This window comes from Lutjanus erythropterus, chromosome 6, assembly GCF_056507025.1.
Source record: "Lutjanus erythropterus isolate fLutEry1 chromosome 6, fLutEry1.hap2, whole genome shotgun sequence".
Classification (NCBI taxonomy): Eukaryota; Metazoa; Chordata; class Actinopteri; order Lutjaniformes; family Lutjanidae; genus Lutjanus; species Lutjanus erythropterus.
In genome coordinates, this window is record NC_139322.1 from 9430078 (window position 1) to 9554211 (window position 124134).

At 38.4% G+C, this 124134-nt stretch overlaps 9 protein-coding genes across 11 annotated transcripts in view; 5 read left to right on the forward strand and 4 right to left on the reverse strand.

The window, feature by feature from the left end:
- LOC146324846 (transmembrane protein 198-like) overlaps positions 1-7573 on the forward strand; it is a 9515-nt gene extending 1942 nt beyond the window's left edge. Inside the window, exons 2-5 of the mRNA XM_084720459.1 lie at positions 942-1247; positions 5010-5585; positions 5723-5853; positions 6901-7573. Of these exons, the coding sequence (XP_084576585.1) occupies positions 1094-1247; positions 5010-5585; positions 5723-5853; positions 6901-7050 (1011 nt within the window). The 5' untranslated portion in view covers positions 942-1093 and the 3' untranslated portion in view covers positions 7051-7573. The remainder of the gene's footprint in view (positions 1-941; positions 1248-5009; positions 5586-5722; positions 5854-6900) is intronic.
- Positions 7574-9545: 1972 nt separating this feature from the next.
- LOC146324847 (matrix metalloproteinase-19-like) lies at positions 9546-15682 on the reverse strand. Its single transcript, XM_084719952.1, has 9 exons — positions 15493-15682; positions 14392-14480; positions 14145-14275; positions 13836-14048; positions 13023-13268; positions 11445-11546; positions 11122-11286; positions 10301-10428; positions 9546-10210 (listed from the first exon to the last, which is right to left on the reverse strand). Exons 1-9 carry the CDS (start codon positions 15607-15609, stop codon positions 9971-9973), a joined length of 1431 nt encoding a protein of 476 aa, XP_084576078.1. The 5' UTR covers positions 15610-15682; the 3' UTR covers positions 9546-9970.
- Positions 15683-18783: 3101 nt separating this feature from the next.
- On the reverse strand, positions 18784-24461 carry pym1 (PYM homolog 1, exon junction complex associated factor). The gene is made up of 3 exons (XM_084720460.1): positions 24215-24461; positions 20932-21025; positions 18784-19849 (listed from the first exon to the last, which is right to left on the reverse strand). The coding sequence occupies exons 1-3, from the start codon at positions 24243-24245 to the stop codon at positions 19345-19347; spliced, it is 630 nt and encodes a 209-aa protein (XP_084576586.1). The 5' UTR covers positions 24246-24461; the 3' UTR covers positions 18784-19344.
- Positions 24462-27744: 3283 nt separating this feature from the next.
- spats2 (spermatogenesis associated serine rich 2) lies at positions 27745-59364 on the forward strand. Of its 2 annotated transcripts, XM_084720461.1 has the most exons (14): positions 27745-27856; positions 32143-32427; positions 34975-35054; positions 37203-37311; positions 37840-37889; positions 39066-39288; positions 40897-41076; positions 41181-41316; positions 47378-47436; positions 50314-50423; positions 50694-50796; positions 52987-53141; positions 53228-53463; positions 59146-59364. In XM_084720461.1, exons 2-14 carry the CDS (start codon positions 32403-32405, stop codon positions 59204-59206), a joined length of 1527 nt encoding a protein of 508 aa, XP_084576587.1. In that variant the 5' UTR covers positions 27745-27856; positions 32143-32402; the 3' UTR covers positions 59207-59364. The 2 variants fall into 2 exon arrangements, with proteins under 2 accessions (XP_084576587.1, XP_084576588.1); XM_084720462.1 differs by lacking the exon at positions 59146-59364 and having other exon boundaries at positions 53228-54886.
- A 575-nt stretch (positions 59365-59939) lies between these two features.
- On the reverse strand, positions 59940-76712 carry pan2 (poly(A) specific ribonuclease subunit PAN2). 2 transcript variants are annotated; one of them, XM_084720463.1, is made up of 26 exons: positions 76409-76712; positions 75365-75670; positions 75089-75258; positions 74849-74969; positions 74039-74116; positions 73685-73955; positions 72994-73339; positions 70933-71029; positions 70669-70788; positions 70409-70528; positions 70172-70300; positions 69861-70060; positions 69565-69713; positions 68251-68357; positions 68042-68140; positions 67834-67925; positions 67514-67658; positions 66291-66428; positions 66092-66151; positions 65913-66003; positions 65670-65827; positions 63625-63768; positions 62860-63039; positions 62654-62747; positions 60856-61059; positions 59940-60740 (listed from the first exon to the last, which is right to left on the reverse strand). In XM_084720463.1, exons 2-26 carry the CDS (start codon positions 75650-75652, stop codon positions 60706-60708), a joined length of 3636 nt encoding a protein of 1211 aa, XP_084576589.1. In that variant the 5' UTR covers positions 75653-75670; positions 76409-76712; the 3' UTR covers positions 59940-60705. The 2 variants fall into 2 exon arrangements, with proteins under 2 accessions (XP_084576589.1, XP_084576590.1); XM_084720464.1 differs by having other exon boundaries at positions 60868-61059; positions 76409-76711.
- A 1672-nt stretch (positions 76713-78384) lies between these two features.
- Positions 78385-80907, forward strand: LOC146324851 (uncharacterized). The gene is made up of 4 exons (XM_084719953.1): positions 78385-78914; positions 79355-79453; positions 80140-80313; positions 80432-80907. The coding sequence occupies exons 1-4, from the start codon at positions 78768-78770 to the stop codon at positions 80594-80596; spliced, it is 585 nt and encodes a 194-aa protein (XP_084576079.1). The 5' UTR covers positions 78385-78767; the 3' UTR covers positions 80597-80907.
- Positions 80908-89498: 8591 nt separating this feature from the next.
- ormdl2 (ORMDL sphingolipid biosynthesis regulator 2) lies at positions 89499-96007 on the forward strand. The gene is made up of 4 exons (XM_084720465.1): positions 89499-89655; positions 91788-91961; positions 93205-93356; positions 95408-96007. Exons 2-4 carry the CDS (start codon positions 91788-91790, stop codon positions 95541-95543), a joined length of 462 nt encoding a protein of 153 aa, XP_084576591.1. The 5' UTR covers positions 89499-89655; the 3' UTR covers positions 95544-96007.
- Positions 96008-101331: 5324 nt separating this feature from the next.
- On the reverse strand, positions 101332-109056 carry nemp1 (nuclear envelope integral membrane protein 1). The gene is made up of 9 exons (XM_084720466.1): positions 108919-109056; positions 107716-107837; positions 107155-107371; positions 106996-107068; positions 106818-106911; positions 106602-106716; positions 104871-105096; positions 103894-104070; positions 101332-102186 (listed from the first exon to the last, which is right to left on the reverse strand). Exons 1-9 carry the CDS (start codon positions 109025-109027, stop codon positions 102021-102023), a joined length of 1299 nt encoding a protein of 432 aa, XP_084576592.1. The 5' UTR covers positions 109028-109056; the 3' UTR covers positions 101332-102020.
- Positions 109057-111313: 2257 nt separating this feature from the next.
- ythdf1 (YTH N6-methyladenosine RNA binding protein F1) lies at positions 111314-119228 on the forward strand. The gene is made up of 6 exons (XM_084720468.1): positions 111314-111645; positions 112007-112034; positions 113736-113830; positions 115161-116804; positions 117352-117396; positions 118518-119228. The coding sequence occupies exons 1-6, from the start codon at positions 111616-111618 to the stop codon at positions 118530-118532; spliced, it is 1857 nt and encodes a 618-aa protein (XP_084576594.1). The 5' UTR covers positions 111314-111615; the 3' UTR covers positions 118533-119228.
- The last annotated feature ends 4906 nt before the right edge of the window (positions 119229-124134 follow it).

Consider the following 124134-nt stretch of genomic DNA (forward strand, 5'->3'; position numbering starts at 1 on the left):
GAATATACTTTTACTTAAGTAAAAGATTTGCATGCTTTTCCACCACTTACTGTCTTCATTTGGTGTTAGAATATCATGTATTATTGGTGAGCTGTTTTTGTTGTATTGTTCGGTAAACAGAGCATCTAACCACATGCTCAGGACAATGAGCCTGTATGACGATGGCAATGAGCCACCAGGTCATTTCCTCATCTGTATCCTGTTCTTGAACAAAAGAACCAGGAAAGAGAGACCATAAACTCGTAGGGGAACCCCGGTTTCTTTTGCACATAGGAAAGAATCACATCCTCTCGTATTACACTTAAATAACAACTAGAGCCCGACCAGTATGGGATTGTCAAGACCACTGACAGTACCAATTATACTGGGGAAGAATTCACAGATTACTGATAAGACATCTGATTTAGTGAATTTTTAAACAATTTCTATGTGGATTGTGCACCAATACAGGTGCTGTCTCAAACAAATAACTTATAGGGCTACTAAAGAAAGTAAAGAATAAATGAAAATAAAATAAATAGCTAACATCATCACTAGTTCATTGCTGACTATTTTAATACTGCTGTTCATTAAGGGGCAACTTGTAAACCAAGAGGTGTAGCTTCTGTTCCTGATTGTGCTAAATCTAAATCACCTCAAGCATTTTTTCTGAATTATATCATCTCTAAAAAAGTTTTTGTATCTCGGAAAACTATGCCAATACTAATATATCTGTGACAGGCCCATTTCCACTGGTAATATTAGTTGGGCTCTAATAACAGCGTCTGAAAGCATAATCATGTCTCACATGGAATTAAAGAAATGTTTTGCAGGGTTGCTTTCCAGGATGTTCATAACACTTGATGATTAATACTCTCATGTTAGCTGCCAGGAAAAAAAAAAAAAGCCAGGGTTGACTTTATGTTGCCACCACAGCTGAAAACACTCTCCTCTTTTCGCAGGTGCACAACAGGAAACGGTTCAGTACAAGTTCTTCGTTCAGGAGCTTCCTCTTTCCCTGAACGCCACATGCAGGACGCTCTGGTTTCCCCCCTTCAATGAGCAAAGCGGATCCAGACAAACTACACAGCAGCAGAAGTAATAATCTTCCAAGATGGCAGTCACTTCTCTGTATGTTACTGAGGAGCCAGGAACTGGTTTAGCTGAGGTGGACATATGTACGCCTGAGATTAATATCAAGTATGAAGTCATCCCAACTATTGTCTGCTCTGCTTGCTTCTCATTCGGCCTCATCTACTGCTTATTAGGTATGTATTCGTGACACCAGAGATAATATTAAATATAAAGTTATGGTACAGGTATTTTAACATATCCCTGCTGTTGGTGTCTTCATACTCTAAATGTTTCATGAGCTCACCTGATGGCTTAAACCCGCAGTGGCAGGTGTCTGCAGGCTGCCAGGGGTTTAGGGTGGATGAGCACAAAGCTGGAGGAGGCAGATGGGAAGTCCTGCGTCTGAATTTGACACAGGAAGCATTAATGAAGTGCCACCTGTTGAACTGTCTGACGTCTCAGTTATTTCACCTGTTGTTAAACCTGACAAAAGCTCATGTGGGTTCTGACAGCGATGCCGTATTTTCACGAACAATTTCTACAGAGATTAAACAATAATCATTTCAGAAAGTCACAAAAGAAAAGACTAACTTCGGTATTTTTCATCACAGAACCTGTTTCGTGTCTGAATGACAAATGGGGACAACCTTTTTTTGACATTGGCCCAGTATTGCACAAGGCTGCTGCAACAATCAGCTGTGAATCAGGCTGCAATACATCCTTATGGCCAATTGTGCACTGTCAAAGTACGTCCACTAAAAGAGCTTGTTTGACAGCTTCAAATTGTTATTCTAAGCACTTGTGCAGCCAGAAAAAAGAAAAAGTGGGTGTGCATCGGGGAAAACTACGTGTGCCACATCTAATTTTCTCTACAACATGGAGAAGGTTAGACTGATGTGCACCTTCACAAAACCACACAATATTCTCCATATAGACTTGTAAAACAGTGTGCACAGCGTTATAGTCATTGCCCAGTGCCTAGGCTTATTAAATAAAACAAAATGAGCCTACAATAGACAAGAATCCACACAGTTTTCCCCAAAAATGACTTTTACATTAAACTTTCTTGTGGCACAGACTAACTGTGCAAGCTGACAGCTTAAAGGGCGAGACAGCATGACTCAGGCTTAAATGATTCAGTTATTTCATTAGACTTCAAAGTCTCTGTAAGTTTCCTTTAGAAGGAGAGGCCATGGTCTTTGAAGTATTCTAGCATTAGCTGCAGGAGTTGCGTTTGGCTGATTCAAAATGAACTGTGCCTGGAGAGTAGACGAGGGCAGGCAGCCGCAGCAGGAGGTGGTGACAGAAACGCTACAGTCAAATCGAACAGTTTCTAGCAGGCTACAGAGAATATAAAGGAAATGACAGAAACATTTACATCCTGTTAGATCCACCTGTTGGCTATGTATAGTCCAGATAGTTATAACTGAAGAAATGACGCATGCATTCTTGATCACTGATGAAGCTGAAGGAGAGAGATCCCCCCTACTGTCCCATTATACCCATTATCTAATATATCCAGTAATACAAATACACATAAAATTCAGATTTTCTGCAACATGTGGGATTTGTTGTCAAAACAATCAGGCAACAGCCAGGCGAGAGCAACAGCCAGGCGAGAGCAACTGCGGCGCCTGGCTCTAAAAACTGTGGCCACCTCAGTCTTGTGAGATTATTGTTGCCCGCCTGTGCATTACGTCACAGCAAGTCACAATCAAGTCAGACACAAATCTGACTTGCATGCATTGTGCGGTGATTGCCAGTGATCGATTCTGCATGGGCCTGGCTCATCTCGAATGAGCCTGCTGTTTACTACATCGCTCATCTCCCATGATGCTCTCTGGGGTCACAGGTCAATGTCTACTTGAATGAATGAACAATTATTATTATTAGACTACAGCAGCCTAAGCTTCAAACAAAAAGCTTTTGTAACGCTGTAACTAAACATTTATTCTGCATCTGATTTGTGAGCCAGCTACCTCTTTGGGTGGCAGAGGTGTCTGACAACATTACGGAAAAGATCCCGACACACCATTTTATTAAAGTGTACTGTTACCAGGAACAATTTAATGCAATTTAACGTTCTTGTCAAAACACCAGACTCTGTTTACAGAAACAGTAATTTTATCATTATAAAACGTGGTTCATTCAAACTCTTTACATATACAGAGACTAAATAAAACTCACTACAACCATATTGGTTTGTCTTTGCACTGCTGCAACAATCATCAACTCTTGTTTGGTCGAAATGAACCCTAAATTGAGTCGTCCTGTTCCTAAATTTGACACAGGCAGCGTTAATGAAGTGCCACCTGTTGCTGTCTGACGTCTCACTTGTTGAGCTCTGACAGTGAGGCTGCTGTATTTTCATAAACATCTTCTACCTTGCAGGTAGCACCAGTTTGCAAAGCTGCATGTTGCATTAAATGCTGTGAGGGAGATTTACCACCAAAAAGCAATATAAAGAGTCCAACATCGCTTTTATTTCTGTCTCTGTTTTCACTGATGAAATATGTGGACAAAAATCCAACAAACACATGCTGTGAGTGTGAGTAGGAACAATGTGTCCTATGGACCTAAAACATGTGACACTATGCAAACACATGTGCTGCCAAAGTCTGTGTTCCCAGTAACTCTCACACACAGACTGTTAGCATTTCCTGTAAGGAATCTTATGAATGTAAATGATTAATCATTTCATGAGAAAGTGCAGTTTCAGAGTTGTATTTTCTTTTCTATTGCGACCAAAAAGATGAAGATAGTGAGCTCTGATGTCACTCGCATAAAAGCTGTTAATGACAGCTGTCGGAGCTGGACATGAACTCTGGAACAAATTTACTTATAAAATGTATGTCAGAAATGTGACCCAGAAAGGCTGAAGTCAAGAAGCCAGTGAAACCATAGTATTGACCTTGGAATACATCATTTTATTCAGAGAATATGCTTTAAATATAGATGATGTCATCTAGAGTTTGACGGATGATTGTGATAAGTTTCCTTTTTCTGTATCGACGACAAAGTTCAAGTCAAAACAACAAAACTGGCATTTTAAACGAGATTATATTAGATAAGACAGCTTTATTAATCCCCTGTAGGGAAACTAATTTTCTACCATATCAGCTCATGCAGACAACAAACAATAAAGACATCACATTCACAGCGTGACAAATAAAAACACCATAAACAGCTGAAAGGTGGTTCTTTGAGTTAGTCATCACTTATGAGTTTAATTATAAAGTAAAATACAGTAATAATGTAATGCTGGAAAGCATTTAACATTAAACTACAATTAACACTATTGTAACCCCCACTCAGCACATTGTGCGTTCAAATAGTCAGCAATTATGTTGCTATTATTATCAAAGCTGCCCACAAGTGTACTGTAGTTAAAATAAAAAAGAAATGCTTGAAAACAACGTGCAATGATTCAGTGATCTGTGTGTTTTTTAATAAGCACCGGAACTTGTGTGTTAATCTGCAGTGGTTTTATTCTGAGGGCTGAGCATGTGATTGTATTTTGTACTTTTTCAGTATTTTGAATTAAAATTGGATTTGCATACATGGATAGATGGTACAGTAAAGGTCCAGTGTGTAAGATTAGCTGGAATTTAATGGCAGAAAATGGCAGGAATGGATAAAAAATGTTCATAAGTATGTTTTGATTAGTGTAAACAATCATCTGAAAATAAGAATCACTGTGTTTCTGTAACTTAGAATGAAGATTGCCATATGAAACACGGGCTCTAGATTCATTTTTTCACATCTTTTTTGCGAATTTGTGGTGTCCACTGCCTATATTTTCTTATTTTCTCGTTATTTTGCTGTGCTTGGGACAAAAAATGTCCTGATGTCCTTTGAATGAGACTCAACAATGAACTGTCTTGTGGTGCGTTCAGGAACAGCCTGGACAAATCCTCCTCATTCTAGTCTAACCCTGTTATTATTCCACGTTTCAGGATACCGCTGCTTCAAGGTGGTCATGTTCTTCTCTGGCTTCATGTACAGCACAGCAGCTGTTCTCCTGTTGTACCACAAGGAGCCCACGTTAAACACTCAGCTGGGGACAGAGACAAAAGCGGGGATCGGCCTGGGCGTGGGTGTCCTCTGTGGGTTGATGACGATGCTGGTGTCCACGATGGGACTCCTCCTCAGCGGCCTGCAGCTGGGCACCCTGCTGTCCCTCGCCATCCTGGTGGTTATTGGACAGTTTCAGAGCCTTACTCCAGTGTGGGTGCCTCTCAGTGCCGTCCTGGCTGCCAGTATTGTCACGGCCGTCTTCACACTTCAGTGGCAGAAACTGTTCACTGTCATCTACACATCTGTGTTTGGAGCAGCCACTGTGATGCTGTGTGTGGACTATCTGCTGGGGAAGTTTGTGCTGCCAGATCAGGTGTATGACATGCTTTGTCAAGTGGCCCCACGTCCATTCTGCTGGTTTAACTGGGCCATCACTGGGATATGGCCTGTTATGAGTCTGATAGGTGTGTTGGTGCAGTGGAGGTTTACTGCCAAAGGAGTATCACACAGAGAAGGTGAGTTTAATTCAGGCTGTACTCAGCGATGCATTCAAACTCAGGCTGTTATCATGGTAAAACAAACACCCCTCCAGAGCTCAAAACCTCCTTCTGTGATGATATATACTCAGGATTTCTTTTCTTTTCCATCCCAGCTGCACACAAAAAACAGAAGAAACATGTCAAGATGCACAAATACAGAGAGCCGAGGAGAAGACCTCAAACACACCGTCGGCGGCGCAGGCCTCCACCCCTGAAACGCTACGCTGGAGACGTCCTGGCACCAGTTAGTACCTCAAATTAAAACTTTTTCTGGCGTGTCAGCCTTTTAGAAGCTGAAAAAATTATCATCCAGCATGAGGTTTAGACAATGAGACTTTCTCTGATGCCCATGTCTGTGATAAAAACACTGTTATAACCTGCTCATAGCACTGTATAATTATATTTATGAGCAGTATTCACAAAATTTTATAAAAAAAATAATCATAAGCATTCTATAATTCATATATATTATATATTCTAGTTTCACAATAGTTCATCAATTGCTGGTCACACGCTGACCTTTTTTGCAAGTTGTAATACATTTATAATGCATTATAATCCCTTGAACTAGTATGTTTTTTTATCTCGTGTTTTGTGTTTATTGTTGTTGCTGTTGTTGACAGTGTGTTTTAATGTAAACTCTTGCTGCAGAGCAGATTTCCCTGAGGGGACAATGAAGATAACCTAATTAATTAATCCTGTTATCAGTCTTTTATTTGCATTCAACCACTCTTTAAAGGTGCGCTCTGGAGAAGGATGATGTTGACTGAAATTTTTTTATTCCTTGGTCATGAAATATGACATTTTGGGAATGAGACTGAACAATCGGCCATCTTACTGACCTGTGATTGGCCAAAGTCTTCTAGGAATAGATATTATAGAGCCCAAAAACAGAGCCAACAGGAGGACGGCAAGTCTAGTTTTCTCTCAGACCACTTGAATTACATTACACTGAAAGGTTATTATAGAACTTTTGCCCAGTGACGCCAAGAACAAACTGCTTAACCCAACTTTAAATGCTGGGGTTAATGCAAAATATTATTATAATATCAGCGAGTGACCAACAATTATGCTACTTGACCTTGTAAGTCATTATAAAATTCTCTGTAATGTGTTAAGGTCATTGTTAATAAAGCAGTATGAATACTTATGAGTGCTTATAACTATAAATATGCAGTGCTGTAAGCAGATTATGATGCATTATAAGCAAGTAGCCTCATGATGTGTGATTCTATAAAATGACAGCGGATAGTCAGTGCAGTAACGACGTGTCTTATCCTCCTGTTCTCAGAGTTATCTCCAGAGCCTTCAGGAGCGCCAGATGGGAACAGGCTCCTCCAGCAGCAGCGTCAGCACCATCACACACACTCTAATTGACTTTGACTTTGAGACGGGCTCCATGGTGCCTCTGACTGCTGCCTCCCCGGTCTTTACAGTCTGAGGGGAACGCACGGCGTCAAAATAACTGCTACGCTGATCATTGAACATCCCTTTGAATGGAAACGACTCAGCCATTTTGACTGCTGGCGTGAGTCCGCTTCAACCGGCTTTGTCAGATAACCATCAGGTTCGAGACGCTTGGAGATCATCCTCTGAATGATGACAGCACAGAATAAAACAACGGTCATCAGACTGACGATCATCGCATCACAGACGCTTTGTGTTTCACAGTTGACCTGTTTTGATTCACACAACTTTTATTCTCCAAATACCATGTTCCAGAGAGTGTCTAGATCAGTTTGGGTTGTAATTGTGTTGAAGTTCAAGTATCACTGTTGTAAACAATTAATTCCTTGCAACATATGCACTTAGATCAGGGATATACATCAGAAAAATGATGGACAATAAACCAATAAATCGCTGATTTACAAGGAATAGAACAACTGTTTTTGTCCATTAAATGTCCAGTGTGTAAGATTCATAATTACAGAATATACCAAAAATGGATTATATAATATTCATAAGTATGTCATTTGTGTGTGATCACAGAATCATTGTGTTTATGTTACTTTAGAATAAGCCGTTGGTATCTGCAGAGGCCTTGGAGTCTGCCATATTTCTACAGTAGCCCAGAGTGGTCAAACCAAATGTAACATGTGACACGTGATAAGTACGGGATAATGTGCAGGGAGCAGGTCATTACTGTGAAATAAATCCTGACAGGATGATGCATGGGACACGTGTCACATTTTTCAAATGTAATCTGGGCTGATTATAGTTACTGTATCCTGATTACACGCAGTCTGTTACTTCCCAACCCCGAGTACAACATCAGCCGTCGTACCAGACCGAGTTAGTGTACTGAACTGATCAATGCTGAGTTTTATTGTTTATGAATTCAACTTTTAATTTCTAAGACAGTGTGTTATTTCATCTGTCTCATTTTAAAGTGCAAACATCCTCTGAAGGTCCTGCACACACACACACACACACACACACACACACACACACACACACACACACACAGGTGTTTTCACTTCTTGCTGATTAGACGCCTGCTGGAGGCCACTGAAAACCACAAACTAATTTATTGATTTGCTTTGATTAGTTTCTTTGAAAGGGAATTGCCTTAGTTAATTGCCATCTGTTGTCTCTGGCCAGATGTTAAAGAAAAAAAAAATTTAAACATGTTTAGTAAAACATGTATAGTAAATATACATATTAGTACACTGTACACATCCGTCAATACGTATAACACATGACAGTTATCTAAAATCCATATGAAATGAGGATGTAAAGAAAAAGAAAGAACAATTCAGGGGAAGAATTGCAAAGAACTGATCAAGACATAATATTCACAATGTTCGATTATTAACAAGCTGCAGCTTATCTGAAGTGAACCAGTAATGATTTTCTATAAAACAGCATCTTTTGACTGGTATCCCAACTGTTTTTTCCTCTGTACATGTAATGTTGTCAAATATGCAAAATTCTCATAAAAAGACAAAGATGAATATATAACATTTACAAGCTCAGGAGCCTATATTTATTCAAGATTTGACAGTCGTGAAAGCTTTTAGAGTATGTTTCAATTTAAAAAAAAGATGAGTTGTTCCACACTTAGCAGGTGCAGCTAACAGGAGACTGAGTCAGATGTTAATGACATGAAGTCTGTAAACAAGAGGAGGTCTAACTTCGAGAAATAGCTGTAAACGTGTGTGTGTGGGTGAGTCAAAGGTGTAGAAAAAGGACCTTTTCACAAAGGATGTTTTGACAAGTCACAGTAGGAAGGTGTAAATAATAATATTTAATAATTAAATTCCTTGTAGCTGCTTCAGTTTCAGGGTCCTGGTTCAGTGTCACACTGTCATGACATACTGGGACAGTTATAACAGAGCCTGACGCCTGTGCTGTGATTGGAGTGCCATGAAAAAGAATAAATATGTTAAAGGATACATAAAAGAGTGAAGCAAAACAAATAACAAAATATTAAAGATTGATTTTTTTTTAATCATTTTTATTTATTTTCACACTAAATTGGTCATTTATTTCTGTTTATATTTATTTATGTGTTTAAAAATATTTTTATTTATTTTTGCATATACACAACTATATCTCTTTCTGCATTCTGTACATATGTATATATATACATATATATAATGTAATTCATTTATTTTTACCTCTTTATTTTTCTATATTCTCCTTTTACTTTTGTTTTTTCCACACTGAATCCTGCTTTAGGATTTACACGTGCAGGAACTGACTACTGTTGACTGACATATTGGTTCTTCAAGGAATATCAAAGGCAATAGGGAAAAGAATAAAGAAAAATGAAGGGATAAAAAATAAATAAATGACATTTTAAAAAAATATATACAAAAGACATTGAGTAATATACAAAAACAAATAGATTTTTTAAATATATATGAAAAAATCAATGTGAAAAATTAAATAAAATGATTCTTTTAGATTTTTTTTGGCTTTATATTTCCACCTTTATGTATTATCTTATTTATTCCTCTTTATATTTCCACACTGATTTTTTTTATTCTTTTACAGATTTATTATTTTTCATGGCACTCCTTTGACTCCGAAATGTTTTTCCTTCTATGACAAGTCAAAATGTAAAATGCACTGAAAAACTCCTGTTGATGCAGTTAAGATTATTAGAGTTATTCCATACTGTTAATACCTTATCAGTGGATAACAACATCTAATATTACAGAGTCACACACCACAAAGTTTGTCTTATTACATTGCATTTATGTTAATAGCTATTTTTTAAATAATAATATCATATTGACACAAAAAAAAAAAGAAAAATGTCTAGGGTCCAGATAAATAAGCTTCTCCCTCTGTTATTACACTGACTCTTTGTGCAGGATCAGGTCTGTGTTGAATCCCTGGTGGCCTCTGCTGGCTCAGTCGTCACAGTGCATCCAGTGTGCGGCCGTGCTCAGAGGGTAGGCCTTCTCCACGGCCTGGTGCTGCTGGTTTACACGCCAGTACTGCGAGCCTTTAAACACATATATATGACCGTTTGTCCAGGTCAGCGCGGCGTCAGTGTTGCTGGGCAACCCGCGGATGAGCTGCTCGGCGGGTCTGGGATAAGACTTGAAGTCCGTCGGGCCAATTTCATCCCACTGCCAGTATCCAGAACCCTGAAATAACAAGTGAATTATTTCCTGAAAACAACAGAGATAGTCAGCCAAAAACACATCTCTGAGCAAACATTATCTTTTTCCACTTACTTTGAAAAAGATAAGCTTTTTGTTCTTATCGAAGTACAAGGCTGAGTCAATATTTGCAGGGATATTGGACAAGCGTCTGGGGAAGCCGTGGTCGAGTCTGAAGTTGGTGTATCTCCACACTTTGTCCCCTGTGAATGGACATGTGGAAAAGAAGAAGACAAAGAAGAAAAGTATTTTTAAACTTTAAGCTTAAAACTTTTATTGTTTTTTTTTATGTCTGTGTGTGTGTATGTATCTGTATGTCTCATATACATCTTATATGTCTTCTAAAGCTTTTGTACAATACTTGCAAGATTTGAGTTTCCCCAATGGTTGCCCAACTCATAAAATGTTGATATTAGACATATCTACTCAGGATATCTCCTACGTATGTGGATTCACTATCATGTATAGTAATTATCAGTTTCATATGACACAAATTTACTACAGATCCTGTATCTGGTTTGATACATATTACTTATATCAGTGGTCTTAAACTGAAGGCAATTCCTGGTCCCTGCTCCTCAGCTTTCCAGCCTGCAGCATGATGTCCAAAATCTACTATAATCCGGCCCACAAAATTATTTTGTCATATTTAATTATTTTTCTAGTTGTTTCATACCAATTTAAACTACCCATGTATATACAACTGAAAAAACCCCCACAATTTTCACTTGAGAAAAGCACAGACAACATTTTCAAAAAATACAGTACTTCAACATTGAAGTGACTTATACAATTCAGATAAGAGATATAAACATTTATTAAAACTTACATATATTTAAGCGTATGGGACATTATATCCTTGTGAGAACTGTACAAGAATCATGACATGAATCCACCTTTCAGAAAATAGGATTTTCCAGTCCTCTGAGAGTGAACAGCTGCATTGAGGCTCCCTGGCAGCTCCTTCCAGAGTGCAGAGATCAGGACGGGGGTGTTGTAGCCAGAGCTGGACAACGTCCACACGTACTGTCCACTGAAGACATACGTCTTACGGAAAGGACCTGCAGAGATACAATGCAGGAGAAAACATAGCTGTATGCAGATACATCTTCCAGTGGAAATTACTGGTTGAATATCTTTTTTTTTTTTTTTAAACAAAAATCCAGAGCCATTTTTCCGTATACTGACAGCAGCCTGACAGCATCAGAGTGTTTTTTACCCAACATTATTGCATCCAGAGTGGCTTTGCAAGGATCTGGAACAGCTCCTCCTGGCACAAATGGACTTTGGTTTCTGGGTGGAGGAGCCTTTGCTGGCTTTCCTGAAAAGGGACAACACTTCACATTGAGTAAATTATACTTTTAAAAGCACAGTATGTAAGTTCTGCCTGTAGGGGTCTCTCATAATACAACATTATCAAAATACGTAGTTTGATGATGTTGTGAATGCTGATGTCTTCATTCTTAAACATCCACCATAGCTGATGAAAATATGTCTTACATGGCTCAGGCAGAAGTCATGTTCATGGATGAGTTAATGTACTTAATTCTTATTCACATCATGTTGAGTCGTGCACAGACTTTTTTCCTCACTCTCTGACGTATTCGATGTATCCTGTGTTTTCCTGGAACTTACAGCAACAGGTGGCTTGCAGGAACTGCTCTGTTACGTTGAATAAATTAAGAATTTGGACACTGGAATTTGGAATTTGGGATAATTTAAGTACACAACTCAACAAAATATAAATAGTTCTAGAGTTTTAGACATTTTAATGAGGAAATGTTCCACATTATAGCTTTAAAGCCCACACAGACACACAAACACCATAACAATGTGTTATACAATAGACCTAAATGCACCCATGACACATTTTAATCCACACTGTTTAAAAAAAAAACACGTTAAACCTTTACGCTCACTTGACACAAACCCTCATCCCTTGTGAGATTGAGTCAACAAATTTTAATTTTTGAGTTAATTTTACTAAAATTTCTAAAGGCTATTTAGCCTAATTACTTCAAGATTAATTAACAAGACACACACTGAAATTAGTGTGTATTTTGACAGTTGAATGAGCTAAAAAAAAAAAAAAAAGTTGTAAAAATATGTGTTTTTATGTTCATATGACATGGGGGCACTGCAAGAAAAAAATCTTCAATAGAATGAATCAAATGTGTTCAAATAACATAACAAAAGCCCATTATTACAATGAGAGTCATTATGTTGTTTATTTTTGGAATGCAGCATATTAGCAAATTTCCCAGCATGCACTGTGTGACCTTTCTTTTTCACAGTTTAAAGAAAACACACATGATGGAAACTGTGTGACACTGTGTGTCTGTAATACATTTCAGGATAAGTCATGTTTTCTCAAATGCTTAAAACAGTGTGAACCATGATGATGACGGTTTAGTATTGAGTTCTGTTCCTACGCCCATAAAACTGAATAATTTCACTGGGAACAGTTTCATATATTGTCTTTGTGCCAATGCTGGAACGAAGTAGCTCCAACAGGAGCAGCTGCAGCTGTCAGTTCTGTCTGTGAAACGATGAACTGAGCCTTCAAACTGAGAAAATATAACAGGAAACAGTTGTTGGTTCAAGTAAATATCTCAACCACTCAAGTTTAAGTTAAACCAATTGGTTTTACAAACTCAAATAAGACTTTTAAACTGATTACTTAACCTAAATCCAGTCAACTCACATTTTTAAGTTGAACCAGATCAAAGTTACTTACAGTTTTATGTGCAAGTTAAGCGAGTGAATTGGAGTTCAGAGAGCTCTTTCCTCATCTTACCATATATAGCCTGGATCCCCTGTATGTCATCTGGATGCAGTTTGAAGTCGGAGCGGTATCCATTGTACACGGGTCCCATCAGAGCATTGTAGTACTGTGAGTGTCCCAGGCCGAGAGCGTGGCCGATCTCGTGTGCCGCAACAATCCTCAGGTTGGAGCCGGTGCTCTTCCCTTCTGTCCACATTTCATCGCTGTCAAAATGCACGATGCCCGATTCAGGGGCGTCAGCGTGGGCTAAAACATGACCTGAAGATAAAGACAGACTCGTTATCAAACACTTGAACGTCTCATTTACGTCAGCCATGGTTTCCAGTGTCAGCGTTACAGCCCGGCTCTTAGACTGCATCATAAAACAGAGGCGCCATCACAAGACAGGACAGACAAGACAATATAAGACAAGAGATAAGACCAGACAAGATAAGATAAAACAAGACACGAGATAAGACAAGACAATAAAAGACAAGATGAGATAAGACAAGACAAGATAAGACAAGATAAAACAAGATGCAAGGTAAGACAAGACAAGATGAGATAAGACAAGACAAGACAAGAAAAGACAAGATGAGATAAGACAAGATAAGATAAGGCAAAATAAAACAAGACATAAGACAAGACAAGACAAGACAAGACAAGATAAAACAAGATAAAACAAGACACATGAAAAGACAAGACAAGATAAAACAGGAAAAGACAAGACGAGACAAGACAAGACAAAAAACAACAGAGTAATAAATGTAAAGTGTATAAATGTACATCCAGCGATTGTCAAGTTTTTAAATCTACTAGTTTTTATTTTAAGAAACATTCTCCGACCTCGTCCATCAAAGGGCACTGGACACGTCTTGTCTTTCCTGTGAAACGAGATCTTGATGTCTGCTCTTCCTCCCTGCAGCTCCTTGAACCTTAAAGGTGACACGTCGCTCCAGTACTTAAACGCACTCTGGATGGCCAGACGGGTCTTTGTCAGGCCCAAGTCGGGAGTGTAGTTAAAGATGCGGTAGGTCAGCATCTTCTTACGCCAGTAACCTGATCAATGAATAAATATCTGAGTTACATTTTATTAGACAGTTTTACGTACATTTATCAAACAATACTGCAGTAAACATGAATGTAGTCACCCACCCATGACTCGATATTTGAGAGATCTGTTAGTGAAGGAATCCTCTAAACCACACCGAGGTTTGTTCATCATCGCCAGTGTGGCTGAGTCTAGTCTCCCTGATACCGGCAGGTTTGTCACTCTCTGAAAGATTCTGACGCACAAAGAAAAGACGAAAAAAATCACAACATTCGTACCGCAAAGGTAAAAACAGACTGAAACATGTTAAGCTACATTTATAAACTGTTAAAACTGATGAAATATTGTCACCTCATGGCTTCCGCTATCTCCTCAGGTGGATGGTTTTGGGCTTTACTGTCCAGTGGGATGTGCAGATAGCCATATTTCCTTAAATACGCCTGAAGAGAGAGAAATGACCTTTAAGGTTGTCAAAAATGTTGATACTTCCCTCACAAAGACACTGGATCAATGAATTAACGTCATACTGTACTCCAGAGAAGATCCTCTACATCATTAGAAAAAAATACAAAAAAAAAAGGCCTTGCAACTGTTGTTTTATATCCAAAAATATTTTCATATTTAGATCATTAATAGCACCATTTTTATGACATAAGAGTACTCTAAGTGCAAAGAATCAACTTAAATACAGGGGTTTTGAGGGGTTTGTTTGCCTTTTTGCATTGCCATTATTATGGGAAGGGAAGAAAGAAAGAAAGCACATGGTGCATCAATTTTCTTTTGGATCCTCTGTTTTTCTTTTCTTCTTTCTTCTCTTTGTTATTTGAGAAAAATGTTAATACAGATCTTCATTTTTTACCAATAAATAAATAATGTTTAAAATGATAAAATGTCTGTTAGTTATAGTAAAAAAAAAAGTGCCAAAGCTATAAAAAAAAAAGAGAAAAGAATCAATTTAATGTAAACTGTTTCATGTATTAAATGTAAACTGTTAATTAATTTTTCTTTTTGCTGTGGTGAGTTAAATACTAGCGCTGAATCAAAGATTAAAATACTGGTATCATGACAAAAGTGATAATGTGAACAATAAAAGTAAAAGAGCTCATTATTCATTTATAAATAAAGGAATTATTATTGTCATTATGATTAGGCCTTGTCACAATGACCTGTAGCAGTTTACAAATCTTCCTCTTTTTCAAACAAAACGAAATTATATGGACAGTTTCATCTAGATTTTAAATTGGCCAAAATGCAGCATAACTATTATAATATTTATAATATTCCATAATCACAAGTGTATTAGACAGCTTTAAACTGTAAAAGGAAAAAAACCAGTTGCAATACAATGTTAAAACTGGATATAGACTCAAAGTTGTGGTTTAACTACAGCAATTGATCTGAGTTTTTGTGGCATAAACTTCTCAGCATCTTTACTTTCCTGCATTTTCTTACCACCGCTTCTGTAAATTCTTCTCTGCTCAGGCTGACGGATGAAGCTGTTGCCAGAAAAACAAGAAGCACCAGCACCTCCAGCCTATGCTCCATTTTCCTCTTTGGATTTCTTTCCATTATTTGAGGAAATTTAAAAAAAAAAAAAAGTTCCCAAGTTCAGCAAGTTTGACCTTTTCAACTGATTAAAAAAAAAAAAAAACACTTCTGGATCTTTCTAATTATGCCTGAACGCTGCAGTTCCTCCATTTAAATCCATCCTCCGTGCATCGGCCCCTCTGGGTTCGCTGTGTCAGAACTGAAGCTGGCGTCTGAGTTTAGGGATTCAGTTTTTATACCATCAAGTGTCTGTTCAGGACGTGCCTCAAAGCCACAACCTTTATGAGGAATGTGATGAAGCAAAACATATTTCACAGTTACACTAACAGCATGTTCACGCCTTCTTACACCATCATTTAGAATCATTTGTCTACAAGCGTTTAAGAATAACTTCCGAGTAATTCTGTTTACGTCAAAGGAAGCAAATAAATTCATTATTAACTCTGTTAAAAAAAAAGGAGATGACCTGCCCACCATCTGTTAAAGGTGCTGGCTTAAAACTAGTTATGTCATTGTGGTGAAAAAGAGTCCACCTTCTTGATATTTAATTAAACTGGAGCACTTTGAACATAAATTATTTCCCAGACGACGTTAATTAAGGTGTGATGGATGTACCAGAAATCCAGCTGCTGTTGCTCATTTATGATTTATATCTGTGAGACAATATTCCACATTAATCTTAACATTCTTCACTTCATGGTTACAGCTTGATGAGGAAAACAACAAACCACTTCCTCCTCCATGAGACAACAGCTAATTATATTGTTCACAATGTAGAAACCCATTCAAGGAAAAACAATGACGCCCCCATGTAACCAGTGCTACAATTCGTCTGCTGAATAGAGACAAAGAACGCCTCCTTCTCAGATGTAACACTGGAATAAAACTCATAAAAAGTGAGCGTACAGATGGCAAAGAGACTAAGCTCACACAGGCTTTAAACAGTTATAGTTACTAAATTTAACCACAGGTTCAATTTTAATATGAAAATGCTGATATCTCAGCAGCAGAGGGCATCTGTCATCTGTGAACCAAAGAGGAGCTTTTCTGCCCTGGGTTCTGTCTGTCAGGTGTAGTATAATTCCTTCCTCCTTTGCTAGATTAAAGGGATAGTTCAGATTATTTGAAGTAGGGTTATATGAGGTTTTTATCCATAGGCAGTGTATTAGCTATAGTAGATGGGAGTGTGGGCACTGTCGAGAGGAGCACAGAAGCTAAGCAGCGTACTGCTGTGGACAGGGTCAGCTGCAAAATGTATTTTGGCCACCTAAAAAAAGGCCCGCCTAAAAAAAGGAAATATCTTCACCACTTTCACCACTGTCAGACAGTAAACCGCCATTATATAAGTTAAATATCCCTCTCTCTCCAGATCCAGAACAGACTAGCTGCTGGTTTACCACTGCTCCGGTTTGTTAGCATGCGTGCGTGTTCACATGACCAACGGATCTGAGGCCTGTTAGCAGCTCATCTCGAATACTTCTGGATTGATCAGCCTATTTTTTCTGGTGCACATTCATAACTGTGTGCTGAAGGACCTCTGTGAGTCACAATTTTTTGAAAAACCTTGAAAAACTTTTTTTTTATTGGCTCCAAGCTGGTGACAACTGTGGCCACAGGCGTTATGTCTTCAGGTCATCCTGTGAATGCAATATCTCAAGAACACCCTGAGAGAATTTCTTCAAATTTGGAATGAACTTGGACTCCAGTTGGACTCAAGGACTGATGAAATTTTGATGGTCAAACTGGTTAAAGGTCAAGGTCACTGTGACCTCGTGTCTATCCCCTGCCGTGGACGTGATATCACAGGAAACACTTGGAAGATATTTCTTGCACAAATGACCACTTGGACTCGAGGATGAACTGATTAGATAGTTAAAGGTCGCTCGTCTCAAGGATGAACCATGTAGATTTTGTAGGTCAAAGGTCACTGTCACCTCACAAAACATGTTTTTGGCCATACCTTAAAAATTCATACGCTAATTATGGCAGATTTACACACAAATTCTAATAAGAACGTGACAGTGCTGGAGAGTAACTACTTCCATGTAATAAAATTATAAGAAAAATAGCTAGTGCCCCATTAGTGTTGCCCGACAAACTCAACTCAAGAAACTCAAGAAATTTTACTTTACTCTGAAAGCTGTCATGCAAACATCACACTGTTTGCTTTAAGGTTAAAGGTTACGTCTCGTTTTATTCTCTATTTTTCCTTAATATCCTCTCCAGGCCTGACGCAGTATCTCCAGAACGCCATGAGGGAATTCCTTCAAACTTGGCACAAATGACCACTCAAGAATCAAGGATGAAGGTATTAGGTTTTGGATGTTAAAGGTCAGAGGTCAAGGTCACTGTGACCTCACAAAACGTGTTTTTGTCCAAAAAATTGACACAGTAATTCATGCACTAAGTTTAACAGAATTTCATACAAATGTCTAATAGGATAGTAACAGTGCTGGAGATGAACTGATTCTATGTAACTAGCTACATGTAATGAAATTACATAATAAATGTAACTGAAATCTATTACGATTGCTGAAAAAATGCAATCAAATTACAGCTACTAATCAAAATCTTGGCGATTACAAAAGGGTTACATCCAAATATTGTTTATGGTTGTTTGGTGAAGATCTGCAGTGACTTCTTCTAGTTGTCAGTTTGATCCTACTGAGAAAAAGTCTTTCAAAAACAGGTGATGCAGGATTTTATTTAATTAAAAAAAGAGTTTGTTATTCCCTAAAACAGGAGCAAACGTTGTATTTATGGGGACTATTTTCAAATGCAGATTACTGCCTATTTTGGTGTCTAGCGAGTACTTACAGTAGCAGGAGGGTGGGGTCAACTCAAAGTAACTACAGTGTCCATGTTCATCATAATAAAGGAACATGTCAGTGCGGCTCATTGGTGTGTTTTTAATAGTTTTTGGACACAACAGAGCTGCATGGCACAGAGGAATAATAAGATATATGAGGCTTTAGCTACACAGATAACACTTGTTGTTATGGTCAGTTATTTGTTGGTTTGTGTTGTTGACAATAAGAAAAATATACAATAAATTTAAGTGTATAACTTGTTTCAAAATATCCAATGACACCAAAATAATTTTTTTTTTGAAGAATCTACATCCTGTCTTTCAAAATAATTTCCATTACTACTCAGAATACTTCTTTAATATCAAAAAGCAATATGAGATAAACATTTTACGCAGCATGTAGTTTTAATTCATGTAATGACTGTGGAGACAGTGCCTCAACATTAGTGTGACTACAAGAAGTCATCCAATCATTGAGAAAAACTTTGTTAAATCTTAAAGCAGACAGGTCAACAAACTAGATTCTCTTAAACAGAAATAATTTCTTCCATTTCATGTGTGAGTTAATACCTGATGATGCCATGAGAGGTACAAAATGGAAACACGCACAAAACAATTCACAATGATGTCTTTAAAAGATATTTATAAAACGAGCGGCCCGACCGATACAAGTCTATGAGCAGGAGTCATAACTTTGTTTAGAGATCTGAATCTAGAAAACAGGCTCGTCAGTTCTGAAGATGCGGCGCCTGGTCTGTACACGTCCTGTCGCTCTCTGCTTGAAAGGCGCCGAGACTGTGTTCACTTCCCCAAGTTCATACTGAATATCAAATAGGTAGAATATGTGTAATGGATGCCATGATCACAAAGCTGCAGAGGTCCCTTCCCCGTCTTTCAGTACGTAGTTTGTTTTAGTCTTTCCGACTCTTCTCTTTTCCTTTATTGCTTCAGGACTCGCGCTCCAGCTGCTGTAACTCCTCTTGTAAGGCGAGTGCCCGACCCAGCTTTTCCAACTGATCTTTTGTTGGCTCCTTTATTTCCCCTGAGTCCACTTTCTGCTGCAACTCCTCAACTTGCCGCAGCTTCTTTTTCAGGTTTTTCATCTTCTTGGTCTTTTCAACCGCCGCTGCCGAGGAATCGTCAGGAGACGAGACAGAAGCGGGCGCCGCCGTCTTGTTCGAAGACTCCGAAATGGACACGTTCTCGACAGCGTCGCTCACCGAGTCCACGTCCGCGTCCCCATCCTGGCCCTGGTTCTGCTGCTGTTTTCGTTTTTCTTTACGTTTCATGTTGCGTTTGGCAGACTTTGACAGGCCGGCTGCCTCGCCGTCCCCGCAGCCGGGGATCTTTTGCTGCTGCTGCTGCTGCTTGGACGGAGCTGCGTCGGCTGGGCTCATGCCGGGTGGCAGGTCCGGTTTGCTCTTGAAAAACTTCACATACTTGTTTTCATATCTAAATCAGAAAGAAACAGAAGCACAAGATGAGACTGAAGTGAGAGAAAAATTACTTTTCACTTTGCTCAAAGTATATGCGTCACTTCTGATGAATATCAGGTCCACTCTAATCAACTGGAGCATCCCAACTTGTTGCAATCACCTGCTAGTTTCACAACAGAGTGAGATCAAATTCCTAAAACCTGGAATTTAGTTTGCATTTTAGCACTACTGGTTCCCTTGTCAAGAGTTCAATGGGTTTTTGGTTAGATGCCTGAAATAAAGTCTGCGGTTAACACAAGATTACAAGATTTTCCTACTTTTTTCCACAACATAAAATACACCAATAAATATCCCACTCACGAATTTTAAAGCTTTTATGTGTCTTAAGGGACACCTCATCCCAAAATACATATTTTTCCTCCTACCTGCAGTGCTCTTTATCCATCTAGATAGTTTTGGCCTGAGTTTTAGAGATATTGGCCGTAGAGATGTCCGTCTTCTCTTGAATGTAATGGGACTAAATGGCATTCGGCTCATGGTGCTAAAAGTGCCAAAAAATACATCTGAAAAATTCAACACCAGTTCGTTCCAGAAATCATGACCTGGTTACTCAAGATAAATAACAGACCTTCTGAGCAGTTTATTCTAGGAATTACATTCTTCCTAATAGTATGAAAGTAGTTCTGGAAGATTCTACTGCAGAAAGAAAATAGTTCCTACATGAAACTGCTCAGAAAAGGGTCTGTGGATTATTTTGAGCAACCACGTCATGATGTTTGGAATGAGACACTGCTGAGTTTTTCAAATGTATTATTTATTTATTTTTTTGGTGCTTTGAGCGTTAGATTTTTATTTCTGGTGATTGCATTTATGCTTCCAAAAAAGTGTTTATTATGAAGGTTTAAGAAAAAGATTTGTTCATCAGAGTTTATTTTCTGCAGTGACCCAAAATCCAATTGGCTTTTTGTCTAGGGGAGCCTGAGTGCTGTTAATTTCCGAGTCAGGCGACAAAAATACAACATCCGAGCAGCACGCTATAAGAATATGATTTATGCATTCTGTGTTACAACTCAAGGAAAAGCAAACTGCTGTACTTACACTGGTACTTCTTCCTGGGGGACATAACCGTCCTTCACCCGCCTCGGCTTCCTCCACGTTCCATCAGGTCGCTGAGTGGCAGCAATGTATTTCCCTGAAGAGCAACAGGTACAACATTTTAGAGAGTGGTGATATATTTGTATGAATAAGCCAGAAAATCTGACCTTTAATTCATCGTGTGGGAAGATTTTGACTGTTACCATGACAAAGAAAACAGTTCAGTGCTCACTCGATTCCTCTGGAGGTTTGTCAAACTGAGACATAAATGACTCCAGTCCTGATCTTCATGTCCTGATATTTTTTTTTTACTAACATGAATATTTTCTTCTCTTTTATTGTTGCTCTGTGTGCTTAGGGTTAATTAAATAAATTAACTGTTATTATTTGCCTGCTAATAAATAAAAGTAAAAATTGACTTAGGCCAAGTAGATTTCTGACCTGCTAATTAATAAAAACCCTGCTAACATTGAACCCTGGACAAATGGTCCATCCCTATTCTCATTTTCATTGAAAAACATATTAAAATGATTATGGTGTGATTTTTGGGGGGATCTGCACCAAAAAATGAAGTGTTCTTAAGTCTGCACAATATGATGTATAAACAGGGATATCTCTGCTGCACAACATTTAATATAAAATGGTATTTTGACACAATATTGTGTCTCCTGCAATCTGAAAATTGAAGTAGGCTTTATTGTGATTTCAATAAAACTGTGATTAATTGTTCAGCCCTACTGGGGTGATGGCATTTTAGAACATTATGCTAGCAAGATGGGGAATTTCTGGTCAACCTGAATCTCACTCTTCAGTTTGAATTAGTGATGGATGGGTGGATAATACCATTTTTACTGCTGTGAAGGAACTTCAAACATCACCGCTGCTTCTGAGAGTGCTTCAATTCAGTTTGACAGTTTTGAAAGTTTTGCAGCTGAACTAGCTGTTAAAGTGATACACATGTTGGTGGGATAAGAAAAGTGGAGAATAAATAGCTAAAAGACATACGCATAAGTACGGGAACATTCCCACCTGATAAGAAACAAGGTAATAAAAGCAGGAGTTTTCCAATCACAATATATTGTAACTTAATGAAATGTTGCATAAATATCGACCAAAAAGTTTAAACACACGAGTCTCAGTGGACATCTGACTGAGACAACACCGATACAGCACATTAATAATTAATGTCAACATAAATAATTTATACATAGGCTTTTCGGACAGCATATTTATTAATGATTTTACTGTAGCATACACCACAAACATGACTATTTGCTGCAGCACTTCTGAACATGACTATTAGAGATTTATTAAAAAAAACACAGGCTTGCTGAACTTTTATTGCACATGAGGCTGAAACTAAACTAAAATCAGCAAGGTGCTGAAGTGCTTTGGCCACAGTCTTGAAGAGCTGCTGTAAGATTTTAAAACCAGCAGATGTCACTGTGCATGTTGAGTTTAAAGCCTCAAAGCTTCCAGTCTTTTTTTGGCATAAACACAAAGAAAGGCGCAAAGCTTCAGGAGGACTCATCCGCCCATCACAAGTTTGACAAGCTGTTCACAGAGAGTGTGTGTGCGTGGTTACTTCTATCTCATTATGAGCATACAAACACACATAGTCTCACACTGACTCACTGCAGCTATCCAAAGCCTAAAACCCTAGAACACACTTAGGCAGAGGAAGAAAGCATTGTGTATTAGAGCTGGGAAATATACAAATATATTATGAGCATTATCTGACAGTAGGCATCATAGAATTTTAAATAACTGTAATATATTTACATAGTGAGGGTGAGCATTATGACAATAAACATCATGCCATGATGTCAATCATCTGTTCTCATACTATATATGCTGTGGTAGCTACCCATTCAATATGTCTCAGTATATTAGACTGGCGATTCCCAACCGGGGGCAGTGTTTCTTCTATCCTGGTCCTCCTGGCCCACCGCCCTGCATGTTTTGGATGTTTCCCTGCTCCAACACACCTGATTCAAATGATCAGCTTGTCATGAAGCCTCTGCCTGATAGCCTGAAGCCTGATAACGAGCTGATCATTTGAATCAGGTGTGTTGGAGCAGGGAAACATCTAAAACATGCATGGCAGTGAGCTCTGAGGATAGACTAGGGGAAACACTGGGGGGGGTTCATCCCCTCCAAGGGGTGACAAGATAAACCCTTGATTTGTCAGGCATTTATTTAGCAGGATTAGTGATAAAATAGGTATTAACAGCAAGTTATTATATCCATACACTTTTCTCCATTGATTTTCCAGAAAATTATCACAACATATATTTATGACATAAAACAGTTAATCGAAATTCGGCTTCCTAAAAGTTTCAAATCACAGGAAGGACAGAATTATTAAGGCAAAACGGGTGTAAAATTTCATTTTAAATTAAATGTTATCAAGCTGCAGAAAGCTTCTAGCCTACAAAATAATATTCTGTAGACTTGAGAAAACTTTTTCCTACAGATTCCTGCAAAACTCCCATTATAATAATTTTAATATGGTTTCCAATGAAAATGAGAATTATGTATTATGAATTATGTATACTATATTCCTTCTAATATCGCAAATCAAATCTCAGTTGCAATATTAGTGAAAATAAAGTTACATATTTTTCGAAATCGCTTAGCCCTAATGTGAATGACTGATAAATGCCAATACTTACTTGCAAGTTTTTTTTCTTTTTTTACACAACAAATAACCCTAAAAGTTACGTGAAAACACCAATTTTCGACACAGATAATTAACTATAACAGGTGATGTGAATAAACTATTGTGATAGTGTCTATTAATATCCAGTTCAGTAACAACACCAGACACATCACAACATTGGTTCACTATCCACTCACAATGAAGCAGCTACAGCTAAGCTAATGTTAGCAAGCTAATGTAGCAACTGACACCTTTTTACAATAAGGTAATGTGGCAAATTAAAACAGTGATAACTTTTAAGTTAGAGAGCAACCATGGGACCACATTGATTGCAGCAGTACACATGATATCACACGCGATTTTCTCATTGATAACTAAATTAATGTGGTGCGGCGGTAGCTACACGCTAGCTAGCAATAGAGAGTAACGTTAGCCATTTCGGCTAATATTAGCATTAGCTAGCAGCTAAGTTAAACAAACTATCTGAATCAAGAGGGTTTTAAAACATGTTATTGGTAACAATGATTACTGAAAACGAAAAAAGGGAGTGTTGTCCGCGCTTGTGCTTAATGGAGAGGGTTTTGTTTCAGTTAGACAAAGGTCTGGCACATGCAGAAGCCTTACCAGATTCATCTGTCACATAGGGGGTTGCCATTTTGGTGTAACGTGTTGCTCCGCTCCCCTCAGCAGGTCGGTAACTATTTACCCAGACGTCCCCTCGCTCACTTCGGTCCCACACAGGAGCAAACGTCTTTAAGCGGTGCTTCCCTCGAGGTGAGAGCTGTCATGGCAACATCTACAGACGGCTGTTAGAGTTGAAGACGGTCGCGCGGGACAGCTGCCTGCAAACTCCGACCGCTTAGCTGTGTGTGTAACCGGGCGATACGGGGCAGCAAACCGAGCGAAACCTGCTCGTCAACTTCGGAAATGACGACGTGGACCATGGGTTGCCAGGTTTGTAAACTCAGCGGGTGTTTTACCACTTGTTAAAACGGACAGCATCGCCCTGTATTTTGACATATTATAGAACTTCACCTTGTCCATTCTATTATTTATGTATGTATTATGTATTGTGGATGTCATTAATGTTCAACAGATTTCTAGTAACACAATAGATTGCTTTTGAGATGTATGTAAATAGAAACAAAATTCACAATTAATACTTTATTGCCATATCAACATGGTTGGCTGGAATTTGCCTTGGTGAGCTCACAGAAAAAGACCAAAACTAATAAATCAATGTATATATAGCATAAACACAATAAAGAAATTATAAAAACAGATTATATCTAATCCTTACAATAACCAGGTGCAATGCCACTTATATACTGTGCACTATTTCACACAGGTGAATTTGTAATTATTAATATCAATACTTTAGTCCGGTGTATTATCATTCAGTGTGCAATATCAATATGTCAGTAAGGTAACTTTTAATTCCAGTGTGCGATAATCAGGTGTATTATCATCAGTCTATGTGCAATATGAATATTCCCTCTGTGCAATGCTGTAAACTGAACTGCTGAGTCTCCTTATATTGTGTATACTGTTCTGATTTTTATATTTCACCCTTTGTATTGTTCCTATTTTTATTGTTATGTTTGCTCTGTGTAAATTAATAATATATATGTACATGTATATATGTGTGTATATATATATACATAGTTTTACAATATTTTTGCAATCCACTTTGCTTCTGTAACAACTGTAACCACTAAAGCATAAAACAATGGGTAAAAAGCAGATAGTAAGTGATACAAAGTGGTGCAGCACCAGCTATGTAATCATCACAACCTATTTTATAGATTAATTTCAATTTAATTTCAAAATTAATTTTGATTTTCAGGAATTTGTGATATTGGATTTTTGCTGATATCCAATATGTCTGTATTTATACAACTCATTTTGGCCGATTGCTTAGGCCAATATATACACATATGTTTTCCAGCTTATTTCAGAGAGCCAAGTCTCTCCTATACTAGAACTAAAATATTATTATGCCTGCTGTTATTGTGATGGCCCACTGACGTAGACTGCTTTTCAAAATGTACACTTTCACTGGGCAAAATAAGGAAACTATTGCTGCCATTTTTCTCCGGTTTCTCTTTGGTTTTCACAAATTAGTCCCAATGATCGGAATGATAGCTCTTGAGATGGGCAATAAAATTTGTAGTATTGAAGGAATTTGGCTCCTCACATAACCAACACTGAGCAGTCATTGCAAATAGCAAATTTGCCATCCATATTTTTCACTTCAAAACCTCCACATTGCAGACATAGTTTCGCTGTGTGCACATAATTGAAGTGTCATCTTATTGGCCTATCATATGAAATGATCAGGGCTTTATCAATCATGGCAAGTACCACATCTGAAAATAGTTAACAGTATAATATTCTCTTTGTTTTGTGACCCATACCAGGAACTGACTGAATATTTTGGCTATTGCACTGAGGATATGAACTTGTGAATGTCACAGTTTCCTGCAACTCAACATAAAAAGCCTGAGATGACTGTCCTGGGAACTGAGACACAGAAGAAGAAATCTCTAAGCCTACATTCTCTGTCCCACTTCTCCAGTCAGAGAGCTTGGAGACGTGGTTGCTCATCTGACCCACATTAATAAACATAACTAGAACTGTTGTGTGTCACCAAAAGAACATCTTAAAAATACTCAAGAAAGACATGTGCAATCTTTTGTGGATTGTTGTAGCCAACTGGCCTTATATTTGTTTGTCAAAAAACAGGAAATTTGATGACTCGACCCCACTAAAGCACCTTCAGTGATTACATGTTCATTTTAGAGTATTTTTAATCTTTTATTTATGGTATACATCACTATCTTTTACATGCCTATCAACTACAAGCACATGAATCCTCCCAGGTTGTAAAGATACCAGCTTACTCAACAACTTGAGAGATAACCTTATTCAGCCACTTTGGTCCTCTAATGAAAGATGTCACTATCTCATCTAATGTTTAAGCTTATATGATGAAGCCTCTTTTATAGAAATCATCAGTTATTGTTATATCTACATGGCATGAATGGTTCTTTGTGCTCTTCTTTGGTATGTACTACTTGACTTTCTATAGACCATTTTTTTGAGAAGCACGTATTTATGAATGTATTCAGAGACTGAAATGATAAAGATCATATTTTAAAAAAGAAGGAAGCCCATGCAAAAAAGATATATATATATATATATATATATATATATATATATATGCAGCTACCATATTATTGGCCTGATAATGGTCTATATTGGTATTGGCATATTTGTTGTCTGATATATGCGGATATGAAAACTGTTTTTACAGAACATAATTTGGAATGTTTTTATTTCTTAAGCTTTATATGCAGCAATTAAAGTATATTTGATTCTTTTTTGTAATTAAAATTAAAATTACATTAAAATGTTGCCCATTTACATGCAGAATATGGCAGAAATGTAATATAATACTCACAAATGTGTTTTCATTTGTGTATAACCACCTAAAAAAATAATAACTGTAGTGCTTTTGTTGCCTTAGAATGAGCACTTAATATCCACAGGTGGGTCACAGGAGATTTTATTTGGGCCCCTAAATGAATGAAAGACTATGGAGGAAATTCTGAAAAATGTTTGATATATATTTGCAGTACACTTTTCATAAAGCATTTAACATGTGTCTATTGTTTTACTTTTGAGAGGAGAAAACAAGAGCCTGTTAATTCCGTCTAAACGCACTTATTTTGTCTCATTTATGAAGAAGCTGACGTTTTATCACGTTGTTGCATATGCTTTCAATTAAGTGTCAAGATAATATAAGTTGAGTGCAGTACAATGTCCCAGTGGTTAGCCTTTTTTAAAAAGTGGGTCCACAGGAAAAAAAAGTTTGAGAAACGCCGATTTAAAGAATATCAGCCATTTTTTTTTTTTTTTTACCCCCTAACTATAAAACAATTAACCCCAAAAACCCAGTATCAGTCAGGTTCGGGTATAAAAACTCAATCATGATAATTATAGAAAATAATATTATTAAGAATACTGTAGGTGTAGGGAAGGTTTTTGATTGACTACGTTGATGGTCTCAAGCGCTTACGTTGTCAGCTCTGCTTGAAACTTATTAAAAGGGGCGTTCTTTGAGTCCAACCTGGCAACCCCGGAGGAGTCTGGTGTAGGAAAATATTGCCCACAGCAGACTACTTGGCATTAAAGACGGCTGGCGGTAGGAGCTGCGGTAACCTGTTTCCAGAATCTACTGTTCAGTTTTCTTGCCATCACTAGGTACGTGTTGAATTTTGTCACGTTGCTAAGACAGTGAACTAACCAGCGATCTAAAAAACAGTGCTTTAATAGCAGCTTAGCTGTTTTAGTGGAGGAGCTAATGGATGCTAGCCTTACAACGGAGCATTGAATAATAAAAGCCAGGCAGTCTGCTAGCTGCGCGTTAGCTAAGGCTGCATTCAAAGGTCCGTTTAGAAAGAAGGCGTTGATACTGTGCTGCATTAAGTCGTTGTCAGTGAGAATTTAACGTTAATGGCAAATTATTGCGGTCAGTACCGCAGAGCCTTGCACAGCTGCCCACATAACGTTAGTTAGTCTAGGTAATGTTAGCAAGCTAACGTTAACGTAACCTCCGGACCCTCAGCAGCCACATAATATGTGAAATGAAACACTGAACCAGAGACCCCATCGTGCAAGTGACATTCAGTGAACGCTAGAAGTTAGCAGAATATGCGAAGGTTGGATTTTAGCAAACATTTTAGACAGTCAGGTTTCACAAGAAATTGTGTTTCTTCAACAGACTGAACGTTAGCTAACACCAAGTTGGCTCTTTGGTGGTCAGTAGTCATGAAGACACCGATGCCAAAGCTAAGGTATCATTTTATCCCGATTTTGTAAGAAAAACCTGCCCGTTTGGTTATGTTTTTACAGATATCTTGCATTAAAATACAGCTGCTAATTTAACTTTTGTAGTAAGCCGAGTTGCATCAATAAATATGTTATCTAAGATGCTAGACAGACTGCGGCAAGTGATGACATGGATCTCTGTCTGATAAGCCATCTACAACTTCACATCAACTGTTTAAACATTTCATTTTCCTGCCCGGTTTAAGAAGTGCTCCATATTTAACAGCAAACACTTGAGACACAGATAACTGCTGTTTATCTGTCAGGAGAAGACATTACTTGCCACTGGTGACGAGGTGCATAATTAACTTTTTGTCCACTGGCCAAATGGCAAGTGACTGGCAATTTTACCAACCATTAAATAAATTACAGTCCTCCTTTTTTGGCTGGTGAGTGAAGCAAATCTAAGCCACTTGCATATTTTATTTGCATTTGATTGGTGGCTGGTGCTAATTTGTGTCCTGAGTGGTGATGAAAAATATTTCTACCAGAACTGCAGTGATTTATAGGGGTGTAAAATGACATGTTTCATCACAATTCAGTATTATATTGAGTCTTTGGACAATGATATGACATTTGCTGATATCACAAAGTCTGCCACGATATGAATTTGATTCAATTTAGGACTCTGTGATCGATATAAGACAATATCATATGTCCATTTAACACATTTAGGCACATTAATGTCAACTCACTAAAAGCAACTAAATTATGATTCAGCAATTTTATGACTGAGCTCTTCCAGACTTTTGTGACACAGATATGCCATAGAGATTTCAAAATAAAGGTGCATCTTAAAGATGAAACTGTATGTGGCTTGTTAACATGGGTTAATACAGGGAATGAGGGGGGATTAATTGATTGACTTTTCAAATAACATACTTTGAAATTTGGACGTGGGCTTGGACCTTTTACGTCAAAGGGCTCCAGTCCAGATGAATGAGTCACTTGTTTTGAAGTTCAAGCTGATTTCCAAGTCTTTTAGACTTTGTCAAGTCAAGTGAAAAGTCATCAAATTCAGACTTGTATTTGACCTCCGTGAGAACGATTGACCTGCAGCTTCATGGGAAATAAACTGTGTGTGGCTTCTTATTGTGGCAGCAGCCACTCTTTGTTTCCTCTTACATGTCACACATATCCTCCTTTTAAATTTGCCAATTTGTTAACTTCTTCAATTCAAACAAACTTTCAGTCACCTCAATTTGAGAGCTGAGTTAGCAGTTCTGGGTTCATTGCATCACTCAACACAAGTGCACCTGGCTCTCTTGAGGATTCAAGCACCATCCCTCTTGATAAACATAATGCATCCTAGTTTTTGCGTGAGCAGCCGCTGCAGTGTCACTTGTTGATTGTGCTTACGTGAGAGTTTGACGTCTGCAAAGGTGTGGTGGAACGAGGACTGTGGCATGCCAAGTCCTAATCAGGAGGGTGTGGGTTTGTACACATTTTAAGTTTCCCTTTCTGCAGAAACGACCACGGTCAGAAAGAGAAACCTAAAAGGGTGGAAACAGCTGGGCCATGAAATCAAGTCCAGATTGTCGAATGTCTGGTTGAAGCATTTTTAAGACTGGAAGAGACGTAATTAAAGTAGCTCGGATTTGGCAGAAGTCTGTAAAAAGAGCTGGAGGTATCAGTTTTAGTGATTGATTGTTCAGCAGGATGATGGAATCATTTCCAGACGAACCCAGACTGTATTAGAGATGTGCAAATGTTACTTTTTCTTGGTTTTTTTTATTCCTCTTTTGTTGTGGTGTTTCTTTTAATTTAATGTTACAACAAACATGTCTAATATGCTTGTTAAAGCAACTAATTGCAGACTCAATTTGAATTCACAGAATGATCAAGAAATGCCCAGAAATATAATTTTGTTGCATATTTGGGGGTGAAACATATGCAGTTTCTTTCTGTATTAATATTGTGGCTTCTGATCAGTTTCGTGGTTGCTAATTCAGTTTCATTGATAGTGACAAGCAGTGTAAATGAATAAGGGCTGGGAAATATATCGATTTTCTATCTATCGTGATATGAGACTAGATGTTGTCTTAGATTTAAATATCGTGGTGTGGTAGAAGTGTTGTCTTTTCCTGGTTTCAAAGCCTCTTACAGCAAAATTAATTTATTTAATAGTCAGTGTTTTATTGTGAACATCCAATTTAAGTTTACAAGAAAAGTTTGTGATTGCTGTCAGTTATAGTTCTTAGACTAAAAATTTGAATCAGCAGGTCAGACCCTTTAAAAAATCATGATTGGCCAAGAAAATGTAAATTGGTGCATCTCTAATGAATAGCATTAATAAGAGATTATTCACGTGGAAGTGAATTGATTCATGGTACAGTTGTTAAAATAACTTACCTTGCACCACACCAAAAGATTAAAAAGTATCAGGTGAATCCCCAGCGTCTCCCAGTCTTTTTTGAGTTTTGTCAAGTTGAGTCTAAGGTTATGTGACTCAAGTCCTCACTTCTGGCACATAGTCAAAGTCTATTTATTTATATTGCACTTTTAAAAACAAGAGGTTGTTGAGCCAAAGTGCTTTCCAGTTGAGGCAGATGAGCTAATATCTGCCTGAACACAGGTGATAGAAGGAAAAATACAATAACACAATGTCAGCAGTAATACACAGAAGGCAAACATTATACAGCATAGCAATACAACAGAGAAGGCAAGAGTAAAAATGGAGGCAGTAATAAAAAGGAAATCTAAGACAATGACATGACAAATCAGAAGTTAAAAGAAAAAGACGTAGCATAAAACCAGCAACAGCAACAACTGCAGTAAGAGAGGACATTAGATGTAAGTTTGAAGAAGTTGACAAAAACCCATGGGGCAACCACAGACTAAACTAAAAGCAAGAAAAAGAAATAGGCCTTCAGTTTAGATTTAAAATCATCAATGCAGTAACAGAAAGTACTCAGTGACCTCTGGATTTAAGGCGTGAGGGTAACCTGGGAGCAAAATATGGAATTAGCACCCCAGTGATGTACTGAGGTGCTAATTCATTCAAGGCTTTAAAAAGTCAAAAGTCTTTATTACAATAAGGCTGCTGACATCATCAACAACAATTTGTGCCATCAGTTATGAGTTTGGCTGCAGGAAAATCCAAAATATTTGTGGTAGTTCTTGATCATGCCTGTTTAAAAACATCTGTCAGTGTGTCAAATTCGGGGATTTACAGTCACCAGCCCATCCAAAGGGCCCAAGATTTCAGGGCTTGATGAATATTTTGTGTAAACTTCATAACATTATCACCCACCACTCCTGCAGAGCACAGAGAAAAAGGAAATACCCTTCAAATATGTGTTTCTCTGTAGTCCTAACTTTTTCCTCTAAACTAAATGCAGTGTTTCTGCCAAGGACAATATTAACTGCAGATTTTTTTGAGAAGGCTCTGCCAGACAGACAATAACTTATTGAAATCTGTTTTTCATTCATATTTTATAGCCAGGGGAAATGGGTTTCAGCTGATTTGTATTCATATTTTCAGATCTTAAAAAGTGGAGATTTAATGTCTGTGCATTTTTGCTTCATATAGCATGGCTGCAGTTACTCTGAATGTAGACTTTCAGTTCCTACGTTCTTGATCACGGTGCAAAACCATTTTCGATCACTGGTTCTTTTAAGGCAGCTGATTTTTTTCCCCTCCTTTTTCCCCTCTGCAGATTTGGATCGGCTTGGTGGAGGAACGAGAAGAAAACCTGAATCTTTGCCTAAATGGTGGAGACCTGATCTGAACCTCGTTCTTCCGACCCTCCTGCCAGTTGGAGCCTTGTTGGCATCTTCTTTAACAAGAATAACTCAAAGTTAAAGTGACCACACTTGGAGCCCATATTTGCACACCAGCTTAAAAATATTTGAAGCGTTGTTACAGTCTTGAGGAAGTATACAACCAAGCGTTTCTTGGATACTTCTGGGTGACAACATGGCAAAGAAAAACAGCCAGAAGGGTATGTATTTGCTTTATTATGTTTATTGAAGAAATGAGCAAAATCTACATTTTATGGTATTACAACTAAGGATTATTGTAATTATCAACTAATCTGTTGATCATTTTCTCAATGAATACATTATTATTTGATCCATAAAATCAAGGTTTTGAAATGAACTTTTTTTTTCCTCTGTGTTCTGTCCTAAATTCTGCTTTCGACTGTCCCAGACTTAAAAGTCATTGCCCCAGATTGAAGGTCTTTTTTCCCTTTTCTACATAAGAAATACAGTTGAGCAATTTTGTTTCAGTAGGTTTAACTCACATCACTGTAAAGTGAAGTGCGATTGCAACCCTATTTCTGATACATACCCACACTTTGAACAGAGTGAACAGCTTTATTTTAAACATCCTAACAGTGTGTAAACGTGTGTGTGATGTAGCGTAGAGTTTGTGCTGGTGCCATGTCAAATTTTACATTACATTAACACCTAACAAAGTAATATACTGTATATTAGGGCTGTAACCAATGATTATTTTCATTATTTAGTAATCGGTCAACTTTTTGTTCCATCAATCGATTAGATATTTGGTCCATAAAATGTCAGAAAATGATGAAAAATGTTCATCACTGTTTTCCAAAACCCAGGATGATGTCCTTAAATGTCTTGTTTTGTCCACAACTCAAAGACATTCAATCTCGGAGTCATAGAGTAGAGAGTCGGTGTCATGAAGGACTAAAGAAACCAGGAAATTTTCACATTTGTGGAGCTGAAATCAGAGAATGTGAATATTTTTTTTATTAAAAAAGACTGAAAACAATTAATAGTTGACAGTTAATATGGTGTGTCATCATGATTTAAAAGCTGCCCCCTCATTGCTCCTTGCAGCTGATTTACTAAAGAAAAAACAACTTATGTAATCACACTATTTACTGCCCAGTGACTGACCGTGTTTTAATTTAAGAGCAAATAAAAAAAAAAACATTTTAGTTTTTAAACTTTAGTTTATTTAAATTATTTTTTAAAATTATTTTTGGCTTCGTTGTTGAAGCATGTAGCAGAAAAATGATGACAGCCTCATTATCATATGACAGTTTGGCAGACATCGCCCAACCTTAGGAACTGATTAGTCAATTAATTGTTGCAGCTCACAGTATACTCCATGACACATCAACATCAAAATTTTATCAGATATGTTTCTCTTCTGTCCCAGAATTGTTCCAGACACTGTATCTTTGTATCCCAGGTGCTGTTATTTATTGTCAAAGAGACATCCTTAACTAAAATTGTGAAAAATGTTGATCACTGTTTCTCAGATTCCAAGATGACGTCCTCAAATGCCTTGTTTTGTTCACAAACCAAAGATATTCAGTTCACTGTCAGAGAGCACTGAAAGAAACCAGAAAATATTCACATTTAACAAACTGAAATCCGAGAATTTGTACTTTTTTCCCCTCAAAAATGTCTCAAAACAATTGTCAAAATAGTTGACAATTAATTTAATAGTTGACAACCAATCAATTAATTGACAAGCACTAATATTTTAATGTATATGTTTGGTGTACAAACACAGACACAAGTTGTCATTTGTGCTTTAATGGCTACAGCATTTAGTTGATTAGATCATAGTTGAAAATTATTTAACAAGTAAATTTGTGCGTAATTGTTTTCACATGGAATCTAATGGACAGAGTCATAAACTGTGAGCGTAGTGTAACAGATGGCAATACTTTAACAGCGACTAGTTAGAAAGAGAAATGCTGTGGATATTTACAGTGACATTAACCTACTTTCATGCACAAAGAAAAACAACTTTTACAAGGCCCCGTCTTTCTGTCTCGTCTTTAAATGGCCGTAGATTAGCTCTGGACTTTACCCCGACTCTTCAGACTCAGCTGTAGAGTTTTGTTTATCAATTTTAAAAAGAAAATGATTTATTTTTTATCTTAACACAAGACACTTCTTGAGTGGACTGGTTTTATTCTGTGTCTGATAACAGCAACCCTGAAGTTGTTCATCTTGCAAGAATGTCTTTGCAGAAGACTTCGTTACTTTTTATTCCTTTAAATCAGACGCAGATTCCAGACTGTTGAGGCACAGATGTGATGAGTTTTTGTCTCTCTATTTTTCACAAGTGCTTGCTGCTTGTGTTGGTAACTGAAGTGGCTGCCTAAACAACACGTCCTTCCACCTCCACAGTACAATGTGCACTGATGCTGGAGTCGACATTTTCTCACTGTGTGGTGTTTTTACTACAAGAGATGCCTCCTGTAAACAATCAAACCAGTTTTGAAACTATTTGATGAGTTAACATGTAATAATAGATTTGTTCACTTAGATAAGTATCAGCCTCTTACTTAAAAGGAAGACAAATGGCTTCACAAGCAGAATTCGGCCATTGTAGCCTGATCGGGATTCATAAACGTAGCTGACTACTCTTTCCAGGAAATCTCTGTGAAGATGTCTGCTGGCTGTTTTGTTTTGCAAATGATGCTCAACAGTGGCTTGCAAATATGATTCAAGGCCTGAACAAACAATAGAGTTTGCTGTTTGTTCCATCTTTCCAGATACGTCTGGGGTGGTGTTTGACACTCGCTCTAAAATGGTCATGTCCCAGGGAGGAACAGCTGAGAGGATGAAGGAGAAGGTAAGACATATACACAGACGCTGCTGCACATGGCTGGCACAGAGAGCCTGCAGGATTTTAAGGAGACTGGTTAAATTTGAAACGTAAAATCACAAAATTTGGACAGTATCAAGGGCTTCTAATCTGCTTCTGAAGTTAAACATTTCCACTGTGTGTTGGTGGATTGGCTCCTAAGCCTTGACATTCAGTTTCATTAGCTGTGGGCTCTGCACAGCAGTTTCCCAGTGAGCTGGTTTTTGGCAACAGTAAACATGAGAGGGCAAGTTGTCAGAGCATGAGCAGCAGTTATCATACCGCTAAAGGAAAAATGCAGTGTTTCGAGCAAGTCTTGACTCTTCTTAGGTTATTTCTTTCTAAATGAGTTAATTTTTCAGTGTCTCTTACAGTTATTGACATGTTCAATAGCTCAACATGTTGGATAACCTGAAATCCCATGAAACAATTACTTTGAAGTATACTAGGTCTGCACAATTAATCAAAATATTATTGAAATCACATATATGTGCAATGTACAAATTGCAGAGGCTGCAATTTTTTTGATAATGTGTTGCAAAGCAGCATTGTAATGAAGTACTGTGGTGCTGCAGAGATGCACTGGCCTTCAAATCTCATTCCCCAGATGTAAGACATGTTTGTTTGGTTGAAAAAACACACAATCACAATTTTAATTGTTTTCTTTCAGTGAAAATGAAACTGTAATGTGAAAATGGTCATTCCCATTGCATATTGCAGTTGCAATTTCAGACAAAATAATCGCAATATGATTTTTAAAAAAAACATATTTTGCTGCCCTGGTATATACCAAACAATGCAACTGAGGTGAATCAACTAAAATTGGCAGTAATTTGGGAAAAAATGTTTGGCTAAAAATTTAAGTCAGATAAATCAATAACAAGGAAAATGTTCCTCTATTAGTTTAATCTTGAATCACGGAAGAAACTACAGAGGCAGTAACTGTAGTAAGTAATTCCTCATGATTTAATAGTTTTCTTTCAGTGAAAATAAAAATTGTGATGCAAAGTGAACATTACCACTAACTGAATAATGTTGCTATCGCATTATCTGTCAAAATAATTGCTATGTTTTTTATTTTTTTAACCATATCGTACAGCCCTAAAGTACGTATGTATTATGTAATCCATTGATGAGCTGCACCGTCTCACAGCTGTTAAATCTAAAAGAAAGATGAAACATCAGAGTTTCACTGTAGTGTTGCAGGTTTTTTGAGTTTTGGTTTCTAATTCAAATATTTTTGTGGTGTTGCCATGCTTCAGAGCTTTTGAGTTGCAGTGAACATCAGCGGCAGTGAGGCATTAGTGCCAAAACTTACAGATGCACTGATCAATAGGACTCTGCTGCACGATGGTTCACATCATGCGCACAGCGACACAGACTGTAATGTCACACGCTCATGCTAGCATGTCTTTGTTAAGAGGAGCGATAGATTCCAGGAACAGGATAAAGAGAAGAGTTGGGGAAGGAAGAGGAGGAGGAATAGAGACATGAGTAGATTAAGGAAGAAAGGGGAAGAGAAGAAAAGGGAAAAGATGGAGAGAGAGAGAGAGAGAGAAAAGAGCGCTAAAAAGATCTGGAAGTAACCTGAAGCACTTGCAGAGAAAATGTCAAAAAAACATACAACTTAAGTTTCTACTAAAGAAAAGTTAGAAAAATGTTTGTATGCTGGCAGTTATGGTTCAAAGAAAGGAAATAAAGAAAGAGACAGTTGTAATCTGCCAAAAATCAGAATAGGAAGGTCAGACTTTAAAAACACGTCTGACTTAGACAAGAAAATTGCAGTCGGTGCCTCTCTACTAAAACTGCTAAAAATATTGTGGCTCTTAAATATAATTTCATATAAGTTGTAGATACCTGTCCAAAAACAGTGCTACATAAATAAAAATGTTAAAACTGTGAATACTGGCATTGGAGCTGCTTGTACTTGTAGTGCTATTTGATGTTAAATAAAAAATAGACTTAATATATTTACACTTCCACATTTGTAGAACATGAATAAGAAGTAGAGTGTTGCTGTGTCCTTAAGGCAAATGTTATTTAAATGTTACCACACCTTAAATGTGAATTTACAGTAAATGTTGAGTCATCTTGAGATGATATTTAAACCTGTTCCTCTTTCATTCTCTTTTACAGATCAGTGCCGTCAGGGCAGTCGTCCCCAACAAAAGTAACAATGAGATTGTGCTGGTGTTGCAGCATTTTGAGAACTGCGTTGACAAGGCTGTTCAAGCTTTCTTAGAAGGTATGATGACGTCAGTGTTTGAGCTCATGCATAGGAAGTTATAGCCATTCAGCTCTTCCTTGTAAATAGTTACTTCAACATAAAACTGGTAGTATTGCATATTTTAAAACAATAATGCTTTGAAGATGGTGATAATTGCACCACATGAAGCAAAAGATTGAAGATAACCAATATTATAGTGCATCTTATCTGTTTGCTTCCACAAATACTTTGAGTCAGAGCTTTTGTCCTGGCAAGCCGCCCATTGCTTGTGCTAAACGTGTCCTTGACAAGAAGTTTTGTGTTTGTTTTTTTTTGTCATGCATGTCATACTTTGCATTCAGAAGTCAGAGCGTCATTTGCATGCCTTTTAGTTTCACAAGTTTAATTATAGAACAAGGAGGTTGTCCCTGTACGTCACACGGCTTTGTTCCTTTTTTTAGCGGTGTCTAAACAGCACCTCAGGGCATTCAGATATTGGGATGGGTAATTTAAGCCTGTCATGCTTCACTGTGTACCTTCGTCATCATTGTTTGATTTATACTCCAGGTAGTGCAGTTGAGATCCTGAAGGAGTGGAATGTCACCGGCAAAAAGAAGGTGAGGACCAGAAAGCCTGTGTTGTGAATGTCTCTTTGTTGAGTAAGCATATTTATTTCCACCCTAGTCTTAATATAATTGAAAATAATTGCTGTACTTTTTAAAGCAGTGTTCACTATTGGATAAAACAGGGAGGTGGCTTCTGAATCTGAATTCCAAAACTTTTATTTAAGCTTTATAGGGCTGCACCAAACAGTTTGAACCTTCAAAGCTCCATTCATAAGGGTTGCATTCAAATTCCAAATCCACATTGGTCAATTAACCAATTAGTTGTTTGGTCCATTAAATGGTCAGGAAAATGGATCACTGTTTCCCAAAGCCCAGCGTGACATCTTATCGTGTCTTATTTTGTCCACCAAAGATATTCAGTTTACTGTCAGAAAGGAGTGAAGAAACCAGAACATATTCATATTTAAGGAGCTGAAATAAGAGAATTTGACATTTTTTCTTAAAAAATAACTCAAAATGATTAATCAGAATAGTTGGCTATTAAGTTGATAGTTGACAATAAATCAGCTAGTCGTTGCAGCTCTATTTGAATTCTGTGCAGTTTTTGAGTATGTTTATTCATTCTGTTTAAACCTGGTATTTCTGCACAGTTGCATGTTACTAGTACTACACTATTTGTAGAATTAGATTCCAGTGATGGTTGCATAAGTGGACATTTCCAATAACTCCAGAGTGCTGTAAAGTCAAAATTTATTGGAAAAAAGATGACAACATGTTTTTATCCAACACAATATTCTGATTATATCCATATTTGTTGGTGTTTAGCCTTTCAAAAGCAACATTTTCCCTGCGATGAAAAATGCTCCCACTTGCCATGCACACAGAGGGAACCCTGCACATATTAACAGGGCAGTTTAGCAGCAATCTAACAGCAACATAATTACATTTATGGAAACGAATCGATGAGTTATGCAGGGCTCAAAAATAAGGATTGCCCTGCTTGCCCAGGGCAAATAAAATGCCACCTCTGTTGCCCAAACAGGCAAGTAGTTAAAAAGAATTTCACACCTTGTTTCACAGTTAACGGGTCCATCTCTGGGGAAAAGGAGGGTATATTGTCATACTATTTGTCATACAGCTGTAGCTCAAATCAAAACGTTTCAGACAGGGATAATGAACAAAGAGAATTCGAACAAAGAAGTTTGACATTGATATTTCCATGTCCAGCCCAAGAAGAAAAAGAAGCCCAAGCCCCAGCCAGAGGCCTCAGCAGAGCCCGCTCCGCCTGAGGCCGTATCGCCTGAGGAGAGCAAAGACGAGATGAACGGCTTCCACGCCAACGGTTCAGTAATGGACGGAGAGTCACTTGATTCTCTGAGTGAACAGTTGGACTCTGCCTCCCTGGATGCAGCCGAGCTGGACTCTGAACCCGCTACATCCGAAACCACCGGTAATCACAGCTCTGATGAATGATGAAGGCAAAAGAGGGACGGACTGAGGGGGTTTGAAGTTAGTGTTTTTGAAGTTGTCAAGCTTGGGTGAGGATTACCTGCTTCAATCAGCATAGATATTATAGATGTGTCTGCTCTGATCATCATGTATAGAGAAATTATTCCAGGAGTAGTTTGGCTATTAGGCTGTGTTGTAGAAAGCTTACAGCAAACGAACTGAAGAGACTGCTTCAGCAATGCATTTTTAGAGCAGAACATAGATCACCGTCTTCTCAAAGGTCGAGTGAAATTGTGTTGAAGTTTCGTGGTGATAGTACTCGCTTAAGGACCACTTGTACGGCCAGATTAGTACTTAGAGGGGTAGTTGAGGTTTTTTGAAATTAGGTTGTTTCAGATGTTCATCCACAGTCAGTGTAGTACAGACAGTAGATGGCGGTCGACATGCCTCCAGTTTGGAGAAACAGCAGAAGTCCCAGCATGGAAGCTAAGCAATGTGCTGCTGTGGACAGGGTCGGCAGCAAAATGTAATTTAGCCGCTTAAAAAATCGATATTAATGAAAGTGTATATAGCATGCAATTAAGAATATTTTCACCACATTGGCTTGCCATCAGACAGCCATTTTCAACAGGAAACTGCTGATATATAAGCTGTCATATCATTTCTCCAAAGCTACCAGACTCCTTTATAGAAAACAGTAGTTATACCTTGCAGAACACAGGAGTTGCTGGTCTACCGCTGCCTCGATCGGTTAGTTATTCCCTGTTATTATGCAACTCCACTGAATATCCAAACTGACCCTTTTAAAACAATATAATTGAATTGCAATGGCATGAGCAGAGGATCCGCTCGAGGAGGTGAAATTAATGTCCTGCCAGAGGAAGGTAAAGTGAACAGTAGAGAAGAAGCACTATGAGCTATTTTTTTCACCATTCTATCACCTACTGAATACTACTTTCCTCACAATTCCTGTGACTTTCACATCCCCTTGACCACTTCCGGTCTAAGTCATGGACTGTTTTTACTACATGTCAAACTTCTTCTTTATTTCAGCACGTTGTTGACAGCTGCAGTAGTATTTCTGCAATAATATTTTCCAGTTGTGTTGGCCGTCAAATATGCCTACTTACACTTCTACATTTTTTATGTTTCCACCTGCTGATTTCAGGCAGTATAAAATTCATGCTTTTACTGTTGGGTAACACTTTTGTGAATAAAATTTGCCCATGGACTTCTGTAGCAATTTGATGATGTCAGTAATAGTAAGGATCAAATTTCCTCATGAACAGGTGGCGTTCATCAGGTCAAAACAAACCATTTATGACATGTTAGAGCAGGTAAAAAGTTTCTGGTAAAAGTATGTTCTTCACTAAGGCCCAGTGCCTTGTCTGTGTTACTTTGCATGTTGAGTAATCTTTCACATTGTCAGATTATATCTTATCACACCCTTTTCTCTCCAAGAGTTTTTGATGAGGACTATAAAAACAGTCGACACAAATACACTGCTGTTGACCGACTTGTTGACTATTCTGGCTCGTCTCTATTTTAGGTAGTTTTGGGTAAAGTTAGTTTTGCTTTACTTGCTGTAAAGTAATCTGTCTTCTCACAGGTGCAGAAGCGGAAAGCCAAGGTAGCGCTCCAAGTCCCGCTTTACAGCAAGGAGGGAGGAATCACCAGGGTCCCAGAGGCAACAAGCCCAGACACAGGCCCGGCTCAAATTCACATCCACCCACTTCCTCGTTACCACCCACCACTGATGAGCAAGGATCATCAGGATCCAAGAAGATAGGTTAGTCACCTCAACTTCTTACCTCCCAAATTATATTGTGCATTGTTAACTGTTAACCAAGGCATGGATGCACCCTAAATCTGGGTGTAACGTCCACCCCTCAGCTTCCAACATTGACCGCTCTGTGAAGGACCTGCAGAGATGCACCGCCTCACTGACTCGCTACAGGATGGTGGTCAAGGAGGAGATGGACTCTTCAATCAAGAGGATGAAGCAGACATTTGCAGAGCTCCAGAGCTGGTACGTTAATTTCTTTTAAAATCTGCTGCTGGTGACGGTAAAAATGTTTGAGCATGTTGAAAACTGAGGCATAACAACAACAACACCCTGCAGGCGTTTCCACTGCGGGAGCTTCCCCTGTGGACCGAGAACCTTTTGAGATACTGTGGGACTAAATTTAGTTTGTGTATGATAGTTCCCAGGGTGTTGCTTTTAAATGGCTCAGGAGCTTGAGGGCAGGGTGTGCAGGGCTAAGACGAGCTCTTTAAACATTTAATCAGTAGTGATAATAGCAGATGTAGATATCATTAGTTTCTTTTTGACTTGTTAGAATTAAAGCCAACATATCCATAATGTAATTTTGACTAGTAGAAATTCTTAAAAAGATATTAATGATACATATATTATAAATAGAAATATCTAAAATTAAATTCTAACTAGTCTAAATTACAGCTAATCTGAAATACAGTTAAAACTAGTGACAGTTGTATTCTTACAGCAAACAATTATATCTGAGAAATCTACAGTTTCTTTTGTAAGCGCTCAGAATTGAATTTTAGATATCAAAAAAGGAATTTCCGCCAGTCAAAATGTCATCGTAGATATCTTCAATGACTTACATACATTTATACAACAGTTTAACTACACGTGACACCCCTTTTTACAGATGTTCCAATTACTGTTAAATTAGCATTAAAATGACTAACAAATAGAGACCATGGAGACGAGAAGAGGCAGGATGTGTCTTGAACAGCAATAATTCAGGGCTTATTACTGTGGGATCATTGTCACACACTTTTTAATACAACAGAGTACACAGAGTGTGTACAAGAACAGCAGTTTTAACAGCTTTTGACTGGTTAATCATAGAAAATATCCATGCTCATGTGCATGTGTTTTATTATTATGTAATGATTTGCATAAACATGTACAGTACATGGCTTATACAGATCAATTATACGATCACTTCTTGAACAGATGTCACAATCAGCAGATGGATTTGTTAGTGGTTTTGCTACACAAAGTTACTAACAAGTTAACAAGCACAGCTGTGATTATCTTTGGCACTCGTCGTGCAGCCTCATGCCTGTGACCTGAATCACAGCCGTGCTTATATTCAGTACAACAGCACTCCCTCTCGTGTGATATTGCTTTAATCTGGTTCGTTGATATGTTGGACATATCTAAAATGCTGGAATATATTGAAATTCAATTATAGATATCTGTAAGCATTACTCTTAATAGTGAAAAAGGAATTACTGAGATCTTTAATGATGTAGAAATTAAAGATCTCAGTAAATCAGTTTTAGTCTAAATGTAATTTCTGCATGTGAAAATATGTTTGTAGTAGGTCAGTTGTTTTACAGGTATCTTAAATTAACATTAAATTAGTCTGAATGACGTAAAAAAAAAAAAAAAAAAGTAACATCCACCAGTGGAAACTAAATCACTACTAGTCAGCCCTGCTGGTTAAATGTCAAGAGTTTTCCACAGTTAATCACTGACTGGTCGGATTCAACCAGGTACAACTTGTACTCTAGTATCAATATTATCACGAGGGAGCGACAGTTCGCTCACTGATTTCACTCAACTAAAACATCCTCGTCATGCATCATTTCAAACACTGCTGTCATTTCTTTAATCAGCATTCCATCTAATTTTCCTAACCTTCATGGTTCACGTGAAATTGACTTTTAGTTCCTGAGTTTAGTTCCTTCAGGTCCATAGTTATTGGAACAGTTTGTTCAAAACAGGCTGTTTGTGGTCCTTAGTACTAACAGTACATGTTGTGTGTTTACTAAAGTGGTGGGTGTTCCGTTTTTATAGGTTTTGCTTTACTGTCAGTGAGTCAAAGGACATTTTTCTTACCTTTGTCCTACTTGATGACACTGGGATGGAGCTTTTGCATAATAGGAAAGACAGACTGATGAGTAAATTGAACCTCTGGTGACCTTTACAGAGACGATCACATCGTGGACTTAAAGAGTTATGGAGTATTAGAACGAGTAAAACCTTTAACACAAAACATAAGAAATACTGTAATCATTATCTGCATATAACTAATACTTAGCTTGTTCTGCAGTTAGCGGACAGGCTTCATAGATGGTCATGCTACTAGTATAAGTAAGGGGAAATCCAGTTTCAACGCAGTCATGATAAATCAACAGGATGAGGTCACTTTATTAATAGTTCTTTGGTCATTGTCGATTATGCTTGCAGAGAGATGAGTAGATCACTCGCTAATTGATTGTAGAAGGTTGAAGATTGTCTTACTTGACTACAAAACCTCAACGTATCAGGTCTGACTCAGAAAAACACTTAAAGGTATAATGTGTACATTGTTTTTAATTTTCTTTAATATAATGTATAGACTCAAACATGATCTTGCAGTTACCAACTGTAAGTGTGTGGTGGTGTCTATATCTGCTGAGAGCCTGCCTTCTGCATGTATTTCCTTATTTTTTTCTCATAATTTTCCTCGGGACGCATTACCAAGTCAAAACATCAATATTTGACATCCTGCTTCTTTCTGGTGCATTTGCAGACAAATCCTACTGGTTTGCTGTTTAAAGAGTAAAGTCTGCATTTTGATTGTATGCATTCCTTAAATATATCCTTTTAATTAGCTAAGTATTATTGGCATGTGTTGTGTTTTTCATTGAGAAATTCTGAAACTGAAAAGTGAAACATGATACCATGGTTTCCTGTCGATATGCAAAACTGACAGGGATATCCATTTACCTCGACTTGTAGTTGAATTAACATTTTATCTTTAAGGTGCTCATTTTCTATCAGCCAGTACAGAAGAAGACAACCTGAAATAGAAAATATATTGGGCCTGTTTCATTAACATGTGTGTAGAAATGTTCTTACTATGCACACAAAATAAATCCCCACATAAACTGTCTGATTCATGAAACGTGTACACTGGCCAGGTTTGTTCTTACTACCATGTGTATGTTAGTAAATCAGAATCATCCTAAAGTGACAGGCTTGTACCCGCTGTCTGCAATCTGCATACTGTGATACCCCCGTTACTCTATATAAGGAAATATATTTGCAAAGAAAAGTATCATGGCAGAAGTGTTGAAGTTACTGTAACTTAACATGCAGACAGAATCAGGTGTTGCTGCGGTGTGAGGGGGCGTGTATTTTTGTTTAAACCATAACCACTGTGAAACAATGAGGAAGCAATCAGGAAGTTAACATTTTATTTCTCTGATTCACCTGCTGTCGACCAGCACCAAGCGCTGCCTCGCTCTTTTCAGTCTGTACCTTGGACGCACAGCAGTGCTGCCCGTATATGAGGAGGAGGGCAGAAAAGACAATAACTTCAGTGGTGCATGTAGTGTCCCTGGAGAAACAGACTGTGTCTTAGGAAAAAGAAATTATTTGACATTAAAGTTGGAACGGGGGGGGGAAACGGAGAACCTGATGAGAAGAAAAATAAGGAAACAGGTGGAGAACAAGGAGAACCTGATCTGTCAGTGCAAGATGAGAGATTCACCACAATTATTGAAAATATCCATAAGCAGGATGAGAAAAGAAAGTGAAAGTGAGGACATCCAGCAAGAACTTTTTACCATACATTCATAAAATGCAATACAACGTATAATCATGACATTTATGATCAAACCCTAAAAATCAAGGAAAAAAAAAACAAGATAAATCAACCATTAAAGCCTGACGCTTACCCTAACCCTAATGAATGTGGTTTTGATATGCTCTGTATTTAATTAAAAGGTGTGTTTCAACATTTTTTAGACTCTCAGGCTGTCATCAATTTTGCGTATGCATGGTCTTAGGCGAGAAAATATTCATCTGCACGGTTTAAGCACAAAATTGTGTGAACACACTGTATGTGAATGAGGCCCAAAGACTTAAAGTAGTGGAACACTTCAGCTCTGTAAACCTGTAACCTGCAAACAGCCACCAGCTAAGATACACAAGCAGCATTATTGGATTTTCTGTTTGAAATAAGTAGATCATATCCATATCGGCTTTGAGTATCTAAGTAATCTTCAATCAGCCATGGATAGTATTTAATGACAGGTACCAAGTTTGTCATGAGTGTAACAAAATTCAGAGGCTTTTTAATGATGCATTGGGGACAGATAGTGATCATGACTGTGAGCAAACGACTCAGCATGCTTTAACTAGGTCGCATAATGTGTCGCCCAGCTGACTAAAGGCAGAACAACGCGGGGCTTTGAGGTGATTTTGGTGTGGTGGCCGCAGTTGGTAGCAGGATTGTGTTACACACACTTTCCCAGGCACAATCATTATAAAGTAGAGCAGCCGTTTCTCTATTTTTCTCAGTCAAATACCTTGAAATCACTCTTGATCAGAATTTGTTCCATTAGGTCCAATAAAATTCCTCAACAAAAGCTGTATCAGTAAATTATCTCAAGCTGTTCAAGTGTGCGGGCAGCTGGCTTTACCAAAGGAAGTCTGTGATGCACCTGCTCTCAACCAGCTTGGCCCCAATCAAGTGCACGTGGTGTATAGGCCAAAAACATGAAAGTCTGAGGGGTGTCATTCAGGAACACAGTGTCCAGTTCTCTTAATACATCCATGATTTATATCTGTTCCTAATTGCCGCGCTGGTGCTGACCTCGTTTGAACACGCAGGAAGGGTCGGATGTAGTTGTGTAAAGAATGGAGCCTGAGGGAGAAGCCTGAACACTATTTCACCTCCGCACACCTGGCCAATTGCTGCGTATAAAAATGTCAGTGTCTGACACCCTGTTTTTGGCTGTGAAATTGGTGCATCTGTTAGATGATCCAACAAACACCTTGTTTTAAGTATGCTATGGCCTTAAAGGGAAAATTCACCACTTTTTATGTGGATGTCCAGGCAGTGATGAAGGTAAATGTAGTGAAATGAAGCAATAAATTCCTCAGTGTGTCCTAAATTGACTGAGAGTTCAAATACTGCAAAATCTTTTGTTCTTCCTGCATCCAGCATTTTCACGGTGATGTTGTGTAAAGCCAAAGTCTGGACAGTAAATCTTTTAGTCGATAACTAGTCTGATATCACGGTATCGATGTTGTGCTATGAATATTGATATCATGATATAGCTCAACTTACCAGACTAGCTCTATTATTTGCATATATTGACTGAGTAGATAAAGGTGTAGTACTAATGATTAATTATAAAAAAAAAAAAATCTAATTGTGATAATATTTTGTGAAAGCACCAATAGTCATTCCTACAATATTATTGCAATATTGAGGTGTTTGGTCGAAAATAATGTGATGTATTCATTTTGTCTACATACTATTGGGTAGTTTAACCAACAGCAATGCAACATTATCATATGTTTACACAATTTAAGAGTTTACGGTATCTCTTTTTTTAAGAAAATGTGTGTATATAGAGATATATATTGTATATCGGAGCATAGCCTAAAAATGTTGATATTGCCCAGGCCTAGTAAAGCCCTCTGAGGCAAATTACAATTTGTGATATGGCTTCATGTGTTAAGAAAGGACTAAAGGCAAATCCAAGCTGAAAAAAGGCTGGATTTCCCTGGTTCTCTGTACTATAACCACTGCTGCACTTAATAAACGCTGCAGCTTCTCAAGACTAAGAAAGGTCACGTCTTTTGTTTCCCAACTGCTGGAAAAGTGAAGAGGGTTATCCCCGTAGTAAGCAGAACTAATCCTAATGCTAGCACTAATTTCTTCCGGGAGATGTTTTAAAATAAATCCATAATACTAAATCAACACAGAATGTCTTCTGTGGTTATTTGTTGGTCACTGGTTGTGATGTATCATGTCATAATGACACTCATTCACAGATCTATGACATAAGGGAGAACTGAAGGATGTTCCTGCTCATATCACACAAAACAGAACTTATTTAATACATGAATGTTTAAATGTTGTACTAGTTGTATTGCACTTCTGTTTTGCGTTGTCATTCACTGATGCAGCTGTATTAAATCTGCTGCCACCACTTTGTTTAATGTTATCAGAACTGCTTTGTAATCTCAGTGCAAAGTCAGCAATCACAGTATTTCCTCTTATCTTCTCAGAAAAAAATGACCCTTCTCCCTTTTCTCTCTTTTTTTCTAGTTTAATGGACAGAGAAGTGACTCTACTGGGAGAAATGGACAAAGTGAAAGCAGAGTCCAGTAAGTATGTGGACTGAACCACAGCCTGCTTGTCACAGACCACCTGGGAGCTATTAGTATTCTTCACATAATGTGATCACCTGACTCAAGGGCTCGGAGAATCTGACCTAAATCACTTCTGGAGAGGTAGTAAAAGAGATTGTTGTGGAACAGCAAGTCCCAGTTTCTTCAAACAACTGCAGTGGTGCCCTCAGGGGTCCTGGTATACCTAGAGCATACCACTGTGTCTATGTGTATGTAACATGACAGAGCAGGACTGCATATTTGTACAAGTAGGCCATTCTCTCTTCTTCTGTCCTCTCAGTGTGGAGTGTTGTGTGTTCCAGGCCTGGAAAAAGTGAATAGTGTCAGGTGTCAAGGGAGACTCAATGCTGTCTTTGTGCACGGTGTGTGGGGAATTGAGAGGAAAGTGAAGAAACTTGAGTATTTCTTCAACATTACAAAAGCCAGGTTTCCTCAGAATTTACCTCCTACTGATCTGCTTCCTGTGGTCAAGTCGATTTTATTTATACAGCCAGGAGTCACGATTTGCCTCAGGGGGCTTTACAGTCGGTACGGCATACGATGCCCTCTGTGCTCAGACCCTGTGTGAACCGATGCTTTCCATCATAACCTTTTGTTCTCCTGCAGGATAAGATATAACTGATAAACAGCTCTCAATCTTGATGTACAAATAGAAAAAATGATGTTCTCAAAGTTGTTTAGTACTGTCCAGGATGTTAAGTTCCTTTTTGATCAGTACTGAAGGTACCAGTGCTGAAGCTGGCACTAATGTGTGGAGCTGCAACTAACGATTATTTTAATAATTGATTAATCTGCCTATTATTTTCTCAGTTAATCAACTGCTCCAAGATTGTTTAGTTGATGAAATGATGATATATATATTTATCACCAGTACTTATCTAATATCCATAAAATGTTGTCTTCAGATCAGTTTACGGCCACATAAGACAGAAATCAGTAAATCCTCATAATTGAGAACCTGGAACAAGGGACAGTTTTGCAAATTGTCTGCAAATGTGTTATTTGTAGGGATGCACAATATGTATTTTTATGAGCCAATAGATAACCGTCATTTACCTGCTTCTCATGGCCAATACAGATAACTGATAATTTCATATTTTTATATTTTAAAAGGAGTTAATATAACCTGTAGTTTATGCAGCATACTACAACAAAAACAAAGAACAGTTCTGACTCTCCAGATGTTCATGTATTTGTTCTAGCTAAGTTCACCAAAAACTTCACAAATAGATTTTGAGCATTTTGCCCAAGAATTCAAATTAAGATACTTTGACATAATCTGTCAAATCAGATATTGTTTTAGCCAATATTTATTGGGTGTAATTCAATTATTGGAATAATAAATGTTATCAATTTCCTGTTAAGGGGCAATAATTCTTCAGCTTGGTATTTATTGTGCATCCCTGGTTATTTTGTTCCAGCATCAACCCTAAACCAAAAAAATATTCAGTTTACATCATATAAAACAGAGAGAATCAGGCAATCTTTGGTGTTTTTGCTTGAAAAATTACTCAAGTGATGAATCAGTCATCAAAAAATGCAAGAGACTTTCTGTCAATCAACTAATAAGTTAATCAACAAGTTTTATTAAGTGTAGTATAAACAGTAGTGGTACAGTTTGTTTGTGCTGATTCTTCAGGTTAAAAAAGTGAACACCTCTGTATAGATTCTCTATTTTGCACAGATCGTCTACGCAGTACAGCAGGGCAGAGACGCTACATTTCTACAGCTTTTCTCTTGTACACCAGCAGGCAGCACAGACGTGAGACGCATTTTGTTTTGAGAAGACCTGTAACACTGTTCTCGAAGTAACTGAGTATCTTCATGTGTAGATTCAAATGCTCCGCTGTTTGACGTTCAGGCCAAATGGAGCAAAACACAGAGTTGAAATGTGTGAAGAAATGTGGTTGGTGTGTTACTTCTCTGCCATCACATGAGCACATGCACAGTATCTTGGCCTGAAAAGGGTTTTTATCTTTGACCCTCGTTTATCTTTAGATGCTGACTCAGCTGGACTTTGTACTTGTCATTTAAAAAAAGCACAGCTGAGTTCTCACAGGAAAATGAAACTTACTGGTACTGCAGGGAGGATTAATAACATGGAAATGATTGGCTGATTAATTTGTCCTTGATCAACAGAAAACTAATAGTTATAAAATTCTAATAAGTGGCAGATATTTTGATTAACAATTAATGTCACTTTTCAAGCATAACAGTGAATATTTTTTAATTACAGCTTCTCAGATGTGAGGATTTGCTGATTTGATGTGATAGTAAACAGAATTTCTTTGGGTTTTGGACAATTTGCTGACCAAACAATTAGTCAAGACAAAAGCTGACAGATTAATTGGTAAAGAAAATAAATAATTGGTAGTTGGAGCTTTTATTACTGGCAGAAAATATTTAATTACATAGTGAGTTTCCCCATAATGCAGCAGTTCCCAGACTGCAGGAGGCCGTGATCACCAGGAGAGAAATGGAGTGTAACAAAGTTAAATGAATATGATTTCTGTAGAGGAAATAAACAAGAGTTTGCCAATGCTATCATGCTGAAAAATTCAGCTTGAATTCTTTCTTTTTTGTTTTTGTTTTTTAAATCAGTTGCTTCCCCTGTCTTTGCTAATTATAATTGTAGGGTGGAGGGTTGCGACCCTTTCTCAGCGTCTGAAGGGGCGGCATGCCAGGAAAAGTTTGGGAACCGCTGCCTTAATTAGACATAATCTGTTAGAATTTTTATTATGTTCTGCATCAGTGAGGGACATGGTGTACGGTCGCAGGTGTTCTTGTCGGTTTCATAAAACACTGTGTTCACTAGTCTCATGTCTGTTAAGTATGACATTTTTTGCGTTTCAGTGTTGATCTTGGACGCCCGGCAGAAGAGAGCAGAGGAGCTCAGACGACTGACAGACCAGTCGGCGTCCATGTCTGAGGAGCAGTTGACTGAGCTGCGTGCAGACATCAAGGTACTTTAACAGTGCTGCTGTTCTCCTGCGTGTCCTTGACTGTCTCTTTCTCTGAAGGTTCAACTGAATTCACCGCTGACTAAATGTAAAGTGGGTGTTAATCGTCGAGTCGGTGTTGAAAGTAAATTAAAAAAAGTTTTTTTTTTCCAAGGTAAAACAAGAGCAGAAATAATAATTGAAAAAGAACAGCTAATATATTTACTTGCTGCGTTTTGGAGCTTGCTGATGGTTAATATAATTGATTGTCTCTTTCATTTTTTTCCCCCGCAGCACTTTGTGAGTGAGCGTAAATATGACGAGGACCTTGGGAAAGCTGTAAGATTTACATTTGATCTTGAACCGCTGAAGACGAGCATTTCAGCGTTTGGATCAGGTACAGTATTTGTTCATCTGCTTTGTCTTCCTCATTATTTGTTTTCAAGTGAATGTTTCTTTAATTCCTTATATTATGATTCCTGAATAATAACCAACACTTCAGCTGTGCAGTTTCAGGCCTGAGATGTCCACAATTTAGAAAAATAAGTGCTTTAATTTGACTTTGGAAAAGGTGTAAGAACCTTGTAATAAGCCAATTATTACAATTAGACTCCAACATTAAAGAATACTTTTACACATTTTAAATAACTTATAGACAACGCTAAAAACACAAACAGACTCAGAGGTCCAGTAGCCACCAAACAGAAGAAGAATTCAAAACATTGAACATTTTTGATGTGTAAATCAAGAAAAACATAACTTGTGCTTATTATGCTACTTCCTGTGTGACTTCAAGGTGGTTTTTTTATCAAATTCAGCGAATATCTCCTCACGGTCCTTTAGCTCCCTGTTCTGTTTGTGTGCTGAAAAAAAAAAGTTTCCACACAGCCCTGGCTCTGTAAATGGGAAACAAAAAGTGGCTCGGACTGAGCCACACAACACTATTCCAGCCGATCAGAAGGGACAGGGAGAGGGAAAAGGACACTAAATCTTCTGGAGGAGCACTGGAGGAGGATTTGTTTGGTTGTTGAGTTCAAATATAAACAGTCTTTCTCCAGAATAGCACCCAACACCTTTAAACTGACTTAGATTTGTTATATGTACATTTGTGCAGGCATCAAGTGATTCATTTTGGCATCTAAAATCATTCAAAATCAAGTGGGCACAAACACTAAATATTGTCCACAATATTATCTATTATTAGCAGTGTTTCAGCCCCACTCATCCACATGTACAAATAGAAATTTGTCTTAAAGTAACACGTTGCCATCATGTGGTCTCAGAGACAGCCAGGTAGCCAGTGCTTCTACTGGGGAGCACAAAATATTAAGAATTCATCAAACTTCACTGATTATTACTGATTATTAATTCATCTGGTCAACTTTGCTGAGTAAATGCACCTATGGACTGTGCCATAACAAATATCTTCGATGAGAAGGTTCTCCGTGTGTCTTCCAAAAGTATGTAGTTCAGTCAGGTGCTTCTCAGATCGAGGACAGCAGACTTGAAGGGAGGAAAAGGGGACTGGAGCACGCTGATTTATTTGCAGCCTTTAATGGTGCAAACATATTTTTTTGCAGCATTAAAAGGCTGCAGGTGAATCGGTGTGCTTCAGTCCCTTTTTAAACCATGAAACAAATATCTTAGTTCATTGCATGTCACACACTGCGACTGAGCCTTTATTAAACTCTTCTCACACAATCTATCTGAAGTTGTACAATATCCGTTTTGAAGCGTTTCAGATGGTGTGAAGAACACCTCTTGAAGTTTGAAAAATAACAGAATTACAAACGCACTTTGGCCATGTGGCTAGCACTTCTCTGAATCAAAAAAGAAACTCAAAAGAAGACAAGGAATGTGTTAGAGCAGCACGAAATGCAGATTCTGATGCGAGTTTGAGTCAGATATGTTTTTAGAAGTAGCGTTACGCTAATCACCAGTGAGGCATCATTACTCTAATGGCTGGTTTGTAAATGTAGCGACAGTCACATACGCCCCGTTCACCCCGGTGTTAAAATGGGATCTATACCCAGATAGGCCATGCAGATAACACCTGGTAGTTTTAATGCATTCTTGTTTTCCTTGTTGAGGAAAACCTGCATGAGAGTAATGTGAGGTGGAAGCTCATCAGCACCAGACTCCCTTTAAGAGTCACAGAGTTTGAGTTGTTGAGTTAAAGGAAACTTTATGAAACTCTATGACAGATTCTTAATTATTCACCCCCTCTTATAAATTAACTATTTCTTTAATTTTTTAAACAGTTCTGTTGAATAACACATCTTTTGGTGCTTCAAAGGTACAGATTATCTGTGTCTCTTTCAGCCTTCTCTCTGCTCACTTTCTGAATTTGACAACAACCCATATTTTATATTGGCTAAAAACAAATATCTGCATCATGCTGCCAGCACTTTACATGGATTATGTTTAATACCTAGCTAAGATCTGAACACAGTGCGAGCCAGACCAACTCCAGATGTGTTCAGGCAGATCCGATCACAGTTTGTCCTCCATAACCTGTTCAACTACAGATCTCATTTTAACACCAGGTGTAAATGTTTTGTGATTTACCTTGTTGTTTCTTTTGCAGTTTACCATCCGCGTACAGGCTACTCAAATCGGTCCCGTTGTAGCTCCACGTCTTCTTCTGTCGCCAGCCCGAGCCTGCTGGAGACTCCTCCTCCTCCTCCTTCCACCCAGACCCAAAGCATCCCCAGTGAAACCCGCCCCCCACCAAACAAACAGGTCGGCACATTCACGTGCTCGTTTGTTTACTTCAGCAACATAAGTAAGTCTCAGTCTAATTGACGCGGTCTTAATTCTCCTCTCAGATTTTCCAAGGCAACAGGCGTACTTTCCAGGGACAGGGGTATCACTCGGGCGGTCAGCGGTATAACGGCGGCTCCTACCATGACAGGAACGCCGGCCGTGCCAACCACCGCTACCAGGGCGACGGCGGCTCTTCTGGTCCCTCTTCACAGCACTCTAACAACTCGAGAGGTCCCTCCCGCTCCTCCACGTCCTCCTACAACCAAGACCGACCCTCTCATAACGGGCTGCCCCAAAGGTCTCCGCGGATGCACTGCCCTTGACATTGGAAAGCCCCGTTCTCAATCAAACCCATCCACTAACCCTTGCACTCCCCTCCCCGTGACCTCCCCCCGCCCCCTCCACACTCTCCCCACCCTTTACTAACTCCTCTCAATGAAGAATAGAATACCAGTTTACATATTTCTGTCAGTTGAGCTGTAGTGCCACCTCTCTGCATCAATCCATTCATCCTTCAAACTTGAAAAGCTCTCACTGTTCTGTAATCGCTCTTCCTCTTTCATTTGGTTCAAGTAACATCTTCTATCTTTAGGCCCCCTGTCAGACATCTCATCGCTGTGCTGTTGTCAGTCTCTGTTATTACAGTATGCAGTTAGAGACTGACAGGATTACCTGCAACAATTTGTGCACTATTGAAGTTGAAGTCTTAGTACTATTTCTATTTCTGCTGTGGCTTATGTCAGCTCTCTGATTTGCACCTCAGATCTTTTTTTTTTTTTTTTTTTTTTTTTGTTAAATTTTCTTGTCGCCCAGAACCATTTCAATGCCTTCACCGTGGAAAACGTAGCGAACGTGCAAAAATAGTTCTAGCATTAACAGGGAATTTATGTCATCAGGAGAGAAGACATGCAATCAACACTACAGACTATCGTTAATCTTTGCAAGTTGAAGGAAAAAAAAAAAAAAAAGAGAAACATATCAAACTGTAATCCAGAGCTTTTCGTATGGCTGCTACAAACTGTAGGGAACTTGTTAACGCTAGGACTTAAAATGTGTCAGAGAGCGACTGTGAACGCAGAGGTTGCCCTCTTAAAGGAACAGTTTGACATTTGAGAAATGGCTCAGTCACTTTTTTGTCAAGAGTAAGAAGCGAAGATCAACATACTTCGAATGTCTGTATGATAAATATGAAGCTACGATCAGAACCTGGTTAGTTTAGCTTAGCATAAAGACTAGAAGTGGGTGGAAACCGGTTAAGACCGGCCTGTGAGCAAACACTTGCAAATGGTGGAGCTGCAGTTTTTCTGGATAAAAAGCACTGAAATGTTTACATTTCTCAACTGAATTTCCATGAGGTATGTCATACTCACAGGTTTGTGATCTACATGGAGTAGAAAAAAAAGGCTTTTTTTTCTAACATACTCCACAAAAATCATGAACCCTTGAATATAAAAAAACAAGGGCTGAGTATCATTTAAATAATTACAATACCAGTGCCCTTAAAGTGATACAGACACCAGTATAGTACTGCATTCGATACTTTTTTCCTCCTTCATTCCTTCACGCTGTACTGCCCGCTTTCAGGTGGTGAAGTCAAGCGCAGTGTATTTGACAGACTGTATGTATCTGTAACTGCAGTAGTGGAACGCCTGCGGTCGTTTGCTGTGAGCAAAACCATGAAACAGATGTTCTTCTTTTTTCTGGATACATAAAGGAGTGAATTCAGACTAATGACTCTAAAATGACTAATTGAAATCTGTTGAGAAATGTAAACATTGTACTGTCTTTCTTTTTTAAGAGTCCAGTCTTGACTAGACCAATGTACAATCCAAAGGCTAATACTGCATCTATGACAGCAGTCTGGAGAAGTTTAGAGAAGAGGCTGTGATGGATGAATGTGTCAAACACAAGACTTCAGCCCAGGACACCGGGGTTTGTGTCCTGAGTGAAACCAGAAGTCACCTTTGACTTTTTTAAAGACTTACTTGACAGATTGTTGTCTAAACCTAACCAACCTGCAACTGAAAACTGAAAATAAAGCTACATGTTTAGGTTAAGGAAAAGATCTGGATTAAAGAGACTTTGGCTAGAACTCATTGCCTTGATGCATCCTTGTAATTGCCAGAAAGCCTCTATAATAACATGGTTAACATTGTGTCAGTCAGAGCACAGTATGGCAGTACAGTCTTGGCCGAAACAGCAGCTTCCTATCCGTTGTTTATTTTATGCAAAACTGAAGTGAAAAAAACTTTAAGTTGTGGTTTCACAAGGCTGTGTCCCAGGTGGTTCCCCTTGTTTCTAGCCATTACACTGAGCTAAGCTAATCAGCTGCTGGTTGTAGCTTCATATTTTCTGTACACGTGAGCATGGAGTGGCAGATGTTTATCTGTTTTGTCACATTAATTTAGCGCTCACTAAATATTGTGTTGGGTTATTTGCAGTCAGACTCAGACAGCAGTAGTTGGCGTACCCAGCTGCTGATTTGGAGAAGAAGTAGCTGATACCATGGAAACAAAGAAGTCTTCATTAGAAAAACACAGCATCCTTTTCCCTCTTATGTCAGACCAGAGTTGTCACCAGCCAAAGAACATCAGAAACAAAATAAATAATTTTTAACATCGGCGCATCCCTACGCAGGAGTGGTGTCCAACTTCCCATCTAACTCTCTGCAAGAAAAGTGAACTTGCCCATTTCCCAAAACGTGAACTGTTCCTTTTAACTGTTGCCTAAGGCAGTGATGTATCGCCCTCCCACTGGCCGACAGGGTTATCGTCGTGTGTGCCGTCGTCCTCAGCTTGCTGTCCATTATTTTATAACAAGAGAGGGCTCATTACTTTTTGTAGGATATTGTTAAATATATTCAGAGTCACAACAAAGGAAACTGTCCATGACATGCTGTTTTTCTAATTCATTCTTGACATTTATTCAGACGCATTTTCTTCCACACACCGTTTGTTCTTTGTGTTTTGTTGTTATATGCACGTGAATGGCATATTAAACGACGCGCTTGCCTTTAGTCACAGAGAGACTTCACATTTGCCTTTCTAGAGACATGGATGTCTGCGTCATGACGGCTTTCTAATCAGATGGTACTTGTAGAGCTGCAGACGTGCGATTTATAAATATGTGTGAGAGAATAAGATGCAAGATCTTCTCTTCCCCTTTTTTTTTATACACTCACTTTCTCACATCTGTGAAAGTAAAAATTGATCAAACTGATGAATGCATTGGAAGGTTGAATTGATCTCACAGATTTTGTTTTCTATTGGCTGCCAAGTAGACGCTTCAAGGCTGTTGTTGGGGTTACGTCTCATCGTAGTGTCCGCGGCCTGTGAACAAAAAGCTGGTGAATACCTCATTGCTGATCCTTTCCACGCGGCGTGTTCTCACGCCGTCTTCTCGCAGTGGGCTCTCATTAAGGGACAGGAACCCCGGGTGATTCTTCACCTCTTCTCTTCTTGTAGTTATGTACATACAGTTTGTGGAGCTGCGAGGCTGTAGTATAAAACTGGTTGTTACATTATTGCTGCATCTCCTTCATAACGTGTCGTCTTCCCTCGAGCAGACTTTGGAAAAAAAATAATTTAAATATTGTTTTCTCTCTCCCCCCCTTTTTGTTTCCTCATGATTTTTCTCACCATAGGGAGATTATTCTTATTATTTGAGATTTAAAAAAAAAAAAAAAAAAAAAACTTCACTCCAGTAATTAAATTAGTGAATATTGTGGGGGAAAAAAGAGCGCTAACTTGTTTGCAGTCTTTGGAGAATATGTGCCGCAGTGACGCATAAATAGGTTACTGTTTGATTTAAAGGAGTAGTTTGACATATTACTTTCTTTAAGTTTGAAAGCACTTCAGATAAAGCATAAGTCTCACCTTTATGTTGGTTGTCAAAGTGAGTGTGAAATGGGCTCATTGTTGCCTCTTGTGGCCAAAAGCTTCCACTACAACCGCAGTTTTCACCAACTTTGGTTGTAGTGGGTATTTTCTAGAGCTGCAACTAACTGTTAATCTGCCAGTTATTTTGTTGATTAATTGTTTAGTCTATAAAATGTAGACTGTGTGTTTATCACATTATCACAACCAGAGCCCAATGTGACATTTGCAAATAGTTTCTTTTGTCCAACCAACAGTCCAAAATCCAAAGACTCTTAATTGTAATATCATAAATGACAAAGAAAAGCAGCAAATCCTGAAATGTTGGAGACTTTTGCTTGAAAAATGACTAGATTAAATGATAATCAAAATAACTGGCAGCTGTTACAACTAATTGTTGCAGTTCTGGTGTTTTCTGGCCGCAGGTGGCAGTAATAAGCCCATCATGGCTCGGCCCATGTGGAAAAGAAGATGCCACAGTAGAAAACTTGTTTGGACAAGAGACAAAAAGTTGAGATTTATGCTTCATGAGAAGTCTTCTCGAACACTCTCCTTGGAGAAAAGACTTCAAGGATAAAGACTAAATGGGTGTTTTGGCAAATGTGCGTTTGCTGGTCCGCCCCACTGTTGTTAAAGAGCATCACACAGCTGCATTCCCGAGCTTTTCTGTGGAACCAGCCACAAAAACCTTCTCCCATGCAGTGAATCACACCGTCACGTGTCTGGCTGTTGCTGCCTTCAGATGGGGTCGTGTATACTGTGTTCACAAGAAGAGTTTCAGAAATGGTGGAGGCCACGCAAGTTTATTTTTCCCTGATTGGTATATTATAATTTTAGTTGTATTGAGTTTTTCAATGATACGAAAAGATGAGCCCGTTGGGAATATCAACATTTTTCTCCCGACAGGCCTTTGCATTTCCCGCATTGACGTTATGTTACCTGCTTACTAGCTTGTTAAACTGTTAGCCTCTGTGGTTTCTACACGCTGACAGTTTTGGCGTCCATTTTGCTGGTGCAGCGGCGTCGACACGACTTTAACACTTGAGCTCGAATTCCATTTGAAGGCAGGATATTTCTTTGCTGCGATCAATAACTTAACTGCAGCTGGTTGCTTGGCTCACAGCCAATTAATAGTCCCGCACACAACCCCCAAATTGTCCCTTTTACACTTGTGGTTCACGGCCAGAGCCAGGCTAGCAGTTTCCCTCTGTTTCCAGCCTTTATGCTAAGCTAACCTGCTGCTCACGTTAGTGTCACGCTTGGAAATCGTTCGTCTCATTTATGCTGTGTTTTAAGCAGTGTTTTCTAAAATGTCAAACTACTCCTTTAAGTGCTTTCAGAGGTGGTGACTTTGTTATTTCACAGAGATTTTTATTGACTGACGCTGTTTGGGGGAAAATGTACCAGATTTTACGATTTTCCTCGGTTAGTTTGAACTGATCAAACCTGCAGGACAGAAGATAAATCGTCTTTTATTCCAGCATGTCTCTGGTGTCAGAGAGGCTGGACGTGTTCAATCAAAAGAAAGTAGTTTTCTCATCTAAGAATTTGTTTGTCTCACTTTGACTCACTTTTTTTTTTTACATTCCAAACCGTAGGAATTTTAGGTTATCGCCAAAGAAATAATTTCGTCCTGTTTAAAGTTGCTGCCTTTTTCTTTTCTTTTCCTCTGCCTGTAAAGAATTCCAAAGGGGATAAATCCAACACTTCACCTTTTCTTCTTCCCCACCCTTTTTAATTTTCTGATTCCTTACTGTATATACATATACTGTATGTAGCTATATAATTTTGTGCTCACATGGGGCATTTTGTATGTGATATTCATATTAGTCATAATGGAGGTTAAAACATCGAGTTCATCATTCTTCCAGTAGACCCTGTGTTCTTCTTCTCAACACAACCTTTCTGAGACAACTGTAAACTCAAGTGCCTTTTCTTGTCTCCCACCGATTCATTGACATCCCCTCCACCAAAATATGGACCAAAGACATCGACCGTCCCCGACACTCCTCTCCGCTCTTTCTCCCACTCACTGAATTGCACACTTTTCATTTACTACGAATAAACAGTTTGCAATACTGACTGTGTATGTTTGGTTTTTGTAGTTTTGACACAAGCTGGAGCAGAGGCAATGAGGTTTTACAGTCAACACATGTAACAAAGTAAGTGATTCAACACACTTTCTGCTTTTGACTCGATAAGCTGCAAGTCACTGTTCACTTTTAGTTTTAAATATGTTAAATGTATGAAAACCTTTTGCAGAACAATGCTCCTAAATCATTTGAAAGTAAATGCATCAATAAAATGCAACATTTGAAGGTAAACACTGGTGTCTTAAATGCGGTAAATGAGGATAAACTGGATCAGAACAATTAAAACGTGAAACATGCCCCTGTGCAAAATACCTGCACAGCCAGCAGAGGGCACCACCACTCCTAGAAAACATTAAAAAGTGATTTATTTCAGAGGGAGGTCTGATGGAAGCGCTGGTAGAAGTATTCAGATCTTTTACTTGAGGAACAGCACCAATAATAAAAGGCAGAGATGTGTAATATATTTATTGTACTGGATCATAAAATGACCACAATATGTCATCGGGGATTAAGGAAACTTAACAAATTGAAATACTCCGTTCTCTACAGCTGTGGTTTTGTTTGAAATTTCCATTCCGGGCTGGAACGTCTGTATTTGGTTTGCCTTTTTCACATCAATTAGTGTTCAAATTAATGCCGAATGTTCACCAAATGATTAAGTCTCTATGAGTCATAAGAAATCAATCTTGTAGAAGGCGAAGATGTTTACAGCAGTTAAATTGAGCAAAATGTTAACGGAGTCTGGCAGACAGTCAAGCAGCCACTGAACCTTGATTCTAAGGCGTGTATTTTCAGAGCAGGGGGCTTTTTGTTTTCAGATTGTCAGTTACATAAACAGTTGTATTTTAATCCAGACAGGTGTACTTGGGTATCTGTTTATTTGGATTACAGGTGAAGATGTTGGAAGATATGATTAACTCTTTGTATAACAAAGACCTCGCCTTGTTTTCGTTTCATTTTCAATTCTTCTAAATAAATCTATGCAAAAATGCATTTCATGTTCTGCGGTTTGTGGGAAATCTTTTTCAGATAAATGCCTGTGCTTTACATGTTTGGGGAGCGGCCCCAATCTTCCAGTGAATGTTATCAAACCTGTCCGGCAAAGTTGAAACCAAGTACGCATATCAAATTCACACCTGACAGAAAGTTGGGAGGCAGACCGAAACTTAATTCACTGTCCAATTTGAATAGACTTCTGTGAAAGACCACAGTGATTATGTGTAAATGTAATTAATGTTTCCCAGTTCCTGGTATTAAACACAAGGTATATTCTAGCGCTCATGATACGTTTATTTATTTACACCAATATTTGCACCAAAAAACTTTTTTTGTTTTTCATTAAAAAAAGGCTCCAAATGCAAAAAAATACATTTTTCTTTACTTTTTCTTTCAAGTAAAAAAATTTTGACACATGATTAAAATGTTTCTGAGCTGAGCTGAGCTGTACAGGCCACAAAGACCATAACACTGTACACAATTCAGAAAATAATGCAAATAAGTACAAAATATGACACTAACTGAGCTCGCAGTGATCAGTCAGAACTCTCCGGTGGGAACGTGTCACGGTGCAGCTCACAGCCCCATCACAGAGGGAAACACAGCAGCACCTGTCGAAGGAAGCAGAGTGCTTTCAATCCACTCGCACACACTCCGTTTCTCATCTCCTCTCCCATCTAAACTCATCGACCCTTCGTTAACACCTAATTTAGAGTTATGTCGTACTTTTTGGGCTACCTTGACCATCTCCTGTGTCTGAATCCGGGACTTTCCAGTCCAGCTGGCGGCCTTTTTCGTAGAGTCCCTTCAGGACCTTCCTCACTTCGTCCGTCCCGCCTCCACGACTCAGCTCCAGGTATTTCCTGTACAGCTGCAGAGCGGTGCGAGCATCCTCTATGCTGTCGTGGGTTTCCCCCTGGATGTTGAGGTCTGGGAGGATTAAAAAGAAAAAGAAAATCAGGAATGACGAGTCACGATGATTCCTGCAGCAGCATTTCAACCGTTGAGCATCAGTTTACAAATTGGATACTGGAAATTAAAAAATTATTAACACCTCAATGCTTTGGTGCCAAAACACAGATGTCTAAATTATTCATGGAGATATTTGAGAAACGGACAGACCGACCTAATTTATAAAAACTAATGTCCAAAGAGCACCTGCAAATCAACTCGGTGATTTATTGACTAACTGATGTTCACGCCACCTGCACATATCCACAGAATTCTGAGCCATAAACGTCAGGTGATTAATTTATTATTTGGAACAGACATGTAGTTGTGTGTGCTTTATTTGCTTTGGCTCTGAACCTTTGCTGCAGTCAGTTATATCGTTTTCTGCTTTAACCTGCAGTAACAGTTTTTTTTGCCACTTTGCAGCAGCAAAAACAAGCTGCACACAAAGCATTATCATGTTAACATGTTTTAATTTGATACAGCTAACTTTTTAGCCTACACTTGCTTATTTAAACATCCAGCAGACACAGAGGAACCTAATCTTTCATCTGGAGTCCAATATTCACTCTCTTTTAGCTCTGTTTTTGGTCACCACTGCCAACTCCTGAGGGAAATATTAAAGCGTTAACTGCTAAATTCTCCACCATGTTCACCAGCCTGTCGCTAGCTGTCCGGTGCTGAGCAGGTGGGGTGACACGATTATGGCAAAAATGATTATCATGACCGCAAATACTGAGATTATTCATTCATTCTTTCACACCGCATAAATATAAATTAAGTTGTCCAAAAAATTTTAACCCCAAATTAATCAGCAGAGCACTCCTTTGACTTTAACATGCTACATTCATACCATGATGTCGCTGTTACGGATGTCTAAGTTGAAGACAAGGACGGGGATTCGGTGACATGATGTTAGCAACTTTATTCTTGTTGGCCTTAATGCATTCATCGCACTGCAGTCTATGGAGCTTTTTCACAGACATACGTCTCTTGCACTCTTTGCTTTGATTTGTTCTTGCTTAACATCACTTACTTGCACTAAACCCAAAATACTCGAAAACAGATGATGATCCATTTTGAGGGACTAGCTCTTTGCCCTCTGCTCCAAGCATTTGGTTTTCATTTTGCCCGTCTTCTCTCTGTTGTACATTACTCTTCTGCTCTGCAGCTGCGACATCCAGGAAATTTTTCTCTGGCTGCCGCTGCAGAGTAGCTGGCAGTTAGTTTAGGAGGCGCTTGATTTGATATACAGCAGAGGTTTCTATGAACAGAGCTAACGTCAACTGCGGAAAGCCAAAACTGTGATTGAAATTAATATTTGATTTATTGTCCAGGCCTATGAGCAGGTAGTGCAATGGGTTTTTAGAGCTTTACCACTGAAAGCCAAAAAACACTGAAGTTGTGGGTCACGGATCTGAAAGATGCTTCATAGAGTTCGGTGAAGAAGCTGCAGTCAGGTGATACTCTCTGTAGATTCAGCAGTACGAGCGACCTCTTTCACATTCAATGTAGTCATGTCATGTGATCTGTTGTAAATAGAAAAATACTGATCACAGCCACTTTAACTTACCAAGAAAGTACCAGGCGAGAAACCTCAGAGAGATCATCCTCTTGCGGGGTAAATGAAACAGGTAGACGGTGTCGATGACTTGGTCTTTCAGAACCTTAAAAACAATAATGAGATGTTTCTTTACGATGCTTTTGTGTAATATCTACTGTTAAACTATGATATCCATCTACAAAGCAAATCTGACTTAAGGTTGTGAAATAACATACCAATAAATTGATAACCCGAAAGTCCTTCTGTAAACCATGACCAACAAAGCGAACTCCAGTGTCGATAAGGAAGCGCAGCTTCAAGTAAGTCGACTTCAGCGTTGTCAAATGCTTTGAGGAAATCTTTGCATCCAGGTCTCCTGGTTTGATGCCAGAATATTGTGTCAGATAGTCGACGACCTGGAAGAACAAACATTTAGAAGAGTTAGAGGTACACGCATGAGCAGCAGCTTCACAGGATTAAGTGTTAAAAAGCACAGCAAGTCTTCAGGGTTAGTATTTGATTTTACTTTTCATCGTAACTAATGAATAAAGACTTCCCCATCAAATCAGCAGAAAGTTCTCTACCTGGCTACGAAGAAACTAAACTGACAAGGAACAATCAATCATCATGATCTGAGCAAAATAAGACAAGACGATTAGAAAATGTTCCTGTGATGCCTACTGTTTGTGCATCATGTGGTTACTGAACTACAAATGAAAAACAGCACAGCTCAACCTCACTGTGCTCATTTCTGTCTGCCATGAATGATGTGCTGCTGACTGAATGAACTTAGCGGGTTTTAAACAGATTATCTTGGTTCCTTCTATCAGTAAGAGTGTATTATCAACACTAATAACAGTAATAAAGTGTCATATCTGCACAATAGTTTAGTCAAGTGCATCCTGTTTCCACATCATTCAAAACTCCACTTAAAAGTAATGGTAATGATGTATTTTTTGTTATTCGGGCATCTTTGTGTTTTGCAGTCTTCAGTCGCTCACCTGCTCCTGAGTAGAGATGTAGTCATCGATGAAGGGCACCCCCTCGTTGGGCCCCTGACCCCTCACACAGGTGATCCTGGCCACAGACATCTGACTGGGTTTGATGGTCGACTTTGTGCCGTCGCTGCGAAGTTCTGCCTCTTCCTGCAAACACACACACACACACACACACACACACAAACACAGACGGTCATGAGTCAGTTTTATTCAAGTCTGTCATCACAACAAGACTTCACAATAAAACAGTCTAAGACTGGCATCAACACATCGTACAATATAGAAACATTCGTAGATCTTAGATTACAGTTTCAGAGTACAGCCCAACAATTAAACCTTATTTATATTTTGCTCTTTAAAGTTGGACTAATCCAGGCCAATATTTCTTTATTGGAATATCAGTCTCTCATGTTAGTATTTTTGTTATGAAAGAAGTCACACTGACAGGCTCAGTTTAGTAAATTTTACATTGTATTCCACTGTTTCCCAACCTAGGGTCCATGCTCCCCTTTGGGGGGCGCCTAAAATCACAGGTGGTCCCCCAGGGCTTTGTCTGCTCTGAGGTTGTAAAAATTAGATTTGCACATGTTAACTAAAATCAGCGGTGAACAGAGCAAAATGTGTACTCAAGTATAAGTGCTGTTACACTGCTAAAATATTACTTAATTACAAGTAAAAGAATTGGTGTTAGAAACATACTTCACTGAAAGTACTAAGTATTTGTCTCAAAAAACTACTCAGAGTATTAGTTACTTTCAACTGCTGATGTAACAGTCACCTCTCCAAACTAGGGTTGCAAATTTTGTGTAATAATTTATAAGATACCCTTTTTTCCTTTTTTTCACTCATTGTTTTCTTTTTTGTTTTACCATTTTTTTTCTCTCAAGCTTCCTTATTCAACAAACGGCTCCACCAGACAAAACAATGTCAAATGAGGTGCAAACTACTGCAACGTCTATCGATTAAATATCAATGAATACATTTGAACTGGCTAATTTGGTTAAACTGATGGATACTCAAATGCAGATGAAAAGTTTGGATATTAATTCAAATTGTACTCAGTAATCAAATATGATTTTAAAGTAACTAAGTAGATTACATAGTGCAATGAGTAAAAGTACAGACTTGAAAATCTACTCATAAAAGTACAAATACCCCCAAAAAAAGTAGTAAAATGTAATTTGAGTATTCGTAATTAGATATTTCCACCCCTGACTAAAATCACAATCTAAACAAAAGTTATTATACAAAACTATTTTAAAAGATACATTTTTGTCCTCTCTTAAAAATACTGTAGGAGGCTACTTAGAGGGCAGCACCTCTTATGATCTCTCAAGCAGTAGTGTTTTTAGTAGCAACAAAAAAACAACATAAAATACCATGATTTGTATTTAGTTCAGTAACAGCATTTGTTTCAGTATCATACTGTAGACTCTTAAATGGGGTCCAGGCGCAGCAGGCAACAAACTCAAACTTCCAGGAACAAAGATCATCTGCACTCAGTAAATACCGACACCAAGTCTATTAATATTGCACATTTTGAGAACTGTTGCACGTCTGTGTGTTTGTGACCGTGTTATGCATTACTAATATGTACACATTGCTAAACTTATCAGCATCACCTAGTCGATTTCCAAGCAACGAACAAGAGATGAAACAAATACAAATATCAACTCATGGATTTTTCATAAAACGTAAAGCTGCGTCTGCAACATTTAAAATGCAAATGGGAAAGTCAGAGTGGAGTGGGTGGATCAAAGGAGAGATCAAACACAGAGCGATGTGTCCTTGTATTAAAAATAATTTAATCCACAGTCAAACCACAACTGAAAGTAACACAAATTAGCTTCAGGAAATCAAAATTAGCTGGTTTCTGCTGAACATCAGGAAGCAACACCTTCTAATACAGATACAGTAAAAGCAGTCTTCCAAAATCCCACCAGTAGTGGGGGAGAAATCTGATTACTGACAGTCGCTGAGCAACCGTTTCCCGAGTGCATGTAAGTAGTGTGTAGTGCAGCATCATCATCATCATCATCCAGACTCACCTGGTTGAGTGTGACAAACTCGGCGTCCAGCCCCACCAAGTCACCAGCCTGTGGCATCTCACTGACCATCAGGGGGATGAAGGTGGCGTGACTCTTCCTCTGCTTCCGAGCCAACGAGGCCTCCGTCAGCAGCACGCTGGCATCTATGGGATTTTTAACTGAGACAGACAGCAAAGCACAAGCAGGTTAACGAACGCACTTTACCTTCAAGCAAAATCTCCAGATTTGATGTGTGAAACTTACTGCGGAGGTCGTATTTGGTGTGGTAGTTCCTCTTGGCGTAATACAGAATGGCCGGCACTTTCCAGCTCACGTCAAACTGAGCAGCTTCAGTCTTTAACAAACAAAACATTAACATCACTTTTGCATGGCTGCAAACATGACATTTCATTAGCATAAATTAAATACAGTCAAATATTTACCTTGTCAATTGGCTCAATTAAGAAATCATTGAAGAGGTACCACTGCTGGTGTGTGACTCCCTGAAACAAACATAATTTTACATGTCAAATTTTTAAACAGAATTGTTGTTGTTGATTGACCAAGTTAAAAACTTTCACTACACTTTGAATTTGCAGAAGTGTCTCTCACACTGTATTTTCTAATTTGAGTTTCAGTCACCTCTTTTCTTTGATGGTAGGTCTCTCCCACTTTGATGTGTGCGACCAGGTTTCCACCTGTGCGAGCGTCCAGGACGTGAGGCACCGTGACCACCAAGTCATAGAGAGAGGCGCCCTCCGCCTCTTCAGCAGCGCTTAACTGATCAGAGATGATGTAACGAGTCATTAGATGCATGTAAACCTTCACAGCAGGGCTGAACGATATGAAAAAAAAAATCTGATTGTGATTATTTGGACAAATATTGAGATTGCAATATGAATCACGATTTTGCTGGAAATAGTAAATTTTGTGTTTCATTTCCAGTGAAAGTAGAATTACAGGCTTGCAGTTGTATCCACGCCTCCACATGTGTACTGAAGACTTTTAAGGAATTTAGTAAAAGGTATTACATGTACTTTTTTGGCAAAATGGAAGTAATTACTGTACATGTGTGATTCCACTGAACAATTTCAAGTGATAAACATGCTCTTTTCACTTAGAGACTATTTTTACAGAGGGGCACAGAGGACTGATAAAGAGCTGAACATTCTGATTTCACAGTTAAGTTGACCTTTTGAATATAAAATGTCATCACCTTATCATTTTATCCTGTTCGACATTTGCGTGAAATTTTGTCATACTTGAAATCTTGAGTTATGGCTGCGAGGTCACAGTGACAGTGACCTTTGACATTAATATTCTAATCAGTTCGTCCTTTAGTCCAAGTATTCATTTGCACAAAGTCTGATAAAAATCCCTGAAGGCGTTTACGATATTGTGTTCACGTGAATGGGATGTATCAAAATGGATGTTTGTGCCACATTTGATTAAATCATATCAAGGTGTTCTTGAGATATCGCATTTACAAGAATGGGACAGACATACAGACAGACAGACAACCTAAAAACACAATGTCAAATATATTTATTTTTTTATGACAAAAAATATAAAGAGGATGATGATGTGATTTTTGCTGTGTTCTGCACCAAACAAACACGTTCTCTCTCATCTGGAGAATATACTGTGATGCTTCATTTATGTTGCAACACATCACACCTTTACCAAAAAACTGAAGCTTCTGCAATTTGGATAATACATTTGGCCTCACTGCAATTTCAACATTTCAATTAATCGTTCAGCCTTGCTCGAAGAAAAATTTAATTACACAGTTAGCGAGCCAAAGTAAAAGAATCAAGGTCGAGTGTTTTCACTCAGAAATCTGTGGTAAGATCTTCTTCCCTCACCTCTTCTCCTTCAGGCCAGCTGCTGATCTCCAGACCCTGACTTTTGCTGATGGACATCTTGAGAGTGAGAGGGATCCAAACGTGTCGTAGATCCTCCGCCCGCGTGTCGAAGGTGAAGCCCTCCATGCTGCACATCTCCTCCCCGCTAAAAGAACAGTGAGGGGAAAGTGAAGTTTAAAGTGGCATTATTTGATCTGGGAAATTATGATTTTACCATTTCCTGATGTTTTATCAATGATTAAATAAATCAAAAACATTACTTGACCATGGAAATAATTGACAATGTAACCCTATTTATTTCACATTAAAAGGGATCTTACTCCAGGCACCACTCAGTGGGCATTGGTGGTGGAGGTTCTTTAGGTTTTGCAGGTTCCATCGCCTCTTTCTGCATGGCCTTATTGAAGGCGTACTGTGAAGAAAACCAAAAAACAATTACAACTAACAACAGGTAAATCATCATTAATTTTCCATGTGTATCTGAAACTCACAAGGTTAGACATAAAACCAAAATGAGTTGTCATTTACCTCCGCCTGAACCTTCCAGAATTCAGCCTCTTTCGCACTGTTCACCTCACAGTTGATGACCAGAACATCTGGCAGACACCGAATGTTTCGTGTTTGCACCTACAGTGATAAAAAAAAAAAACACTCTCATGATGCAGAATAAGATGGAATCAGACTACAAATGCATTAATATTGGCTGCTTATATGACTGAATGGCCGCTGGAACTCACTGTAGGTTGATACTTCTCACAGTTTTCACACCATGCCTGAGTGCTCTGCTCCAGGCAGATGCTTTTCTTCAAGATCTCAGCGAAGTCATATTCCTTAATCGTTTTTTCTGACAAGTCAAAGAGAAATAAATATATTGTCAACAAATGCAGAACTTTTATCTGCCCCAGCTGACTTTTCTTTCAGGGTCAGGCTTTAAATACATGAAACAGTAGGTAACAGGAGTCGACCAATTTTTAGCTCAGATATTCAGCATTTTTAGAATTATTGGAATTATTTTTTACTTGACTGCAAATAAAATAAATTGATTTAGAAATGTGCTACTTTGGCTCTTACACAGCCACTTCTCTCTGTCTGTAGTCACCACTCTTCCTCCAGTCTTCCTCTCAGAATTCTCTGATTGGTCACAGATCAATAGCCAATCAGCACTGAAGGTTAGTGTGCAGATTGGAGCAGCGGAGCAGTGTTTCGAAGGGATGGGAGTCGATATTGATGAAAGTGCAATAAATATCGCAATCTCATGATCAATTTCTATAACAGTCATGCACAGCAGAAACAGAAGCTGTCTTGATGGAGAGCATGCTGAGTAACTTCCTGCACCACAATCTGCTGCTGAATTGGGACACATTGAGGGCAGGGACTTCAAGAGAAGGATTCAAATTCCAATAAAATTTAGGTTTTACTCATTTTACTAATTTATATACTTTTTTATTTTAGTTCATGTTAACAGAAATGCTGCTGGGAGCTCATTGCACTTTTTGATATAATGCTGGCAAGTTCTTTTTTGCAGCATTTAATTTAGTGTGACTCACTGGACACTGTGGGTATAAATCTAGTCTAGGTATAAGTTTTCAAAGTACAACCTCAGAGCTGCAACCTACACACTGAAAACAGCAAATTATCACATGAGATGCTAATAACAAAGTCATGTTAATGTTACTTTTTCTTTTGCTGTGATGCAAAAAGTCCCCCTCAACAGTATTTTGCAGCAGCACTGTCACCGCATCCTGGGCTTAGCACCGCCCAAAGATATTTATGATTGGTTTAAAGAAATGCAAACAAGGCAGGGAATTTTTCCCCTATACCAGAATGTGTATGCATAGAGCTAGATTTTTCTCCAGTGCTGAGTGCTGTGGAGAGATTTTGACACTTTTTCGAGTCAAAGGATTTCCATTTTTACTGCACGGTTCCAGATATCAGTTATCAGTCTCCTTCATTACTGTATTGGCCCAGAAAGAAAACATACTGGTCGACTCCTATTAGCTACACACAGACTATCCATGCACAGACAGGATGACAGAGTGCTATAAACTCACCTTGAGAGTTCTGTTCGGGGTAATGCATGGTGAAGAGCAGCGTGAGGGAGGAGCGGACCGTCTCCTTGCCACAGCGACACAGGCTGCTGTTCTCAACTTCACATCCAAACAGTTTTCCGATGGCAGACTCACCAGAGGAACCCAGAGAACTGTATCAAATGGATCATCAACACAACACAGACATATTGGTGATTATATCTCTCTGAAACATGTTTCTTATACACCTAGAATAGAAAAGCACAAGACTCTGTGGCACTACACTAACAGGTACAATGACATCTATTTCTGTCTCTGACCTGCTGCTGGCTCCCCTATAAGCCTGCGGGCCCTCCTGCTCCTGCGTCTCCTGGTGGAGCTGGGTGAGGATGAAGCGGTTCCAGCTTTGGATTAAACGACCAAGTCTGGCCTTTCCCGTCTGCTCGTCTGAATCCGCGAGGATCAGACCCAGCGCCGAGGCTTCAGGGATGGTGCGAAATGCTCGGAGGAAGTTACTGGCCTAGAGAGCAGGAGACGGGAGAGGTTGGATTGGGAAACATGGTGCACGTGGTGTGTAGTTGACACAGGGATCAACCTATTGTTATTCTGAGAAGCCGTAACAAATAGCTACCTGACATGGATCTCCTCGTGACAAATCCAGCATGTGGAAGAGGAAGCCGAGCTCACAGGCCAAACAAAACTCCTTCTGGCACAAATGATTCTGCACTAGACACCGGATAGGCTCCAGGAAATATAATACCTAATGTGCCAACACAGAAACAGGAGTATAACTACTCTGCCCTTATATTATCTTTCAAAACCAAATTAAATGTCATGAAAAATGAATTTAAACTTTCTAGTTTCTTACCTGGATCATGCAGTTACAATAGGCATTGGGGATGTGAGGCTCCAGGCCAGCAAACAGGGTTCTGTTGTAATGTTTAAAGTCAAAGTCCTCCAGGCCAAGTTTTGAGTATTTAATTGTGACCTAATCAAGCAAAAAGATGTCTTAATAATGTATTTCAGCAATCAAAACTTATTCTCATACTCAGCAACAGTAAACAAATTATAGTCAGATAAAAATCAACCATTCTATGAAAAGAAGCCCATAATGAAATGTGGTCCAACCTTTCTGTACTTTTTGGGCACCATGTAGAGGTGTGGCACTTCATCACGTCCAATTGGCGACTCAGGGACCTGGTTGTAATTGTCATAATCCAGCTCCACGTCTTTGATTTTATAAGGGACCTGAAACCAACACAGAAACATTTTAGACTGGTGAAATCAATGTGTGAACATTTACTGAACACAGAAAAATGTTTGTTTTTTTCCTTAACTACTACAGGCTGTTACAAAGTAATATAAGATGTATATTATATGTTTTTGACATGCCTGGTTCCGTGGGCGGGTTCGAGGATTTGCTGCATAACCAATAAACCCAACGGTTTTCATTGTGCGCAGGATTTCAGGGTCCACAGGAGGAGCCCGTCTGTTGGGAAGAAGTTTTAGATAAAAAAAAATATATATATATTAAATCACAGTAATTATGTAAACACTAGCGACTAGCCAAACGCTGTTAGTTACATAAACTCAGTTGCTAGTTTATTGAGTACACTCACCTTAAAACAGCCTTCTTATCAAGAGGTGTTTCTAATATTTTGTCCACCCCATTTATATCAATGAGAGTGGACTGGATGTTAGAAAAAACTTTTATTGCAATAAACATTCACTGCAGCCTCCAAAATGACCAAAAAGTACTCAGAACTGAGGATTATGATCCTCATGATGGGGTGGGGGGATTTACTGCAGGACTGTGGTACCTAATAAACTGGCAGCTGAGTGTGTTCAGATTTATGGATAAGCATCATCTGATGGTGATGTTGCATGCTAATCAATCTCTCTTGCTGGAGTAAGTGCTTGTTCTTCTGTGTTTCCCACTGAGTAATGAGACACTTTTCAAACAACTTAAAATCTGCTCTGTGGGGACAAACAGTTCACATTAAAATATGTGCTAACTTTGCCAAAACTGGACAGTAAAACACTAACATAAAAAAAAGAAAAATAAAGTCAAATTTTATGAATTGGTGATGTAAAGTCCTAGCTGCTAAAATTGTGTTTCAAATTGTTCAGTGAGTGACTCATAAAGTGTAAAAAAAAAATGAATAAACAAAACACTAACACCACTTCCTGAGAGTTTGCAGACCATCACTGCAGAAAAGAGAAATGAATAAGTTCCACACTGTGACTAAGATGAGATCATAATGTGAGATCATACATGCCGGGGTGCCGGTTTGCATAGAGATAGCAGGGACGTGTCGATACCAATGTTCTGAGAAAACAGAATTGTTCCTTCCAAAATGTGAGCGCACTCCTTCGTATTATCTTTGGAGTGAACAGCACCAATTTTATTTCAGAATAACAGACCGCAATGAGAGAGAAAGAGAGAGACAAGACACTATTGGCTGTTTCTGCCCACCTGCTGATTTTGACAGAGAATCATTCATAAATTCAAATGTTTAGCGCTCTGATTTTTAAATAATCTCCTTTGTGCTTGTGTCCATATGAAGTTCATCTCTCTCATTGCACAAGTGCTTCATCCCAGTACTCCACAAAGCTACATGGACACACACCATGTTGTTGTTATTTAGCCTTTTGAGGGTACTGCATTTAAAATCAGTTAATTTTATGTTATGAAAAAAACTGCCTCCTTGCAATTTTTAACAGCCCTTAAGTCACTTCATCCTGGCACCAGGGTTAGGTGGTTTTGTTGTGTCCCTACCAGTGTCCAATGTTGAGACCAAACCAGCAACCTGGATACATGGAAGTTTTAAGTTTTGGTTTCGTTATGTAAAGTCGCTCCATCAGCTAAAAGATGAAACTGGTGATATTCCATATTTCTGCTTTGCCAACAAATCTAAAGCAAAAACCAAAAGCAACAATGTGGTACTCTGTCTCTCAATAATTTCCAACTTCCCCATCCTGTCTGTTGAACACAGTCCCAAGTACATCTGTTCCTCCTAAAGACGTAAACCATAAGACAAGTCACAACAAGTCATGAATAAAATAGTTTCATTTGTAACAAAGGCAAACGCGAAGATGTTTTCAGCTAATATTACTCAAACAGGAGTAAATAATGTATTTGTTAGGACGTATTTTCAGCTGTGAATTTCTGTACATTGCTGAGTATTTTCAGCAGCAAGACAGTGTGTGTGAAGTTGATTCAAAATAAACTACAGTGCACATATTCATGATACTGAGGGAAATAATCATGGCTCATCTGTGTGTTTTTTCTTGTTTGTGAACAATAATGTAGCTCTAAGGTAAAGAGGAACAAAAATATATTATGACAACATACACAGACAATGCTTGTTAGTGTTGTTGTTTTCACGTAACGTTGCTATGACCAGTCATACACAATCAGCTGAGGTAAAGTAACCGTTGTGAGTGTGTTACCTGGGGCTGGGTGTAGCCAGTGCAGTGGGCCAGTCTGACAGCAGCGGCTCTGTGCTGGTCAGCGGCATGGGGATAAGCGAGAGGGGCAGCAGGTCGTGGTTCCAGTCCAGCTGAGGCAGCGTGTCCACAAGGCAGGGCAGAGCAAACTCCGTCTCCCGGGAGTAGTCATTAAACGAAACCTCTGGAGCGTCAGACCAAAGGTGCACACATCCCCCAGAGTCCCCGAAGGCCAAGGCTTGTTTACTAGACGACACGTCAAAACTCATGAGCAGCTGGCCGACGGTGTTGACGTGGAAAATGTCCGCCACGTTGGCGAGACCAGTGGGCTCACAGAACTGGCACTGACCTGGAAAGAGAGAGAGGAGGTGGAACATTATTTCCAAGTAGAGCTGCAGCAATCAGTAAATTAATCAATTAGTTGACTGGAAGGAAACTAGTTTCCAACTATTTTGATAATCGTTTAATCGTCTCAGTCATTTTTCAAGCAAAAATTGTGGGTAACCTGTTTGGGGTGTTGACATCATAAAATATGAAGCTTCATTTGAAAATCTCAACAGAAGCTTTGAATGTAAAACAACAACATTCAGTCCTGTGGCACCTTTATTGACTACATTCTCAAAGAGTAATAAGTCTGCAAACACACTGACTACAGAACACGCATGACAGAGGCACCACATTCCCCGGCTGATACCTGTCTGTGAGATGATGGCCAGGCGTGACGTGTAGGTAGGAATGAAGCGTAAGAAGAGTGGGTCCACATGCACCTGAAGTGGCGTCACAGCTCGCATCATACGCAGGTCGTACACCATGAGGAAACGGTCGCATGCCATTCCATTCAAACCTCGACTGGAGAATCCGCACGCAGCTAGAAGGTTTCCATGAACGTCAAAGTCTGAGAGGCTGCCAGAGAATGCGTCAAACTCGTGCTCCATCTTGAAGGTACGCAGGTCACGGAGGGTTATCTGTTTTGAACGGAGGGTGAATGTGAGTATTTGTAAACCAGAAAAACATCTTTCACAGACTGATTTGATCAAGTCAACCTTACCTTGCCAGAAGTGTGCCCACAGAAGAAGAAACGGCTGGTTTGGCGCATTATTGCTACTCCAGGTACCTCAACAGTGAACTGACAAGTACACAAGACCAGAAGTAAACTGTTAATCACAAGCTGTTAAATATGTTATTCAAGAGCTGAAAATTTATGATAATAAAATGTTTTATTTCAGTCAATATAGATAATTATTGATCATTTTACTGATGTAATTTTACAAATGGCCAGCACAAAAAAGGTTGAGTTCATTTATTTTGATTTTAATAACCTTACTTTGAATTTAACCACTTTCTGTATCAGTGGCAGAATGGCAGTGGCTCCCTGTGGCTTTGACAAAAACTTACGGAAATAAACAGCTTTTTTTTTTTTTTAAAACATTTAATTTTCATTTATCATTACTGTAGTCCTAAAGTGACACTAACCTTCGCCAGTTGTGAAAACGTTTAGCCTATAAACCAAATTAATTTATGTTACTTTTTGGGTCAAATATTTATTTTTTGATGGTAAAGGTTGTGATAGACAGGAAAAAAAAGCACACTCCATTATCAAGTGATGTGACGTGTTGTTTGCATGTGCCAGGGCCCATTCATTCTGTACTTTCATGGTGATTTAAAATCAATCAATTTAAGTGAAAATATTGAACATATGATTGAACTTTTTTTTTTTTTGTTAATGAAGTATGTAAAGCCAAAACATATCACTACTGTTTTAATGCCCAGCCTATATTATTCTTTTGTATTATGTGACAATGTCCCGTGCTGTATGCCTAGATACCTGTGGATGATAAACTTAATCCCAATGTCTCACCTTCTGAGTTTCTTGAACAGTAGTCAAGTCAAGTTCAACCACATAGTTTTGTAATCCACCCATAAGCAAGGTGTTGTTATCAGTCATGAGGAGACTATGCATATCCGCTCCTTCCTCCATCCTGGAACGTACACATATATTATTAATAAATATGAACTTTAACCAATTAATTTAGTAAAAGAATAAATCATTTTATTTATTTCTCCTTTACTCATTCATCAATATTTTTCTGATACTTACGGGTAATCAAACATAACCAGGCCCCCACGAGTGTGGCATTTGAGGTTACTTTTGGAAAGGAACAGGACACCTGTTTCCAAACTCTGAATGTGTCGGATGTCATCTGCTGCATGTACTTGGAAAGAGGAATGGCGGCCCATTGTAGGTCCGAAGAATGAGGTAACGTGACCCTTGGAGAAGAGAATAATTTTAAAAATAAGATGGAATGATATGGTTGCAAAATGCATGTGTCTGCATGTTTCAGAATTTATGCCCCATCCTAATAATGGCTCTTACTCTGTGGTTTCCCATCCAGAGCATTTCCTCCTGCAGATCAAAATGTGTTGCAGTGACTGGGATGCCAACTTCTGACACTGCACTGTGCAGCTCTGAATACATTCCCTCCATGAGATGCACAGGCTCGGGTACAGTCACGGCCAGCCCCTCTGGGTCAAGCTCCACACCTTGCAGTAAGTTGGGGTTAAGGTGGGGGTCCATGGAGGGCTCCATCCCCGCGTCCAGAGTCCCATGGAGGCTGGGTGGGTACTCCCCCATCCCAGGATCGAGACCGTCAAAGTTCATCATGGGTACAGCTAAATCAACCTGCAGAGCAATGACAGCATCTATGAATACCAATACCACCCCAGCTCATAAAATACACCTAATGTTCATATTTGTTTTTGTGAAAAACTCAGTTATCGCCCCATATCTTCAGGCTAACTTCAACGTTAGCTTGGTTGTAACGACTAGAGAACCCTAAACCCGCGAAAGATCTCGCGAGTGTTCATTTTAATAAAACACCCTGGTTTCCCCCAAACCTAACAAGGTGTTTTTGTCTCTAAACCTACCAAGACATTAACCACAGCGCTGTTACATTATCAGTTTTAATTAAACTGTACAATGTGTTTAATTAAGAGGCAACGCTCGCAGGTATCGCGAGAGTTTCTCAAATCAAAGGTTCCCTTCTAAACACGACCGACAGCGTTGACTCGGCTAACAGTAGCTAGCCCCGAAAGCTAACGAAGTAGCTAAGTGCTAGCAAAAACCTCCAAAGCCCAGGTAAGTTGTTAACAGCTGAAATGTGTACAGAATGCTAAGCTACAGTTTCTCCTCTCACATCACTGTCTTGTGTCTCATTATCTGTATTTGGTCAGCTAGTTGCCGTTAACAGTCAGCCAGTTTAGCTAGTTAGCGTTAGCAGCGTCAAGAACCACACAGAAATGTTGCGGCTGCACATGCAGTCAGTTTCCACACCGAAAATATCCGCAGTGCTGAAAAGCGTGTGTCGATGGGTTTACAGAAAGTGTGAGACTTGAAATATCAATCTAAAGTTACACTGACCTATTCTTGAAATACGATTTACAGCACAGGAGTCCATGCTCACTTCATTCACAACAACAACACAGGGAACAAACCGGGGTGCGTTCAAGAACAGCGCTGAAGCGCCAGTATTTTCTTATGACTGTATGATTTCTCTCTGCACTTAAAAAAAACATCTCTTTAAAGTTGTTGCTCAGGCTAGAAGTGTGGTTGAATTAATTATCCACTAACATCATGGCATGATTTTGTAATTTATTATCCTCATAGTCATTTCAGCAACGCCATTAACATTCCCTTTATTTTTAACTCGACTCGTTGACTGTGCAATTCATCGTATTTTCTACTTATTCATATAAATAATACCATTTATATCTTCAGCAAGGTTGGATCACCAACCGAACAAAGTGACCTGGTGCTCCAAGCTCCGGACACCCCAAAGGCTCCTGAAGGCACCACCATTTGAATAATTAGTTTGAGAAAAAATATTAGAAAATTAAATCGCAATTATTTCAATGATCAATCATTTTTAGGACGTTTTTATACCAATCCTTCTCTTATTTCAGCATTTCAAAATTAGAGGATTCGCTGTTTATATATCAAACTGAATATGTCTAGGTTGTGGACAGTTGGTAAGACAAAAAAAGACATTTAAAAATGTCACCTTTGCCTTTTGGAAACTATAACAGTATATTTTTTTATTCTTTACTGCCATTTTATAGGTCTTTAAATTAATAGAGAAAATAATCATTAATAATGAAAATAACTGTTAGTTGCAGCCCTGATTTTTTTTTTTTTTTTTTGTTTGTTTGTTTGTTTGTTTGTTTGTTTGTTTTAAACCATTTCATTAGTTAAAGCTGTGCAGTAGTAGCGGGCTATGGGTACTCTTTCCAACTTTGCGAAAGTTTTAAATGTATGAAATAAATAAATGACAAATAGTTCTGCTTCTAGTTGTCCAATGAATGTAATGATTACAAACCCTTTGTTTGTTTTATAGTACTGTTAAATGCGGTAAATGAGTCACTTATTACCACTATAAAGAATATAGAACATGAATGGGAAAGATAAAGGAAGCCCCACAACATATCGTGTCTTCCCTTATCATTTTTCTCTGAAAAAAAAAATTCAGTTGAATTGCAAAGGTTTTTCTCTGGTAGAGAAGAGGGGCAGATCGTGGACAGATGGAAAGTTTGTCCAGTCTGTGTTGGAGGATTCATTATCACCCTGAAATGTAAAGGTTAATCTCACTTCCTCGGCATAGCCATAGATGTGAGACCAGATTAAACACATTTAGACTAATTGGTATATCAGTTTTACTAGTATTGTCTCTTACTCACTCAATTGTAATACATTGGGGAGATAAATCATTACAGATATGAGTATTGAGTATCTTATATGAACCCAATTCTGCCAATGTGATGAGAAATAAAGGTTCTGTAAATCGTTTCTCGAAATAATGAGACACTTGTCTGAAAATAAGACCTTTTTCAAAATGACATAGTATCTCAAAACAATGAGTCAGTATCATATTATGAGAATTTCTTCTAAAACAACGGAGTTAATCTCTCGAAATTATGAATTAATATCTTACAACAATGAGAAACTTCTTATCTCATTTTGAGATAAGAAGTCGTTATTTTTTATAAAAATTTCTTGTTTTAATAAAGTTTCTCATTATTTTAATACAATTTCTCATTATTTTGATATCGTCTTGAATTGCGAGACATAATTTTGATAAAGTTTAAAGTTTCTCATTATGCTGAGATACTAAGTCACCATTTTGAGAGTTTCTCGTTATTCTGAGATATTAACTCAATATTTTTGAGAAGGTTTCTCATTATGTTTGGAATTATAATGACTTAAGATCTTCTTTTTTCATCACATTGGGGGAAACGACCTTCCATATGTGTTGAAAGCGACCCCTCAGATTATTGATGGCACAGAAAAATAAATAAATAAATAAATAAGCAAACAAATAAACAAACAAATAAATAAACTTTAAAATTAAACTGGCAGGAAGTGGCGCGATATTAAACCGTAAATGATCCAATGTTTTGTTCCAGTTTATTATGACTACAACAGACAAGCATTGTCTTTTTCTTCCTTTTTGTGTCCATCAATAATAACCTCATATAATGTAATTATTGTGACCTCATATTATTGCTCATACATCCATGCAGAATCTTCCTGTGTGCGCGATGATTTGCACTCGACGTGAACTCACCTGAGGGATGCCCATCAGGAAAACCCGCTGACTCACCACTCCGGTGTGCGGCTCATTCAGAGTTTAAAAGGAGCGGCAGGACTCACAGCAACTCATCATCACCCACAGCCTGACCGAGAGCTCAGCATCAGGGACTCACAGACTCTCCAACAGCCCACCATGGACTCTTATTTCACCACTTTTGCGGCTCTTCTCTCGCTCTTCGCGGCTGCATCCTGCGCTCCAGCTGTTCTGCAAGATGCATGTGGGGATGTGGGGAGCAGCTCTATCAATCTTAATCACAAAGCCAAAAGTGCATTATTAATGGTAAGTCTTGTTTTATTATATTATATTATATTATATTATATTATATTATATTATATTATATTATATTTAAAACATTGGAAATAACCTTTTCCAAACAGCGTTATATTATATTTGTGTAACTCAAATTATGTATTCTGTATGGATGCAAAACCTTTACAAATACATTTTTTAACATGTCTTTAAGCACATATGAACCAGCAATATATCTCTTTACATATAAAACAACATTTTTAAGTTGACAAGTGCTGACTGGGCAGCTTTTGCTCACAAGAAAATATCATTATTGTTAAATTATCACTTAAATTATCACTTAAACCCTCAGTACTGGCATAATTAGGAATATAGACTTCGATGTTTCTGTATATGCCAGCATTTATTTCTTTATTATGTCACATGATGCAGCGGTTTACTGAGGATGTTTGTTTCTAAATGGTTTGTAGGCACAAACTGGACACAAAGGTTTGAATTTCACCACCAGTCTGATCTGGATGGAGGAGAAAGATGCCTGTGATCCCAAGACTCTCAAAGACAACTCTGTGGTAAGTAACAAAACCGACAATACATACTACACTGTAAGAGTATAAAATATTTGTTTTAACTTAAGGTTAGTATTTGGGATGCCTTAAAATTTTAAGTTGACTGAATTTGAAAGGACAAGTTGAGGTAATTTTGTAATAATTCAAAACAAATAAACTTTCAAGTCAAATAAACTTGAAATTAATTCAGTTGTAATTGAGATAACATGTCTGAACATGTCTGAAGATTGAACCAACATTTGACAAACATTACAAACAAATCTGACCTGCTTTTACATTTTAGTACTTTGAAAAAGTCTTAATGAATCTTTACTTCTAAAATTTCTTGAATTTTAGGAGAGACTGAATTCAATACTAACTTCAACCACACTTTGTAATGTTTCATAATCATTGTAAAAACAAGCAACCAGGACTTACTGCATGCTGATCGTGTTTCCTGATGATGAGTTAAATGAACTGAAATACCTTAAATATTCAGTTTAATAAATAAAACTTTTATATTTATGTTAATGGGAAAAGATTAGTTGACTCCACAACATTTCTGCATAAATAAATGTTATATTAATGTAATTATATGCAGTGGTAGTGGAAACAAATGAAAGCAAAAGAGAAATATAATAAGCTTCTGTTTACAACATCAAATTCCTGATTGAGGTTTCTAAGTTTTCTTTTCTTCTCTCGTTGCTCAGCCGTGCATTGAGAAGATCCTGGACGTCCTGACAGGCTACGCCTCTGCAGTGGAGAAGCTCTCTGGATTTCAAAGCTGTTCAGAGGTCGTCAGCACAGTGAAGCCGGCGATGCAGACGCTGCGCACAGACATGACCAGATGTGTGAATTCAAGGGCAGGGACGAATCGCCAGAAGGTACGCCCAGTCGACTGAAATAAAAGTTTTAAAAAGTCAGACAAATCTTTGGGGGAGAGATTAAAATTGGACAAAAATATTCATGTTTTTTTTTTTCCTCTCTCTTCTGATTCTGCAGGAGATCAGCGATGAACAGATTTGGTCCATTTCTCGCTGGCAGGAGCCTCTGCTGTGCCACTACATCATGGACAGGCTCTTCTCCTTCTCCATCCTCACGGCTCGGGTCTTCGCTCTCGGCGATCCGGCTCGTCACGCGGACGGTTCGGCTCAGACGTGCATGTAGAGCATGAAGAGCTGCAGCGTTTGTTCGCTGACATGCAGCTGCGAAATTGTATGATCATCCACAGTTTGATCACATTGATCAAAGTCTCTCGTCGAGCCGTCGGTGGCTGATGATGTGTCTACATCAGTATTTTCTCTCATGTAGGCTTATACATGCAATGTATTTCCAATGGAATTATTATCTAACATATTTATTCAAATCATATTTATTGTATTTATTTATTGATATTTATTTAAATCAGTGTGTTTGTGTGTTAATTGTAATCAGAATAAATACAAAGTTCATAATAAACGATATGACTTTAATCATCATATGTAGTGTGGTTCATAAATTATGTCATAGTGGTTTTTATGGTAATTATTATAACTATTTTCTCATTAAGGACAGTTAGGAAGTTACCTGAGCTCTTTTATCTTTTCTTTGAATGAATTTCCAAATCAACAGCCAAACAAATATGCTGAGATAAGGAGGAAGCTGTGCTTTCCTAGAAGATTCCTGATGCTCTCTGGTGAGGCACAACTTCCTGCATACTTGTGCCCAGTCAGTGTGTTTATTATGCTCACTCGAATTCTCTCGCAGTCTGATGATGCAATGCTCATCCAGCTGTAAGTCAACGGCAAAAAAAAAGGGAAGGTGTCACGTTCAAAGGGGAAGAGGAAGCAGCAGTGAGCTCACGGTAAAGGTACTGGATTGCTCAACAAGGAAGTTTACTCTCTGGGTGACTCTCTTGCCGCTCGCAGGAATCCTGTCTTTAAAAAAAAAGTAAAACAGTTGTACATCTGTCTGGTCCCCAGAGCAAAAGAGGAAATCATTCAATTAGAAAATACCTAAAAAGATACTTTCCAGCTTGCCTTACAAAGTAAGAGAATATGATCAAATAAGATGCATAAAAAGGGCAAAATAAATACAGAAATAAACAAGAATTACAAGCAACCAGTCAAGTTGCAGTTTAAATCCATGTCTGTCCAGACCAGTGCTGGGCAGAGACATATTACTCTTTCCAGTAACAAGCCTTGTAAAGCAGTGTTTCCTTGACTTTTTTTTCCTGGGGTCTCACTTTTCAAAAAATGGTAAACCATTACGACACCATTCACCAGGTCATATCAATAAATCCTGGGTAGAGTTCACTTTTGCATAAATGAAAGTTCCTGACCATTTTTAATGACATTTTTTTTATCACCTCACCTTCTACTATCTTAACGTTCGTTACTGAAAACATACACGTTATTAGAAAAAAAATATTTTTGGCTGGATTAAAAAGCCATCTCATTGTCTCCATTTCTTTTTATCAGGAAAACAACACAAAATATTTTAGCCTATTTCATAAATGAGACAAAATAAGTGTATTTAGATGGAATTAACCAGCTCTGATTTTTTTCCCCTGTCATCAGTAAACAATATAAACATTTTCAATGCTTTTTAAAAGTTATATCAGGTAATCTGCAGAATTTCTTACATAGTCTTTTATTTATTTGGGGACCCAAATAAAATCTCCTGTGTCCCACCTGTGGGTCAAGACGTAGTCTTTGGGAATGACTGATATAAATTATTAGAATATAATAAGTAATTATATTAAAATTACTATTTCAAGTAACTCTGAGTCACTATGTTGCTCTTTGACAGAGTTAGGCTATCTTATGATGACGTTTACGTGTGGCAGATCAGGGCAGGTCAAGTCAGCTGTTTGCCGAATATGAAGTGAAGGATGGAGGATGAGGAAGAGGCATACTTTCCACAGGTGGAAGGTCTGTTAGTATTTTTTTGTTTATTTCTGTTTTTTGGCTCCTCGAGAGAGAGAGTCTGTGGTGACAGAATCAGATTTGAAGGCCAGACTCAGAGAGGTCGACTTTGTTTCCACCACAGCCGAGAACAAAGCTCTCTGAGTGTCAACAGTTCACTGAGTCAGTCACAAAAACGAGACAGAGGGACAACCTGAGAATGTAATGCCTTCGACCGTACCTGGCGCCGGCGTGAAGTCATAAAATAAAAACAAACAAAAAAGAAAAAGAAGAAGAAGAGGAAGGGGAAATTTCTCTTCACAGTCCGGTTAGAATGTAGCATGCAGATTTTCTCCAGGTGTGTCTGGAGGCAGGTGGGTGAGTTGTGAGAAACAGAGAGCGCAGGACAGGCTGTGTGTCCAGAGTGTGAACATAAGAATATAGTGGAAGGGGAGAAAACACAGGTTATATTACCAAGGTGTAACCAGAAGGACTGCACCGCATTTTCATCCCTTGTCCCACGTCCCGCATATTGAGACGATAACCCATATTTTTATTATCCTCGTCATGGGATCATGCGATTGCTTCATGTGTGCGTGCTTGAGTTGAGTGAGTAAGTGTGTGCATGTTCGCATGATCAGTGGACCTGCATCTTGCCTGCAGCTAATCTCTAATACTACTGGACTGTTCAGCCTAAATGTCTCAAGAACACCTAGAGGGAATTTCTTCAAATTAAAACTAAATTCAACGACCACTTGGACTGATTAGATTTTGTAGGTCAAAGGTCACCATGATCTCACTAAACACATTTTTGGTAACAAGTCAAAAATCCACACACTAATTCTGACAAAATTACACACAAATATATGATAGGATAAAACAATGAGGTGATGACATTTTATATCTAAGGTAGTCTCACACATGTACATTTTGCTATATAGAAAAAAATGCCCTGCCTTGTTTGCACTTCTTTAAACCAATCACAAACGTCTCAGGCAGTTCTGAGCCCAGGATGCAGCGACGGTGCTGCTGTCATGGGGGAACTTGTTTTGGTGGAACATTTGCACGTTGGCAGGCGAGCTCTGGCATTAAAATTTTAAGCACGTAGGTTGCAACTAGGAGGTTGTTCTTATTTCCTGATCAAATCACGATGCTGCTAAAAGCAAGCAACCAGTGGCAGGACTTACACCCACAGTGTGCATCCGGTGACTATCCAAAAGGTCAAAGGTCAACTTCACTGTAAAGCTCTCTGTTAGTTCTCTGTACTTCTAGGGGCTGTAAGCAATCAACAACCACTCCAGTTTGAAATCTTGTTGCAGGGAAGACGCTTTTCTAAGTCTGGCTTTTGTTCAGTGGCTGAGGAGAAAGTAAAGCTTCACCTGCTTCACCAGATTGTGTTTGACTTCGATCAAACTGCGCACACGTGGGTCAAGTGCGGCTTAACCTGTCACCGTCTTTGTAACCCTACACCCAACAGGGAAAATTATCACCACAAAGTCACAAGATATGCAGATTTAGACAGAATATGATGGAAACTACCAAAGAGAAAACAAAAGGAGGCTACAACAAAGACGGGGAAACAACTTATCTACTGTCTGTTGTGTGCTACAGAGTCAACCAGAGGGCAAAGCACAGAGATGTTATGAGCTAAAGGCCAGAACAGAAATGTTAATTTTTTATTATCAAATTTTTAAACTACCTCATAGACAAATGAAAACACATGGAAAAATACTCTGACATGTTTTGCAAAAACAAACAGGACCGTTTTTAATAAAAGCAGGAATTCTAGCCAACATAAGTGATTTGATCAGAATATTTTCACAGATTTATATGGTATTCATATTATCTTTTACTATAATGGTTAATTTTTGAGACAAACGGGACAGGATTTGGGACATTTAAAGAACTTTGAAGAAGATGAGGGGAAGGCAACACACACACCACTTGCTTGGTCTCTTTTGTGATGCAGGGAATGAAAACCCACCAGAAAATCAATTCCTGCACACACTTCTGCAATGATTTATTTAAAAAGTGTCCGAGAACTTTCTCAAGACTTTTTAAATAAATCAATGCAGAGGTTAAGTGTGTGCAGGAACTGACTTTTAAAGAACTTTGCCGACCTATCTGAGAAGGGTTTATTAAGTCGAGAGGATGAAGAGCGATGTGCCTGGCAGTTTTGCATAGTTTGTTTGTGTGAGGATGATGCAAACAGGAAGGTCGATATGTTACGGTAAGTGATATCTGTGTTGCATAACCAACTACGTGAAATTTTCACCTGATGATGATACTAGATAAGAAGTGAGATATCACCAAAGATGGTTGGCTGTAGAAACAGCAGCTGATAAAACAAGCTCAAGGAAATACATGAATATATATTACATATGAAAATGTGTCTCAGTGAATAACTAAATGAACAAATAAGTCAGCAAACCAAAGTTCCTCAGGACGTCCCACACATGTGATCTATGTAGGTCATTTGTAATGTGTACTTTACATCACTTCCTTGTATAATTTGTCAACACAGCGCTCATGTTCCTGTGAACAGGACAGGAATCTGCTCGGCGTGCCGGTAACAGCCTGTGTGTTTTTGTTTTCATTCCCGGTGCAGTAGTCATCTGCCCTCTCTGAAATATGTTACCCTTACCGTATTTTAAAGAATCAATTTCTGTTGTTGAGTTTACTGTCAGTGTTTCCTAAAGAGTCATTGGTGTTTATTCTGAGAAATTTGAGCTGCTGCAGCAGGGAAATCAGAGGAGGCTGTATTTGAACTTTTATACCAGAAAAACCTGCCTATTGTACGTTAGGATGAGCTGAGCTCACAGGCTGTTTAAACAAGATCATTTTGTTTGTGAGCTCCACAATAATGACGCACAACAACAAACTCGCTCCATATTCTTCTTCTGTTGACTATGAAGTGTGATGTTCAATTGTACGATGTTTTTATTTTTGCATTTGAGCCACTGAGGCTGAAAAGAGGGTTAGGGTTAGGGTTGCACAAATTTAATATTCAATGTAGAGGTCAGATTTTTACAGTATCGAGTGAAAGTTTCCTTTTTAACATCTCGGTCTCATTTTGTGCAATGTTGCAAATCAAGCAAAAGAGCAGTTCTGCCCTTGTTGCGCCAGTGTGATGACATATCCTGATTTGTAACGCTGAATAATTGTTTTCTATCTTATAAATTATAAATGATTAATCAGATGTCAGTACCTTCAACTGGTTAAGGAAAATGCACAATATCTGCAGCCCTAAAGTGGATAAGCCAAAAACAACAGAGACCCATTGGCCGTCTCCACTGACTTTTCAAGGAAAATGTGATACATCATCGTGATATATATAAATATTATTAAAGGCGTTTTATTTTCTCAGAAAATCTGACGTCCTTGGAATTGACCACAAGAACAACAGCTGACAATGGATCTCAACTCAAAGTCCATAAATATATACATATATAGTGTAGAGGAAAAATGTCCACATAAAAAAGTGTGTCACTGAATGACAGACTCAGCAGGCCAAAGTTCCTCAGGATGTCCAGCTCATATAATCCATGTGTAATGTAGTATTACATCACTTCCTTTTTAATTTCTGTCCACACCACTGCTCCTGTTACTGCCCAGCGTGCTGGTAACAGCCTTCCTCTTATTTCATGAATTAGCAAATGATGAGGTTTGCATATAAATCTGTATATGCAGAGTAAGGAGCATCTACAGATCAGTCAAATAAATACAGTAAATGTGGAGTATAAAGTGCAATATTTGTCTGTGAAAGTTAGTGGAGACCAACACGTAGTGACTGACCCCACACCTACTGCCCTCCATGCAATGTGTATTTATTGTCACCTCCAAAATCTCATTAGTTGTAACAAGTGCTCCTACCGGGATGAAGAGGATCATGGGCCGTGATGGATGACTTTGTGGCTTGGTGTGAGTCTTTCCTCCATCTAAATGTGCAAAAACAAAAAACAGCATCATTGATTTCAGGAAGTCACCACTTAAGTATTGTTCTTAATAATAAACTGAGTCTCGAATCCAACGTTGATGCTACTTCGAAGAAGGTCTAGCAAAGATTGTTTTTTTCTTTTAATGTTTCCATTCAGATGATTAGTCTCATTTACGTCTCAGAATCTGTTTTAACCCTCTGTATTACTGCTTGGTTTGGGAACCTAAAACTGCCCGATAAAAGTAGACTTAGAAGTCTTGTTAAAACTACCAGTAAGATCTCAGGGTGGAGTCACATCAAGTTTTTGTTCATGTATAAGAGGCAGGTCCTAACGAAGGCTACGGTAATATTGGTCTGCCAGGACCACCCACAGGTCGCAGTTTCAGGCCTCCATGCATCTTTTATTATGTTTTCAAAGTGCTACAGATATGTTTAATAGCATTTGACACTTTGGCAGCATTACTTGCATTACCTTGGTACATTTGCACATTTGAATTCTTGCATATTTGTACTTGAATTTTCATTTTCTTGCACTAGGTATGTGATTTATTTACTGTTGTTGTTGATGTTGTCCTTTTGTGTTCTGATATTGTGTGAACCCTTCCTGCACAACAAATTTCTTTTGGGACACAATAAAGATAACGGTGAAGCCTTGACTCTGTTAGTTTGTGGTAATTTAATCAAACACAATTTAATTTAAGAATATGTAGCATGTGACCACAATATAAACCAAAATACTGATGCTCATTAAACTTAGTTGATAATATAGTTTAGTAATGCAAATATAATGTATAAAGTGGCATGAAACCGAATAATTAAGTAACACAAAACTGTACTTGAGTACACTGCGTGATGAATAAGGCTGACCTCAATACCATCAACCTGCCAAGGACTGCAGATGAAATTAGAGGACGTAGGCTACATCTAAAAATGTAATTTCCTAAAACAACTGAGCACTGTGGCTTTTAGCAAACATTGCTCAAGCTGGAGTAAACAGTAGATTTGATCAGGACTATTTTCAGCTGTGGATTTAGTGCTTTAGTGGGTATTTACTGCAGCGGGACAGTGTACGTGAGATGGGCTCAAAATAAACCACAGTGTTTTTATAGGTTTTTGAACAACAATGGAGCCCTCTGTGATACAGAGGGAAGCTGCTTTTGCCTACATAGACAATAGGCTACTTACAGAGCATCATCAGACATATTCAGTAAGTACTTTCCACCACTGCTTTCAAACCACTTTTGTAGCAACCAAACAGGTTGCCGACCTTTGAGGCTGTTGACATATTGTTTGTGGTGCTTTTCTTTTTTCAAGCACAATCTCAATTCCAAAAAAAGTTGGGATGTTCTGTAAAACATAAATAAAAACAGAATGTAAAGATATGCAAATACTTTTCTACTTGTATTCCGTTGAATACTGTACAAAGACAAGATATTTTATGTTCAAGTGTGGATGGGATGAGGTTCACTGTTTAATGGAAAACTGCATTGGCAAACAGTCCAACGGTTAAAGAACATTTCTCAACACAAAAGTAAAGGGAATTTAGATAGGGATGTCCCGATACAACTTTTTCACTTCCGATACGATACCGATATTGCAGAGTTGAGTACTGGCCGATACCGATATCGATCCGATACGATATTAGCACGAATCATACATACTTTTATTACTTATTTTGTAGTGTGGAATGTTAGAAAAGGCTTGATCAAGTGATGTTACTCAAACAGAGAACAATAGTCAGCAACCAGAGTCACCTATGGATAGAAGTGCTGGAGCGGAAAATGGACTGCTTATAGGAGCGCTTATATCAGAGATTTCAGATGCAGTCCGATAAAATCCGATGCTAGTTTTTTGGCTGATATCGGACCGATATCCGATATCAATATTGGATCGGGACATCCCTAGAATTTAGGAATTTCACCATCCAAAAGAAAAGATTAAGAGAATCCAGAGAAATCTCTGCACGTAATGGGCGAGGCCAAAAAACAGCATTGAAATTCTGTGAACTTTGACCCCTCAGATGGCACTGTATCAAAAACTGCGCTTAAAACCCACATAATTGTACAAAGGATACTACATGGGCCGGAAAACTGTTGTCAGTGAACACAGTTTGTTGCTGCATCTTTAAATGTAAGTTAAGACTCTACCATGCAAAAAGCAGGACATATATCAACAAGATTCAGAGACGGTGCTGACTTTGAGCTCATCTGAGATTGACTGATGCAAAGTGGAAAAGTGTGCTGTGCCCTCAAAGTTCACATTTCAGATTGTTTTTGGAAATCATGGACCAGGCTAAAGAGGGGAAAGACTATCCAGATTGTTACCAGCGCTAATTTCAGTTCAGTTAACTTAAGTGCCCGTGGCATCATGGCTAACTCACATCTGTGAAGTCCCCATTAATGCAACACATGCTGCCATCCAGACAGTGTCTTTTTTGGAAGCGTCCCTGCTTATTTCAGCAAAACAGTGCCAAGACACATCCTGCACGTGTTAGAAAACCATGGCTTCATAGTAAGAGTTCAGGTGCTGGACTGGAATTTGTTGCAGGCATCTAATTCAGAATGAGTCTATATTTACAAAAAAAAAAGTTAATCACATTGAACATTAAACATCTTGTTTATGTACTGTATCCAACTGAGTATAGGTCAAAATGTTTTTGAAAATAATTGCAGTCTGTTTTTATTTACATTTTATACAGCATCGCATCTTTGTTGAAATTAGGGTAGTATGATGATCTAATAGATTATCATGCATAGCTGCAGATTAAACTAGTCAACAGTATACAAAATAGTTAAAATTAGCTCAACCTTAAACATCTACAGCAGTAAAATGCAGCATATATATTCATGCAACAGTACTATTCATATAGTACTAATATATAAAATAGTTTAATTGTAACATTTATAAGGGTAATTTTTTTATGCAGGGCTTTTATTTTTAGTGGAGTATTTCACAGTGTGGTAGCAGTATGCTACTTATTTTACCAAAGTAAAGCATGAGAATAAAAAGCATTCTTGCACCACTGCTGAGAAGCAAATATCAGGTTAAAAACAAGCCATAAAGCTGAAGTGAAAGTTCGGTGAGGAGTAGGTAGGAGAGTGAAACCTCAAAAGCAAAGTGCACACACTCTTCTCTTTGTATCCTGTGCTGACATTTAATAGTTACATTTAGCGGGGATCCTGGGAATTTCTTGCAGGACAGCTGCTCTTTGCGAAATCTCACGCAGCCCCCCCCCCCCACCTTCACCTGTTTACCTGCCGCCGATGAGGACACAGGCTGGGGTTTTGACAGATGTGTGCCGCCTGCCCGCAACAGAGGAACCAGCCCAGACATTAACTAACGAAGGAAGGCGGGGTTAAAGAAAAAACAAGGAATTTCCTGGTGAGCTACGACAACACAGGAAGGTAAAGTTTGCTCCGCTGAAATGTAAAGTTTTAAACCTCGAAATGCCGCACGGGCGAGGCTAATTTATCACAGTTTGACAGACGCGTTCACCCCCCTCATTATTAACTTGAAGTCTGTAGCCGTTACATCCCGATTGACATAACTTTGAGGTGACGTTAGCATGTTAACCTGTAGATAGCAGCCCAACTGTTAGCTAGCTGTCGAACGTTAATATCTACCGTTAACTGTCACCGGAAGTTAATAAGTCTGGGTATCGTGTTAACGGTTACTGTCGTGTTATTTTCAAATGTTTCACAATCGATTGTAATTGTGGCTTTATCGTAGCTTTGTGCGCCGTAGTGACTGAATGTTGCGGCTCGATGTAGCTGAATGATGTGTGGAGTCCTGTGAGAGGGAGCGCCTGTTTAGTCACCCAGAACAATTTAGACGGGCGGAGCCTTTTCCTCAGCGTTGTTCTGAAGTAGGGCTGCAACTAACTAACGCGTTAGGGATAATGTACAGTGAGCAGGTCAGTATTGTGAAGTAAATCCCGACAGGATGATACAGGGCTTGAATCATCCTCTCAAAAATATTTGGCACACAAAATATTAATTATAAAATGATTTTATGGCTTTATTTCACAATGGCGACCTGCTCACTGTTCCTTATACTGCTTCTCACATAATTATATGCCCCCCAAAAAATCATAATTTTATACAAAATATTAATTTTAAAATAATTTTATGGCTTTATTTCACAATAGTGACCAGCTCGCTGTACCTTATCCTGCTTCTCACATAATTATATGCCAAATAATTTGATACAAATTATTAATTTTAAAATGATTTCAGTGATTTAACAATGGTTTTATTGTTCCTCCAGAGTCTTTGATCAGAACTGTGTCCATAGCAGCGGTCCGTTCTTCATAGCAATGGTCTGCTGTACAGATACAACAGACCTTAGGATGCTGTAACTGACCAATCAGAATCAAGTATTTAGCAACGCCATGCAATAATAATGATTATTTTCATGACTGATTAGTAATTTTGACTAAAAAATATTTTAAAGACACATCATAATTTCTTGAAGCCCAGAGTAGGGTTGCAAATTTGGTGCATTTTCCATAACGGATTTGAAAATACTAATTAATTAATTCATCGATTAATCATTAATAATTGATAAGATACAAAACACTGTGGCCTGGTAGCTTTGGCCCTTTGCTTCATGTCATTCACCCGCTCCCCACCTTTTCCTGTCATGTCTTCAGCTGCCTTATGGATAAAAGGCATAAACAAGATGAAGCTGTAAATGTTTGACATTTAACTGAAAAGATGAACCAAATATGAAAATAGTTAGCATATGTATTGATGGTGTATTGGGATGTTGAATGACGTGTGGTTAGTGTAGAAATATTACACAGTTGTTTAAAGTGACATGTAAGTAAATATGGCACAGTTCATCAGTGTTGTATATTTGTGTATATTAAGAAATTGTTCTCGTCGAGATAATTGACAGTCGGTGATTAGTCGATTCATCAAATAGTCACTTGCAAGAAGTTCTAATCTGTGATGATTTTGCTGCTTTTGAGAGCAAACTGAATATCTTTTGGGTTTGGAGTGTTGAACCAACAACAAAAAGAGACATTGTCTGACATTTTATAGACCAAACAATAAACTGATAAATCAAAATAATAATCAGTGGATTATTTGATAATGTATTAGTTAGTTGCAGCCGCACATTTATCAATCAAAAACAAATTAAAGCGTCTCTCATATGAGAGGATTTTCTGTTTTTCTTTGTGTTACATCTTGGTAAAAATTAAATATCTCTGGGTTGGTGCTTTGACAAACCAAGAACTTTGTAGAAATTACCTATTAATTTATTAATTAACAGATCATTTGAATAAAAAGAATTGTTACTTGTAGCCTTAGTTGGTATTTTCTAATTAACGTGACATCCTTCAAAGAAGTGAACAGAACAACCTCTAAACATTGAAAAAGCAAAAGGTTTTCTCCTCTCAGGTTTATGATTTAGCCAGCTTTCTAATATCGTGCTTGAGAAGCTGGAGGTCTTTGGGAGCCTCTTGAAACGGTAGACTCTTGTTTTCAGCCTCCTGAACTCCTTGATTTTTTTGTCTCTCTGTGTGTTAAAGATGAATGTGGGCGTAGCTCACAGCGAGGTGAACCCCAACACGAGGGTGATGAACAGCAGAGGAATATGGCTCACCTACCTGCTGCTGACCGTCGTGTTGCACATCGTCCTGCTCAGCATTCCCTTCTTCACTGTTCCGCTTGTCTGGACCCTCACCAACGTCATCCACAACCTGGTCAGTTAAATAGATCGTCTTTAATATCTCTTGGTGTTTTAGACCAATGGCTCGCAATCTGTTTGGCTTGTGACCCCTTTACAGTAAAACAATGTGTACATGTGACCTCTAATCACAAATTATGGTCTTAATTCAGATTATTTAATTTGAAGGACTCTTAAAGGCCAAAAAGATGAAAGTATTGCTCAAGGCAACTAAAAAACCTGCACTATAGAATATTCTATGCTTCAGACTCTGTTGGGGATGCTGACAGGTCAGGCTACTTACGCTTGATATTCATGTTTTTTGGATTTGGTTTCTCATTATTTTAAAATATTAAATCATTATTTTTGACATACTAAGTCATTATTTTAAGATGCTGCACCATTTTTTGGGGGGATAAAAACTCATCATTTTGACATAATAAGTCATTTTGAAAACGTTTCACATCATTTGAGATACAAAGTGAGTATTTTGATATACTTAATCATTATTTTGAGACACTTAAGTCACTAAATTGAGAGGGTTTTGCCTTATTTTGTCAAAGTTTCTTATTAAAATGAGTCACAGGAGCTTATTTTTTTTTCCACACCAAGAGACAGAACAGCAGCACAGTAAAAACAGATGTTTCATAGAGGCATATATAATGCGTGTCTGTCTCTGTTTCACTGTTAACAGGCTCAGTCTACAACCATAGAATATTAGAATAACATCAAACTTCATAGTCAAAGTTTCTATCACGTTGACAATCTGTTCATATTTATACATGGCCTATCTCGTGCTCGTCCTGAGCGCACTGTAAACAACTCAATGGTTTTCCAGTGGTTTATACCAAACTTAAAATCCAACCCATCAATGGTTACGTGTGCAGGTTATCACTTGATAAGCTGTGTCCAATTTGCTAAGAGAGAGCCACATTGTGACTAAAACACAAAGCGCTGTCTAAAACGCTTTAGGTGATTTTGCGCGAGGTGTTTTGGCTGCTGCATACAGCGCTGTCAGCAGTTTATTTTAAAATCTGCTTTTTTCCAAGAGTTCAAAATCAACACACTTTCTCATCTGTCTGTTAAATATGACGCTACAATATAATCAAGCCTGCAAATGAATAGAGTAACAGCATATGTTCAGTTAGAGTTAATAATTAGAGTTTGAGTAATCCTGAGTTGGAGCAGATCCTTTAAACAGCTAATGATCCAGTGAAACCCAACCATCTTTGTGGCTAATTGTAGTTGTGTATCTCTTCTGTGTGCTTTGTCCCGTGCAGGTGATGTACCTGTTTCTACACACAGTGAAGGGCACTCCCTTTGAGACACCAGACCAAGGCAAAGCTCGTCTGCTCACACACTGGGAACAGATGGACTACGGCGTCCAGTTCACATCGTCACGCAAATTCCTCACAATCTCACCAATTGTTCTGTAAGTATGTTTGCAGCTTATAGTGAGAAGTTATCTGCAGTGCTGGTCAGTTTTCAGTTTCTCTTTCATTTTGATGGATAAATCAGCATGTATTTAAATATTTGGGGAGTTAGATGGAATAGGTCTGTGTCTCTGACTCACCTGTCCAGGCTGCTGGGAATCTTATGACCTTCTTTTTAGATTACCTGGGAACAATTTTAGTCTAACTGACCTGCTTTCTGTTTTCATATGGCTCATGTGCGGTTTACAATGATAACAGCAGATTTATCACAATAAATTCTTGATAAATTTCTAAACAATAGCAGGGGTAACAAAACTTAGCTTCTCATATCAAGCCAGCAAGCTTTGATTTTGTCAGTGGAAATGACAACTGTTGCTAGTATATTTGGTCACCTGTAGCTAGCTAATGTTAGCTTCATGACTTGGTTGAAAACACTGTCTCTTGTCACTTTAAACAATTATCCTTTAAAAGGGCCAAGTGCAAGTGATGGCTATGCTGCATATCCCAGGAAAAATGTCAGCATCCTCACCAGTTGAAGAAATGCAAGCAAGTAAAACTAAATAAGATTATTAACCGTGCCTGCGTTGTTGCTCTAAGATTTGCGGCTTTGGTCGCCTCACCGCTTTGGTCCAGAGTGAAATATCTTGACAGCTATTGGATGGATTCACATGATTTTTTGTACAGACATTCATGGTCCACAGAGGATGAATTCTAGTGTCTTTGGTGAAGCCCTGACTTATAATATATCTAAATACCTAAACATTTCTCATTTCTGGGTGTGTATGGCATGAAACAGATAAAAAAAGGCTGTGTAAAGGTAACCTGTGGAGCTTCTTTTAAACCTCCCCTCTGTGGAGAAGTTTTCTTATGAGATACACAGTCCAACCAATGGATTCACATTATCCCACTGATCTACATGTGGGGGGTAAGGTCACATTCAGACAGAATCGGGCTTTGCTGCAAAACCATCAGACATTTTGAATTGGGGTAGTGTGTGTAGGAGGACCACAAGGGATGCTGAGAAAAACACAGCAGCCTCCAGCAGAAAAGTTCAAACGGAGTTAACTTCTGGAGAAACGCAACCCAGTGTCACGCTGCGGTGGCCGGTCACATAAGCCGGCTATCAGACTGCTCCACAGTCAGCCTGAAATATCTTTGAAACCAGGCTCTGTCCAGGCGGACTTCGGTTTTGTCCTCATCTGGTTCATTTCATGAATCCAGCTTCGACATCTTGCTTGGCTTGCAGTTTATGCTGCAAAACATTAACAAATATCTCCTGTTGGTTTCTGTCCATGTGTTTGAGAGACTGCATGCAGTTGTGGTCTTACAAGGTCAAGACTGCATGAGGAGAGCACAGGTGGTGAGAAAGCCTGTGAATCAGAAATTAAATGTTATTTCCTGATTGTTCCCAGCAGTTATGCTATAAGCACAAATTCACACTCCCACCACCACCACGCATCCCTGCAGCTAACTGCTGCAATGCCTGATTATGTCTGAATACCACCTAATGCACCAATCAGCAATGTGCCTGAAAAGACAGGGATGAAGAGCTGCATTAGTAAACATTAATATATACAATTCAGCTTTCAGATTTTGTGTTTAACAAGTACCATATTTTCAGACATTAAGGATACACACAGTGTGTTTCAGTAACACTGAATGTAAATATAAATGTTTTTTGTTTGTAAGAAAACTCCACAGGGTCAGTTATTGGAACAAAAAAAGAGGATTTTGTGATAAATATTAAGGCTGCTTTAATAATTGAAGATCTTCTGCTGCATTTCTTAAAGTGGACAGTAATTTAGAGAGCTGTCACAGAAACTGAAACTTGGCTGAACCTTTATCATGCAGAGCAAAAGTAATGTAGAATAAAATCTCAACCTGTGAGATGACGTTCTGTATGGGTCAGTTGTGGAGTATACTTTCACTTTTGATCACGTATTTGAGACTCACTGTTTGTCATGTATGTTTTTCTGGTGTCAACATTTAAATATGAATATTGGTCGTGACATATTGCTGCTACACTGACACTACTCTCTTCTGTCTGCAGGTATATTCTTGCCAGTTTCTACACAAAATACGATCCGACGCATTTCCTAATCAACACGGGCTCCCTCCTCAGTGTCCTCCTCCCAAAGTTGCCTCAGTTTCACGGAGTACGGATATTTGGGATCAACAAATACTGACAGAAAAACTGGATTTTAACCACCAACACTGGACTTGTAGTTTCCTGTTACTGCTGAACTATTTTATGTTAAAAGGTTGAGGAGAAGAGAACCAGTTCGATTTGTCTGAAACTGTACAGACTGTGTGGAGTAATATATGAAATTTGCAGTTTGTGCTGCCTCGTGCAGCGTGAAAAAAAAAAGCCGTAAATGCACTGCTGATGTTTCATGAAAGTAATTATTTTCTTTACTGACATTCCTGATGTATGTTTATCAAAAGCCAGGCACTTTGCTCTCGGCTTCAAGAGAAAGAGCACATTTGAACTGCACTGCTTTCAAATGAAACGTTTATTCGTTGTTTTTAAAATGTCATCACACCGTCTCTGTAGCTTTTCTGTTACAAACTGCACTGGCTGCACGTCTGTAAAACTGATTCTGGTTGTTGCCATAAATGTGAATGAATTCTTGGTGAATTCATTGCAGCACTTTGGTTCATTTTCTAATTTCACTTTCACACCTTTTAATTTTCTTTCATGCTTTTTTTCTTGATTTACTATGAAGGATTCACATGCAGCATGCATTTACACGCCTACAATAAACACTGCAGTTTTGCTATGATACACAAAATCATGTAATTTACTGTTTGCTCTAAAAGCTGGACGTCTTTTCCTGCCTGTAAAATGAGCAGCGAGACCTACACAGGGTGGTTATGTTAAAGAGGTGGGAGTAAGTCACACATACGCAAGTAATATTCATGCTATAATTTGGCATAAAAAACCTTTGACTTTTTTATTTTTAGGTTTGAAGATAATAAAATCTTCAGAGTCAATAAGTGATCAAACTAGGGTCACTATAAATTACAATAAATCAAAAAGGCCAGCCGTATTTCTTCCCTTGTTGTTCCAACTTCCAAAAAATGCGATAAAAGCCCAAATATTCCTAAAAGTCACCAGCAAGTCTTGAGTCAATGTGGTGAGAAACAAGCAAGTCTAAGTCAAGTCATACGAAAATTCTGATGATCTACACCAGTTTTAACATTAAAATCAGTTAAAAGACATCAATCTTGAAACGTTCAGTTTCATTTTCAACATTAATTAAAGCTGTTGCAGCCTGTTTACACCTTAAATATTTTACTGATATTTGACATTTTGTGGCATCAGTAACAAGCGTCCTAAATGAACAACGATGGAGAGCGGGGCTCTGAAATTTAAAATGTACTTTTATACCTCGAAAGGGCTCGAAAGTGAAAACAGAAGTATGACACAAAAAAATTTACATCACGATTTTTAAGCCACCGGTCCTGGCTCCCCTTCAGGAGGAAGTTTCAGTCAAATCTCTGGTCATGAATACCAAGTCAAAGTCAAGTCTTTTACCAGTGTTAGTCAAGCAAGTCTTAAGATATTTTCCCTCTGGTCTGTAGTGCTGTTTATCCATCTAGATTTTTTGGTGCGAGTTGCAGAGTTTTGGAGACATCAGTCACAGAGATGTCACTAATTTAGTGGAACCAAAAAACACTCAGCTTATGATGTTCAAAATACCAAAAAAAGTACAGTTGAACAATTCAAAACCAGTGTCTCTTTCCAAAAATCATGACCCGGTACCACAAAAACTCAGATATTGTTGCGAGCAGTTTCATGCAGGAACAAAAATACTTCTGGTAGATTCTAAAATAGTTCAGGTGGATTCTACTGCAGAAAGGAGATAGTTCCTACATGAAACTGGTTGTGATTTTTGGAAGGAGACACTGGCTACGAATTTTTCAAATTTACTTTATTTTGGCACTTTGAGTGCAATTTAGTCCCGTTATATTGGAGAAAAGGCAGACAACTCTATGGCTGATATCTCCAAAACTACATCTCACACCAAAACAATCTAGATAAACAGGGGTGAACTGTCTTTGTCTTTTATGTCACAAACTTGAGGACTTGAGACTTGCTTGACTAAGATCGATAAAAGACTTGACTTTGAAAGATGACATTTCTACAGCCGATATCTCCAAAGCTCTGCAATTTCACTGGAGGCCTCTGTGGACAAAAACAGTGGTGTTTCCACCGCCTTAACTACAAAATATAATTACGCCAAAGAAAAATGTTTGTTTTTAACTGGCTAATGTAACTTTGCCTGGGAAAATGTAAACAGTCTGTTCCAGTCTGCAGGCTGTAAAGACTCGGTGGCAGGCATTAAGAATAACTATAGAAATAGCAGATGATCTCCTTTGCTTATCCGGGTCATATAGAGAGGCACAAGTACTGAATTGAGACAGTTTCATAACCAGTTAAAAACTCCTTCTAAGCACAGGAAATCCTACTTCTGTAAAGGCTACAGCACCCACCGTAAAAAAAAAAAAGAAAAAAAAAAGAGAGACAGTGGAGAGGGGACGGAGAAGTTAGACATCTCTACAGCTGATATCTCCAAAAAAAAAATCTAGATGGATAAAAAGCACTACTTGGCCAGGGGAAAAATATGCATTTTTGATTTTGAGGTGATCTGTCCCTGTAAGTCTGGCTGCAGTAAAGTCATATGACTCATGTCCCCCACCTCTGTTATCTTATTTTTTTTGTTGCTTGTGGTCTACTTGAAAAAGTGAAAAAAAAAATCCTTTTGTGTGGAGGTTTGTGAGAATCAATTGATCAGATGTGGGCCCGTTTGTGAGCTGTGGGGAACTCCAGACACTTTACATGAGGGGGGCCGTCACACCGTTGGCAATATACTCGTGTATCCAAGGGATTCCCCCCCCTTCCGCATACGATGTGGTCACGTTTGCATCGCCGATGGGTTTCCCTGTTCATGACGCGTGTTTTAGGGAAGTAATTCACAGGAAATGCAGCGGCATGTGAATGTGATCATGCCATCGTGAGCCTGGGAAACATGCAAATTCATCCATGGTGTGTAATCAGGTGTAATCATTTGCAACATTTGTTATTGGGGTGTTCCCTGCCTCCAGAGGCTGCGTGGACAGGTACAGTAATGTAAAGAAGGCGGTGGTGGGCTGCAGAGGGCAGTTGGGCTAAAGGTCATCAGATATGCTCACCGAAACTGAAGAGTGGGAGATAAAGGATGAATACAATTTTTTTTTCTCCCCAACTTGTACTGAAAGCTTCCTGCTTTTACGATAACCCTATCTCACTTGAACAGCAAATTTGTCATCAGCTTCTTTTTCCCAGTTCTGCTTCCACTTCTAATTTAATGTGAACTCAACTTTGATGAGACATGCTAGGTATGGTGCATATTTAAAGGGACAATTCCCCCTAAATTCATATATACATATTTTTCCTCTTAACCTGTAATGTTACTTATCCATCTAAATTGTTTTGGTGTGAGATGTAGAGTTTGGAAGATATCAGCCATAGAGTTGAGCCTTTTCTCCAATATAACAGGACTAAATTTCACACAAAGTGCCAAAAAAAACATACTTAAACTACACCCGCAACTGTCAGCACTCGAAACTAAAGATGTCCTGGGGACAATAAAAATATAACCTGGGACACAAACATATGGTGTCTGGGACAATTCTACGCCAACAGACAAACTTTATCATTATAAATAAATTTCTTACATTTATTAATTTGATTTAAAAAAAAAAAGTGTTTAGTATCAGAAATTTTCCACCGCTGTACTCCACATATCAGAAATAGGTTTGCATCCACACTGCATTAAGCAGTGATGCATTTATTGACCGAATAGAAACGGTGCAATACAAACAGTAACTCAATCGATGACTAAAAGAATCATGAAAACTGATGTGGTCACCTGGGGCGATTCAAATATTTTATTGAGATATTCGGTGTAAGTTACTGAAACAAAGCTATTGAAATATATTTAGGATATAGAATGAAAAGAACAGTTACGTCTGGGACAGCTTAAAGAGGAATTTAGGACAGGTGCAAGACACTAGGGACAAAAGTTAACTTTAAACCCTGGCCACTGTGCAGAAGGAAGTGTGCATCTTTCTACTCATGGATGAAAGGCTACTCCATTAATGTTGACGTCCTACACTGTCACAAGCCTCTCGTCCATGAGTAGATGCACACTTCCTCCTGCACGGTGATACGGCTGGTGGGTGTAGTTTGGTAGACAGAAAATAGTTCCTTCATGAAACTGCTTACAAAAAGTGAAGTGAAGTATCTTGAGTAGCTGGGCCATGATTTCCAGAAAGAGACACTGCTGTTGTTTTTTGTTTGTTTGGGTTTTTTTTTTTGTGCTTTGGGCACCACAAGCTATGTGCCATCTTCTTCCATTATATTCAAGAGAAGGCAAACATCTTAATGGCCGGTATCTCCAAAACTCAGCAACTCACAACAAAACAATGAATGAGCAGTACCAGAGGCAAGCAGGACATGTATTTTTGATTTTGGGTGTGCAGGTGCAGCGTATGCCAGTCATTACTTTGTTTGATTTTAACCTATGAAAGGAGATGTCAGGGGGCTAAAGTACAGATATGAGAAAGGTCAGAAATTTCTGCTTCACTGCAGGTGGTAGAGCTTCCTGATTCTTCTTAGAAGAGAGGGGTCAGATTTTCACAGAAAATTTAAAGATGTAACAAGGGGGCAAAACACAGGAAAACCAAGAAAAATCACTCGGGGAGGGGACCGGGGGGTTTCTTAAAGTACCCTGCTGTTTCATTTAGGATTCTTGGTAACTGAGGAAAAACAAGAGATGCCAATCATAACACTGACTTTGAGTGATTCATTCCCCAAATATGCAGATTCAAACTAAACTTTGGCAGCAAAATGCAGCTTCTGTGAGTGTCGTTCCATTTCATACAGTAACAGCACCTTCAAGAGAAATTAAGTCCTGCACTGAAAATCTCATTCAAGTAGAAGTACAGGAATATTGACAGCAAAACGTACTTTCAAGTATCAAAAGTAAAAGTCATCATTAGGCAGCAGAATGGACCTTGTCAGTGTGGTATTTCCACATTATTATACAGCAGCTGTACTACAGACGTATTTTTACCTAGAACAATGCACCATAGTTTATATACTGATCGTACATTTTGTTTGTAAAACCCTGATATGCAAAGTAGCTAGTCGTTAGGGTGTCAAATAAATGTGCAATAAAATCTGAAATGTGGTTTCCCCCCCTTCTGCTGGATGATAGATTGTCCCAGAAATAATTGTGATAAATGATATTATTGACATTTTAGCATCATTTTATGCTACTGATGTAATAATACCATAATAATGCAACTTTTGATTCTTGAGAACATTCACACTGGAAAGGAAATGTGAAGAAGGTGTTGAAATATTCTTATCCTCTCTCATTTGGCTTAAACCCAAAGTGTTTGCACATGAGAGCTGTGTAGTACGGTTTTGAAACAGGGTCCATCTGGATGTATTTTGTTTGTTTGTTTTATTTAGTTTGAAGCTGCCGTTAGTAAAAAAAAAAAAAAAAAAAACAGCTATTGGCCTCAAGTAACACGTTGTCTTCACTTCACCTGGGTCACTATCACTGTGTGTGTGGAGGAAGTGCCTGTAGGGATGAAACAATAATCCGATTAGTATTACCGCTTCAGATTTTACTAATCGTGTTTCTTTATCACACTTTGAAAAAAACATTCACAGTAATTTCTGTACAGCATCAACCTCAGTTTCTGCGACAGTCTCTCAAATGAAGATGCAATATCACACGATATACAGACAAGTACTTAAAACTTCTTAGATACAGTACTTCAGCAAATATACTTAGTTATTTTCCACTACTGAAGAAATCCTTTTTTTAATAAAGGCTAAATGACCGACTATGAAAAATTAAACCTCAGATATCTGGCTTCAAATGTGTCCTATAAAATGATGCAGATGCGTCAGAGTTCAAATATATTTTTTTTATTCAAAATACTTTGGGACACTTCAACTGATTTATGTGCATTAAAATGAAAACATTTACATACAAATTTGACTTAACATTTTCTCCTCGAGCAGAAAGCCAGAATAACATCTACCAGTATCAACCCATCACGCCGCTGCAGAGAGGTGAGAACTCATCACATGATGTTCTGCACATGTAATCTGATGATCCCATAGCGGTGAGCTCCTTTAGAGCCTAAAGGCTGTTTTGAAAGCTAAAACCTAAAACCTGCTCTAAGATAGGACTTAAAGACAACACAAAGTAGCATCACACAGTAAAAGTTCGATTGCTTTGACCTACAACTGGTCGCCATCACCATATTTGTAACCTCTGTTTTAACAGAAGCCTTTGCTCCCCTAAAAAAGGAAGAGATCTGGCTTTAGTGCACATTCTTTGAAACTACTTTACTTTGCTGGTAACAGATCTGACCACACTTCTCTGCCTGCGATCATCTGTGATATTTCGTTCAAAGCCAGGACAAGAGGTGGCTCTGGTGGCCGAAATGACAGTCCAGACTCTTGTTGTTCTAGCCGTCATACATGAAGTCAGTCTAGAAGTTCCCGCAGGAGCCACGGAGAGCCGTTCTCCAGCCACCTTTCTAAAAGGCAGTAACAACTGTTTGTGTTTCCATATGTCTCCAACACTGTTGTCTCACTCTGGCTTCATCAAAGGCTTAATGTCATTTTCGTCCTCCTCCTCGTCGTCTGTGTCAAACAGTTCATCCTCCAAGAAAGATCCTCCGAAGCCGTATTCCTGCATGTGAACCGACACCTCATTTGGCATCAAGTGAGGGGACCCTTCAACGAACTCTGCAAACCTGCGCATTAAAGCATTAAAGTGACAATATCAGCAACAATACTAGTGGTATATAGTATACAGGTTCAGGTTGCATATTACAAGTAATGCTCATTTTTACAACATTATCCTTATACTGATTGATAAGCCTGTTATAATGAATGGTGTGTTTTTTTCCCCAAGAAATCTGTATCAGATGAAGATGTTTTTTTTCAAGTCTATAGAATCTGATTTGTTGTACAGGACATCTCTGCCTCATGAAATTCATTAATTGAAACATTTTTGACACATATTTTTCCTTTAACAAATACTGCACCTCCTGCGATTTGAAAATTGAATTGCCATATTTCGATTTTGATAAAATTTCGTGCAGCCCTAATGCAAACCATGTACTGTTATTTAGGGGTGCCTAACTTTATTGGTAGTTATTCTGCGTAGCTTCCTAGAGATAGTTAATCAGTTATTACATAAACACCTCTTTATTAAAAAGGTACACTGTGCAGGATTTTCCTTAATAAACATGTATAGGTTTATTAACATAATACCTCTCAATCATCACTTATGACCCACTAGAAGTGTGTGGTGGGGTCTGTATCTGCAGAGACGCTGCTTCCTGCCTATATTTTCTTATTATTTTGCAAAAAGTAATTTACGTGTGGGATCAACAGAGCTTACCCACGAGGGGTGGGTATCATTTAAAAAATTATAATACCAGTACCCTTAAAGTGATACTGATACCAATCTAGTAATTCATTCTATACCTTTTCTCAAAGGTTCTTCTTCAAGAACACTTGAACTGATTGGCTGCAAGCAAATCATATAAATAGTCCTTTTTTTCTAGATCTGGGTAACAAAAGTATTGAATGCAGTTATCGTTTGACTAGAGGAGTTTAAATACTACTTGGCTCTGGGTAAACTGAATTGATACATTACAGGTACTGAGTACTGATGCCAAGCCCCAGTACTCACACAGTACTGATGGATAAGATAATGATTAGAAATAATGATTAGAAAATTATTTATACAATGATTCATAATACCTGCAAACATGCAAAATTGTTGGAACAATAATGACTTAGCTTAAAACTGCATGGTGATTTTTCTTGTTTGTTTTAAGTGGTGATATCTGAATACAAATTAAGACAATATAATACACTGTCTATACAAAAGTATTCACCCCAGTTTTCTGTTTTGATGCGTTTCTGATTTACAACATTGAATCAAAGTAGATTTACTTTGGTTTTTTTTTATATTCGTCAACAGAAAAAGACCCTTAATATCAAAGTGAAAACAGAGCTCTAAAAAGTAATTTAAAGTCATTATAAACACAAATCACACAAATCACCGTGCAGCCTTTTGGTGTTTGAGGTCACATGATTAGTTACGTGGAGATCACCTGCAGTCACCTGTACTGTACCTGGAAGGTCCAACTCTTGGTAAGTCAGTACTGTGGCAAAAATCTGCATCATCTGTCATCTCAACTTTGGATTCAATGTTGTGAGGCAATGAAACACAAAAACTTCCAGGAGGGTGAGTACTTTTTCTAGCAGTGAATCACAATAACATTATCTCTTCATGATAATGCTGAGTTATCAGCCAGTTCGTGTGTAACTGAAGAGTCTTTCTATTCCTGTCAGAACATATCTCTGACTGAGCTTAAATCACTCATTAAAGACATCAAGTGTTTTAGCAAATAACAAACTTCTGAAAAGAACATCACAATAGCCACCTTTTGGGAGACTGAAGCCGGGACACTGTCTTCCAGGGGCTGAACTCTGGGCTGTTACATTGCTTCCTCAGCTCCTCCAGTGCACGCCGAGTCTCCTCCTCTCCCTGCTTCTGATACTCCTCCTCAGTCAACAGGCGACGTGGCTCCGGCTTCCAGTAAATATACCGTCTGATCTTCCTGCACAACACAGCAATGAAGACAGACAAATTATAAGAAATGAAAATAGCAACTGGTTCTAAAGGGAAATGGAATTTAACTGTTATATCAAAGCTTTGAGCTTCAGCGGTTCAAGTAATGGACCACGATACAAATCACCAGTTCAGGCTGATGAGGGCAATGACTTGAATGAGACATTCCTCTCAAATAATGAAGATTAACAACTAAACAGAAGCAGTGGAAAAAAGGTTAAAATTATGGAAAAAGTATACCCACAGAATCTGGTTTGTTTGCATGTTAGCTAAATTGCCTCTACCTCCGTGCCATGCAGACTGACTCTGTGGTGATCACCAGGGGACAAGGTTTGCAAACACAAATAGCAAAAACCTCAAAGACGGTAACAGGGTAACTGTTGTTGATTTTACCAGATTAAATGTACAAGCATTTTGCACTTTGAGTGAATTTTAGACCATGCTAACAGCATTCAAGTAAGACTTTCTCTCACCTGAATGTATGACCATTAAATACATTTTACGGCATTTTATTAATAAATATGAATTCAGGGCATTTGAAGACCCGTGGCCACCCCGTTTCCAAAGAACAGATGTTTTAAAATATAATGGAGATCATGAACTCTTTGTGTGTAGAATCAAACAAAGAATTCTCTTGTAAATATATGTGTGACACGCTTGTTTACAACCACAGAGCAATGTTGCACTGCATGAGGTAACAGGAACACAATAAACTGTTTTAAGTGGGCGTACAGTTCGTTAAAGTACTGTACTCTTACGCCACCTTCTGTCAGTGTTGTAAATGCTCACCTCCACGCAGCGACTACCAGAAGGAGTGGGTACTCCAGATTTTTTGAGAACAAAGCTGCCACGATGATGGCAAAGGCAACTTGCTGAATTTGAATCCCTAAATAAACCAGGAGCAGTCCTAACAGCTGCAGCGTCCACGACAAGATGTTGATGGTCTTCTGATCCGACAGAGGGCCGTAGCGGTAACACACAGCAAAACTGATGAAACCCACCACTGCTACATAACCTGACAAAAACACAGAGCACAGAAGTGACGACTTACACGGTGTTTTAAAAGAATTTATCCACTGGAGAGCTGTGTAACATAAAGCTTGTGTGTTTAATTTTAACATTGATTTACAGTCTCTGTAAAAGTTGTGGATCTGTGTTACACATGCAGCCCACCATATGCATATTATTTTGGCTCTTGGTGATTCACATGACTCAAAGTGAGGCAGATGGTGTACTATATACAGCCTGGAGCATGCATTATTAATTAAGCATTAAATACTACAGAAAACAGAGGAACTGACTCCTGATTAGGGATAGGAATTGACTTATACCATTATTAATTCTGATTCTGCTTTCTGGTCCGATTCTTTTTCAATGTTATGAGTGGAAAAAGCAGGCCACCACAGGTTTTCAGCATCAACAACTGTTTCATTATCTTGAGTATGATCACAGTGTAGAAACAGAGCAGAAAAAAAGACATTGACGTGACTCAGGTTTGGAAAAGCTCCACCGTTTATATTAACCCTCGATAACAGATATACCATTTCCACCCTTACTTGAAAAGACCAGTTTACAGATATTACAAACAGCACTGTTGTCATCTTTCTTTGCAAAATGTAGCCACGTCTTGGACTGCTTCTTCCTTTCCATGACTCTTTCCTGTTGCATAGACGTAGATGCATGAGTATGATGTCATTTGATGTCACCGATAACAGAAATGAATAAGCTCTGAGGCATATGATTCTGATCGATCAGACAATTTGGAAACAGTTCTCGATTCCCATTCCTAATCCTGATTGTGTTATAGTGAAGAGACTAATCTGTGTTAAGAACTTAAACAGACACCTGTTAAAACGGTGATTCAGGTGTAAAGTCTCAAATTGACAAATATAGATATGATTAAATATTACATCTATAAAGAATTACTATATTATTAATATATATTCTACTATAAATATTATATTATAAATATAATTAAGGCTTTTTATTGAGCAAAGTCAAAGTGTGTGTGGATACAGAGTCTGAGCCAGGACTGGTGGGATCATGACCTGAATGGCTTTACAGAAACAGATTTGATCAAAAAAATAAAAAAAAATTAAAAATCTGGATGTCAAGGGCTACTATATTTGTCAGCACCTCTCCAAATGAGTGATGAGTGTGTGTGACACTTCAGGCAAGTGAATGACGTGAAAGTTAAATGAATTCTGATATGACTGTTCACACTGAGGTCACATTGCGAAAAACTAAATGTATATCCAATTTAGGATCACATATGAAAGTGGGTAACATCAGATTTGAAAAGATCAAATTCAGAGTGACTTTTACTGATCATATTCTAAACAAAAAAAAAACAAAACAACAACACAGATCTGAGTCACATACAAGCAAAAAAAGTCAGATTTGGGCAACTTTGCCTGCAGTGTGAACGTAGCCCACAGCAGTTTGGTTTTGTCTGATGTTTCCAAACCACAAAGTCAATATCTATATAAAGTCTATGTTAGTGAAGGGTCTGTACTGTACCTAATGCCACGTGCCAGTGTTCTCGCAGAATTATGTTGATGTTCCTGCAGACAAGCTGGATGGCGTAAACAGAAAATGACCAGCCGCCAACAATCAGCACATAGAAGGGGCTTTTCTGTGGGGACAGAAAAAGCAGAGGGTATAAGAATTAAATATGACACCAAAGTGATTTGACCTATAAAATTATGGATAATCGGGAGAAATGAAATACCTTACCTTTGGCAAAAAGCGCGCCAAAATGAAAAAGAGGATGATGAGAGAGGCGATCATGCCAGTGCTCATACCGGCAGAGTAGAAGAAAACTTGACTCCTTCATGTGAGAGTGAAAGATGGTTAATAACATATCATACATTTCGTTGATTCCTAACAACTGAACACAAGTAAGAAGAATTACCTGCTGAGAGAGTCTGCAAAGAGGAACAACATCACTCCAGCGAGGAACACCAAAAACAGATAGATATCAAACTCTGCAAGGAAACAAAAACATTTTGTTTGCCATGTTATATCTGTCAATAACCAGGAAGTCAATTGTGTTACATTATTTTCCACTTACTACGAAAGGGCTTGATGGTGTACGGAGTTTTGTCAGCTGGATCGATCTTGAAACAGGTCTTCTTGCTGAACAGACTGATGTTAATAGTGGTTTCATTGCGCCGCTCACGTAACAAGCTCTGAAACCAGCCCCAGAAAGTGAAGCGGTCCAGCTCCTGCAGCTCCTCCTCACCTTCCACAGTATCCACCTTAAACACGTTTGAACTCCACACTTTCACCTGTCAGAAATACGCAGTTATTATGGACCTAATCAACTGAGTTTCACCATAAAGAATTATTAGAAAAGCAAAAAAAGTGTTTGTTTTTTTTGTACCAGCACTGTGTGCAGGTTGTTAATAAAAAGGAGCCTATTTTCCTTTTCTTTATTTTTTGCTACAGTACCACAAGAGTATAAAAGTTTAAAATTCTGGTATCAAGACAACATTAGTAAAAGCTTATATGTGTGCGATGAATGTGATAACAGCACTCTTTCTTGAACATTATCTAATTATTTTGTGATTGATAAAGTGCATTAAATATGAATTTAAGCAGTTCTGGATTTGGCTCCATTCATGTAGCTTACCTGAATCCTCGTCCATGTTTGCCTCCAGGTCGGCACTTTGGCATTTGTATAACAGAACCTGTTGGACCCTGTTAGGATGTACGTCTCTCCATCCTGGAGATCAGTTACTGGATGTTTGTTACCTGGATTTAATAAAACAGACACATATATGTAAAAGAAACCTGTGACATGAACTGAATTTTAGGGTGAAGTTTAAAGGCTACATTATAGTAAAGTGATGTAATTAAATATATTTTTTCAGAAGGCATATTGCTAAGCCCTATTTGGGAGGTGGAATTTGATCAAAAGAAAATATTTCCTACGTAAAATTGCTCACAACAAAGTCTGTGGATTATCTATAGAATGCCATCTTGTTTATATTACATTTACAGCCGAAATCTCCAAAACTCAGCAACTCACACCAGCTCAATCTAGACAGATTAATAGCAGGGGTCTGAAAAAATGTTGACTCTCATGAGCATCACAAAATGTTTTTTGATACTGTATGTCAAACAAACAAACAAACAAACAAACAAAACAACATCGTGGTGTCATGATACTACATGATATAAACGATTTATGGCAGTGTTGTCATCCGTCTTCACTAGTTGCATATAAATGTAGGCTAAATCTTTCTGACTTAGACTTTATGCATATGGTGGTGTGTTTTATATAGCAACATTTTTTCTAAAATTAGACTTAAAAAATGGCAATATATTACCTTACTTAAAAACCACCACGGGCAAAAATAATATATTATAATCTTTTTACTGTTGAAAGACGTATATTATACATATTTAAATATTATTGTCTTCACTCTATGTTTGTTCCATTCACACTGAGCTTCACAGATCTGAAACAGAAAGTTTCTGTTTAGTGACTCACTGATTTTATAATTGGTTGGTTAAAAATAACCTGAGGGCGGGGCGGGCTTATAAACTTGAGTAACGTTAAGGTTTTACATATTTGCACACAGCTGAAATCTTCAACCGCAAAACAAATGTTAAACTTAATTAAATGACTCCCTTGTCCAGACAGAATCAGAGTCTAGCTCGCAGTGACCGAGCTGTGAGAATAAAAAGGGTTTCAGCATCAAGTAACTTCTGTACAGTTTCAAAGACCAAACACAAGCTAACATGAGTTAGCCTCAGCAATGTTACTCGTTCAAAATACGTATTATATCATTCAAAGTCTCAGTTACAGCTCCGTAACACCGCCTCTTACCCGTACTCTGGTGCGACAGTTGAGGTAAACATGTCAGCAGCACCATGAAAAGCGTTAATTTAGCACTTCTAGTTATTAAACCGTTTATCATTTTCATGCATCCCGCCATGATGAGAGCACCATATCCCTCCTCTTGCGTTTAGCCCCGCCCCTTCCTGCTCCGGCAGTTCGGTTGAGTTACAGGCCGTCCAGCCAATCACAGAGTCATACCGAGTGTCGTCACTGACAGTGTACGTTCAACGTCTCTACAAGTAACTGACTGTTGAGTTCATAGCAGTTCAAATTGAGGACAGGTTCAACCGTTCATTCAGAAATAAAAAAGCAGACATTTTTTTATATTAAGAATGAAAGGCATTGTTTATTTTGAATAAAGAAAAAACAATGAATAAACCAAATACCTTATGGCTAGAGCAATATTTATATTATGCTTAGAATAAATAACTCAAAACTCAAACTTTTGAAATTTTTGAAAACTCAGTCATTATCTACTCATCCTCATGCCGACTGAAGGTCAGGTTTATTTTTGTAGTCCACAAAACACTTGGCGTTTCACAGGAGAACAGCACTGCAGAGACTCCCAAATATTTTAATTGAAAGGTGACCAGTTTTCAAACATAAAAAACAACAGAATAAAAATACAAAATGCCTCCATACTGCTTATCTGGTGTAATCCAAGTCTCCTAAAGCCCCAACATGCCCAGTTGACTAAAAATTTTATATACTTGAATCCTCAATGATAGAAATCTCCCCTTTCTAAGACTGCTATAAACACAGTCATATTATTTTCCACAATTTTCTGGTTAAATCGTTTAACCACCTTCAGTCCTGATCACCAAACATTCATTAATTTACAGAATTTTAACCCTTCAAATGCAAGTTTTGAGATGACATCCCTAATTTTTACAAAATAAAAGACACAAAAATTAAATAGTGTCATCATATCAAGTATTATCATCATAATAAATGCAAAGTGGTTTTCTTTTCTTGCGGTGGTCGGCCACACTACATCTGACGGTAAAAAAAACAAACAAACAAACAAAAACATACTATATGCTTCATCAGTATGCACACATGTACATTCCCCATCCTCCACAAACTACCTACTGTGCAAATAAGGGAAGGACAACAAGGTGTCACATATTTTCATATACACACACATACAAATGAACATAATACAAAGATAACTGTAATATATTTGTTATGTGAAGATGTCAAATAAAGATAAGAAAAAACTGCAGTGTCAATAAAAACATTTAAACAGTGTTTTGGCGCCACCCAATGGTCAAACACATGTTCTACAGATCCCGGCGCACTCTGACTGTTAAAGAATTTAACTGAAAAAAATTTATTTAATGGGGAAAAAAAAGTTTCTCACCATCCTGTAATAATAATAACAGAACTATTCACTCTGTTTCACAGTGATGTTGTCATAAAGTCGTCGTTGCATATCAGAGTTACTTTGCTAAGAATATTCCTCAGGTAAATGTTTGGTCATTGCCTCACAAATACTTTCTAACTAATAAGATTAAATAGGTTTCCTTTAAAATTATACACAAGTTTTACCCAGCAGAGAATTTCTCAAGAAATTTAAATCTGATATTAATATAAATTTAACTTTTTGTCTGAAACCATTCCCCATCTTTTTGGCATTGTCAGTACTCTATAAAAACACAGAAAGATGTTTCCAAATTTAATAATGAATTGTTGTTCCAAAAAAGCATTATTTTATGAACATATTATGTTTGATTTCTTTCATTATGACAGAAATTAGAGAAAGGGGCAAATATGATACATTTATTGATTATACTAGCCAAATTCTAGATAAGTAAATGCAGATTGTCTGACCAAAAACCCATTTGTTCTGTTTTTTTTAAATAAAGATTTTGAGCTATATTTACAATCCATTAAAACCTGTAGTTAAATGTTTTAATTTACAGTTTGTGCTTTTAATATTCTTTCTTTTTAAATTGTATTTTATTTGTAGATTTAGCTACTATATCACATTTGTTTCTTTGAAACGTTCTGTGAATATCCTTACTTTTTTGTTTGTGTTGTTTTTGTTTTGTTGTTTTATTTATTGTTTAAGCAATGAATGTACAAACATAAGAGAGGCAAATAAACCAAAATTGCTTCCAGAACAACTGTGTGTAAGTGCATGAAAATAAAAAGATGTTCTGTTGTTTCAGTATCACCATTACAGAAAACTCTCAAACCCATAACTCAATCTTAAAAATTCATTAGAATGGTAAAAAATCATTTATTATTTTGTGGTGAATTTCTTCTGTTTTGGGCAGAAGTAGATATTTGAAGAATATCCTTATTGTCACACTTTTAGAATCTGCTCCTGCTGCTGCTAGGTAGCCGTGGACGCGTCTCCTACGTCACCGACGTCATTTCCGCCCCGCAGAGCCCGGATGAAGCTGCCATTGGGGCAAGTGATCAGGACCACCAAGGCTGGTTGTATTTTAATGTAACGGTGAGGGGGTCTGTGGATTAATGTGGACAGGACAGCGCGGAGAGACAGCAGGGCGACGACCAGCGAACCGACACCAAACGGCTAACGGCTGCTAAAGCTAACTGTGCTAACTGTTAGCAAAGTAACGCAGGGAGACTGTAGCTGCTGCTGCTATTAGCCTCTCTCCACACACACTGTACGTCTTGTCAGGGCTCCAGTCTGACACAACACCTGGTGGATGAATGATGTCTGCCGCTAGTATCGACCCTCAGGTAAGGAGGAGAGAGGAGAACAGCTCCATGTTTTTATCTTCACCGAGAGGCGAGATGTGCGCTGTGTGCAGCCCACTCTGCAGCAAGCTAGTTAGCCAGCTGAGAGGGGAGGTTAGCAAGAAAACTGGTCTCTGCTGGTAACCAAAAGGCCTGGACCACAGCTTCCAGTGGGTATCAGATTTGGGATCTGGCTGCTTTGTTATTTACTGTATGTGCTTGTCAGGTTTTCAGAGGAAACGTCTAAAACGTGTCAGTGTGCACCTAAGATGATGTGTGATGCTTTCAATAACACTGGAGACCCATGCAAGCTTTCTTTATTTCTCCTTTCACATGCATTCCTCATTTCAACGTGACCACCAAGACATCGAAAGGACAAGATGCAAGCAAAGGTGAGAGAAAAATGTCTCCTAATCCTCCAGATGATCCTGTATCTACAGATGTTTAACACAGACCTGTTTAGCACCCTGTAAAGCATAGTGCATACCTGTCACCTGATACCTCATGTCTCATGTATTATAGCCCAGATGTCAACAGAGAATCTCCGACAATATCTACAATAATGTTGTCCAAATTACAGAATTTTAACCCTCATCTTACCAACATATTTAGAATGGAAGGACTACTGACTGGGGTCCATTGGGACCCCAAGAATATACTCATGTAAGAAACAACAGTCAGAGCAAAATTAAAACTTAATTCTGTCTTCTTATATTGTTAGTTATGTCATTGATATCCAATGAAATGTTAGGAATGCTAGAGTTAATTTACACACGCAAAACAAAAATAGACAGAGCACATAAGGGTATCTGTACTGAATCCTTCATAATGTCTGATGGAATGCCCCCTGATACTCTGCTAATAGTGTGGGATACTTAATATTAGGAATCATGGCAAACATGAACTCAATAAATAAAAAGCTCCATCTATGAAAACTGCGTTGATGGAATTGGGTGCTTTTGACTGGGCTCCCCCAGGACTCCAGTGCACTGGTATTAAAAATATTAAGCACAAATTAAAATAGAAATGGAAAATGATATATGATAAAAGATATTAAGTCATCGGGAACAAACAGATTGACAAACTCATGAAAAATTTGAATGATATAAAATTAAGTGCTTGTGAGATGTGGAAAAAAGTATAAAAAATAAAAAGTAGTCCAGTGGGTGGGATTACTGGTCAGCCAGTCTAACCAGTATTTTTATCTTACAGTTCTTGGTGTAGATGGCCCTTAAAAGGTTAAAATTTGATACAATACTAGTATAAAAAACAATATTTTATCTCTTTCAATACCATGGCAACAAGAAAAAAATGAGACAAAACAAGATTTTTTTCAAGTATTATTGTTAACAACCTGCACACAGTGCTGGTACTGAAAAAGTCACTTGACACTGTCTGGATTTGCTGCAAGCCAAATTTCATGCAGGACAATAAAGACTCAACAGAACTGGGGTTTTAAATGTGCACTCAGATGAATGTCTTCTCAGATAGATTTAGTTCTTATAATACTATTGAATGTATAATTGACAGATTGTCTTGTTTCAAGCACGTGGTATGTAAAAAATCAGTACTGTGTGTTTTATCGATACTTTTTACAACCTTAATCTACATAGCATTAAATAACTGCTATGCATTGTTACATATTTTGATCCACATGTTTGCTTCATACTGTAGCTGTTTGCAGTATTGAACATGCATCATTGGGAGCTTATCAATAGAAAACACCTTGCACATTTCAAAAGGTCAGCTCCTGAAAAGGTTACATTTATCCAGCAGACGTCACTCTATGGCAGACAGGATAACCTATTTCAAATCACTAAACATCATTCACATTATTATTTTTTTTTAATTCTCAGACATAAGCTTAAGCCCAGCTGTAATGGGTTTCACACTGGTCTATCGCTGTGATGCTAGAAACAAGTTCATAGCAATAATGCAGATGAAATTCTAGTTGCATGTTTTCAGTGATATCACGGGAAAATTGTTACTCAGATCTGTTCAATGCAGATATTTTAGGCCTCACAATAGAGGTGGCATCATCATGCTGTTTGTTCAGATGTTCCAGCTTTGACAACAGTTTGATTTTCTTGCAGCCTTTCCAGTTTCAGTGCAGAATGGCTCCCTCCACCAGAAGGATACAGTCCATGACAATGACTTTGAGCCTTATCTCACCAGCCAGTCTAACCAGGTAATGTGACACCAAAATAATTTTATTTTGACTTTAAAGGGAAAATTCATCACTTTTTATGTGAAACTTCAGTCAGTGTTGATAGTAAATGTAGTCAGTTGAAACAATAAATTCCTCAGTGTGTGCTATATTGACTGAGAAAACTGAGTTCTCCTGCTTGCAGAGCTGCACCAGTGCTGCCAGCATGAACCAGGATTAGGGCTGCACAATTAATCGCAATATTATTGAAATCATAATGTGGCCAAGTGCAATATCCAAATCTCAGAAACCTGCATTTTTTTTCAGAAAGGAAAAATTTGTGACAAAACAACATTAGGTAATAAATGTTAGGTAATAAAAATACTCATGTAGCTCACCCTCCGGCTGCCCAGAAGTGGAGAATAGAAATCCAAGCTGAAACAGCCTATAGTTCTTCCTTAACATCACTTACATCACTGTGACATCACTGGATGCAGGAAGAACAACAGATTTTGCAGGAGGAGAACTCCGCTTTCTTGTGCATTGTATGAAATTCCATACCAACATGCTATTTAGTACTGAAAACAGTGTGAGATTTTTAGTATGCATGAAACCAGTAATTCACAAGGTGCATCCTGTTTCCAGGGAAATACTATAGTATGCAAGCACTGGACACTATGCCATCATAAACATCCCACAATGCAATGCGGACAGCCACCAAGGCAGCTCTGGCATAACGCCAGTACTGTTTAAATATAAGGTTTCACTTTGCTAGATGTATATTTTTAGAATTAGTTAATTGTTGGCCCAGGTTACCACGGTTACGCATCTCTAAAGAGCAAAGAGGCTCTAAAGATACATTATGGTGTGATGTGCACTGAGCAGTGTGTCCGAAAAGATACGTGCTACTGTTTATTTACATAAATGCATGTTGAACGATAGTGCACATAGTATGTGATTTTGGAGCAGTGAAGGTCGATATAGCACACACTGAGGAACTTATGTCTAGCTGACTACAATTACCATGAACACTGATTGTCCATCCACATGAAAAGTGGTTAATTTTCTTTTAAGTAGGCCTTTTTCCACAGCAGCCATATTGATATGAAATATTAGGACAAACATAGGTTTTACCCATGATACTAATTAAGGTCCCATTCCATTTAGTGTAGTAGAGCCTCTCCAGTGAGTCAACATGCATATTAACAGAACCCTGACTCTGTTTGACCTGAATAAAATGGAACCTCAAATATAATTGAGAACACCTGTGTTTACCTACTGTTTTATGTCAAAATGGCTGCCGTGACAAAGGTCTATCATCGCTGCATCTTGTTGCTCTAACAGATGATGTTAATTCTGTTTCTGTTTGTAGAGTAACAGCTATCAGTCCATGACAGACCCCTACCTGTCCAGCTACTATGCCCCCTCCATCGGGTTTCCTTACCCCCTCAGTGAGGCTCCCTGGTCTACAGGAGGCGACCCACCCATCCCCTACCTGACACCCTACGCTCCCCTCAGCAACGGAGATCATCACTTCATGCACGACACGGTGTTCGGGCAGCCGGGGGGTCTCAGCAGCAGCATCTACCCTCACAGGTTTAACTTTTTCCCAGAGAACCCGGCCTTCTCAGCCTGGGGCACCAGTGGTTCTCAGGGCCAGCAGACTCAGAGCTCCGCCTACGGGGGCAGTTACAGCTACCCACCCAGCTCTCTGGGAGGCACCTTAGTCCCTGATGGCCAGACGGGTTTCCATAGCGACACCCTGAGCAAGGCTCCAGGTATGAACAGCCTGGAGCAGGGCATGCTGGGCCTAAAAATAGGTGGGGATGTGACAGGAAGTGGCTCGGGTGTGAAGAGTGCAGGCTCTGTGATCGGCGGCGGTGGCAGTGTAGCTGCAGCTGTTGCCACAGGGAACGGTGGCACACCAATTGGAATGCCCCCTCCGAAACCTACGTCATGGGCTGCTATTGCGAGTAAACCTGCCAAGTTGCAGCAACAAAAGACCAAGAACAAACCGGGCATGCCCATCGCTGGTGGAGCTCTGCCTCCACCCCCCATCAAACACAGCATGGACATCGATACGTGGGATAATAAAGGGCCTATCACCAAGATGGCTCCTCCTTTACCCCCGCACCATCACCACCACCACCAACAGCACCAGCCCCAGCTTCACTCCCACGCTCCCAGTCTCCTGCCCCCCCTCCAACAGTCCCTCCAGTCTGCCCAGTCCCTCGTGCAGCAGATGACCATGCAGGGTCCTCCACCTCCTCCTCCACAGTCCTACCAGAACCACAACTCCGCCCCAACACCTCAGACCCGCTGGGTAGCCCCACGCAACCGCAACTTGTGCTACGGCGGTGGAAGCTTGGACAGCAGCGGCTCCTCTAATGGTGGTGGTGTTGGTAATGGAGGCGGAGGGGGTGGTGGTGTGCCTCTGGAGCCAGGAGCAGAGTCCCACCCGGTGCTGGAGAAGCTGCGAGCGGCCCACAGCTACAACCCCAAGGAGTTCGACTGGAACCTGAAAAACGGCCGCGTCTTCATCATCAAGAGCTACTCCGAGGACGACATCCACCGCTCCATCAAGTACTCCATCTGGTGCAGCACGGAGCATGGCAACAAACGTTTGGACTCAGCCTTCAGAGCAATGAACGCTAAAGGTCCCGTCTACTTGTTGTTCAGCGTCAACGGCAGCGGCCATTTCTGCGGCGTGGCCGAAATGCGCTCGCCCGTGGACTACGGCACCAGCGCTGGCGTTTGGGCGCAGGACAAGTGGAAGGGCAAGTTTGACGTGAACTGGTTGTTTGTTAAGGACGTGCCAAATAGTCAGCTGCGCCACATCCGCCTGGAGAACAATGACAACAAGCCAGTCACCAACTCACGTGACACTCAAGAGGTTCCTCTGGAAAAGGCGAAGCAGGTGCTCAAGATCATCGCCCAGTACAAACACACCACCTCCATCTTTGATGACTTCTCCCACTACGAGAAGAAGCAGGAGGAGGAGGAGGTGGTGAAAAAGGTAGAAATTTCCTTCAGACTCAACACACACGACACATTAAGACATGACACTTAAAGATATTCAGCGAGCGTATGAAGATAATTGAAGTTATGTTTCACTTCTTGGCTTAAAGCTTTTGTTGATACAGGATCTGGTCAAAGTTTCATTTACCAACTACGCTACAAAACACATTTAATTGCTCTGATTGGTTGTAGGTCTGTCCAGTTGCATCCAGAGACATTTTGGTCTGCGGTGTTGATAACACTCCTTGAAAACCAAAAATTAACCGAGAGGTTCCAGACTAATCCGCATTTTCTGTTTGTTTTGGTGCTGCCAGGCGAGCTTCTTGTCTGACTGTGATGATTAAAATAACACTCTGATACAGACACAGAACTTCTGTCTTCTGCATACCACAAAATGCACTGAATCGTGGTTCACATGAGAGCCAACTTGTTCATATAACCATCTGTCATTGATTTGAAATGACTGCAAAGCTTCCTGATAAACAGTTTAAACATGTATATTTCTGATGTGACTTTTCAATAAGGCTTTGCATGTTTTTTAACAGAGCTATGAGCCTGCCTCAATACAGAGCCGATCCCGAATCGATCAGGTAAAGTTGTGTTAATTCTCTCCCTCTCTCTGGGTTAGGGCTGGTTGACATGAGAATATTTAATAGTAAAGTATTTTCTGATCATGAGATATATCCAAATATCACTGACAAATGTATGCAAAATCATGTGTGTAGTAATTGATCTTTGATGCAAATGAACTGTCCCACTTTTATGCATCTGATCAGACAAAATGCTTCACATGTAAAAAGACTTCAGTGTGACATTTTGTTTGTCTATAATTAAAGTATTCGCTTAAAATTGTGAATTTAGAGAAAAACAATGATATAATATGGTCAAATTATGTAAAGGATAATCTACAGTGAGCAGGTAGTTATTGTGAAATGGTTACTTATCAAGAAAAAATATTTCGCACACATTTATGTGACACAAAATATTAATTTGAAAATGATTGTATTGTTTCTCCAGAGTCTATGATCAAAACTGTCTGTGTCCATAGAAACAGACTATAGAATGCTGTAATTGACCAATCAGAATTGAGTATTTAACAAAGCCATAATAAGGAGACATAATTCCACTGAATGACAGTGACTGTCTTTGAATTGATGCTGAATCATCTGTCCCTACTCTGGATCTCTTTTTCTTATTTACTGATATAAAAATCACAGTGTTTTGATAAAATAATGTCAATCATTTGTGGCACAGCAGGACACAATATGATAAATCGTCAAATTAATCAATCCTCAAGTATTTTCTTGTTGCTAAATCTGATTGCAGAGTGTAATTTGATTCGAACCGCCACTGCATGCATAATACACAGCAGGTGGCGGCATCTGTGGCGTGATGATGTTGAGCCAAACAAACAATGTGGTTCTTTTTACAAAACAATCCGCAATTTTCTCTTTAATCTCAGAAAATATTCAATATTCATATGTTTTTTCTTGTGAATTTACCACTTAGATTTCAGAGAATATCCTAGTTGTTTTTACTTGTAAATGTACCACTTTGATCTTATTTTTTCTCTGAATTTTACCCCTCTCCTCTGGCCTCATGACTGTTTTTTTTTTCTTTTTTTTTGGCAATAATGCAACATCATATGTGTGAGTAATGTGATATTGATTAATCTCTCTGATCATTTTTTCCTATTTCCTGTCTTTTCCAGGATCGTCAGAAGTAAACAGAAGATGGCTGTCGACGAGATTTAGATTTAAAAAGAAAACACAAGGACATAAAGAAATTGAAAACTAATATTTTTTTCTATTTAATTTTGTTGACTTCGGCCCATGTCAAACTTTTGACCCACGTTGCTCCTGGTTCCCAGTCTTTAAGATGCGTGCAGGGATGAAGCTAGTTCCACCAGTTGAATCGCTTCAATAATATATATTTTCTTGTTTTTTCTGTATTTTTTAGCCTTATAAAAACTCTATCGCTATCCCGGAACTTGCATTCTTAACTAAATATAAGTAACGAATTATCTGCACGTCTGTTTTTGAAAATCTCTTGACAACATGCTGCTGATATTCAGTGACTGTTCACTTTGTGGTTTGTGTGTTGGAGAAATGTTAAGTGCTTGTATTGGTTAATCTTAACGAGTGAACAACACTTTATTGACAAATGTCTGCTATCTGTGTGTGGCCAGTTGTATTTTATATTATCAGAAGAAAAAAATAACTTCTATTATGCCCCGTTTTTTCAATGTGAGGGGTGTCTTACTTTGGTGGGGGAATGTGTACACTGAAAGTTTCTGTATGCATAGACTTAATCGTGCAAGGTTGTGACGTTAGAGAGCATAAATGTTAGAAAAATATTTTGAATAATGTATCACCTGGCTTACAACTGATTTAAATTTAGCATTAAAGTGGAGAATATGTGAGATTTTGTCTCTCCAGAGTGGAGCCTTAACATTTCTTTTCAGCACTAGTATAAATGAAATTTGTCATTTTGTTTTTGTTTTTTTTGTTTTTTTTTTTGTTTTGTTTTGTTTTTTTGTTTTTCTTCCAGAATTGTACCTCAAAAATTATCAGCTAGAGATTCAGGGAAAAGAGGTCTAGAGATCAAACGCTCTTTTAAAGGTGGTCCCTCTCTTTCTTATTTAAAGGATGGAAATACAAATATACTGTATGAGTTCAGGTTTTTCAACACGAAATTTGCTTTCTGTACGACGGAGTATTAGGGCCACATTAAGGGGTAAAAAGGAGAAGGACGATTTTTTTTTCTTAATTTTGCATTTTGAGAATCAAGTTAAAATGTCGGGAATGAAGTTGAAATCTTACTGTGAGAAAAAATAAATCAGAGGAGCAAGTTTTTTTTTCTGCATTATGAGAATAATGTTGAATAAGGTTGAAATGGTAATTCAACTATATTCTCGACATTTCGATTTTATTTTTAACATTTTGACTTTATTTTCAACATTTCTACTTTAGGCTTGACGTTTCAACTTTATTCTCAACATTTCAAAGTTATTTTCAATGTTTTGACTTTATCCTCGACATTTTATTATCAAAAACTTGACTCTGTTTTCAGCGTTTCAATTTAATTCTTGATATGTCAACTGTTTTTGACATTTCGGCTTTATGTTCAACATTTTGACTTAATTCTGCACATTTGGACTTTATTCTTGACAAAATTGAATTTATTCTCAACTTTATTTTTGACTATTTTAAACATTTCAATTTTGTCAAGTTTATTGTTAATATTTCAACTTCATTCTCGACATTTGAACTTTATTTTCAACGTTTTGACTTAATTCTCTCAAGATTTTGACCGTATTCATGACAGTGCAACTTAATTCTGAACATTTTGTGACATTATTTGTAATATTTTGACAATGCTTAACATTTTTACTTTATTCTCAACATTTCAACTTTACTTTTGACATTTCGACTTAATGTGCAACATTTTGACTATTTTTGACATTTCAACTTTATTTTTGACCTCATTCTCAACATTTCATCTTTATTCTTGACATTTCAACTTTATTGTCATCATTTTTATTTTATTCTGAAAATTATGACTTTATTTTCAATATTTCAATTTCATTTTTGACTGACATTTTGACTTTATTCTTGACGGTTCGACTTTATTCTCAACTTTTTCAACTTAATTTAAAATATTTCAACTTTTGTTCTTGACATTTTAATTTTATTCTTGACATATTGACTTTATTTTCAACATTTCAGCTTTATTCCCGACATTTCAACTTTTTGAATGTTTTGATTTTGTTTTAGACATTTCTTCTTTATTCTCAACTTTCCAACTTTGTTCTCAATGTTTTGACTTTATTTTTGACATTTCAACTTTATTCTCGACACTGTTCTCAAAATGCAGAATAATTTTTCTCTTATGTCAGGCTCTAATGGTCCTCCGTATTTCTGTCTTATTTCCCTGTCAGAGTGACTTTTATTTCCCTCTGTTCCCTGCTGTTCCAACAGAGGTCTCTGTTTATGAAGTTCTGGAGGAAATGTAGCATGTACTGCTTTTAAAACTCAAGCCAGGCCTGTCAGATTTTTGTTTCTTGTTCTCTCTTAACATAATTATAATCTTGACATTCTTCATCATTTTCATTGCTATAACCTGTCCACTTCATCCTCAGAAAATGTAAGCTTTAATGTACCGGCATTTCTAACTTGAGATCGCCTCAAAATGTTTAACTGTAGCATTATAATTAACTGATTTATTGTCAAGTGTATGAAAACCCAGAGACTAGCCTATATGGTATATGTTTGTGACTTTTTTATTTTTAATTGCTTGCTGTATTGTGTGTATGCAAGAGTGAAAGAAAAGAGAGGGAGTATGATTGTGGAGCAATCAGAGTTATATTACTGGTATTGGAATATAGAAAATTTATGCAAAAAAAAAAAAAGTTTTAAGTCATCCCTGAATTAAATATCCATTGTATCAGAGGTCACCGTCACATTCTTAGATTTGATCATGTTCATTATTAAAGATATACTTATCTGTAGTCTGTGAAATTTTTCTTTATTGTGACCAGAGGATTTTATTTACAGGAACAAATCAGTTTTACAGATGCAGTCGAAAATCACAAAATTAACTATGAAGGGACTGATAGTCTGTAAAGTTAATGACGACTCTATCTGGACAAGGAAATAACACAAAATTCTCATTTCTGTCCAATGGCAAAATGTAATAAAGTAGATTTACTTGAGGACAAATTCAAAGGACTTTATACTTAGAATTATCTGATTATACTTCTGCATGATGAGTACATTTACTTTAGAACATCTAGAACATTTTGACAAGTTCAGAAAATTACATCATTTTACTGTAATGGAGCTTTAAGGAACCACCAGAAAGAGACAACAGTTATTAAATATCATGATATAATGATACACAAAATCTAAGAACCCTTTTTTTAAAAGAAAGGGTTTGTCAAGGGTTCTGTGTAAGACTTAAGGGCTCCATTAAAAACTCTTTCATTCAAAGAACCCTTTTTGGAAGAAAAAGTTCTTCAAAGATTGATGACATCCTGTCAAGACTTTTTTGCACTATAATACAAAAAGGTTCTCAGTAGAACCCCCTGGCTAGGTTCTAGATAAAACCCTTATAAAAAGGTTCTCTGTAGAACCCCCTGGGTAGGTTCTAGATAAAAACTCTGGAATATAAAAAGGTTCTCAGTGGAACACCTTGAGTGTGTTCTTGACAAAACTCTTTGAATGCTGAAAAGGTCCTCAGTAGAACCCCCTGGGTAGGTTCTAGGTAAGACCTTTAACCCTCCTATTATCCTTGGGGTCAATTTGACCCCATTCAATGTTTATCATTCAAAAGATAATAGTTGACTTTTTTGGCTTCATATTTCATGACTTTTCCTAATTTGATGGGTACAATTGATTAAGCATAAAATTATCATGATGATATTTTTTCAATGTGCTGAACACATATTGCACACATCGGTGTTCCTCTGGGGTCAATTTGCCCCCAAGCTGTTTTAGCTGTGTAGAACTTGTCCGTCTGTGTGTGACCCATGTGTGACCCAACATCCCCACATCTGCAGGTGCAGAGTTGATACTTTTGAGTTGATACATGACCTGGGGGGGGGGGGGGGGGGACAATATTGGCAGGTGTCAGGTTTGTCCCACCCGAAATGATTCCGACCAGCATGACCTGTTCACTGTGCAAGAAATATGTCTGCAAGGAGCATGAACACGTTCTGTGCACATCCTGTGTAGAGTAGTGCAGACTAGAAGCTTGACTGTGGACATAAAGAACTGTTCCATGTTCTGACTATCTGACTGATGTTCTCATTATGATTTTCTGTTTCACAAATGGGTGAATTTTCAAACATGTAAACCCCCTCACACACACCAAAAAAAAAAAAAAAAAACCCCAAAAAAAAGCAAACAACCAAAACAAAAAACAAAAATAAAACAAATCATAAACAAAAAAGAACCTTCTGAGTGGGTTCTTGACAAAACTCTTAAAATATCAAAAAGGTTCACAGTAGAACCCCCTGGGTAGGTTCTAGATAAAACCCTTGTAATATAAAAATGTTCTCAGTGGAACACCTTGAGTGTGCTCTTGAAAAAATTTCTTGGAATATTAAAGCGGTTCTCATTAGAACCACCTGGGTGAATTCTACATAAAACCCTTGTAATATAAAAGGGTTCTCAGTAGAACCCCCTGGGTGGGTTCATGTTGGCACCCTTACAAGATGCATAGGTGAACAGAACCCCCAGAGGGTTTCTGGGTGGAACCCTTTCACCATAGAAGGGTTCTCTGTAGAACCTCTCATAGCGGTGAAATCTTTCACAGATGGTTCCTGGTACAACTCTTCATGTTGGGTTCCAGGTAGAACACTGTGAAAGGGTTGCATGTGGAACCTAAAACAGTTCTAACAGACAAGGGTTCTCCAAGGGAACAAGCAAAAGAACACTTTGTGGTTCTTGTTAGCGGCTTTATTTCTAACAGTGTAGTCATCACTATATTCAGTGGCATATTTTCTGAATTTATCTGGACCAAACCATTAATCAATAATTATGATTATTAGTTGCGGCTCTAATATCTGTTGTCTCCAAAATAAGAATTCGGGTTTCGATCTAAAACGCAGAACTGTTCTCCCTGATTGAGAATCTCTGATTTATGTGACAAAAATCTGTCAGAAAATGATCACAGTTTGGTGAGATGTTGGTGATGATCAATGATAAAAAAAAAACAAAAACAAAAAAACAGGTACTCTTTGTTCGTGTGAGCTCAGCAGCCAGGTGTTCTCTCTCTCTCTCTCTCCCCCTCTCTCTCTCTCTCTGCAGATGTTTTAAATCTCTCCATCTTCATAAATGATGCAGGACAGATGTGTGTGTGATTCCTCTCTTGGCATTCACCGCGTGCCTTAATTGTACAGCTAATAAATCAAGGTCCGCCGTGAACACGAGGAGCGGTAATCCTGACCCTCATCCCCTCTTCCTCATCCTCATCTTCATCCTCTTCCAGGATGCGCTTTATGAGCGTTTCACCGTCACGATGAAACAGAAACACACACACGCGTTATAAATGACTCACAGGCCTGAGCGCCATGAACGCGATGCAAGGGTATTTAAAATGTCCTCATCTGCATTTTACACCAATAAAATAACACTCTGTAACACAACTGTTATATTTTAAACATCCGGGAAAACGTCTCCTCTTCCTCCTCTTTTTCCTTCCTCCTCTTGTCTTGTTGGTGATACTGAGACTCGCTTATAACGCCATTAATTAAACTGTCAGGTCCTCCTCGGCTCCGGCTCCGGTGTGCGCAGCTGCGAGGCTTCATTCCGCAGCGCGGCAGC

Excerpts from the sequence above, each read along its gene's own strand:
- LOC146324847 (XM_084719952.1), bottom strand. The coding sequence starts at position 15,609 with ATGGAAAGAAATCCAAAGAGGAAAATGGAGCATAGGCTGGAGGTGCTG. Across the intron at positions 10,429-11,121 it reads AAAATCCTATTTTCTGAAAG|GGGACAAAGTGTGGAGATAC; the intron begins GTGGATTCATGT and ends GTCCATTCACAG. Across the intron at positions 10,211-10,300 it reads AAAAGCTTATCTTTTTCAAA|GGTTCTGGATACTGGCAGTG; the intron begins GTAAGTGGAAAA and ends TTGTTATTTCAG.
- pym1 (XM_084720460.1), bottom strand. The coding sequence starts at position 24,245 with ATGGCAACCCCCTATGTGACAGATGAATCTG. Across the intron at positions 21,026-24,214 it reads CTATGTGACAGATGAATCTG|GGAAATACATTGCTGCCACT; the intron begins GTAAGGCTTCTG and ends GTTGCTCTTCAG. Across the intron at positions 19,850-20,931 it reads CCCCAGGAAGAAGTACCAGT|ATATGAAAACAAGTATGTGA; the intron begins GTAAGTACAGCA and ends TTTCTGATTTAG.
- spats2 (XM_084720461.1), top strand. The coding sequence starts at position 32,403 with ATGGCAAAGAAAAACAGCCAGAAGG. Across the intron at positions 35,055-37,202 it reads CTGAGAGGATGAAGGAGAAG|ATCAGTGCCGTCAGGGCAGT; the intron begins GTAAGACATATA and ends TCTCTTTTACAG. Across the intron at positions 50,797-52,986 it reads CATTTCAGCGTTTGGATCAG|TTTACCATCCGCGTACAGGC; the intron begins GTACAGTATTTG and ends TTTCTTTTGCAG.
- pan2 (XM_084720463.1), bottom strand. The coding sequence starts at position 75,652 with ATGATGAACTTTGACGGTCTCGATCCTGGGATGGGGGAGTACCCACCC. Across the intron at positions 66,429-67,513 it reads GCTGGCCTGAAGGAGAAGAG|TTAAGCGCTGCTGAAGAGGC; the intron begins GTGAGGGAAGAA and ends ATCTCTGATCAG. Across the intron at positions 63,040-63,624 it reads ACATCTCTACTCAGGAGCAG|GTCGTCGACTATCTGACACA; the intron begins GTGAGCGACTGA and ends TTGTTCTTCCAG.
- LOC146324851 (XM_084719953.1), top strand. The coding sequence starts at position 78,768 with ATGGACTCTTATTTCACCACTTTTGCGGCTCTTCTCTCGCTCTTCGCG. Across the intron at positions 79,454-80,139 it reads CTCTCAAAGACAACTCTGTG|CCGTGCATTGAGAAGATCCT; the intron begins GTAAGTAACAAA and ends CTCGTTGCTCAG. Across the intron at positions 80,314-80,431 it reads CAGGGACGAATCGCCAGAAG|GAGATCAGCGATGAACAGAT; the intron begins GTACGCCCAGTC and ends CTGATTCTGCAG.
- ormdl2 (XM_084720465.1), top strand. The coding sequence starts at position 91,788 with ATGAATGTGGGCGTAGCTCACAGCGAGGTGAACCCCAACACGAGGGTG. Across the intron at positions 91,962-93,204 it reads CCAACGTCATCCACAACCTG|GTGATGTACCTGTTTCTACA; the intron begins GTCAGTTAAATA and ends TGTCCCGTGCAG. Across the intron at positions 93,357-95,407 it reads ACAATCTCACCAATTGTTCT|GTATATTCTTGCCAGTTTCT; the intron begins GTAAGTATGTTT and ends TTCTGTCTGCAG.
- nemp1 (XM_084720466.1), bottom strand. The coding sequence starts at position 109,027 with ATGGCGGGATGCATGAAAATGATAAACGGTTTAATAACTAGAAGTGCT. Across the intron at positions 106,717-106,817 it reads TGGCGCGCTTTTTGCCAAAG|AAAAGCCCCTTCTATGTGCT; the intron begins GTAAGGTATTTC and ends CTGTCCCCACAG. Across the intron at positions 104,071-104,870 it reads CTGGTAGTCGCTGCGTGGAG|GAAGATCAGACGGTATATTT; the intron begins GTGAGCATTTAC and ends TGTGTTGTGCAG.
- ythdf1 (XM_084720468.1), top strand. The coding sequence starts at position 111,616 with ATGATGTCTGCCGCTAGTATCGACCCTCAG. Across the intron at positions 112,035-113,735 it reads AGGACAAGATGCAAGCAAAG|CCTTTCCAGTTTCAGTGCAG; the intron begins GTGAGAGAAAAA and ends ATTTTCTTGCAG. Across the intron at positions 116,805-117,351 it reads AGGAGGAGGTGGTGAAAAAG|AGCTATGAGCCTGCCTCAAT; the intron begins GTAGAAATTTCC and ends GTTTTTTAACAG.